Source organism: Microcebus murinus, unplaced genomic scaffold (genome assembly GCF_040939455.1).
Source record: "Microcebus murinus isolate Inina unplaced genomic scaffold, M.murinus_Inina_mat1.0 scaf026_hap2_Mmur4.0, whole genome shotgun sequence".
Lineage (NCBI taxonomy): Eukaryota > Metazoa > Chordata > Mammalia > Primates > Cheirogaleidae > Microcebus > Microcebus murinus.
In genome coordinates, this window is record NW_027438972.1 from 34,026 (window position 1) to 153,180 (window position 119,155).

The following is a 119,155-nucleotide window of genomic DNA, read 5'->3' on the forward strand; positions in this document are numbered from 1 at the left end:
GGGGTGGGGGGCGGGGAGGTGAAGGAGGCCAGGCAAGGAGAGGAAGGGGGCTTGAAGGTCTCCACCTTGGCGGGTCCAGCCGTGGAGGCGCATCTTGTGTGAGTGTGAGTGAGTGAGTGAGTGTGAGTGTGTGTGTATACAGAGACAGCCCCCAACCCCGGCCCGCCCCGCCTGTCACCCCCGTCCCTCGGAGCCCGCGGGACCCGGCCGGCGAACTCAACAGGCCCGACCCGGCGCGGGGCCTGGGGCGGGGGGAGGAGGCGGCGGGGAAGCGCAGAGAGGCTCGGCTTCTTGAGCGGGGCAGGGGCGCCCTCCGCCGTCCACGGCCACACCACCCCGAACGCGCCCGATCCCGTCTGGTCTCGGAAGCTAAGCAGGCTCGGGCCTGGTTAGAACTTGGATGGGAGACCGCCCGGGAATACCGGGTGCCGTAGGCTTCTTCTTTTTTTTTTTGCCTCTGGTTCTGTCGCGTTTCTGGGAGTGTGGGGGCGGCCCGGGGTGGGGGTGACCCCCACCCTCAGCGCCCGCCGCGGTGCCTGGCGCCCCAGCCCGCACCGTGGGGCCTCCTCTTGTCCCGAGCCGCGACACCGCCGCCACGCGGCAGCATGCGTGGCTTCTGGACAGTCAGGTCTCAGACCAAAGGTCTGCTCTGTGGGAGCCGACACGCTGGAGGAAACCTTGAGAGTCTGAGAGGGGAGGGAGTTCCAGAAGAAGGCCAGGATGTCATTTTGAGGGAGTATGTGACCAGAACTCCTCCCGTTGCTTTTGGGGTTCTATGGGCTACACGTAGGAATCTTTGGTGGTGGCACCTGATGTTGGGGGATCCGGAGTCACACCCAGACCTGCTCCACAGGCCTCCTTTTACTTTTCTCTTCGGATTCATTTTTTTTTTTTTTTTTTGAGACAGAGTCTCGGTTTGTTGCCCAGGCTAGAGTGAGTGCCGTGGCGTCAGCCTAGCTCACAGCAACTTCAAACTCCTGGGCTCCAGTGATCCTTCTGCCTCAGCCTCCCGGGTAGCTGGGACTGCAGGCATGCGCCACCATGCCCCGCTAATTTTTTATATATATATATCAGTTGGCCAATTAATTCCTTTCTATTTATAGTAGAGACGGGGTCTCGCTCTTGCTCAGGCTGGTTTTGAACTCCTGACCTTGAGCAATCCGCCCGCCTCGGCCTCCCAAGAGCTAGGATTACAGGCGTGAGCCACAGCGCCCGGCCGGATTCATTATTTTTAAAAAGTGTCTCTTATCTCTATTATTGCATTTTCTTTTCTCTCTCTTTTCAAGCAGATGATGGGAGTCCAAGTATTAAGGTGACATGTGTTGCCCGTGCCCCCCTCCCCCCCCCCGTGTTCTTATTCATTTACCTCTCATGTTGTTCCAGCATATTGTGGGGGCACCAATGTTAAGGTCGGGTGCGTTGCCCTCTCCCAGCCTCCCCCCTCGGGTCAGAGCTTCAAGTGCGCCCATCCCCCAGTCGGTGCGTACCCACCCCATTCCTAATGGATGTGTATGCCCATCCCCTCCCCCCACCCGCCCGACACCCACCCGAAGAAGGTGATTCCTCTGTGTCCACTTAGGTGTCCATCGGTTCGTACCCATTTGCTGGTGAGCGCGAGCACGTGGTGCTCGTGTGTCCATTCTTGGGATACTTGGCTTACTGGAACGGGTTCCAGCTCTGGCCAGGAGAACCACGAGAGGTGCCCCCTCACCGCTGCTCCTCATAGCCGAATAGCACTCCGTGGTGTCCACGCGCCACATTTTATTTACCCACTCGTGGGTCGATGGGCACTCGGGTGGCTTCCAGGTCTTTGCGATTGTGACTTGTGCCCTGACACGAACCCTAACCCTTACCCAGCCCGTCTCCTCCACGGCCCCTGCCTGACTGACTCCTTCCCGCCCGGCCTATCACCTGTCACCGTCCTCGGCCCCTGCCTGACGGGGCTCCTCCGTCGCCTGGGCCTTCCAAGGGCTTGGTGTGGACGCTGGTTCCAGGACGCCCTCCCAGGAACCCGGTAGCAGGGCGGCCGCAGCGTCTCGCGCAACCCAACCGTCCGCCGGCTGGCCGCCATCGCTAAGTGGCCTGCGGGGGACGTGCTCCCGCTGTGCCGTGGGGGCCCAGCCTGGTGTCTTCTCTGAGGCCCCGCGGCTGCCGCTCCCCGCAAGGGGATAGCCGCGGAGGTGGGGACCGCCTCCTCATGGGGACGTACACCCAGCTCTCCACGTCGGATTCCGGGGCTCTCTGTCCTGCCAGAAGGCCCAGCTGGCCTGCGGGTCCTTAGAGTGGCAAAAACATCCGAAAACTGAGATGGAGGGTCCGGTGGGTGTCTGCACTTTTGTGCTGGGCACCCCAGGGAGGCCCGGGCGCTGGCTGGACAATGCGGTCTGCTGGGCTGGGGGGGGTTTGGAGGAGCAACTGATGCCCTTTGCACTTTGGGTAGCAAGTGTCTGAGGTGTCTCTGGGCCCTGTGCCATGTGGGGGCGGGGGCGGGGGCGGGGTGGGAGGAGGAGGAGGAGGAGGAGGAGGAGGAGGAGGAGGAGGAGGAGGAGGTGGGAAGGGCCGGGGCCTGCAGTCGTGTTCCCCGGGGTGGCACAGCATGTGGCTTCTTCCACAGGCTGCTTGGCCTGGGCTCCCTGCACCTGGGCCTTTGGAGGACTGGCCCTGTGCTTGCCAACACTTCCTGCAGGGACCCAGAGCTGGGAGGTTGCATCTCTCAGCCCTGGGTCGGGCAGAGCCCCAGCGGGCCATGCCCACAACCTCTCTCAGCAGGGGTCCCCCAGAAGGCTCCTTTGGGACCAGGATTCTCTTGCGGGTGACTCTTTAAGGTCTGGCCCCTGGATGGAGGGGCACCAGGAGTAGAGGAGCAGGAAGGGGAAGGGGGTGGCCATGCGAGGGGACACTTTCAGGCCAAGTCCCAGCTTCAGTCTGATCCTCCTGGGAACCCCGGGGTGGACATCACACCTCCTGGTTGCCCCGCTCTGAGACAAGGAGCCGGGCTTCGCATTCCCACAGCAGCCAGTCGTGGGCTGAGGACACCTGGGGCGTTGGGAACTCCCTGGCTTCTCCTTGGTTTAACATCTGGAGCTGCTTGTGAATTGTGCCGCCACACACACCCGAGTGCAGGTGTCTTCTGCACAGACTGGGGCCTCGCTCTTCTGAATGCCGCTAGCTCGCGACCCACCCACGGGTGAACCTGGTCAGGGTACTTTCTCTCAGGGGCAGACTCTGATCCGGGCGGGCTACCGGTGTCTCTGTTTGCTCCTTTCTTTCTTCCACTTTGGGAAAGGCTTCCTTACTGGGTGTGGAAATCTCCTATGCCTTTCCTCGCCTATTCTGTCAGCTCTAAAATTCTCTTTCGGTTGCCACCCTCACAGATGGATTAGGAAACTCTTTGCGGTGCACTCATTAGTGAAATGACCTCAATGACGCTGGAATCCAATATCTAATCGCCGATTTTTAGCGAGTCCACACGCCAGGGTGGTTGGGGTCCAGTGCAGCCCCGGCCAGGCCCAGGCCCCTTGGACTGGGCCACAGGAGGACACAGAGGAGGGTCCCGGCCCCCACGGTAGGTAGAGGTGCGGGCAGTTCTCCAAGGGCTTGGGTGTTTTCCAGAGGGAGGAGATGGAGGGGACTGATTTCTTCAGCGCCCCACAAACCACGCCACCCCACCCCACCCATGGGACACATCCCGAGAGAGAGAGAGAGAGAGAGAGAGAGAGAGAGAGAGAGAGAGAGAGAGAGAGAGAGAGAGAGAGAGAGAGAGACGCCCCATACACTGGCTCCCCTCCCCCGTGCGCTGTGCCCCAGCCCTGGCCCGGGGGAATAGGCGGCCGCAGGGCCACAGGGTGGGGGGCGCAGCTGAAAGGGGTTGTGGGGGAGGGCCGCCCCTGGCTGGGGTCAAAGGGCGAGCGCCCCGCCCCTCCCGCCCGTGCGCTTGGGGTGGGGGGCGGGGAGGTGAAGGAGGCCAGGCAAGGAGAGGAAGGGGGCTTGAAGGTCTCCACCTTGGCGGGTCCAGCCGTGGAGGCGCATCTTGTGTGAGTGTGAGTGAGTGAGTGAGTGTGAGTGTGAGTGTGTGTGTATACAGAGACAGCCCCCAACCCCAGCCCGCCCCGCCTGTCACCCCCGTCCCTCGGAGCCCGCGGGACCCGGCCGGCGAACTCAACAGGCCCGACCCGGCGCGGGGCCTGGGGCGGGGGGAGGAGGCGGCGGGGAAGCGCAGAGAGGCTCGGCTTCTTGAGCGGGGCAGGGGCGCCCTCCGCCGTCCACGGCCACACCACCCCGAACGCGCCCGATCCCGTCTGGTCTCGGAAGCTAAGCAGGCTCGGGCCTGGTTAGAACTTGGATGGGAGACCGCCCGGGAATACCGGGTGCCGTAGGCTTCTTCTTTTTTTTTTTGCCTCTGGTTCTGTCGCGTTTCTGGGAGTGTGGGGGCGGCCCGGGGTGGGGGTGACCCCCACCCTCAGCGCCCGCCGCGGTGCCTGGCGCCCCAGCCCGCACCGTGGGGCCTCCTCTTGTCCCGAGCCGCGACACCGCCGCCACGCGGCAGCATGCGTGGCTTCTGGACAGTCAGGTCTCAGACCAAAGGTCTGCTCTGTGGGAGCCGACACGCTGGAGGAAACCTTGAGAGTCTGAGAGGGGAGGGAGTTCCAGAAGAAGGCCAGGATGTCATTTTGAGGGAGTATGTGACCAGAACTCCTCCCGTTGCTTTTGGGGTTCTATGGGCTACACGTAGGAATCTTTGGTGGTGGCACCTGATGTTGGGGGATCCGGAGTCACACCCAGACCTGCTCCACAGGCCTCCTTTTACTTTTCTCTTCGGATTCATTTTTTTTTTTTTTTTTTGAGACAGAGTCTCGGTTTGTTGCCCAGGCTAGAGTGAGTGCCGTGGCGTCAGCCTAGCTCACAGCAACTTCAAACTCCTGGGCTCCAGTGATCCTTCTGCCTCAGCCTCCCGGGTAGCTGGGACTGCAGGCATGCGCCACCATGCCCCGCTAATTTTTTATATATATATATCAGTTGGCCAATTAATTCCTTTCTATTTATAGTAGAGACGGGGTCTCGCTCTTGCTCAGGCTGGTTTTGAACTCCTGACCTTGAGCAATCCGCCCGCCTCGGCCTCCCAAGAGCTAGGATTACAGGCGTGAGCCACAGCGCCCGGCCGGATTCATTATTTTTAAAAAGTGTCTCTTATCTCTATTATTGCATTTTCTTTTCTCTCTCTTTTCAAGCAGATGATGGGAGTCCAAGTATTAAGGTGACATGTGTTGCCCGTGCCCCCCTCCCCCCCCCCGTGTTCTTATTCATTTACCTCTCATGTTGTTCCAGCATATTGTGGGGGCACCAATGTTAAGGTCGGGTGCGTTGCCCTCTCCCAGCCTCCCCCCTCGGGTCAGAGCTTCAAGTGCGCCCATCCCCCAGTCGGTGCGTACCCACCCCATTCCTAATGGATGTGTATGCCCATCCCCTCCCCCCACCCGCCCGACACCCACCCGAAGAAGGTGATTCCTCTGTGTCCACTTAGGTGTCCATCGGTTCGTACCCATTTGCTGGTGAGCGCGAGCACGTGGTGCTCGTGTGTCCATTCTTGGGATACTTGGCTTACTGGAACGGGTTCCAGCTCTGGCCAGGAGAACCACGAGAGGTGCCCCCTCACCGCTGCTCCTCATAGCCGAATAGCACTCCGTGGTGTCCACGCGCCACATTTTATTTACCCACTCGTGGGTCGATGGGCACTCGGGTGGCTTCCAGGTCTTTGCGATTGTGACTTGTGCCCTGACACGAACCCTAACCCTTACCCAGCCCGTCTCCTCCACGGCCCCTGCCTGACTGACTCCTTCCCGCCCGGCCTATCACCTGTCACCGTCCTCGGCCCCTGCCTGACGGGGCTCCTCCGTCGCCTGGGCCTTCCAAGGGCTTGGTGTGGACGCTGGTTCCAGGACGCCCTCCCAGGAACCCGGTAGCAGGGCGGCCGCAGCGTCTCGCGCAACCCAACCGTCCGCCGGCTGGCCGCCGTCGCTAAGTGGCCTGCGGGGGACGTGCTCCCGCTGTGCCGTGGGGGCCCAGCCTGGTGTCTTCTCTGAGGCCCCGCGGCTGCCGCTCCCCGCAAGGGGATAGCCGCGGAGGTGGGGACCGCCTCCTCATGGGGACGTACACCCAGCTCTCCACGTCGGATTCCGGGGCTCTCTGTCCTGCCAGAAGGCCCAGCTGGCCTGCGGGTCCTTAGAGTGGCAAAAACATCCGAAAACTGAGATGGAGGGTCCGGTGGGTGTCTGCACTTTTGTGCTGGGCACCCCAGGGAGGCCCGGGCGCTGGCTGGACAATGCGGTCTGCTGGGCTGGGGGGGGTTTGGAGGAGCAACTGATGCCCTTTGCACTTTGGGTAGCAAGTGTCTGAGGTGTCTCTGGGCCCTGTGCCATGTGGGGGCGGGGGCGGGGGCGGGGTGGGAGGAGGAGGAGGAGGAGGAGGAGGAGGAGGAGGAGGAGGAGGAGGAGGTGGGAAGGGCCGGGGCCTGCAGTCGTGTTCCCCGGGGTGGCACAGCATGTGGCTTCTTCCACAGGCTGCTTGGCCTGGGCTCCCTGCACCTGGGCCTTTGGAGGACTGGCCCTGTGCTTGCCAACACTTCCTGCAGGGACCCAGAGCTGGGAGGTTGCATCTCTCAGCCCTGGGTCGGGCAGAGCCCCAGCGGGCCATGCCCACAACCTCTCTCAGCAGGGGTCCCCCAGAAGGCTCCTTTGGGACCAGGATTCTCTTGCGGGTGACTCTTTAAGGTCTGGCCCCTGGATGGAGGGGCACCAGGAGTAGAGGAGCAGGAAGGGGAAGGGGGTGGCCATGCGAGGGGACACTTTCAGGCCAAGTCCCAGCTTCAGTCTGATCCTCCTGGGAACCCCGGGGTGGACATCACACCTCCTGGTTGCCCCGCTCTGAGACAAGGAGCCGGGCTTCGCATTCCCACAGCAGCCAGTCGTGGGCTGAGGACACCTGGGGCGTTGGGAACTCCCTGGCTTCTCCTTGGTTTAACATCTGGAGCTGCTTGTGAATTGTGCCGCCACACACACCCGAGTGCAGGTGTCTTCTGCACAGACTGGGGCCTCGCTCTTCTGAATGCCGCTAGCTCGCGACCCACCCACGGGTGAACCTGGTCAGGGTACTTTCTCTCAGGGGCAGACTCTGATCCGGGCGGGCTACCGGTGTCTCTGTTTGCTCCTTTCTTTCTTCCACTTTGGGAAAGGCTTCCTTACTGGGTGTGGAAATCTCCTATGCCTTTCCTCGCCTATTCTGTCAGCTCTAAAATTCTCTTTCGGTTGCCACCCTCACAGATGGATTAGGAAACTCTTTGCGGTGCACTCATTAGTGAAATGACCTCAATGACGCTGGAATCCAATATCTAATCGCCGATTTTTAGCGAGTCCACACGCCAGGGTGGTTGGGGTCCAGTGCAGCCCCGGCCAGGCCCAGGCCCCTTGGACTGGGCCACAGGAGGACACAGAGGAGGGTCCCGGCCCCCACGGTAGGTAGAGGTGCGGGCAGTTCTCCAAGGGCTTGGGTGTTTTCCAGAGGGAGGAGATGGAGGGGACTGATTTCTTCAGCGCCCCACAAACCACGCCACCCCACCCCACCCATGGGACACATCGAGAGAGAGAGAGAGAGAGAGAGAGAGAGAGAGAGAGAGAGAGACGCCCCATACACTGGCTCCCCTCCCCCGTGCGCTGTGCCCCAGCCCTGGCCCGGGGGAATAGGCGGCCGCAGGGCCACAGGGTGGGGGGCGCAGCTGAAAGGGGTTGTGGGGGAGGGCCGCCCCTGGCTGGGGTCAAAGGGCGAGCGCCCCGCCCCTCCCGCCCGTGCGCTTGGGGTGGGGGGCGGGGAGGTGAAGGAGGCCAGGCAAGGAGAGGAAGGGGGCTTGAAGGTCTCCACCTTGGCGGGTCCAGCCGTGGAGGCGCATCTTGTGTGAGTGTGAGTGAGTGAGTGAGTGTGAGTGTGAGTGTGTGTGTATACAGAGACAGCCCCCAACCCCAGCCCGCCCCGCCTGTCACCCCCGTCCCTCGGAGCCCGCGGGACCCGGCCGGCGAACTCAACAGGCCCGACCCGGCGCGGGGCCTGGGGCGGGGGGAGGAGGCGGCGGGGAAGCGCAGAGAGGCTCGGCTTCTTGAGCGGGGCAGGGGCGCCCTCCGCCGTCCACGGCCACACCACCCCGAACGCGCCCGATCCCGTCTGGTCTCGGAAGCTAAGCAGGCTCGGGCCTGGTTAGAACTTGGATGGGAGACCGCCCGGGAATACCGGGTGCCGTAGGCTTCTTCTTTTTTTTTTTGCCTCTGGTTCTGTCGCGTTTCTGGGAGTGCGGGGGCGGCCCGGGGTGGGGGGACCCCCACCCTCAGCGCCCGCCGCGGTGCCTGGCGCCCCAGCCCGCACCGTGGGGCCTCCTCTTGTCCCGAGCCGCGACACCGCCGCCACGCGGCAGCATGCGTGGCTTCTGGACAGTCAGGTCTCAGACCAAAGGTCTGCTCTGTGGGAGCCGACACGCTGGAGGAAACCTTGAGAGTCTGAGAGGGGAGGGAGTTCCAGAAGAAGGCCAGGATGTCATTTTGAGGGAGTATGTGACCAGAACTCCTCCCGTTGCTTTTGGGGTTCTATGGGCTACACGTAGGAATCTTTGGTGGTGGCACCTGATGTTGGGGGATCCGGAGTCACACCCAGACCTGCTCCACAGGCCTCCTTTTACTTTTCTCTTCGGATTCATTTTTTTTTTTTTTTTTTGAGACAGAGTCTCGGTTTGTTGCCCAGGCTAGAGTGAGTGCCGTGGCGTCAGCCTAGCTCACAGCAACTTCAAACTCCTGGGCTCCAGTGATCCTTCTGCCTCAGCCTCCCGGGTAGCTGGGACTGCAGGCATGCGCCACCATGCCCCGCTAATTTTTTATATATATATATCAGTTGGCCAATTAATTCCTTTCTATTTATAGTAGAGACGGGGTCTCGCTCTTGCTCAGGCTGGTTTTGAACTCCTGACCTTGAGCAATCCGCCCGCCTCGGCCTCCCAAGAGCTAGGATTACAGGCGTGAGCCACAGCGCCCGGCCGGATTCATTATTTTTAAAAAGTGTCTCTTATCTCTATTATTGCATTTTCTTTTCTCTCTCTTTTCAAGCAGATGATGGGAGTCCAAGTATTAAGGTGACATGTGTTGCCCGTGCCCCCCTCCCCCCCCCCCGTGTTCTTATTCATTTACCTCTCATGTTGTTCCAGCATATTGTGGGGGCACCAATGTTAAGGTCGGGTGCGTTGCCCTCTCCCAGCCTCCCCCCTCGGGTCAGAGCTTCAAGTGCGCCCATCCCCCAGTCGGTGCGTACCCACCCCATTCCTAATGGATGTGTATGCCCATCCCCTCCCCCCACCCGCCCGACACCCACCCGAAGAAGGTGATTCCTCTGTGTCCACTTAGGTGTCCATCGGTTCGTACCCATTTGCTGGTGAGCGCGAGCACGTGGTGCTCGTGTGTCCATTCTTGGGATACTTGGCTTACTGGAACGGGTTCCAGCTCTGGCCAGGAGAACCACGAGAGGTGCCCCCTCACCGCTGCTCCTCATAGCCGAATAGCACTCCGTGGTGTCCACGCGCCACATTTTATTTACCCACTCGTGGGTCGATGGGCACTCGGGTGGCTTCCAGGTCTTTGCGATTGTGACTTGTGCCCTGACACGAACCCTAACCCTTACCCAGCCCGTCTCCTCCACGGCCCCTGCCTGACTGACTCCTTCCCGCCCGGCCTATCACCTGTCACCGTCCTCTGCCCCTGCCTGACACGCTCCTCCCCGCCCGGGCCGTCACCGTCCTCGGCCCCTGCCTGACGGGGCTCCTCCGTCGCCTGGGCCTTCCAAGGGCTTGGTGTGGACGCTGGTTCCAGGACGCCCTCCCAGGAACCCGGTAGCAGGGCGGCCGCAGCGTCTCGCGCAACCCAACCGTCCGCCGGCTGGCCGCCATCGCTAAGTGGCCTGCGGGGGACGTGCTCCCGCTGTGCCGTGGGGGCCCAGCCTGGTGTCTTCTCTGAGGCCCCGCGGCTGCCGCTCCCCGCAAGGGGATAGCCGCGGAGGTGGGGACCGCCTCCTCATGGGGACGTACACCCAGCTCTCCACGTCGGATTCCGGGGCTCTCTGTCCTGCCAGAAGGCCCAGCTGGCCTGCGGGTCCTTAGAGTGGCAAAAACATCCGAAAACTGAGATGGAGGGTCCGGTGGGTGTCTGCACTTTTGTGCTGGGCACCCCAGGGAGGCCCGGGCGCTGGCTGGACAATGCGGTCTGCTGGGCTGGGGGGGGTTTGGAGGAGCAACTGATGCCCTTTGCACTTTGGGTAGCAAGTGTCTGAGGTGTCTCTGGGCCCTGTGCCATGTGGGGGCGGGGGCGGGGGCGGGGTGGGAGGAGGAGGAGGAGGAGGAGGAGGAGGAGGAGGAGGAGGAGGAGGAGGTGGGAAGGGCCGGGGCCTGCAGTCGTGTTCCCCGGGGTGGCACAGCATGTGGCTTCTTCCACAGGCTGCTTGGCCTGGGCTCCCTGCACCTGGGCCTTTGGAGGACTGGCCCTGTGCTTGCCAACACTTCCTGCAGGGACCCAGAGCTGGGAGGTTGCATCTCTCAGCCCTGGGTCGGGCAGAGCCCCAGCGGGCCATGCCCACAACCTCTCTCAGCAGGGGTCCCCCAGAAGGCTCCTTTGGGACCAGGATTCTCTTGCGGGTGACTCTTTAAGGTCTGGCCCCTGGATGGAGGGGCACCAGGAGTAGAGGAGCAGGAAGGGGAAGGGGGTGGCCATGCGAGGGGACACTTTCAGGCCAAGTCCCAGCTTCAGTCTGATCCTCCTGGGAACCCCGGGGTGGACATCACACCTCCTGGTTGCCCCGCTCTGAGACAAGGAGCCGGGCTTCGCATTCCCACAGCAGCCAGTCGTGGGCTGAGGACACCTGGGGCGTTGGGAACTCCCTGGCTTCTCCTTGGTTTAACATCTGGAGCTGCTTGTGAATTGTGCCGCCACACACACCCGAGTGCAGGTGTCTTCTGCACAGACTGGGGCCTCGCTCTTCTGAATGCCGCTAGCTCGCGACCCACCCACGGGTGAACCTGGTCAGGGTACTTTCTCTCAGGGGCAGACTCTGATCCGGGCGGGCTACCGGTGTCTCTGTTTGCTCCTTTCTTTCTTCCACTTTGGGAAAGGCTTCCTTACTGGGTGTGGAAATCTCCTATGCCTATTCTGTCAGCTCTAAAATTCTCTTTCGGTTGCCACCCTCACAGATGGATTAGGAAACTCTTTGCGGTGCACTCATTAGTGAAATGACCTCAATGACGCTGGAATCCAATATCTAATCGCCGATTTTTAGCGAGTCCACACGCCAGGGTGGTTGGGGTCCAGTGCAGCCCCGGCCAGGCCCAGGCCCCTTGGACTGGGCCACAGGAGGACACAGAGGAGGGTCCCGGCCCCCACGGTAGGTAGAGGTGCGGGCAGTTCTCCAAGGGCTTGGGTGTTTTCCAGAGGGAGGAGATGGAGGGGACTGATTTCTTCAGCGCCCCACAAACCACGCCACCCCACCCCACCCATGGGACACATCGAGAGAGAGAGAGAGAGAGAGAGAGAGAGAGAGAGAGAGAGAGAGAGAGAGAGAGAGAGAGAGAGAGACGCCCCATACACTGGCTCCCCTCCCCCGTGCGCTGTGCCCCAGCCCTGGCCCGGGGGAATAGGCGGCCGCAGGGCCACAGGGTGGGGGGCGCAGGTGAAAGGCGTTGTGGGGGAGGGCCGCCCCTGGCTGGGGTCAAAGGGCGAGCGCCCCGCCCCTCCCGCCCGTGCGCTGGGGGTGGGGGGCGGGGAGGTGAAGGAGGCCAGGCAAGGAGAGGAAGGGGGCTTGAAGGTCTCCACCTTGGCGGGTCCAGCCGTGGAGGCGCATCTTGTGTGAGTGTGAGTGAGTGAGTGAGTGTGAGTGTGTGTGTATACAGAGACAGCCCCCAACCCCGGCCCGCCCCGCCTGTCACCCCCGTCCCTCGGAGCCCGCGGGACCCGGCCGGCGAACTCAACAGGCCCGACCCGGCGCGGGGCCTGGGGCGGGGGGAGGAGGCGGCGGGGAAGCGCAGAGAGGCTCGGCTTCTTGAGCGGGGCAGGGGCGCCCTCCGCCGTCCACGGCCACACCACCCCGAACGCGCCCGATCCCGTCTGGTCTCGGAAGCTAAGCAGGCTCGGGCCTGGTTAGAACTTGGATGGGAGACCGCCCGGGAATACCGGGTGCCGTAGGCTTCTTCTTTTTTTTTTTGCCTCTGGTTCTGTCGCGTTTCTGGGAGTGTGGGGGCGGCCCGGGGTGGGGGTGACCCCCACCCTCAGCGCCCGCCGCGGTGCCTGGCGCCCCAGCCCGCACCGTGGGGCCTCCTCTTGTCCCGAGCCGCGACACCGCCGCCACGCGGCAGCATGCGTGGCTTCTGGACAGTCAGGTCTCAGACCAAAGGTCTGCTCTGTGGGAGCCGACACGCTGGAGGAAACCTTGAGAGTCTGAGAGGGGAGGGAGTTCCAGAAGAAGGCCAGGATGTCATTTTGAGGGAGTATGTGACCAGAACTCCTCCCGTTGCTTTTGGGGTTCTATGGGCTACACGTAGGAATCTTTGGTGGTGGCACCTGATGTTGGGGGATCCGGAGTCACACCCAGACCTGCTCCACAGGCCTCCTTTTACTTTTCTCTTCGGATTCATTTTTTTTTTTTTTTTTTGAGACAGAGTCTCGGTTTGTTGCCCAGGCTAGAGTGAGTGCCGTGGCGTCAGCCTAGCTCACAGCAACTTCAAACTCCTGGGCTCCAGTGATCCTTCTGCCTCAGCCTCCCGGGTAGCTGGGACTGCAGGCATGCGCCACCATGCCCCGCTAATTTTTTATATATATATATCAGTTGGCCAATTAATTCCTTTCTATTTATAGTAGAGACGGGGTCTCGCTCTTGCTCAGGCTGGTTTTGAACTCCTGACCTTGAGCAATCCGCCCGCCTCGGCCTCCCAAGAGCTAGGATTACAGGCGTGAGCCACAGCGCCCGGCCGGATTCATTATTTTTAAAAAGTGTCTCTTATCTCTATTATTGCATTTTCTTTTCTCTCTCTTTTCAAGCAGATGATGGGAGTCCAAGTATTAAGGTGACATGTGTTGCCCGTGCCCCCCTCCCCCCCCCCGTGTTCTTATTCATTTACCTCTCATGTTGTTCCAGCATATTGTGGGGGCACCAATGTTAAGGTCGGGTGCGTTGCCCTCTCCCAGCCTCCCCCCTCGGGTCAGAGCTTCAAGTGCGCCCATCCCCCAGTCGGTGCGTACCCACCCCATTCCTAATGGATGTGTATGCCCATCCCCTCCCCCCACCCGCCCGACACCCACCCGAAGAAGGTGATTCCTCTGTGTCCACTTAGGTGTCCATCGGTTCGTACCCATTTGCTGGTGAGCGCGAGCACGTGGTGCTCGTGTGTCCATTCTTGGGATACTTGGCTTACTGGAACGGGTTCCAGCTCTGGCCAGGAGAACCACGAGAGGTGCCCCCTCACCGCTGCTCCTCATAGCCGAATAGCACTCCGTGGTGTCCACGCGCCACATTTTATTTACCCACTCGTGGGTCGATGGGCACTCGGGTGGCTTCCAGGTCTTTGCGATTGTGACTTGTGCCCTGACACGAACCCTAACCCTTACCCAGCCCGTCTCCTCCACGGCCCCTGCCTGACTGACTCCTTCCCGCCCGGCCTATCACCTGTCACCGTCCTCGGCCCCTGCCTGACGGGGCTCCTCCGTCGCCTGGGCCTTCCAAGGGCTTGGTGTGGACGCTGGTTCCAGGACGCCCTCCCAGGAACCCGGTAGCAGGGCGGCCGCAGCGTCTCGCGCAACCCAACCGTCCGCCGGCTGGCCGCCATCGCTAAGTGGCCTGCGGGGGACGTGCTCCCGCTGTGCCGTGGGGGCCCAGCCTGGTGTCTTCTCTGAGGCCCCGCGGCTGCCGCTCCCCGCAAGGGGATAGCCGCGGAGGTGGGGACCGCCTCCTCATGGGGACGTACACCCAGCTCTCCACGTCGGATTCCGGGGCTCTCTGTCCTGCCAGAAGGCCCAGCTGGCCTGCGGGTCCTTAGAGTGGCAAAAACATCCGAAAACTGAGATGGAGGGTCCGGTGGGTGTCTGCACTTTTGTGCTGGGCACCCCAGGGAGGCCCGGGCGCTGGCTGGACAATGCGGTCTGCTGGGCTGGGGGGGGTTTGGAGGAGCAACTGATGCCCTTTGCACTTTGGGTAGCAAGTGTCTGAGGTGTCTCTGGGCCCTGTGCCATGTGGGGGCGGGGGCGGGGGCGGGGTGGGAGGAGGAGGAGGAGGAGGAGGAGGAGGAGGAGGAGGAGGAGGAGGAGGTGGGAAGGGCCGGGGCCTGCAGTCGTGTTCCCCGGGGTGGCACAGCATGTGGCTTCTTCCACAGGCTGCTTGGCCTGGGCTCCCTGCACCTGGGCCTTTGGAGGACTGGCCCTGTGCTTGCCAACACTTCCTGCAGGGACCCAGAGCTGGGAGGTTGCATCTCTCAGCCCTGGGTCGGGCAGAGCCCCAGCGGGCCATGCCCACAACCTCTCTCAGCAGGGGTCCCCCAGAAGGCTCCTTTGGGACCAGGATTCTCTTGCGGGTGACTCTTTAAGGTCTGGCCCCTGGATGGAGGGGCACCAGGAGTAGAGGAGCAGGAAGGGGAAGGGGGTGGCCATGCGAGGGGACACTTTCAGGCCAAGTCCCAGCTTCAGTCTGATCCTCCTGGGAACCCCGGGGTGGACATCACACCTCCTGGTTGCCCCGCTCTGAGACAAGGAGCCGGGCTTCGCATTCCCACAGCAGCCAGTCGTGGGCTGAGGACACCTGGGGCGTTGGGAACTCCCTGGCTTCTCCTTGGTTTAACATCTGGAGCTGCTTGTGAATTGTGCCGCCACACACACCCGAGTGCAGGTGTCTTCTGCACAGACTGGGGCCTCGCTCTTCTGAATGCCGCTAGCTCGCGACCCACCCACGGGTGAACCTGGTCAGGGTACTTTCTCTCAGGGGCAGACTCTGATCCGGGCGGGCTACCGGTGTCTCTGTTTGCTCCTTTCTTTCTTCCACTTTGGGAAAGGCTTCCTTACTGGGTGTGGAAATCTCCTATGCCTTTCCTCGCCTATTCTGTCAGCTCTAAAATTCTCTTTCGGTTGCCACCCTCACAGATGGATTAGGAAACTCTTTGCGGTGCACTCATTAGTGAAATGACCTCAATGACGCTGGAATCCAATATCTAATCGCCGATTTTTAGCGAGTCCACACGCCAGGGTGGTTGGGGTCCAGTGCAGCCCCGGCCAGGCCCAGGCCCCTTGGACTGGGCCACAGGAGGACACAGAGGAGGGTCCCGGCCCCCACGGTAGGTAGAGGTGCGGGCAGTTCTCCAAGGGCTTGGGTGTTTTCCAGAGGGAGGAGATGGAGGGGACTGATTTCTTCAGCGCCCCACAAACCACGCCACCCCACCCCACCCATGGGACACATCCCGAGAGAGAGAGAGAGAGAGAGAGAGAGAGAGAGAGAGAGAGAGAGAGAGAGAGAGAGAGAGAGAGAGAGAGAGACGCCCCATACACTGGCTCCCCTCCCCCGTGCGCTGTGCCCCAGCCCTGGCCCGGGGGAATAGGCGGCCGCAGGGCCACAGGGTGGGGGGCGCAGCTGAAAGGGGTTGTGGGGGAGGGCCGCCCCTGGCTGGGGTCAAAGGGCGAGCGCCCCGCCCCTCCCGCCCGTGCGCTTGGGGTGGGGGGCGGGGAGGTGAAGGAGGCCAGGCAAGGAGAGGAAGGGGGCTTGAAGGTCTCCACCTTGGCGGGTCCAGCCGTGGAGGCGCATCTTGTGTGAGTGTGAGTGAGTGAGTGAGTGTGAGTGTGAGTGTGTGTGTATACAGAGACAGCCCCCAACCCCAGCCCGCCCCGCCTGTCACCCCCGTCCCTCGGAGCCCGCGGGACCCGGCCGGCGAACTCAACAGGCCCGACCCGGCGCGGGGCCTGGGGCGGGGGGAGGAGGCGGCGGGGAAGCGCAGAGAGGCTCGGCTTCTTGAGCGGGGCAGGGGCGCCCTCCGCCGTCCACGGCCACACCACCCCGAACGCGCCCGATCCCGTCTGGTCTCGGAAGCTAAGCAGGCTCGGGCCTGGTTAGAACTTGGATGGGAGACCGCCCGGGAATACCGGGTGCCGTAGGCTTCTTCTTTTTTTTTTTGCCTCTGGTTCTGTCGCGTTTCTGGGAGTGTGGGGGCGGCCCGGGGTGGGGGTGACCCCCACCCTCAGCGCCCGCCGCGGTGCCTGGCGCCCCAGCCCGCACCGTGGGGCCTCCTCTTGTCCCGAGCCGCGACACCGCCGCCACGCGGCAGCATGCGTGGCTTCTGGACAGTCAGGTCTCAGACCAAAGGTCTGCTCTGTGGGAGCCGACACGCTGGAGGAAACCTTGAGAGTCTGAGAGGGGAGGGAGTTCCAGAAGAAGGCCAGGATGTCATTTTGAGGGAGTATGTGACCAGAACTCCTCCCGTTGCTTTTGGGGTTCTATGGGCTACACGTAGGAATCTTTGGTGGTGGCACCTGATGTTGGGGGATCCGGAGTCACACCCAGACCTGCTCCACAGGCCTCCTTTTACTTTTCTCTTCGGATTCATTTTTTTTTTTTTTTTTTGAGACAGAGTCTCGGTTTGTTGCCCAGGCTAGAGTGAGTGCCGTGGCGTCAGCCTAGCTCACAGCAACTTCAAACTCCTGGGCTCCAGTGATCCTTCTGCCTCAGCCTCCCGGGTAGCTGGGACTGCAGGCATGCGCCACCATGCCCCGCTAATTTTTTATATATATATATCAGTTGGCCAATTAATTCCTTTCTATTTATAGTAGAGACGGGGTCTCGCTCTTGCTCAGGCTGGTTTTGAACTCCTGACCTTGAGCAATCCGCCCGCCTCGGCCTCCCAAGAGCTAGGATTACAGGCGTGAGCCACAGCGCCCGGCCGGATTCATTATTTTTAAAAAGTGTCTCTTATCTCTATTATTGCATTTTCTTTTCTCTCTCTTTTCAAGCAGATGATGGGAGTCCAAGTATTAAGGTGACATGTGTTGCCCGTGCCCCCCTCCCCCCCCCCCGTGTTCTTATTCATTTACCTCTCATGTTGTTCCAGCATATTGTGGGGGCACCAATGTTAAGGTCGGGTGCGTTGCCCTCTCCCAGCCTCCCCCCTCGGGTCAGAGCTTCAAGTGCGCCCATCCCCCAGTCGGTGCGTACCCACCCCATTCCTAATGGATGTGTATGCCCATCCCCTCCCCCCACCCGCCCGACACCCACCCGAAGAAGGTGATTCCTCTGTGTCCACTTAGGTGTCCATCGGTTCGTACCCATTTGCTGGTGAGCGCGAGCACGTGGTGCTCGTGTGTCCATTCTTGGGATACTTGGCTTACTGGAACGGGTTCCAGCTCTGGCCAGGAGAACCACGAGAGGTGCCCCCTCACCGCTGCTCCTCATAGCCGAATAGCACTCCGTGGTGTCCACGCGCCACATTTTATTTACCCACTCGTGGGTCGATGGGCACTCGGGTGGCTTCCAGGTCTTTGCGATTGTGACTTGTGCCCTGACACGAACCCTAACCCTTACCCAGCCCGTCTCCTCCACGGCCCCTGCCTGACTGACTCCTTCCCGCCCGGCCTATCACCTGTCACCGTCCTCGGCCCCTGCCTGACGGGGCTCCTCCGTCGCCTGGGCCTTCCAAGGGCTTGGTGTGGACGCTGGTTCCAGGACGCCCTCCCAGGAACCCGGTAGCAGGGCGGCCGCAGCGTCTCGCGCAACCCAACCGTCCGCCGGCTGGCCGCCATCGCTAAGTGGCCTGCGGGGGACGTGCTCCCGCTGTGCCGTGGGGGCCCAGCCTGGTGTCTTCTCTGAGGCCCCGCGGCTGCCGCTCCCCGCAAGGGGATAGCCGCGGAGGTGGGGACCGCCTCCTCATGGGGACGTACACCCAGCTCTCCACGTCGGATTCCGGGGCTCTCTGTCCTGCCAGAAGGCCCAGCTGGCCTGCGGGTCCTTAGAGTGGCAAAAACATCCGAAAACTGAGATGGAGGGTCCGGTGGGTGTCTGCACTTTTGTGCTGGGCACCCCAGGGAGGCCCGGGCGCTGGCTGGACAATGCGGTCTGCTGGGCTGGGGGGGGTTTGGAGGAGCAACTGATGCCCTTTGCACTTTGGGTAGCAAGTGTCTGAGGTGTCTCTGGGCCCTGTGCCATGTGGGGGCGGGGGCGGGGGCGGGGTGGGAGGAGGAGGAGGAGGAGGAGGAGGAGGAGGAGGAGGAGGAGGAGGAGGTGGGAAGGGCCGGGGCCTGCAGTCGTGTTCCCCGGGGTGGCACAGCATGTGGCTTCTTCCACAGGCTGCTTGGCCTGGGCTCCCTGCACCTGGGCCTTTGGAGGACTGGCCCTGTGCTTGCCAACACTTCCTGCAGGGACCCAGAGCTGGGAGGTTGCATCTCTCAGCCCTGGGTCGGGCAGAGCCCCAGCGGGCCATGCCCACAACCTCTCTCAGCAGGGGTCCCCCAGAAGGCTCCTTTGGGACCAGGATTCTCTTGCGGGTGACTCTTTAAGGTCTGGCCCCTGGATGGAGGGGCACCAGGAGTAGAGGAGCAGGAAGGGGAAGGGGGTGGCCATGCGAGGGGACACTTTCAGGCCAAGTCCCAGCTTCAGTCTGATCCTCCTGGGAACCCCGGGGTGGACATCACACCTCCTGGTTGCCCCGCTCTGAGACAAGGAGCCGGGCTTCGCATTCCCACAGCAGCCAGTCGTGGGCTGAGGACACCTGGGGCGTTGGGAACTCCCTGGCTTCTCCTTGGTTTAACATCTGGAGCTGCTTGTGAATTGTGCCGCCACACACACCCGAGTGCAGGTGTCTTCTGCACAGACTGGGGCCTCGCTCTTCTGAATGCCGCTAGCTCGCGACCCACCCACGGGTGAACCTGGTCAGGGTACTTTCTCTCAGGGGCAGACTCTGATCCGGGCGGGCTACCGGTGTCTCTGTTTGCTCCTTTCTTTCTTCCACTTTGGGAAAGGCTTCCTTACTGGGTGTGGAAATCTCCTATGCCTTTCCTCGCCTATTCTGTCAGCTCTAAAATTCTCTTTCGGTTGCCACCCTCACAGATGGATTAGGAAACTCTTTGCGGTGCACTCATTAGTGAAATGACCTCAATGACGCTGGAATCCAATATCTAATCGCCGATTTTTAGCGAGTCCACACGCCAGGGTGGTTGGGGTCCAGTGCAGCCCCGGCCAGGCCCAGGCCCCTTGGACTGGGCCACAGGAGGACACAGAGGAGGGTCCCGGCCCCCACGGTAGGTAGAGGTGCGGGCAGTTCTCCAAGGGCTTGGGTGTTTTCCAGAGGGAGGAGATGGAGGGGACTGATTTCTTCAGCGCCCCACAAACCACGCCACCCCACCCCACCCATGGGACACATCGAGAGAGAGAGAGAGAGAGAGAGAGAGAGAGAGAGAGAGAGAGAGACGCCCCATACACTGGCTCCCCTCCCCCGTGCGCTGTGCCCCAGCCCTGGCCCGGGGGAATAGGCGGCCGCAGGGCCACAGGGTGGGGGGCGCAGCTGAAAGGGGTTGTGGGGGAGGGCCGCCCCTGGCTGGGGTCAAAGGGCGAGCGCCCCGCCCCTCCCGCCCGTGCGCTTGGGGTGGGGGGCGGGGAGGTGAAGGAGGCCAGGCAAGGAGAGGAAGGGGGCTTGAAGGTCTCCACCTTGGCGGGTCCAGCCGTGGAGGCGCATCTTGTGTGAGTGTGAGTGAGTGAGTGAGTGTGAGTGTGAGTGTGTGTGTATACAGAGACAGCCCCCAACCCCAGCCCGCCCCGCCTGTCACCCCCGTCCCTCGGAGCCCGCGGGACCCGGCCGGCGAACTCAACAGGCCCGACCCGGCGCGGGGCCTGGGGCGGGGGGAGGAGGCGGCGGGGAAGCGCAGAGAGGCTCGGCTTCTTGAGCGGGGCAGGGGCGCCCTCCGCCGTCCACGGCCACACCACCCCGAACGCGCCCGATCCCGTCTGGTCTCGGAAGCTAAGCAGGCTCGGGCCTGGTTAGAACTTGGATGGGAGACCGCCCGGGAATACCGGGTGCCGTAGGCTTCTTCTTTTTTTTTTTGCCTCTGGTTCTGTCGCGTTTCTGGGAGTGCGGGGGCGGCCCGGGGTGGGGGGACCCCCACCCTCAGCGCCCGCCGCGGTGCCTGGCGCCCCAGCCCGCACCGTGGGGCCTCCTCTTGTCCCGAGCCGCGACACCGCCGCCACGCGGCAGCATGCGTGGCTTCTGGACAGTCAGGTCTCAGACCAAAGGTCTGCTCTGTGGGAGCCGACACGCTGGAGGAAACCTTGAGAGTCTGAGAGGGGAGGGAGTTCCAGAAGAAGGCCAGGATGTCATTTTGAGGGAGTATGTGACCAGAACTCCTCCCGTTGCTTTTGGGGTTCTATGGGCTACACGTAGGAATCTTTGGTGGTGGCACCTGATGTTGGGGGATCCGGAGTCACACCCAGACCTGCTCCACAGGCCTCCTTTTACTTTTCTCTTCGGATTCATTTTTTTTTTTTTTTTTTGAGACAGAGTCTCGGTTTGTTGCCCAGGCTAGAGTGAGTGCCGTGGCGTCAGCCTAGCTCACAGCAACTTCAAACTCCTGGGCTCCAGTGATCCTTCTGCCTCAGCCTCCCGGGTAGCTGGGACTGCAGGCATGCGCCACCATGCCCCGCTAATTTTTTATATATATATATCAGTTGGCCAATTAATTCCTTTCTATTTATAGTAGAGACGGGGTCTCGCTCTTGCTCAGGCTGGTTTTGAACTCCTGACCTTGAGCAATCCGCCCGCCTCGGCCTCCCAAGAGCTAGGATTACAGGCGTGAGCCACAGCGCCCGGCCGGATTCATTATTTTTAAAAAGTGTCTCTTATCTCTATTATTGCATTTTCTTTTCTCTCTCTTTTCAAGCAGATGATGGGAGTCCAAGTATTAAGGTGACATGTGTTGCCCGTGCCCCCCTCCCCCCCCCCCGTGTTCTTATTCATTTACCTCTCATGTTGTTCCAGCATATTGTGGGGGCACCAATGTTAAGGTCGGGTGCGTTGCCCTCTCCCAGCCTCCCCCCTCGGGTCAGAGCTTCAAGTGCGCCCATCCCCCAGTCGGTGCGTACCCACCCCATTCCTAATGGATGTGTATGCCCATCCCCTCCCCCCACCCGCCCGACACCCACCCGAAGAAGGTGATTCCTCTGTGTCCACTTAGGTGTCCATCGGTTCGTACCCATTTGCTGGTGAGCGCGAGCACGTGGTGCTCGTGTGTCCATTCTTGGGATACTTGGCTTACTGGAACGGGTTCCAGCTCTGGCCAGGAGAACCACGAGAGGTGCCCCCTCACCGCTGCTCCTCATAGCCGAATAGCACTCCGTGGTGTCCACGCGCCACATTTTATTTACCCACTCGTGGGTCGATGGGCACTCGGGTGGCTTCCAGGTCTTTGCGATTGTGACTTGTGCCCTGACACGAACCCTAACCCTTACCCAGCCCGTCTCCTCCACGGCCCCTGCCTGACTGACTCCTTCCCGCCCGGCCTATCACCTGTCACCGTCCTCGGCCCCTGCCTGACGGGGCTCCTCCGTCGCCTGGGCCTTCCAAGGGCTTGGTGTGGACGCTGGTTCCAGGACGCCCTCCCAGGAACCCGGTAGCAGGGCGGCCGCAGCGTCTCGCGCAACCCAACCGTCCGCCGGCTGGCCGCCATCGCTAAGTGGCCTGCGGGGGACGTGCTCCCGCTGTGCCGTGGGGGCCCAGCCTGGTGTCTTCTCTGAGGCCCCGCGGCTGCCGCTCCCCGCAAGGGGATAGCCGCGGAGGTGGGGACCGCCTCCTCATGGGGACGTACACCCAGCTCTCCACGTCGGATTCCGGGGCTCTCTGTCCTGCCAGAAGGCCCAGCTGGCCTGCGGGTCCTTAGAGTGGCAAAAACATCCGAAAACTGAGATGGAGGGTCCGGTGGGTGTCTGCACTTTTGTGCTGGGCACCCCAGGGAGGCCCGGGCGCTGGCTGGACAATGCGGTCTGCTGGGCTGGGGGGGGTTTGGAGGAGCAACTGATGCCCTTTGCACTTTGGGTAGCAAGTGTCTGAGGTGTCTCTGGGCCCTGTGCCATGTGGGGGCGGGGGCGGGGGCGGGGTGGGAGGAGGAGGAGGAGGAGGAGGAGGAGGAGGAGGAGGAGGAGGAGGTGGGAAGGGCCGGGGCCTGCAGTCGTGTTCCCCGGGGTGGCACAGCATGTGGCTTCTTCCACAGGCTGCTTGGCCTGGGCTCCCTGCACCTGGGCCTTTGGAGGACTGGCCCTGTGCTTGCCAACACTTCCTGCAGGGACCCAGAGCTGGGAGGTTGCATCTCTCAGCCCTGGGTCGGGCAGAGCCCCAGCGGGCCATGCCCACAACCTCTCTCAGCAGGGGTCCCCCAGAAGGCTCCTTTGGGACCAGGATTCTCTTGCGGGTGACTCTTTAAGGTCTGGCCCCTGGATGGAGGGGCACCAGGAGTAGAGGAGCAGGAAGGGGAAGGGGGTGGCCATGCGAGGGGACACTTTCAGGCCAAGTCCCAGCTTCAGTCTGATCCTCCTGGGAACCCCGGGGTGGACATCACACCTCCTGGTTGCCCCGCTCTGAGACAAGGAGCCGGGCTTCGCATTCCCACAGCAGCCAGTCGTGGGCTGAGGACACCTGGGGCGTTGGGAACTCCCTGGCTTCTCCTTGGTTTAACATCTGGAGCTGCTTGTGAATTGTGCCGCCACACACACCCGAGTGCAGGTGTCTTCTGCACAGACTGGGGCCTCGCTCTTCTGAATGCCGCTAGCTCGCGACCCACCCACGGGTGAACCTGGTCAGGGTACTTTCTCTCAGGGGCAGACTCTGATCCGGGCGGGCTACCGGTGTCTCTGTTTGCTCCTTTCTTTCTTCCACTTTGGGAAAGGCTTCCTTACTGGGTGTGGAAATCTCCTATGCCTTTCCTCGCCTATTCTGTCAGCTCTAAAATTCTCTTTCGGTTGCCACCCTCACAGATGGATTAGGAAACTCTTTGCGGTGCACTCATTAGTGAAATGACCTCAATGACGCTGGAATCCAATATCTAATCGCCGATTTTTAGCGAGTCCACACGCCAGGGTGGTTGGGGTCCAGTGCAGCCCCGGCCAGGCCCAGGCCCCTTGGACTGGGCCACAGGAGGACACAGAGGAGGGTCCCGGCCCCCACGGTAGGTAGAGGTGCGGGCAGTTCTCCAAGGGCTTGGGTGTTTTCCAGAGGGAGGAGATGGAGGGGACTGATTTCTTCAGCGCCCCACAAACCACGCCACCCCACCCCACCCATGGGACACATCCTGAGAGAGAGAGAGAGAGAGAGAGAGAGAGAGAGAGAGAGAGAGAGAGAGAGAGAGAGAGAGAGACGCCCCATACACTGGCTCCCCTCCCCCGTGCGCTGTGCCCCAGCCCTGGCCCGGGGGAATAGGCGGCCGCAGGGCCACAGGGTGGGGGGCGCAGCTGAAAGGGGTTGTGGGGGAGGGCCGCCCCTGGCTGGGGTCAAAGGGCGAGCGCCCCGCCCCTCCCGCCCGTGCGCTTGGGGTGGGGGGCGGGGAGGTGAAGGAGGCCAGGCAAGGAGAGGAAGGGGGCTTGAAGGTCTCCACCTTGGCGGGTCCAGCCGTGGAGGCGCATCTTGTGTGAGTGTGAGTGAGTGAGTGAGTGTGAGTGTGAGTGTGTGTGTATACAGAGACAGCCCCCAACCCCAGCCCGCCCCGCCTGTCACCCCCGTCCCTCGGAGCCCGCGGGACCCGGCCGGCGAACTCAACAGGCCCGACCCGGCGCGGGGCCTGGGGCGGGGGGAGGAGGCGGCGGGGAAGCGCAGAGAGGCTCGGCTTCTTGAGCGGGGCAGGGGCGCCCTCCGCCGTCCACGGCCACACCACCCCGAACGCGCCCGATCCCGTCTGGTCTCGGAAGCTAAGCAGGCTCGGGCCTGGTTAGAACTTGGATGGGAGACCGCCCGGGAATACCGGGTGCCGTAGGCTTCTTCTTTTTTTTTTTGCCTCTGGTTCTGTCGCGTTTCTGGGAGTGTGGGGGCGGCCCGGGGTGGGGGTGACCCCCACCCTCAGCGCCCGCCGCGGTGCCTGGCGCCCCAGCCCGCACCGTGGGGCCTCCTCTTGTCCCGAGCCGCGACACCGCCGCCACGCGGCAGCATGCGTGGCTTCTGGACAGTCAGGTCTCAGACCAAAGGTCTGCTCTGTGGGAGCCGACACGCTGGAGGAAACCTTGAGAGTCTGAGAGGGGAGGGAGTTCCAGAAGAAGGCCAGGATGTCATTTTGAGGGAGTATGTGACCAGAACTCCTCCCGTTGCTTTTGGGGTTCTATGGGCTACACGTAGGAATCTTTGGTGGTGGCACCTGATGTTGGGGGATCCGGAGTCACACCCAGACCTGCTCCACAGGCCTCCTTTTACTTTTCTCTTCGGATTCATTTTTTTTTTTTTTTTTTGAGACAGAGTCTCGGTTTGTTGCCCAGGCTAGAGTGAGTGCCGTGGCGTCAGCCTAGCTCACAGCAACTTCAAACTCCTGGGCTCCAGTGATCCTTCTGCCTCAGCCTCCCGGGTAGCTGGGACTGCAGGCATGCGCCACCATGCCCCGCTAATTTTTTATATATATATATCAGTTGGCCAATTAATTCCTTTCTATTTATAGTAGAGACGGGGTCTCGCTCTTGCTCAGGCTGGTTTTGAACTCCTGACCTTGAGCAATCCGCCCGCCTCGGCCTCCCAAGAGCTAGGATTACAGGCGTGAGCCACAGCGCCCGGCCGGATTCATTATTTTTAAAAAGTGTCTCTTATCTCTATTATTGCATTTTCTTTTCTCTCTCTTTTCAAGCAGATGATGGGAGTCCAAGTATTAAGGTGACATGTGTTGCCCGTGCCCCCCTCCCCCCCCCCGTGTTCTTATTCATTTACCTCTCATGTTGTTCCAGCATATTGTGGGGGCACCAATGTTAAGGTCGGGTGCGTTGCCCTCTCCCAGCCTCCCCCCTCGGGTCAGAGCTTCAAGTGCGCCCATCCCCCAGTCGGTGCGTACCCACCCCATTCCTAATGGATGTGTATGCCCATCCCCTCCCCCCACCCGCCCGACACCCACCCGAAGAAGGTGATTCCTCTGTGTCCACTTAGGTGTCCATCGGTTCGTACCCATTTGCTGGTGAGCGCGAGCACGTGGTGCTCGTGTGTCCATTCTTGGGATACTTGGCTTACTGGAACGGGTTCCAGCTCTGGCCAGGAGAACCACGAGAGGTGCCCCCTCACCGCTGCTCCTCATAGCCGAATAGCACTCCGTGGTGTCCACGCGCCACATTTTATTTACCCACTCGTGGGTCGATGGGCACTCGGGTGGCTTCCAGGTCTTTGCGATTGTGACTTGTGCCCTGACACGAACCCTAACCCTTACCCAGCCCGTCTCCTCCACGGCCCCTGCCTGACTGACTCCTTCCCGCCCGGCCTATCACCTGTCACCGTCCTCGGCCCCTGCCTGACGGGGCTCCTCCGTCGCCTGGGCCTTCCAAGGGCTTGGTGTGGACGCTGGTTCCAGGACGCCCTCCCAGGAACCCGGTAGCAGGGCGGCCGCAGCGTCTCGCGCAACCCAACCGTCCGCCGGCTGGCCGCCATCGCTAAGTGGCCTGCGGGGGACGTGCTCCCGCTGTGCCGTGGGGGCCCAGCCTGGTGTCTTCTCTGAGGCCCCGCGGCTGCCGCTCCCCGCAAGGGGATAGCCGCGGAGGTGGGGACCGCCTCCTCATGGGGACGTACACCCAGCTCTCCACGTCGGATTCCGGGGCTCTCTGTCCTGCCAGAAGGCCCAGCTGGCCTGCGGGTCCTTAGAGTGGCAAAAACATCCGAAAACTGAGATGGAGGGTCCGGTGGGTGTCTGCACTTTTGTGCTGGGCACCCCAGGGAGGCCCGGGCGCTGGCTGGACAATGCGGTCTGCTGGGCTGGGGGGGGTTTGGAGGAGCAACTGATGCCCTTTGCACTTTGGGTAGCAAGTGTCTGAGGTGTCTCTGGGCCCTGTGCCATGTGGGGGCGGGGGCGGGGGTGGGGTGGGAGGAGGAGGAGGAGGAGGAGGAGGAGGAGGAGGAGGAGGAGGAGGAGGTGGGAAGGGCCGGGGCCTGCAGTCGTGTTCCCCGGGGTGGCACAGCATGTGGCTTCTTCCACAGGCTGCTTGGCCTGGGCTCCCTGCACCTGGGCCTTTGGAGGACTGGCCCTGTGCTTGCCAACACTTCCTGCAGGGACCCAGAGCTGGGAGGTTGCATCTCTCAGCCCTGGGTCGGGCAGAGCCCCAGCGGGCCATGCCCACAACCTCTCTCAGCAGGGGTCCCCCAGAAGGCTCCTTTGGGACCAGGATTCTCTTGCGGGTGACTCTTTAAGGTCTGGCCCCTGGATGGAGGGGCACCAGGAGTAGAGGAGCAGGAAGGGGAAGGGGGTGGCCATGCGAGGGGACACTTTCAGGCCAAGTCCCAGCTTCAGTCTGATCCTCCTGGGAACCCCGGGGTGGACATCACACCTCCTGGTTGCCCCGCTCTGAGACAAGGAGCCGGGCTTCGCATTCCCACAGCAGCCAGTCGTGGGCTGAGGACACCTGGGGCGTTGGGAACTCCCTGGCTTCTCCTTGGTTTAACATCTGGAGCTGCTTGTGAATTGTGCCGCCACACACACCCGAGTGCAGGTGTCTTCTGCACAGACTGGGGCCTCGCTCTTCTGAATGCCGCTAGCTCGCGACCCACCCACGGGTGAACCTGGTCAGGGTACTTTCTCTCAGGGGCAGACTCTGATCCGGGCGGGCTACCGGTGTCTCTGTTTGCTCCTTTCTTTCTTCCACTTTGGGAAAGGCTTCCTTACTGGGTGTGGAAATCTCCTATGCCTTTCCTCGCCTATTCTGTCAGCTCTAAAATTCTCTTTCGGTTGCCACCCTCACAGATGGATTAGGAAACTCTTTGCGGTGCACTCATTAGTGAAATGACCTCAATGACGCTGGAATCCAATATCTAATCGCCGATTTTTAGCGAGTCCACACGCCAGGGTGGTTGGGGTCCAGTGCAGCCCCGGCCAGGCCCAGGCCCCTTGGACTGGGCCACAGGAGGACACAGAGGAGGGTCCCGGCCCCCACGGTAGGTAGAGGTGCGGGCAGTTCTCCAAGGGCTTGGGTGTTTTCCAGAGGGAGGAGATGGAGGGGACTGATTTCTTCAGCGCCCCACAAACCACGCCACCCCACCCCACCCATGGGACACATCCCGAGAGAGAGAGAGAGAGAGAGAGAGAGAGAGAGAGAGAGAGAGAGAGAGAGAGACGCCCCATACACTGGCTCCCCTCCCCCGTGCGCTGTGCCCCAGCCCTGGCCCGGGGGAATAGGCGGCCGCAGGGCCACAGGGTGGGGGGCGCAGCTGAAAGGGGTTGTGGGGGAGGGCCGCCCCTGGCTGGGGTCAAAGGGCGAGCGCCCCGCCCCTCCCGCCCGTGCGCTTGGGGTGGGGGGCGGGGAGGTGAAGGAGGCCAGGCAAGGAGAGGAAGGGGGCTTGAAGGTCTCCACCTTGGCGGGTCCAGCCGTGGAGGCGCATCTTGTGTGAGTGTGAGTGAGTGAGTGAGTGTGAGTGTGAGTGTGTGTGTATACAGAGACAGCCCCCAACCCCAGCCCGCCCCGCCTGTCACCCCCGTCCCTCGGAGCCCGCGGGACCCGGCCGGCGAACTCAACAGGCCCGACCCGGCGCGGGGCCTGGGGCGGGGGGAGGAGGCGGCGGGGAAGCGCAGAGAGGCTCGGCTTCTTGAGCGGGGCAGGGGCGCCCTCCGCCGTCCACGGCCACACCACCCCGAACGCGCCCGATCCCGTCTGGTCTCGGAAGCTAAGCAGGCTCGGGCCTGGTTAGAACTTGGATGGGAGACCGCCCGGGAATACCGGGTGCCGTAGGCTTCTTCTTTTTTTTTTTGCCTCTGGTTCTGTCGCGTTTCTGGGAGTGCGGGGGCGGCCCGGGGTGGGGGGACCCCCACCCTCAGCGCCCGCCGCGGTGCCTGGCGCCCCAGCCCGCACCGTGGGGCCTCCTCTTGTCCCGAGCCGCGACACCGCCGCCACGCGGCAGCATGCGTGGCTTCTGGACAGTCAGGTCTCAGACCAAAGGTCTGCTCTGTGGGAGCCGACACGCTGGAGGAAACCTTGAGAGTCTGAGAGGGGAGGGAGTTCCAGAAGAAGGCCAGGATGTCATTTTGAGGGAGTATGTGACCAGAACTCCTCCCGTTGCTTTTGGGGTTCTATGGGCTACACGTAGGAATCTTTGGTGGTGGCACCTGATGTTGGGGGATCCGGAGTCACACCCAGACCTGCTCCACAGGCCTCCTTTTACTTTTCTCTTCGGATTCATTTTTTTTTTTTTTTTTTGAGACAGAGTCTCGGTTTGTTGCCCAGGCTAGAGTGAGTGCCGTGGCGTCAGCCTAGCTCACAGCAACTTCAAACTCCTGGGCTCCAGTGATCCTTCTGCCTCAGCCTCCCGGGTAGCTGGGACTGCAGGCATGCGCCACCATGCCCCGCTAATTTTTTATATATATATATCAGTTGGCCAATTAATTCCTTTCTATTTATAGTAGAGACGGGGTCTCGCTCTTGCTCAGGCTGGTTTTGAACTCCTGACCTTGAGCAATCCGCCCGCCTCGGCCTCCCAAGAGCTAGGATTACAGGCGTGAGCCACAGCGCCCGGCCGGATTCATTATTTTTAAAAAGTGTCTCTTATCTCTATTATTGCATTTTCTTTTCTCTCTCTTTTCAAGCAGATGATGGGAGTCCAAGTATTAAGGTGACATGTGTTGCCCGTGCCCCCCTCCCCCCCCCCCCCGTGTTCTTATTCATTTACCTCTCATGTTGTTCCAGCATATTGTGGGGGCACCAATGTTAAGGTCGGGTGCGTTGCCCTCTCCCAGCCTCCCCCCTCGGGTCAGAGCTTCAAGTGCGCCCATCCCCCAGTCGGTGCGTACCCACCCCATTCCTAATGGATGTGTATGCCCATCCCCTCCCCCCACCCGCCCGACACCCACCCGAAGAAGGTGATTCCTCTGTGTCCACTTAGGTGTCCATCGGTTCGTACCCATTTGCTGGTGAGCGCGAGCACGTGGTGCTCGTGTGTCCATTCTTGGGATACTTGGCTTACTGGAACGGGTTCCAGCTCTGGCCAGGAGAACCACGAGAGGTGCCCCCTCACCGCTGCTCCTCATAGCCGAATAGCACTCCGTGGTGTCCACGCGCCACATTTTATTTACCCACTCGTGGGTCGATGGGCACTCGGGTGGCTTCCAGGTCTTTGCGATTGTGACTTGTGCCCTGACACGAACCCTAACCCTTACCCAGCCCGTCTCCTCCACGGCCCCTGCCTGACTGACTCCTTCCCGCCCGGCCTATCACCTGTCACCGTCCTCTGCCCCTGCCTGACAGGCTCCTCCCCGCCCGGGCCGTCACCGTCCTCGGCCCCTGCCTGACGGGGCTCCTCCGTCGCCTGGGCCTTCCAAGGGCTTGGTGTGGACGCTGGTTCCAGGACGCCCTCCCAGGAACCCGGTAGCAGGGCGGCCGCAGCGTCTCGCGCAACCCAACCGTCCGCCGGCTGGCCGCCATCGCTAAGTGGCCTGCGGGGGACGTGCTCCCGCTGTGCCGTGGGGGCCCAGCCTGGTGTCTTCTCTGAGGCCCCGCGGCTGCCGCTCCCCGCAAGGGGATAGCCGCGGAGGTGGGGACCGCCTCCTCATGGGGACGTACACCCAGCTCTCCACGTCGGATTCCGGGGCTCTCTGTCCTGCCAGAAGGCCCAGCTGGCCTGCGGGTCCTTAGAGTGGCAAAAACATCCGAAAACTGAGATGGAGGGTCCGGTGGGTGTCTGCACTTTTGTGCTGGGCACCCCAGGGAGGCCCGGGCGCTGGCTGGACAATGCGGTCTGCTGGGCTGGGGGGGGTTTGGAGGAGCAACTGATGCCCTTTGCACTTTGGGTAGCAAGTGTCTGAGGTGTCTCTGGGCCCTGTGCCATGTGGGGGCGGGGGCGGGGGCGGGGTGGGAGGAGGAGGAGGAGGAGGAGGAGGAGGAGGAGGAGGAGGAGGAGGTGGGAAGGGCCGGGGCCTGCAGTCGTGTTCCCCGGGGTGGCACAGCATGTGGCTTCTTCCACAGGCTGCTTGGCCTGGGCTCCCTGCACCTGGGCCTTTGGAGGACTGGCCCTGTGCTTGCCAACACTTCCTGCAGGGACCCAGAGCTGGGAGGTTGCATCTCTCAGCCCTGGGTCGGGCAGAGCCCCAGCGGGCCATGCCCACAACCTCTCTCAGCAGGGGTCCCCCAGAAGGCTCCTTTGGGACCAGGATTCTCTTGCGGGTGACTCTTTAAGGTCTGGCCCCTGGATGGAGGGGCACCAGGAGTAGAGGAGCAGGAAGGGGAAGGGGGTGGCCATGCGAGGGGACACTTTCAGGCCAAGTCCCAGCTTCAGTCTGATCCTCCTGGGAACCCCGGGGTGGACATCACACCTCCTGGTTGCCCCGCTCTGAGACAAGGAGCCGGGCTTCGCATTCCCACAGCAGCCAGTCGTGGGCTGAGGACACCTGGGGCGTTGGGAACTCCCTGGCTTCTCCTTGGTTTAACATCTGGAGCTGCTTGTGAATTGTGCCGCCACACACACCCGAGTGCAGGTGTCTTCTGCACAGACTGGGGCCTCGCTCTTCTGAATGCCGCTAGCTCGCGACCCACCCACGGGTGAACCTGGTCAGGGTACTTTCTCTCAGGGGCAGACTCTGATCCGGGCGGGCTACCGGTGTCTCTGTTTGCTCCTTTCTTTCTTCCACTTTGGGAAAGGCTTCCTTACTGGGTGTGGAAATCTCCTATGCCTTTCCTCGCCTATTCTGTCAGCTCTAAAATTCTCTTTCGGTTGCCACCCTCACAGATGGATTAGGAAACTCTTTGCGGTGCACTCATTAGTGAAATGACCTCAATGACGCTGGAATCCAATATCTAATCGCCGATTTTTAGCGAGTCCACACGCCAGGGTGGTTGGGGTCCAGTGCAGCCCCGGCCAGGCCCAGGCCCCTTGGACTGGGCCACAGGAGGACACAGAGGAGGGTCCCGGCCCCCACGGTAGGTAGAGGTGCGGGCAGTTCTCCAAGGGCTTGGGTGTTTTCCAGAGGGAGGAGATGGAGGGGACTGATTTCTTCAGCGCCCCACAAACCACGCCACCCCACCCCACCCATGGGACACATCCCGAGAGAGAGAGAGAGAGAGAGAGAGAGCGAGAGAGAGAGAGAGAGAGAGAGAGAGAGAGAGAGAGAGAGAGAGAGAGACGCCCCATACACTGGCTCCCCTCCCCCGTGCGCTGTGCCCCAGCCCTGGCCCGGGGGAATAGGCGGCCGCAGGGCCACAGGGTGGGGGGCGCAGCTGAAAGGCGTTGTGGGGGAGGGCCGCCCCTGGCTGGGGTCAAAGGGCGAGCGCCCCGCCCCTCCCGCCCGTGCGCTTGGGGTGGGGGGCGGGGAGGTGAAGGAGGCCAGGCAAGGAGAGGAAGGGGGCTTGAAGGTCTCCACCTTGGCGGGTCCAGCCGTGGAGGCGCATCTTGTGTGAGTGTGAGTGAGTGAGTGAGTGTGAGTGTGTGTGTATACAGAGACAGCCCCCAACCCCGGCCCGCCCCGCCTGTCACCCCCGTCCCTCGGAGCCCGCGGGACCCGGCCGGCGAACTCAACAGGCCCGACCCGGCGCGGGGCCTGGGGCGGGGGGAGGAGGCGGCGGGGAAGCGCAGAGAGGCTCGGCTTCTTGAGCGGGGCAGGGGCGCCCTCCGCCGTCCACGGCCACACCACCCCGAACGCGCCCGATCCCGTCTGGTCTCGGAAGCTAAGCAGGCTCGGGCCTGGTTAGAACTTGGATGGGAGACCGCCCGGGAATACCGGGTGCCGTAGGCTTCTTCTTTTTTTTTTTGCCTCTGGTTCTGTCGCGTTTCTGGGAGTGCGGGGGCGGCCCGGGGTGGGGGTGACCCCCACCCTCAGCGCCCGCCGCGGTGCCTGGCGCCCCAGCCCGCACCGTGGGGCCTCCTCTTGTCCCGAGCCGCGACACCGCCGCCACGCGGCAGCATGCGTGGCTTCTGGACAGTCAGGTCTCAGACCAAAGGTCTGCTCTGTGGGAGCCGACACGCTGGAGGAAACCTTGAGAGTCTGAGAGGGGAGGGAGTTCCAGAAGAAGGCCAGGATGTCATTTTGAGGGAGTATGTGACCAGAACTCCTCCCGTTGCTTTTGGGGTTCTATGGGCTACACGTAGGAATCTTTGGTGGTGGCACCTGATGTTGGGGGATCCGGAGTCACACCCAGACCTGCTCCACAGGCCTCCTTTTACTTTTCTCTTCGGATTCATTTTTTTTTTTTTTTTTGAGACAGAGTCTCGGTTTGTTGCCCAGGCTAGAGTGAGTGCCGTGGCGTCAGCCTAGCTCACAGCAACTTCAAACTCCTGGGCTCCAGTGATCCTTCTGCCTCAGCCTCCCGGGTAGCTGGGACTGCAGGCATGCGCCACCATGCCCCGCTAATTTTTTATATATATATCAGTTGGCCAATTAATTCCTTTCTATTTATAGTAGAGACGGGGTCTCGCTCTTGCTCAGGCTGGTTTTGAACTCCTGACCTTGAGCAATCCGCCCGCCTCGGCCTCCCAAGAGCTAGGATTACAGGCGTGAGCCACAGCGCCCGGCCGGATTCATTATTTTTAAAAAGTGTCTCTTATCTCTATTATTGCATTTTCTTTTCTCTCTCTTTTCAAGCAGATGATGGGAGTCCAAGTATTAAGGTGACATGTGTTGCCCGTGCCCCCCTCCCCCCCCCCCCGTGTTCTTATTCATTTACCTCTCATGTTGTTCCAGCATATTGTGGGGGCACCAATGTTAAGGTCGGGTGCGTTGCCCTCTCCCAGCCTCCCCCCTCGGGTCAGAGCTTCAAGTGCGCCCATCCCCCAGTCGGTGCGTACCCACCCCATTCCTAATGGATGTGTATGCCCATCCCCTCCCCCCACCCGCCCGACACCCACCCGAAGAAGGTGATTCCTCTGTGTCCACTTAGGTGTCCATCGGTTCGTACCCATTTGCTGGTGAGCGCGAGCACGTGGTGCTCGTGTGTCCATTCTTGGGATACTTGGCTTACTGGAACGGGTTCCAGCTCTGGCCAGGAGAACCACGAGAGGTGCCCCCTCACCGCTGCTCCTCATAGCCGAATAGCACTCCGTGGTGTCCACGCGCCACATTTTATTTACCCACTCGTGGGTCGATGGGCACTCGGGTGGCTTCCAGGTCTTTGCGATTGTGACTTGTGCCCTGACACGAACCCTAACCCTTACCCAGCCCGTCTCCTCCACGGCCCCTGCCTGACTGACTCCTTCCCGCCCGGCCTATCACCTGTCACCGTCCTCTGCCCCTGCCTGACACGCTCCTCCCCGCCCGGGCCGTCACCGTCCTCGGCCCCTGCCTGACGGGGCTCCTCCGTCGCCTGGGCCTTCCAAGGGCTTGGTGTGGACGCTGGTTCCAGGACGCCCTCCCAGGAACCCGGTAGCAGGGCGGCCGCAGCGTCTCGCGCAACCCAACCGTCCGCCGGCTGGCCGCCATCGCTAAGTGGCCTGCGGGGGACGTGCTCCCGCTGTGCCGTGGGGGCCCAGCCTGGTGTCTTCTCTGAGGCCCCGCGGCTGCCGCTCCCCGCAAGGGGATAGCCGCGGAGGTGGGGACCGCCTCCTCATGGGGACGTACACCCAGCTCTCCACGTCGGATTCCGGGGCTCTCTGTCCTGCCAGAAGGCCCAGCTGGCCTGCGGGTCCTTAGAGTGGCAAAAACATCCGAAAACTGAGATGGAGGGTCCGGTGGGTGTCTGCACTTTTGTGCTGGGCACCCCAGGGAGGCCCGGGGGCTGGCTGGACAATGCGGTCTGCTGGGCTGGGGGGGGTTTGGAGGAGCAACTGATGCCCTTTGCACTTTGGGTAGCAAGTGTCTGAGGTGTCTCTGGGCCCTGTGCCATGTGGGGGCGGGGGCGGGGGCGGGGTGGGAGGAGGAGGAGGAGGAGGAGGAGGAGGAGGAGGAGGAGGAGGAGGTGGGAAGGGCCGGGGCCTGCAGTCGTGTTCCCCGGGGTGGCACAGCATGTGGCTTCTTCCACAGGCTGCTTGGCCTGGGCTCCCTGCACCTGGGCCTTTGGAGGACTGGCCCTGTGCTTGCCAACACTTCCTGCAGGGACCCAGAGCTGGGAGGTTGCATCTCTCAGCCCTGGGTCGGGCAGAGCCCCAGCGGGCCATGCCCACAACCTCTCTCAGCAGGGGTCCCCCAGAAGGCTCCTTTGGGACCAGGATTCTCTTGCGGGTGACTCTTTAAGGTCTGGCCCCTGGATGGAGGGGCACCAGGAGTAGAGGAGCAGGAAGGGGAAGGGGGTGGCCATGCGAGGGGACACTTTCAGGCCAAGTCCCAGCTTCAGTCTGATCCTCCTGGGAACCCCGGGGTGGACATCACACCTCCTGGTTGCCCCGCTCTGAGACAAGGAGCCGGGCTTCGCATTCCCACAGCAGCCAGTCGTGGGCTGAGGACACCTGGGGCGTTGGGAACTCCCTGGCTTCTCCTTGGTTTAACATCTGGAGCTGCTTGTGAATTGTGCCGCCACACACACCCGAGTGCAGGTGTCTTCTGCACAGACTGGGGCCTCGCTCTTCTGAATGCCGCTAGCTCGCGACCCACCCACGGGTGAACCTGGTCAGGGTACTTTCTCTCAGGGGCAGACTCTGATCCGGGCGGGCTACCGGTGTCTCTGTTTGCTCCTTTCTTTCTTCCACTTTGGGAAAGGCTTCCTTACTGGGTGTGGAAATCTCCTATGCCTTTCCTCGCCTATTCTGTCAGCTCTAAAATTCTCTTTCGGTTGCCACCCTCACAGATGGATTAGGAAACTCTTTGCGGTGCACTCATTAGTGAAATGACCTCAATGACGCTGGAATCCAATATCTAATCGCCGATTTTTAGCGAGTCCACACGCCAGGGTGGTTGGGGTCCAGTGCAGCCCCGGCCAGGCCCAGGCCCCTTGGACTGGGCCACAGGAGGACACAGAGGAGGGTCCCGGCCCCCACGGTAGGTAGAGGTGCGGGCAGTTCTCCAAGGGCTTGGGTGTTTTCCAGAGGGAGGAGATGGAGGGGACTGATTTCTTCAGCGCCCCACAAACCACGCCACCCCACCCCACCCATGGGACACATCGAGAGAGAGAGAGAGAGAGAGAGAGAGAGAGAGAGAGAGAGAGAGAGAGAGAGAGAGAGAGACGCCCCATACACTGGCTCCCCTCCCCCGTGCGCTGTGCCCCAGCCCTGGCCCGGGGGAATAGGCGGCCGCAGGGCCACAGGGTGGGGGGCGCAGGTGAAAGGCGTTGTGGGGGAGGGCCGCCCCTGGCTGGGGTCAAAGGGCGAGCGCCCCGCCCCTCCCGCCCGTGCGCTGGGGGTGGGGGGCGGGGAGGTGAAGGAGGCCAGGCAAGGAGAGGAAGGGGGCTTGAAGGTCTCCACCTTGGCGAGTCCAGCCGTGGAGGCGCATCTTGTGTGAGTGTGAGTGAGTGAGTGAGTGTGAGTGTGTGTGTATACAGAGACAGCCCCCAACCCCGGCCCGCCCCGCCTGTCACCCCCGTCCCTCGGAGCCCGCGGGACCCGGCCGGCGAACTCAACAGGCCCGACCCGGCGCGGGGCCTGGGGCGGGGGGAGGAGGCGGCGGGGAAGTGCAGAGAGGCTCGGCTTCTTGAGCGGGGCAGGGGCGCCCTCCGCCGTCCACGGCCACACCACCCCGAACGCGCCCGATCCCGTCTGGTCTCGGAAGCTAAGCAGGCTCGGGCCTGGTTAGAACTTGGATGGGAGACCGCCCGGGAATACCGGGTGCCGTAGGCTTCTTCTTTTTTTTTTTGCCTCTGGTTCTGTCGCGTTTCTGGGAGTGTGGGGGCGGCCCGGGGTGGGGGTGACCCCCACCCTCAGCGCCCGCCGCGGTGCCTGGCGCCCCAGCCCGCACCGTGGGGCCTCCTCTTGTCCCGAGCCGCGACACCGCCGCCACGCGGCAGCATGCGTGGCTTCTGGACAGTCAGGTCTCAGACCAAAGGTCTGCTCTGTGGGAGCCGACACGCTGGAGGAAACCTTGAGAGTCTGAGAGGGGAGGGAGTTCCAGAAGAAGGCCAGGATGTCATTTTGAGGGAGTATGTGACCAGAACTCCTCCCGTTGCTTTTGGGGTTCTATGGGCTACACGTAGGAATCTTTGGTGGTGGCACCTGATGTTGGGGGATCCGGAGTCACACCCAGACCTGCTCCACAGGCCTCCTTTTACTTTTCTCTTCGGATTCATTTTTTTTTTTTTTTTTTGAGACAGAGTCTCGGTTTGTTGCCCAGGCTAGAGTGAGTGCCGTGGCGTCAGCCTAGCTCACAGCAACTTCAAACTCCTGGGCTCCAGTGATCCTTCTGCCTCAGCCTCCCGGGTAGCTGGGACTGCAGGCATGCGCCACCATGCCCCGCTAATTTTTTATATATATATATCAGTTGGCCAATTAATTCCTTTCTATTTATAGTAGAGACGGGGTCTCGCTCTTGCTCAGGCTGGTTTTGAACTCCTGACCTTGAGCAATCCGCCCGCCTCGGCCTCCCAAGAGCTAGGATTACAGGCGTGAGCCACAGCGCCCGGCCGGATTCATTATTTTTAAAAAGTGTCTCTTATCTCTATTATTGCATTTTCTTTTCTCTCTCTTTTCAAGCAGATGATGGGAGTCCAAGTATTAAGGTGACATGTGTTGCCCGTGCCCCCCTCCCCCCCCCCGTGTTCTTATTCATTTACCTCTCATGTTGTTCCAGCATATTGTGGGGGCACCAATGTTAAGGTCGGGTGCGTTGCCCTCTCCCAGCCTCCCCCCTCGGGTCAGAGCTTCAAGTGCGCCCATCCCCCAGTCGGTGCGTACCCACCCCATTCCTAATGGATGTGTATGCCCATCCCCTCCCCCCACCCGCCCGACACCCACCCGAAGAAGGTGATTCCTCTGTGTCCACTTAGGTGTCCATCGGTTCGTACCCATTTGCTGGTGAGCGCGAGCACGTGGTGCTCGTGTGTCCATTCTTGGGATACTTGGCTTACTGGAACGGGTTCCAGCTCTGGCCAGGAGAACCACGAGAGGTGCCCCCTCACCGCTGCTCCTCATAGCCGAATAGCACTCCGTGGTGTCCACGCGCCACATTTTATTTACCCACTCGTGGGTCGATGGGCACTCGGGTGGCTTCCAGGTCTTTGCGATTGTGACTTGTGCCCTGACACGAACCCTAACCCTTACCCAGCCCGTCTCCTCCATGGCCCCTGCCTGACTGACTCCTTCCCGCCCGGCCTATCACCTGTCACCGTCCTCGGCCCCTGCCTGACGGGGCTCCTCCGTCGCCTGGGCCTTCCAAGGGCTTGGTGTGGACGCTGGTTCCAGGACGCCCTCCCAGGAACCCGGTAGCAGGGCGGCCGCAGCGTCTCGCGCAACCCAACCGTCCGCCGGCTGGCCGCCATCGCTAAGTGGCCTGCGGGGGACGTGCTCCCGCTGTGCCGTGGGGGCCCAGCCTGGTGTCTTCTCTGAGGCCCCGCGGCTGCCGCTCCCCGCAAGGGGATAGCCGCGGAGGTGGGGACCGCCTCCTCATGGGGACGTACACCCAGCTCTCCACGTCGGATTCCGGGGCTCTCTGTCCTGCCAGAAGGCCCAGCTGGCCTGCGGGTCCTTAGAGTGGCAAAAACATCCGAAAACTGAGATGGAGGGTCCGGTGGGTGTCTGCACTTTTGTGCTGGGCACCCCAGGGAGGCCCGGGGGCTGGCTGGACAATGCGGTCTGCTGGGCTGGGGGGGGTTTGGAGGAGCAACTGATGCCCTTTGCACTTTGGGTAGCAAGTGTCTGAGGTGTCTCTGGGCCCTGTGCCATGTGGGGGCGGGGGCGGGGGCGGGGTGGGAGGAGGAGGAGGAGGAGGAGGAGGAGGAGGAGGAGGAGGAGGAGGAGGTGGGAAGGGCCGGGGCCTGCAGTCGTGTTCCCCGGGGTGGCACAGCATGTGGCTTCTTCCACAGGCTGCTTGGCCTGGGCTCCCTGCACCTGGGCCTTTGGAGGACTGGCCCTGTGCTTGCCAACACTTCCTGCAGGGACCCAGAGCTGGGAGGTTGCATCTCTCAGCCCTGGGTCGGGCAGAGCCCCAGCGGGCCATGCCCACAACCTCTCTCAGCAGGGGTCCCCCAGAAGGCTCCTTTGGGACCAGGATTCTCTTGCGGGTGACTCTTTAAGGTCTGGCCCCTGGATGGAGGGGCACCAGGAGTAGAGGAGCAGGAAGGGGAAGGGGGTGGCCATGCGAGGGGACACTTTCAGGCCAAGTCCCAGCTTCAGTCTGATCCTCCTGGGAACCCCGGGGTGGACATCACACCTCCTGGTTGCCCCGCTCTGAGACAAGGAGCCGGGCTTCGCATTCCCACAGCAGCCAGTCGTGGGCTGAGGACACCTGGGGCGTTGGGAACTCCCTGGCTTCTCCTTGGTTTAACATCTGGAGCTGCTTGTGAATTGTGCCGCCACACACACCCGAGTGCAGGTGTCTTCTGCACAGACTGGGGCCTCGCTCTTCTGAATGCCGCTAGCTCGCGACCCACCCACGGGTGAACCTGGTCAGGGTACTTTCTCTCAGGGGCAGACTCTGATCCGGGCGGGCTACCGGTGTCTCTGTTTGCTCCTTTCTTTCTTCCACTTTGGGAAAGGCTTCCTTACTGGGTGTGGAAATCTCCTATGCCTTTCCTCGCCTATTCTGTCAGCTCTAAAATTCTCTTTCGGTTGCCACCCTCACAGATGGATTAGGAAACTCTTTGCGGTGCACTCATTAGTGAAATGACCTCAATGACGCTGGAATCCAATATCTAATCGCCGATTTTTAGCGAGTCCACACGCCAGGGTGGTTGGGGTCCAGTGCAGCCCCGGCCAGGCCCAGGCCCCTTGGACTGGGCCACAGGAGGACACAGAGGAGGGTCCCGGCCCCCACGGTAGGTAGAGGTGCGGGCAGTTCTCCAAGGGCTTGGGTGTTTTCCAGAGGGAGGAGATGGAGGGGACTGATTTCTTCAGCGCCCCACAAACCACGCCACCCCACCCCACCCATGGGACACATCCCGAGAGAGAGAGAGAGAGAGAGAGAGAGAGAGAGAGAGAGAGAGAGAGAGAGAGAGAGAGAGACGCCCCATACACTGGCTCCCCTCCCCCGTGCGCTGTGCCCCAGCCCTGGCCCGGGGGAATAGGCGGCCGCAGGGCCACAGGGTGGGGGGCGCAGCTGAAAGGGGTTGTGGGGGAGGGCCGCCCCTGGCTGGGGTCAAAGGGCGAGCGCCCCGCCCCTCCCGCCCGTGCGCTTGGGGTGGGGGGCGGGGAGGTGAAGGAGGCCAGGCAAGGAGAGGAAGGGGGCTTGAAGGTCTCCACCTTGGCGGGTCCAGCCGTGGAGGCGCATCTTGTGTGAGTGTGAGTGAGTGAGTGAGTGAGTGTGAGTGTGAGTGTGTGTGTATACAGAGACAGCCCCCAACCCCAGCCCGCCCCGCCTGTCACCCCCGTCCCTCGGAGCCCGCGGGACCCGGCCGGCGAACTCAACAGGCCCGACCCGGCGCGGGGCCTGGGGCGGGGGGAGGAGGCGGCGGGGAAGCGCAGAGAGGCTCGGCTTCTTGAGCGGGGCAGGGGCGCCCTCCGCCGTCCACGGCCACACCACCCCGAACGCGCCCGATCCCGTCTGGTCTCGGAAGCTAAGCAGGCTCGGGCCTGGTTAGAACTTGGATGGGAGACCGCCCGGGAATACCGGGTGCCGTAGGCTTCTTCTTTTTTTTTTTGCCTCTGGTTCTGTCGCGTTTCTGGGAGTGCGGGGGCGGCCCGGGGTGGGGGTGACCCCCACCCTCAGCGCCCGCCGCGGTGCCTGGCGCCCCAGCCCGCACCGTGGGGCCTCCTCTTGTCCCGAGCCGCGACACCGCCGCCACGCGGCAGCATGCGTGGCTTCTGGACAGTCAGGTCTCAGACCAAAGGTCTGCTCTGTGGGAGCCGACACGCTGGAGGAAACCTTGAGAGTCTGAGAGGGGAGGGAGTTCCAGAAGAAGGCCAGGATGTCATTTTGAGGGAGTATGTGACCAGAACTCCTCCCGTTGCTTTTGGGGTTCTATGGGCTACACGTAGGAATCTTTGGTGGTGGCACCTGATGTTGGGGGATCCGGAGTCACACCCAGACCTGCTCCACAGGCCTCCTTTTACTTTTCTCTTCGGATTCATTTTTTTTTTTTTTTTTTGAGACAGAGTCTCGGTTTGTTGCCCAGGCTAGAGTGAGTGCCGTGGCGTCAGCCTAGCTCACAGCAACTTCAAACTCCTGGGCTCCAGTGATCCTTCTGCCTCAGCCTCCCGGGTAGCTGGGACTGCAGGCATGCGCCACCATGCCCCGCTAATTTTTTATATATATATATCAGTTGGCCAATTAATTCCTTTCTATTTATAGTAGAGACGGGGTCTCGCTCTTGCTCAGGCTGGTTTTGAACTCCTGACCTTGAGCAATCCGCCCGCCTCGGCCTCCCAAGAGCTAGGATTACAGGCGTGAGCCACAGCGCCCGGCCGGATTCATTATTTTTAAAAAGTGTCTCTTATCTCTATTATTGCATTTTCTTTTCTCTCTCTTTTCAAGCAGATGATGGGAGTCCAAGTATTAAGGTGACATGTGTTGCCCGTGCCCCCCTCCCCCCCCCCCCGTGTTCTTATTCATTTACCTCTCATGTTGTTCCAGCATATTGTGGGGGCACCAATGTTAAGGTCGGGTGCGTTGCCCTCTCCCAGCCTCCCCCCTCGGGTCAGAGCTTCAAGTGCGCCCATCCCCCAGTCGGTGCGTACCCACCCCATTCCTAATGGATGTGTATGCCCATCCCCTCCCCCCACCCGCCCGACACCCACCCGAAGAAGGTGATTCCTCTGTGTCCACTTAGGTGTCCATCGGTTCGTACCCATTTGCTGGTGAGCGCGAGCACGTGGTGCTCGTGTGTCCATTCTTGGGATACTTGGCTTACTGGAACGGGTTCCAGCTCTGGCCAGGAGAACCACGAGAGGTGCCCCCTCACCGCTGCTCCTCATAGCCGAATAGCACTCCGTGGTGTCCACGCGCCACATTTTATTTACCCACTCGTGGGTCGATGGGCACTCGGGTGGCTTCCAGGTCTTTGCGATTGTGACTTGTGCCCTGACACGAACCCTAACCCTTACCCAGCCCGTCTCCTCCACGGCCCCTGCCTGACTGACTCCTTCCCGCCCGGCCTATCACCTGTCACCGTCCTCTGCCCCTGCCTGACACGCTCCTCCCCGCCCGGGCCGTCACCGTCCTCGGCCCCTGCCTGACGGGGCTCCTCCGTCGCCTGGGCCTTCCAAGGGCTTGGTGTGGACGCTGGTTCCAGGACGCCCTCCCAGGAACCCGGTAGCAGGGCGGCCGCAGCGTCTCGCGCAACCCAACCGTCCGCCGGCTGGCCGCCATCGCTAAGTGGCCTGCGGGGGACGTGCTCCCGCTGTGCCGTGGGGGCCCAGCCTGGTGTCTTCTCTGAGGCCCCGCGGCTGCCGCTCCCCGCAAGGGGATAGCCGCGGAGGTGGGGACCGCCTCCTCATGGGGACGTACACCCAGCTCTCCACGTCGGATTCCGGGGCTCTCTGTCCTGCCAGAAGGCCCAGCTGGCCTGCGGGTCCTTAGAGTGGCAAAAACATCCGAAAACTGAGATGGAGGGTCCGGTGGGTGTCTGCACTTTTGTGCTGGGCACCCCAGGGAGGCCCGGGGGCTGGCTGGACAATGCGGTCTGCTGGGCTGGGGGGGGTTTGGAGGAGCAACTGATGCCCTTTGCACTTTGGGTAGCAAGTGTCTGAGGTGTCTCTGGGCCCTGTGCCATGTGGGGGCGGGGGCGGGGGCGGGGTGGGAGGAGGAGGAGGAGGAGGAGGAGGAGGAGGAGGAGGAGGAGGTGGGAAGGGCGGGGGCCTGCAGTCGTGTTCCCCGGGGTGGCACAGCATGTGGCTTCTTCCACAGGCTGCTTGGCCTGGGCTCCCTGCACCTGGGCCTTTGGAGGACTGGCCCTGTGCTTGCCAACACTTCCTGCAGGGACCCAGAGCTGGGAGGTTGCATCTCTCAGCCCTGGGTCGGGCAGAGCCCCAGCGGGCCATGCCCACAACCTCTCTCAGCAGGGGTCCCCCAGAAGGCTCCTTTGGGACCAGGATTCTCTTGCGGGTGACTCTTTAAGGTCTGGCCCCTGGATGGAGGGGCACCAGGAGTAGAGGAGCAGGAAGGGGAAGGGGGTGGCCATGCGAGGGGACACTTTCAGGCCAAGTCCCAGCTTCAGTCTGATCCTCCTGGGAACCCCGGGGTGGACATCACACCTCCTGGTTGCCCCGCTCTGAGACAAGGAGCCGGGCTTCGCATTCCCACAGCAGCCAGTCGTGGGCTGAGGACACCTGGGGCGTTGGGAACTCCCTGGCTTCTCCTTGGTTTAACATCTGGAGCTGCTTGTGAATTGTGCCGCCACACACACCCGAGTGCAGGTGTCTTCTGCACAGACTGGGGCCTCGCTCTTCTGAATGCCGCTAGCTCGCGACCCACCCACGGGTGAACCTGGTCAGGGTACTTTCTCTCAGGGGCAGACTCTGATCCGGGCGGGCTACCGGTGTCTCTGTTTGCTCCTTTCTTTCTTCCACTTTGGGAAAGGCTTCCTTACTGGGTGTGGAAATCTCCTATGCCTTTCCTCGCCTATTCTGTCAGCTCTAAAATTCTCTTTCGGTTGCCACCCTCACAGATGGATTAGGAAACTCTTTGCGGTGCACTCATTAGTGAAATGACCTCAATGACGCTGGAATCCAATATCTAATCGCCGATTTTTAGCGAGTCCACACGCCAGGGTGGTTGGGGTCCAGTGCAGCCCCGGCCAGGCCCAGGCCCCTTGGACTGGGCCACAGGAGGACACAGAGGAGGGTCCCGGCCCCCACGGTAGGTAGAGGTGCGGGCAGTTCTCCAAGGGCTTGGGTGTTTTCCAGAGGGAGGAGATGGAGGGGACTGATTTCTTCAGCGCCCCACAAACCACGCCACCCCACCCCACCCATGGGACACATCGAGAGAGAGAGAGAGAGAGAGAGAGAGAGAGAGAGAGAGAGAGAGAGAGAGAGAGAGAGAGAGAGACGCCCCATACACTGGCTCCCCTCCCCCGTGCGCTGTGCCCCAGCCCTGGCCCGGGGGAATAGGCGGCCGCAGGGCCACAGGGTGGGGGGCGCAGGTGAAAGGCGTTGTGGGGGAGGGCCGCCCCTGGCTGGGCAAAGGGCGAGCGCCCCGCCCCTCCCGCCCGTGCGCTGGGGGTGGGGGGCGGGGAGGTGAAGGAGGCCAGGCAAGGAGAGGAAGGGGGCTTGAAGGTCTCCACCTTGGCGGGTCCAGCCGTGGAGGCGCATCTTGTGTGAGTGTGAGTGAGTGAGTGAGTGTGAGTGTGTGTGTATACAGAGACAGCCCCCAACCCCGGCCCGCCCCGCCTGTCACCCCCGTCCCTCGGAGCCCGCGGGACCCGGCCGGCGAACTCAACAGGCCCGACCCGGCGCGGGGCCTGGGGCGGGGGGAGGAGGCGGCGGGGAAGCGCAGAGAGGCTCGGCTTCTTGAGCGGGGCAGGGGCGCCCTCCGCCGTCCACGGCCACACCACCCCGAACGCGCCCGATCCCGTCTGGTCTCGGAAGCTAAGCAGGCTCGGGCCTGGTTAGAACTTGGATGGGAGACCGCCCGGGAATACCGGGTGCCGTAGGCTTCTTCTTTTTTTTTTTGCCTCTGGTTCTGTCGCGTTTCTGGGAGTGTGGGGGCGGCCCGGGGTGGGGGTGACCCCCACCCTCAGCGCCCGCCGCGGTGCCTGGCGCCCCAGCCCGCACCGTGGGGCCTCCTCTTGTCCCGAGCCGCGACACCGCCGCCACGCGGCAGCATGCGTGGCTTCTGGACAGTCAGGTCTCAGACCAAAGGTCTGCTCTGTGGGAGCCGACACGCTGGAGGAAACCTTGAGAGTCTGAGAGGGGAGGGAGTTCCAGAAGAAGGCCAGGATGTCATTTTGAGGGAGTATGTGACCAGAACTCCTCCCGTTGCTTTTGGGGTTCTATGGGCTACACGTAGGAATCTTTGGTGGTGGCACCTGATGTTGGGGGATCCGGAGTCACACCCAGACCTGCTCCACAGGCCTCCTTTTACTTTTCTCTTCGGATTCATTTTTTTTTTTTTTTTTTGAGACAGAGTCTCGGTTTGTTGCCCAGGCTAGAGTGAGTGCCGTGGCGTCAGCCTAGCTCACAGCAACTTCAAACTCCTGGGCTCCAGTGATCCTTCTGCCTCAGCCTCCCGGGTAGCTGGGACTGCAGGCATGCGCCACCATGCCCCGCTAATTTTTTATATATATATATCAGTTGGCCAATTAATTCCTTTCTATTTATTTATTTATTTTTTTTTTTTTTTATTTTTTTTTTTTATAATTATTTTTTTTTATTTTGGCATATTATGGGGGTACAGATTTTAAGGTTTCAATAAATGCCCATTTCCCCCCCTCCCCCCAAAAGTCTGAGTCTCCATCATGACCATCCCCCAGATGGTGCACATCTCACTCACTATGTATGTATATACCCGCCCCCCTCCCCCCTCCCACCCGCCCAATACCCTATTACTGTAGCACCTATGTGTCCACTTAGGTGCTACTCACTTAATACCAGTTTGCTGGAGAATATATCTGGTGCTTGTTTTTCCATTCTTGGGATACTTCACTTAGTAGTATGGGTTCCAGCTCTAACCAGGAAAATATAAGGTGTGCTATATCACCATTGTTTCTTAGAGCTGAATAGTACTCCATGGTGTACATATACCACATTTTATTAATCCATTCTTTGATTGATGGGCACTTGGGCTGTTTCCACAGCCTTGCAATTATGAATTGTGCTGCTATAAACATTCGAGTGCAGGTGTCTTTTTTGTAGAGTGTCACTGGATCATTTGGGTAGATGCCCAGCAATGGGATTGCTGGATCAAATGGTAGATTCACTTGTATCGCTTTAAGGTATCTCCATATTGCTTTCCACAGAGGTTGAACTAGTTTGCAGTCCCACCAGCAGTGTAGGAGTGTTCCTCTCTCTCCGCAACCACGCCAGCATTTATTGTTTGGAGATTTTTTGATAAAGGCCATTCTCACTGGGGTTAAGTGATATCTCATTGTGGTTTTGATTTGCATTTCCCTGATGATTAGAGATGTTGAGCATTTCTTCATATGTTTGTTGGCCATTCTTCTGTCTTCTTTAGAAAAATTTCTGTTCAAGTCCTTTGCCCACTTTTTAATGGGGTTATTTGATTTTTTCTTCCTAATTTTCGTGAGTTCTAAGTATATTCTAGTTATCAGTCCCTTATCGGATGCATAGGATGCAAAAATTTTCTCCCATTCTGTAGGTTGTCTGTTTACTTTCATGACTATTTCTTTGGCTGTGCAGAAGCTTTGTAGTTTGATCATGTCCCATTTATTTATTTTTGTTGCTGCTGTGATTGCCTTTGGGGACTTCTTCATAAACTCTTTGCCCAGGCCGATGTCTAGGAGAGTGTTTCCAACTTTTTCCTCTAGAGTTCTAATAGTTTCATATCTTAGGTTTAAGTCTGTTATCCAGCGTGAGTTGGTTTTTGTGAGAGGTGAAAGGTGTGGGTCCTGTTTTAGCCTTCTACAGGTGGCTATCCAGTTTTCCCAGCACCATTTATTGAAGAGGGATTCTTTTCCCCAGCGTATGTTTTTGTCTGCTTTGTCAAAGATGAGACGGCTATATGAGGATGGTTTTATATCAGGATTCTCACATCTGTTCCACTGGTCAATATTCCTGTTTTTGTGCCAATACCATATTGTTTTAATTACTACAGCTTTGTAGTATAGTTTGATATCTGGCATATTAATGCCTCCCATTTTGTTTTTGTTGCCTAGAATTGCTCTTGATATTCGGGGTCTTCTTTGGTTCCATACGAAGCGTAAAATTATTTTTTCTATATCTGTGAAGAATGCTGATGGGATTTTAATAGGTATTGCATTGAATCTGTAGATCAGTTTGGGTAGTATAGACATTTTGACGATATTGAGTCTGCCGATCCATGAGCATGGTATGGATTTCCATCTGTTTACATCCTCTGCTATTTCCTTCCTCAGTGTTTCATAGTTCTCCCTGTAGAGGTCTTTTACCTCTTTGGTTAAATATATTCCTAGGTACTTTAATTTCTTTGTTGCTATTGTGAAGGGAATTGAGTCTTTGATTTGGTTCTCAATTAGATTGTTGTTGGCGTATATGAATGCCTCTGATTTCTGTGTATTAATTTTGTATCCTGAGACTTTACTAAATTCATTGATCAGTTCCAGGAGTTTCTTGGTTGAATCCTTGGGGTTTTCTAGATACAATATCATATCATCAGCAAACAGTGAAAGTTTGATCTCTTCTGCCCCTATTTGGATACCTTTGATTCCATTTTCCTGTCTGATTGCTGTAGCCAAGACTTCCAGCACTATGTTGAATAGAAGTGGAGATAGTGGGCAGCCTTGTCTGGTTCCAGTTCTAAGTGGGAATGATTTCAGTCTTTCCCCATTCAGTATGATGTTGGCTACGGGTCTGTCATATATGGCTTGTATCATTTTTAGGTATGTCCCTTCTATGCCTATTTTCTTAAGTGTTCGTATCATGAAAGGGTGTTGAATTTTGTCAAAAGCTTTTTCTGCATCTATTGAAAGAATCATGTGGTCTTTGTTTTTGCTTCTGTTGATGTGGTGAATTGCATTTATAGATTTACGTATGTTGAACCATCCCTGCATCCCTGGGATGAAGCCCACTTGGTCGTGGTGGATTAATTTTTTGATAAGTGTCTGGATTCGGTTAGCTAAGATTTTGTTGAAAATTTTTGCATCTATATTCATTAGGGATATTGGTCTGTAGTTTTCTTTTTTTGTTGCATCTTTTCCTGGTTTTGGTATCAGAGTAATATTCGCTTCATAAAAGGTGTCGGGGAGGTTTCCGTTCTTCTCGATGTTGTGGAATAGTTTCTGCAAGATAGGTACTAGTTCTTCTTTGTAAGTATGGTAAAATTCAGGTGTGAAGCCATCTGGACCGGGACTTTTCTTTTTAGGGAGATTTTTAATTGCTGTTTCTATTTCAGCTGTTGAGATTGGTCTGTTCAGGGAATCTATTTCTTCCTGGTTGAGCCTAGGGAGGCTGTGTGTTTCTAGAAATTTGTCCATTTCCTCCACATTTTCCAGTTTGTGTGCATAAAGATTTTTGTAGTATTCATAAATTGTATCTTGTATCTCTTTGGGATCAGTTGTGATATCTCCTTTTTCATTCCTGATGGAGCTTATTAGAGATTTCTCTTTTCTGCTTTTCGTTAGCTTAGCCAATGGCGTGTCAATTTTGTTTATTTTTTCAAAGAACCAACTTTTTGTTTTATTAATCTCCTGAATAGCTTTCCTGTTTTCAATTTCGTTTAGTTCTGATTTGATCTTGTTGATTTCACTTCTTCTGCTGGGTTTGGGGTTGGTCTGTTCTTCTTTTTCCAGCTCTTTGAGTCGTTTCATTAGATTGTCTATTTGTGATCTTCTTGCCTTTTGGTTATAGGCATTTATGGAGATAAACTTTCCTCTCAGAACTGCTTTAGCTGTGTCCCAGAGGAGTTGATAACTTGTCTCTCCATTGTCGTTTTCTTCATAGAAGTTTTTTATTTCCGTCTTGATTTCTTCATTTACGAAGTAATCATTTAGTAGGAGGTTGTTTAATTTCCACGTTTTTGTGTAGAAATGTGAGTTTCTGTTAGGGTTGATTTCTAGTTTTATTCCACTGTGATCTGAGAAAGTACATGGTATGATTTCTATTTTTTTAAATTTCTTGAGATTTTCTTTGTGTCCTAGGATATGGTCAATCTTAGAGAATGTCCCGTGAGCTGATGAGAAGAACGTATATTCAGTGGATTTTGGGTAGAATGTTCTGTAGATGTCTGTCAGACCCAATTGTTCTAGAGTTTTGTTTAAGTCCATTATTTCTTTATTAATTTTCTGTTTGGAGGATCTGTCTCGTGCCGTCAGTGGGGTGTTGAAATCTCCGGCGATTATGGAGTTGCTATTAATCCATTTGCTTAGCTCCAGTAAGGTTTGCTTTATGAATCTGGGTGCACCTAAGTTGGGTGCATATATATTTAAAATTGTTATCTCCTCTTGTTGGACTGTGCCCTTCACCATTATATAATGACCCTCTTTGTCTTTTACTACTTTTGTTGGTTTAAAAACTAAATCGTCTGAAATTAGAACTGCCACACCAGCCTTCTTTTGGTTTCTATTTGCTTGGAATATTGATCTCCACCCTTTTATTTTTAGTCTATGTGCATCCTTGCAGGTTAAATGTGTTTCCTGAAGACAGCATATACTTGGCCTGTATTTTCTTATCCATTCAGCCAGCCTATGTCTCTTGAGTGGAGAGTTTAAGCCATTCACATTTATTGAGAGAACTGATAGGTAAGGTAGATTACTGATCATTCTGTTGGGTTGGATGTTGTTGCTATGGTTTCTGTCTTGAGCCATTGTAATATCTGGCCTTTAATATCTTTGGGTTTTGGTTGTTTTTATATCCGTGGATTATTATTATGATGTTCCGTGCGTAACGCTGTTTTAAGTACTTCTTGTAGGGCTGGTCTTGTCTTGGTGAATTCTCTGAGCCTTTGCTTGTCTGAGAATGTTTTTATTTCTCCTTCATATATGAAGCTTAGTTTTGCAGGGAATAATATTCTAGGCTGGGCATTGTTTTGTTTCAAAAGAGTGAGAATGGGGCCCCAGTCTCTCCTTGCTTGTAAAGTCTCATTAGAGAAGTCTGATGTTATTCGAATTGGCTTTCCCTTGTATGTCACTTGCTTCTTTTGTCTTACAGCTCTTAGAAGGGCCTCTTTAGTTGATACTTTGGTCAGTCTGATGACTGCATGACGTGACGTCTTCCTGTTTGCATTGAATCTCCCAGGGGTCCTCTGGGCTTCTTGAACTTGTATATCGAGATTTTGAGCAAGGCCTGGGAAATTTTCCTCTATTATATCTTCAAAAAGCTTGTCCAGCCCTTGAGTGTTGTCTTCCTCCCCTTCGGCTAAACCTATGACCCTCACGTTAGGTTTTTTCACATAATCCCACAGCTCTTGTAGGCTTTGGTCTTTTCTCTTGTTTCTCTGCTGTATTTCTGTGACTGATTTATTTAATTGGAAGGTGTTATCTTCAAGCTCTGAGATTCTTTCTTCTGCTTGATCTACCCTGTTCTTGAGACTTTCCACAGTATTTTGTAGTTCTCTGAGTTGATTCTTCATCTCCAGGACTTCGGTTAAAGTTTTCTTCACTGTGTCAATCTCTTTGTTGAACCTTTGTTCCATTTCTTGGAGGTTTTTTGTGTTTTCTTGGTGTTGGTTATTGAGTTGTTGTTGCAGCTGGGTGAGTGTTCTTATGATCCACTTACGAAATTCCTTTTCTGTCATATTGGTTGCCTGATTTTGGTCGGTGTCCGTTTCTAGGGGGCTGGTGCTCCTCCTTGGGGGTGTGTTTTCCGTTTGGTTCTTCATATTTCCTGAGTTCTTTCGCTGATTTCTTCCCATGTCGATCAGTTGTTGTTTCTTTCCTTAGGTTATTGTTTGGGTATTCACACACCTTGTTTAGTTTCTGAGGCGTTAGGTGGTGCCTGTGGGTGAAATTGGACCACTCCCTGTATATTGAGTCAGTGGATGCCGTGGAAAGGCTGTGCAAGATGCCGCCCCTGTCAGTAGGTGGCGTTTGCTTGGAGGAACAGGCTATGGTGTTGATTTTGAGTCCTGTTATCAGCTCTCGTTCTGGGCGGAGCTGGGTTGGGTAAGCCTGCCCTCAGGCCGTTAGCAGGGGTCAAAGTTCTGTTCTCAGCTTACAGGGAAAGCTGTCAGGGCAGGGCTGGAATGGTCCCGCTCAGCCAGAAAGTCTGGAGGTGGGGGTGGGGCTGTCTGAGACCCGCAGTCTGCAGCAGGCCTCGCTTCTTTCCACCCTCCCCAACTCTGCAGCTACTCCTGGGCCTCTGCCAGCAGGCCAGACCACAAGCCACCAGGCCTCCCCGGACTGTGGTGCCGGCGGGGAGGTTCCCTGCACAGGAACGCCACCTGGGTTGGGCGCACGGCCTCCTCCTGGGAGGAGGGTTGCCCTCTAGGACGCCGATCCGCCCCTGGAGGCACACAGCCCTCAGTAGGCTGTTCGCGTATAATCCTTCTGTGCCCGGGGCAATGCTAGCCCTCGGTGCAGGGGATTTGGTCTGCAGGTCCGACCTCTGGGTCCCAGAGTTCAAACTGTATTCCCACCAGGGAGAGGATTTCCGGTCCTAATTCACCCACAGGGAGCCCAAGCTGGGTCTATGTCTCTCAGCCTCTGAGTCGGCACCGTTTTCCTGGGAACACGGTGCCAGCAGCACCTGGGAGGGCGGGCGGGGTCCCAAACGGGAAGGTCCCGTTCCCTGGAGGTGCCTCCGGCTGGTGGCTGTATTGTCTCTCTGGGCAGCCGCGGGTAGGGTCGGCGGAGGGGAGGAGGAGGCAATATGGCGCCTGCCGCGCGGCTCGGGTCCGTGCACACGGAGGTGCCCGGAGGAAGTTGGGAACCTGGTGCCACGTCTGCTACAGGCTCACCGTTGGCAAGCGGCGGCAGTCTCTGGGCTGATGTCCGCAGGTCTCTCCACCCACTGGGGAGCCCGCCAGCAGTCCCGAATGCAGGGGAGGGGAAACAGCAATTCCACCTACCCTTGCAGCTGGTCTCCGGGCTGCTCCGGTGGTCTCAGCCTCCAGTTCTCCTCCGCAGCCTCCTCCCGTGGAGTCTCCCGGGGTCTCAGGTACCCCTCCTTCCGGCCCTTGTCCGCTGTATGCTCGTCTTCTTGCTTCTTTCCTCTAGTTTCTGCTAGAATTGGTCTTTTCTGTAGAGACCCTCTGTCTGGCGGTGTTATTCGTCCGCCATCTTGCTCCGCCCCCCCCTTTCTATTTATAGTAGAGACGGGGTCTCGCTCTTGCTCAGGCTGGTTTTGAACTCCTGACCTTGAGCAATCCGCCCGCCTCGGCCTCCCAAGAGCTAGGATTACAGGCGTGAGCCACAGCGCCCGGCCGGATTCATTATTTTTAAAAAGTGTCTCTTATCTCTATTATTGCATTTTCTTTTCTCTCTCTTTTCAAGCAGATGATGGGAGTCCAAGTATTAAGGTGACATGTGTTGCCCGTGCCCCCCTCCCCCCCCCCGTGTTCTTATTCATTTACCTCTCATGTTGTTCCAGCATATTGTGGGGGCACCAATGTTAAGGTCGGGTGCGTTGCCCTCTCCCAGCCTCCCCCCTCGGGTCAGAGCTTCAAGTGCGCCCATCCCCCAGTCGGTGCGTACCCACCCCATTCCTAATGGATGTGTATGCCCATCCCCTCCCCCCACCCGCCCGACACCCACCCGAAGAAGGTGATTCCTCTGTGTCCACTTAGGTGTCCATCGGTTCGTACCCATTTGCTGGTGAGCGCGAGCACGTGGTGCTCGTGTGTCCATTCTTGGGATACTTGGCTTACTGGAACGGGTTCCAGCTCTGGCCAGGAGAACCACGAGAGGTGCCCCCTCACCGCTGCTCCTCATAGCCGAATAGCACTCCGTGGTGTCCACGCGCCACATTTTATTTACCCACTCGTGGGTCGATGGGCACTCGGGTGGCTTCCAGGTCTTTGCGATTGTGACTTGTGCCCTGACACGAACCCTAACCCTTACCCAGCCCGTCTCCTCCACGGCCCCTGCCTGACTGACTCCTTCCCGCCCGGCCTATCACCTGTCACCGTCCTCGGCCCCTGCCTGACGGGGCTCCTCCGTCGCCTGGGCCTTCCAAGGGCTTGGTGTGGACGCTGGTTCCAGGACGCCCTCCCAGGAACCCGGTAGCAGGGCGGCCGCAGCGTCTCGCGCAACCCAACCGTCCGCCGGCTGGCCGCCATCGCTAAGTGGCCTGCGGGGGACGTGCTCCCGCTGTGCCGTGGGGGCCCAGCCTGGTGTCTTCTCTGAGGCCCCGCGGCTGCCGCTCCCCGCAAGGGGATAGCCGCGGAGGTGGGGACCGCCTCCTCATGGGGACGTACACCCAGCTCTCCACGTCGGATTCCGGGGCTCTCTGTCCTGCCAGAAGGCCCAGCTGGCCTGCGGGTCCTTAGAGTGGCAAAAACATCCGAAAACTGAGATGGAGGGTCCGGTGGGTGTCTGCACTTTTGTGCTGGGCACCCCAGGGAGGCCCGGGCGCTGGCTGGACAATGCGGTCTGCTGGGCTGGGGGGGGTTTGGAGGAGCAACTGATGCCCTTTGCACTTTGGGTAGCAAGTGTCTGAGGTGTCTCTGGGCCCTGTGCCATGTGGGGGCGGGGGCGGGGGCGGGGTGGGAGGAGGAGGAGGAGGAGGAGGAGGAGGAGGAGGAGGAGGAGGAGGAGGTGGGAAGGGCCGGGGCCTGCAGTCGTGTTCCCCGGGGTGGCACAGCATGTGGCTTCTTCCACAGGCTGCTTGGCCTGGGCTCCCTGCACCTGGGCCTTTGGAGGACTGGCCCTGTGCTTGCCAACACTTCCTGCAGGGACCCAGAGCTGGGAGGTTGCATCTCTCAGCCCTGGGTCGGGCAGAGCCCCAGCGGGCCATGCCCACAACCTCTCTCAGCAGGGGTCCCCCAGAAGGCTCCTTTGGGACCAGGATTCTCTTGCGGGTGACTCTTTAAGGTCTGGCCCCTGGATGGAGGGGCACCAGGAGTAGAGGAGCAGGAAGGGGAAGGGGGTGGCCATGCGAGGGGACACTTTCAGGCCAAGTCCCAGCTTCAGTCTGATCCTCCTGGGAACCCCGGGGTGGACATCACACCTCCTGGTTGCCCCGCTCTGAGACAAGGAGCCGGGCTTCGCATTCCCACAGCAGCCAGTCGTGGGCTGAGGACACCTGGGGCGTTGGGAACTCCCTGGCTTCTCCTTGGTTTAACATCTGGAGCTGCTTGTGAATTGTGCCGCCACACACACCCGAGTGCAGGTGTCTTCTGCACAGACTGGGGCCTCGCTCTTCTGAATGCCGCTAGCTCGCGACCCACCCACGGGTGAACCTGGTCAGGGTACTTTCTCTCAGGGGCAGACTCTGATCCGGGCGGGCTACCGGTGTCTCTGTTTGCTCCTTTCTTTCTTCCACTTTGGGAAAGGCTTCCTTACTGGGTGTGGAAATCTCCTATGCCTTTCCTCGCCTATTCTGTCAGCTCTAAAATTCTCTTTCGGTTGCCACCCTCACAGATGGATTAGGAAACTCTTTGCGGTGCACTCATTAGTGAAATGACCTCAATGACGCTGGAATCCAATATCTAATCGCCGATTTTTAGCGAGTCCACACGCCAGGGTGGTTGGGGTCCAGTGCAGCCCCGGCCAGGCCCAGGCCCCTTGGACTGGGCCACAGGAGGACACAGAGGAGGGTCCCGGCCCCCACGGTAGGTAGAGGTGCGGGCAGTTCTCCAAGGGCTTGGGTGTTTTCCAGAGGGAGGAGATGGAGGGGACTGATTTCTTCAGCGCCCCACAAACCACGCCACCCCACCCCACCCATGGGACACATCCCGAGAGAGAGAGAGAGAGAGAGAGAGAGAGAGAGAGAGAGAGAGAGAGAGAGAGAGAGAGAGAGACGCCCCATACACTGGCTCCCCTCCCCCGTGCGCTGTGCCCCAGCCCTGGCCCGGGGGAATAGGCGGCCGCAGGGCCACAGGGTGGGGGGCGCAGCTGAAAGGGGTTGTGGGGGAGGGCCGCCCCTGGCTGGGGTCAAAGGGCGAGCGCCCCGCCCCTCCCGCCCGTGCGCTGGGGGTGGGGGGCGGGGAGGTGAAGGAGGCCAGGCAAGGAGAGGAAGGGGGCTTGAAGGTCTCCACCTTGGCGGGTCCAGCCGTGGAGGCGCATCTTGTGTGAGTGTGAGTGAGTGAGTGAGTGAGTGTGAGTGTGAGTGTGTGTGTATACAGAGACAGCCCCCAACCCCAGCCCGCCCCGCCTGTCACCCCCGTCCCTCGGAGCCCGCGGGACCCGGCCGGCGAACTCAACAGGCCCGACCCGGCGCGGGGCCTGGGGCGGGGGGAGGAGGCGGCGGGGAAGCGCAGAGAGGCTCGGCTTCTTGAGCGGGGCAGGGGCGCCCTCCGCCGTCCACGGCCACACCACCCCGAACGCGCCCGATCCCGTCTGGTCTCGGAAGCTAAGCAGGCTCGGGCCTGGTTAGAACTTGGATGGGAGACCGCCCGGGAATACCGGGTGCCGTAGGCTTCTTCTTTTTTTTTTTGCCTCTGGTTCTGTCGCGTTTCTGGGAGTGCGGGGGCGGCCCGGGGTGGGGGTGACCCCCACCCTCAGCGCCCGCCGCGGTGCCTGGCGCCCCAGCCCGCACCGTGGGGCCTCCTCTTGTCCCGAGCCGCGACACCGCCGCCACGCGGCAGCATGCGTGGCTTCTGGACAGTCAGGTCTCAGACCAAAGGTCTGCTCTGTGGGAGCCGACACGCTGGAGGAAACCTTGAGAGTCTGAGAGGGGAGGGAGTTCCAGAAGAAGGCCAGGATGTCATTTTGAGGGAGTATGTGACCAGAACTCCTCCCGTTGCTTTTGGGGTTCTATGGGCTACACGTAGGAATCTTTGGTGGTGGCACCTGATGTTGGGGGATCCGGAGTCACACCCAGACCTGCTCCACAGGCCTCCTTTTACTTTTCTCTTCGGATTCATTTTTTTTTTTTTTTTTTGAGACAGAGTCTCGGTTTGTTGCCCAGGCTAGAGTGAGTGCCGTGGCGTCAGCCTAGCTCACAGCAACTTCAAACTCCTGGGCTCCAGTGATCCTTCTGCCTCAGCCTCCCGGGTAGCTGGGACTGCAGGCATGCGCCACCATGCCCCGCTAATTTTTTATATATATATATCAGTTGGCCAATTAATTCCTTTCTATTTATAGTAGAGACGGGGTCTCGCTCTTGCTCAGGCTGGTTTTGAACTCCTGACCTTGAGCAATCCGCCCGCCTCGGCCTCCCAAGAGCTAGGATTACAGGCGTGAGCCACAGCGCCCGGCCGGATTCATTATTTTTAAAAAGTGTCTCTTATCTCTATTATTGCATTTTCTTTTCTCTCTCTTTTCAAGCAGATGATGGGAGTCCAAGTATTAAGGTGACATGTGTTGCCCGTGCCCCCCTCCCCCCCCCCCCCGTGTTCTTATTCATTTACCTCTCATGTTGTTCCAGCATATTGTGGGGGCACCAATGTTAAGGTCGGGTGCGTTGCCCTCTCCCAGCCTCCCCCCTCGGGTCAGAGCTTCAAGTGCGCCCATCCCCCAGTCGGTGCGTACCCACCCCATTCCTAATGGATGTGTATGCCCATCCCCTCCCCCCACCCGCCCGACACCCACCCGAAGAAGGTGATTCCTCTGTGTCCACTTAGGTGTCCATCGGTTCGTACCCATTTGCTGGTGAGCGCGAGCACGTGGTGCTCGTGTGTCCATTCTTGGGATACTTGGCTTACTGGAACGGGTTCCAGCTCTGGCCAGGAGAACCACGAGAGGTGCCCCCTCACCGCTGCTCCTCATAGCCGAATAGCACTCCGTGGTGTCCACGCGCCACATTTTATTTACCCACTCGTGGGTCGATGGGCACTCGGGTGGCTTCCAGGTCTTTGCGATTGTGACTTGTGCCCTGACACGAACCCTAACCCTTACCCAGCCCGTCTCCTCCACGGCCCCTGCCTGACTGACTCCTTCCCGCCCGGCCTATCACCTGTCACCGTCCTCGGCCCCTGCCTGACGGGGCTCCTCCGTCGCCTGGGCCTTCCAAGGGCTTGGTGTGGACGCTGGTTCCAGGACGCCCTCCCAGGAACCCGGTAGCAGGGCGGCCGCAGCGTCTCGCGCAACCCAACCGTCCGCCGGCTGGCCGCCATCGCTAAGTGGCCTGCGGGGGACGTGCTCCCGCTGTGCCGTGGGGGCCCAGCCTGGTGTCTTCTCTGAGGCCCCGCGGCTGCCGCTCCCCGCAAGGGGATAGCCGCGGAGGTGGGGACCGCCTCCTCATGGGGACGTACACCCAGCTCTCCACGTCGGATTCCGGGGCTCTCTGTCCTGCCAGAAGGCCCAGCTGGCCTGCGGGTCCTTAGAGTGGCAAAAACATCCGAAAACTGAGATGGAGGGTCCGGTGGGTGTCTGCACTTTTGTGCTGGGCACCCCAGGGAGGCCCGGGCGCTGGCTGGACAATGCGGTCTGCTGGGCTGGGGGGGGTTTGGAGGAGCAACTGATGCCCTTTGCACTTTGGGTAGCAAGTGTCTGAGGTGTCTCTGGGCCCTGTGCCATGTGGGGGCGGGGGCGGGGGCGGGGTGGGAGGAGGAGGAGGAGGAGGAGGAGGAGGAGGAGGAGGAGGAGGTGGGAAGGGCCGGGGCCTGCAGTCGTGTTCCCCGGGGTGGCACAGCATGTGGCTTCTTCCACAGGCTGCTTGGCCTGGGCTCCCTGCACCTGGGCCTTTGGAGGACTGGCCCTGTGCTTGCCAACACTTCCTGCAGGGACCCAGAGCTGGGAGGTTGCATCTCTCAGCCCTGGGTCGGGCAGAGCCCCAGCGGGCCATGCCCACAACCTCTCTCAGCAGGGGTCCCCCAGAAGGCTCCTTTGGGACCAGGATTCTCTTGCGGGTGACTCTTTAAGGTCTGGCCCCTGGATGGAGGGGCACCAGGAGTAGAGGAGCAGGAAGGGGAAGGGGGTGGCCATGCGAGGGGACACTTTCAGGCCAAGTCCCAGCTTCAGTCTGATCCTCCTGGGAACCCCGGGGTGGACATCACACCTCCTGGTTGCCCCGCTCTGAGACAAGGAGCCGGGCTTCGCATTCCCACAGCAGCCAGTCGTGGGCTGAGGACACCTGGGGCGTTGGGAACTCCCTGGCTTCTCCTTGGTTTAACATCTGGAGCTGCTTGTGAATTGTGCCGCCACACACACCCGAGTGCAGGTGTCTTCTGCACAGACTGGGGCCTCGCTCTTCTGAATGCCGCTAGCTCGCGACCCACCCACGGGTGAACCTGGTCAGGGTACTTTCTCTCAGGGGCAGACTCTGATCCGGGCGGGCTACCGGTGTCTCTGTTTGCTCCTTTCTTTCTTCCACTTTGGGAAAGGCTTCCTTACTGGGTGTGGAAATCTCCTATGCCTTTCCTCGCCTATTCTGTCAGCTCTAAAATTCTCTTTCGGTTGCCACCCTCACAGATGGATTAGGAAACTCTTTGCGGTGCACTCATTAGTGAAATGACCTCAATGACGCTGGAATCCAATATCTAATCGCCGATTTTTAGCGAGTCCACACGCCAGGGTGGTTGGGGTCCAGTGCAGCCCCGGCCAGGCCCAGGCCCCTTGGACTGGGCCACAGGAGGACACAGAGGAGGGTCCCGGCCCCCACGGTAGGTAGAGGTGCGGGCAGTTCTCCAAGGGCTTGGGTGTTTTCCAGAGGGAGGAGATGGAGGGGACTGATTTCTTCAGCGCCCCACAAACCACGCCACCCCACCCCACCCATGGGACACATCCCGAGAGAGAGAGAGAGAGAGAGAGAGAGAGAGAGAGAGAGAGAGAGAGAGAGAGAGAGAGAGAGAGACGCCCCATACACTGGCTCCCCTCCCCCGTGCGCTGTGCCCCAGCCCTGGCCCGGGGGAATAGGCGGCCGCAGGGCCACAGGGTGGGGGGCGCAGCTGAAAGGGGTTGTGGGGGAGGGCCGCCCCTGGCTGGGGTCAAAGGGCGAGCGCCCCGCCCCTCCCGCCCGTGCGCTTGGGGTGGGGGGCGGGGAGGTGAAGGAGGCCAGGCAAGGAGAGGAAGGGGGCTTGAAGGTCTCCACCTTGGCGGGTCCAGCCGTGGAGGCGCATCTTGTGTGAGTGTGAGTGAGTGAGTGAGTGTGAGTGTGAGTGTGTGTGTATACAGAGACAGCCCCCAACCCCAGCCCGCCCCGCCTGTCACCCCCGTCCCTCGGAGCCCGCGGGACCCGGCCGGCGAACTCAACAGGCCCGACCCGGCGCGGGGCCTGGGGCGGGGGGAGGAGGCGGCGGGGAAGCGCAGAGAGGCTCGGCTTCTTGAGCGGGGCAGGGGCGCCCTCCGCCGTCCACGGCCACACCACCCCGAACGCGCCCGATCCCGTCTGGTCTCGGAAGCTAAGCAGGCTCGGGCCTGGTTAGAACTTGGATGGGAGACCGCCCGGGAATACCGGGTGCCGTAGGCTTCTTCTTTTTTTTTTTGCCTCTGGTTCTGTCGCGTTTCTGGGAGTGCGGGGGCGGCCCGGGGTGGGGGTGACCCCCACCCTCAGCGCCCGCCGCGGTGCCTGGCGCCCCAGCCCGCACCGTGGGGCCTCCTCTTGTCCCGAGCCGCGACACCGCCGCCACGCGGCAGCATGCGTGGCTTCTGGACAGTCAGGTCTCAGACCAAAGGTCTGCTCTGTGGGAGCCGACACGCTGGAGGAAACCTTGAGAGTCTGAGAGGGGAGGGAGTTCCAGAAGAAGGCCAGGATGTCATTTTGAGGGAGTATGTGACCAGAACTCCTCCCGTTGCTTTTGGGGTTCTATGGGCTACACGTAGGAATCTTTGGTGGTGGCACCTGATGTTGGGGGATCCGGAGTCACACCCAGACCTGCTCCACAGGCCTCCTTTTACTTTTCTCTTCGGATTCATTTTTTTTTTTTTTTTTTGAGACAGAGTCTCGGTTTGTTGCCCAGGCTAGAGTGAGTGCCGTGGCGTCAGCCTAGCTCACAGCAACTTCAAACTCCTGGGCTCCAGTGATCCTTCTGCCTCAGCCTCCCGGGTAGCTGGGACTGCAGGCATGCGCCACCATGCCCCGCTAATTTTTTATATATATATATCAGTTGGCCAATTAATTCCTTTCTATTTATAGTAGAGACGGGGTCTCGCTCTTGCTCAGGCTGGTTTTGAACTCCTGACCTTGAGCAATCCGCCCGCCTCGGCCTCCCAAGAGCTAGGATTACAGGCGTGAGCCACAGCGCCCGGCCGGATTCATTATTTTTAAAAAGTGTCTCTTATCTCTATTATTGCATTTTCTTTTCTCTCTCTTTTCAAGCAGATGATGGGAGTCCAAGTATTAAGGTGACATGTGTTGCCCGTGCCCCCCTCCCCCCCCCCCGTGTTCTTATTCATTTACCTCTCATGTTGTTCCAGCATATTGTGGGGGCACCAATGTTAAGGTCGGGTGCGTTGCCCTCTCCCAGCCTCCCCCCTCGGGTCAGAGCTTCAAGTGCGCCCATCCCCCAGTCGGTGCGTACCCACCCCATTCCTAATGGATGTGTATGCCCATCCCCTCCCCCCACCCGCCCGACACCCACCCGAAGAAGGTGATTCCTCTGTGTCCACTTAGGTGTCCATCGGTTCGTACCCATTTGCTGGTGAGCGCGAGCACGTGGTGCTCGTGTGTCCATTCTTGGGATACTTGGCTTACTGGAACGGGTTCCAGCTCTGGCCAGGAGAACCACGAGAGGTGCCCCCTCACCGCTGCTCCTCATAGCCGAATAGCACTCCGTGGTGTCCACGCGCCACATTTTATTTACCCACTCGTGGGTCGATGGGCACTCGGGTGGCTTCCAGGTCTTTGCGATTGTGACTTGTGCCCTGACACGAACCCTAACCCTTACCCAGCCCGTCTCCTCCACGGCCCCTGCCTGACTGACTCCTTCCCGCCCGGCCTATCACCTGTCACCGTCCTCTGCCCCTGCCTGACACGCTCCTCCCCGCCCGGGCCGTCACCGTCCTCGGCCCCTGCCTGACGGGGCTCCTCCGTCGCCTGGGCCTTCCAAGGGCTTGGTGTGGACGCTGGTTCCAGGACGCCCTCCCAGGAACCCGGTAGCAGGGCGGCCGCAGCGTCTCGCGCAACCCAACCGTCCGCCGGCTGGCCGCCATCGCTAAGTGGCCTGCGGGGGACGTGCTCCCGCTGTGCCGTGGGGGCCCAGCCTGGTGTCTTCTCTGAGGCCCCGCGGCTGCCGCTCCCCGCAAGGGGATAGCCGCGGAGGTGGGGACCGCCTCCTCATGGGGACGTACACCCAGCTCTCCACGTCGGATTCCGGGGCTCTCTGTCCTGCCAGAAGGCCCAGCTGGCCTGCGGGTCCTTAGAGTGGCAAAAACATCCGAAAACTGAGATGGAGGGTCCGGTGGGTGTCTGCACTTTTGTGCTGGGCACCCCAGGGAGGCCCGGGCGCTGGCTGGACAATGCGGTCTGCTGGGCTGGGGGGGGTTTGGAGGAGCAACTGATGCCCTTTGCACTTTGGGTAGCAAGTGTCTGAGGTGTCTCTGGGCCCTGTGCCATGTGGGGGCGGGGGCGGGGGCGGGGTGGGAGGAGGAGGAGGAGGAGGAGGAGGAGGAGGAGGAGGAGGAGGAGGTGGGAAGGGCCGGGGCCTGCAGTCGTGTTCCCCGGGGTGGCACAGCATGTGGCTTCTTCCACAGGCTGCTTGGCCTGGGCTCCCTGCACCTGGGCCTTTGGAGGACTGGCCCTGTGCTTGCCAACACTTCCTGCAGGGACCCAGAGCTGGGAGGTTGCATCTCTCAGCCCTGGGTCGGGCAGAGCCCCAGCGGGCCATGCCCACAACCTCTCTCAGCAGGGGTCCCCCAGAAGGCTCCTTTGGGACCAGGATTCTCTTGCGGGTGACTCTTTAAGGTCTGGCCCCTGGATGGAGGGGCACCAGGAGTAGAGGAGCAGGAAGGGGAAGGGGGTGGCCATGCGAGGGGACACTTTCAGGCCAAGTCCCAGCTTCAGTCTGATCCTCCTGGGAACCCCGGGGTGGACATCACACCTCCTGGTTGCCCCGCTCTGAGACAAGGAGCCGGGCTTCGCATTCCCACAGCAGCCAGTCGTGGGCTGAGGACACCTGGGGCGTTGGGAACTCCCTGGCTTCTCCTTGGTTTAACATCTGGAGCTGCTTGTGAATTGTGCCGCCACACACACCCGAGTGCAGGTGTCTTCTGCACAGACTGGGGCCTCGCTCTTCTGAATGCCGCTAGCTCGCGACCCACCCACGGGTGAACCTGGTCAGGGTACTTTCTCTCAGGGGCAGACTCTGATCCGGGCGGGCTACCGGTGTCTCTGTTTGCTCCTTTCTTTCTTCCACTTTGGGAAAGGCTTCCTTACTGGGTGTGGAAATCTCCTATGCCTTTCCTCGCCTATTCTGTCAGCTCTAAAATTCTCTTTCGGTTGCCACCCTCACAGATGGATTAGGAAACTCTTTGCGGTGCACTCATTAGTGAAATGACCTCAATGACGCTGGAATCCAATATCTAATCGCCGATTTTTAGCGAGTCCACACGCCAGGGTGGTTGGGGTCCAGTGCAGCCCCGGCCAGGCCCAGGCCCCTTGGACTGGGCCACAGGAGGACACAGAGGAGGGTCCCGGCCCCCACGGTAGGTAGAGGTGCGGGCAGTTCTCCAAGGGCTTGGGTGTTTTCCAGAGGGAGGAGATGGAGGGGACTGATTTCTTCAGCGCCCCACAAACCACGCCACCCCACCCCACCCATGGGACACATCCCGAGAGAGAGAGAGAGAGAGAGAGAGAGAGAGAGAGAGAGAGAGAGAGAGAGAGAGAGAGAGAGAGAGAGAGAGACGCCCCATACACTGGCTCCCCTCCCCCGTGCGCTGTGCCCCAGCCCTGGCCCGGGGGAATAGGCGGCCGCAGGGCCACAGGGTGGGGGGCGCAGCTGAAAGGGGTTGTGGGGGAGGGCCGCCCCTGGCTGGGGTCAAAGGGCGAGCGCCCCGCCCCTCCCGCCCGTGCGCTTGGGGTGGGGGGCGGGGAGGTGAAGGAGGCCAGGCAAGGAGAGGAAGGGGGCTTGAAGGTCTCCACCTTGGCGGGTCCAGCCGTGGAGGCGCATCTTGTGTGAGTGTGAGTGAGTGAGTGAGTGTGAGTGTGAGTGTGTGTGTATACAGAGACAGCCCCCAACCCCAGCCCGCCCCGCCTGTCACCCCCGTCCCTCGGAGCCCGCGGGACCCGGCCGGCGAACTCAACAGGCCCGACCCGGCGCGGGGCCTGGGGCGGGGGGAGGAGGCGGCGGGGAAGCGCAGAGAGGCTCGGCTTCTTGAGCGGGGCAGGGGCGCCCTCCGCCGTCCACGGCCACACCACCCCGAACGCGCCCGATCCCGTCTGGTCTCGGAAGCTAAGCAGGCTCGGGCCTGGTTAGAACTTGGATGGGAGACCGCCCGGGAATACCGGGTGCCGTAGGCTTCTTCTTTTTTTTTTTGCCTCTGGTTCTGTCGCGTTTCTGGGAGTGCGGGGGCGGCCCGGGGTGGGGGTGACCCCCACCCTCAGCGCCCGCCGCGGTGCCTGGCGCCCCAGCCCGCACCGTGGGGCCTCCTCTTGTCCCGAGCCGCGACACCGCCGCCACGCGGCAGCATGCGTGGCTTCTGGACAGTCAGGTCTCAGACCAAAGGTCTGCTCTGTGGGAGCCGACACGCTGGAGGAAACCTTGAGAGTCTGAGAGGGGAGGGAGTTCCAGAAGAAGGCCAGGATGTCATTTTGAGGGAGTATGTGACCAGAACTCCTCCCGTTGCTTTTGGGGTTCTATGGGCTACACGTAGGAATCTTTGGTGGTGGCACCTGATGTTGGGGGATCCGGAGTCACACCCAGACCTGCTCCACAGGCCTCCTTTTACTTTTCTCTTCGGATTCATTTTTTTTTTTTTTTTTTGAGACAGAGTCTCGGTTTGTTGCCCAGGCTAGAGTGAGTGCCGTGGCGTCAGCCTAGCTCACAGCAACTTCAAACTCCTGGGCTCCAGTGATCCTTCTGCCTCAGCCTCCCGGGTAGCTGGGACTGCAGGCATGCGCCACCATGCCCCGCTAATTTTTTATATATATATATCAGTTGGCCAATTAATTCCTTTCTATTTATAGTAGAGACGGGGTCTCGCTCTTGCTCAGGCTGGTTTTGAACTCCTGACCTTGAGCAATCCGCCCGCCTCGGCCTCCCAAGAGCTAGGATTACAGGCGTGAGCCACAGCGCCCGGCCGGATTCATTATTTTTAAAAAGTGTCTCTTATCTCTATTATTGCATTTTCTTTTCTCTCTCTTTTCAAGCAGATGATGGGAGTCCAAGTATTAAGGTGACATGTGTTGCCCGTGCCCCCCTCCCCCCCCCCCCGTGTTCTTATTCATTTACCTCTCATGTTGTTCCAGCATATTGTGGGGGCACCAATGTTAAGGTCGGGTGCGTTGCCCTCTCCCAGCCTCCCCCCTCGGGTCAGAGCTTCAAGTGCGCCCATCCCCCAGTCGGTGCGTACCCACCCCATTCCTAATGGATGTGTATGCCCATCCCCTCCCCCCACCCGCCCGACACCCACCCGAAGAAGGTGATTCCTCTGTGTCCACTTAGGTGTCCATCGGTTCGTACCCATTTGCTGGTGAGCGCGAGCACGTGGTGCTCGTGTGTCCATTCTTGGGATACTTGGCTTACTGGAACGGGTTCCAGCTCTGGCCAGGAGAACCACGAGAGGTGCCCCCTCACCGCTGCTCCTCATAGCCGAATAGCACTCCGTGGTGTCCACGCGCCACATTTTATTTACCCACTCGTGGGTCGATGGGCACTCGGGTGGCTTCCAGGTCTTTGCGATTGTGACTTGTGCCCTGACACGAACCCTAACCCTTACCCAGCCCGTCTCCTCCACGGCCCCTGCCTGACTGACTCCTTCCCGCCCGGCCTATCACCTGTCACCGTCCTCTGCCCCTGCCTGACACGCTCCTCCCCGCCCGGGCCGTCACCGTCCTCGGCCCCTGCCTGACGGGGCTCCTCCGTCGCCTGGGCCTTCCAAGGGCTTGGTGTGGACGCTGGTTCCAGGACGCCCTCCCAGGAACCCGGTAGCAGGGCGGCCGCAGCGTCTCGCGCAACCCAACCGTCCGCCGGCTGGCCGCCATCGCTAAGTGGCCTGCGGGGGACGTGCTCCCGCTGTGCCGTGGGGGCCCAGCCTGGTGTCTTCTCTGAGGCCCCGCGGCTGCCGCTCCCCGCAAGGGGATAGCCGCGGAGGTGGGGACCGCCTCCTCATGGGGACGTACACCCAGCTCTCCACGTCGGATTCCGGGGCTCTCTGTCCTGCCAGAAGGCCCAGCTGGCCTGCGGGTCCTTAGAGTGGCAAAAACATCCGAAAACTGAGATGGAGGGTCCGGTGGGTGTCTGCACTTTTGTGCTGGGCACCCCAGGGAGGCCCGGGCGCTGGCTGGACAATGCGGTCTGCTGGGCTGGGGGGGGTTTGGAGGAGCAACTGATGCCCTTTGCACTTTGGGTAGCAAGTGTCTGAGGTGTCTCTGGGCCCTGTGCCATGTGGGGGCGGGGGCGGGGGCGGGGTGGGAGGAGTAGGAGGAGGAGGAGGAGGAGGAGGAGGAGGAGGAGGAGGTGGGAAGGGCCGGGGCCTGCAGTCGTGTTCCCCGGGGTGGCACAGCATGTGGCTTCTTCCACAGGCTGCTTGGCCTGGGCTCCCTGCACCTGGGCCTTTGGAGGACTGGCCCTGTGCTTGCCAACACTTCCTGCAGGGACCCAGAGCTGGGAGGTTGCATCTCTCAGCCCTGGGTCGGGCAGAGCCCCAGCGGGCCATGCCCACAACCTCTCTCAGCAGGGGTCCCCCAGAAGGCTCCTTTGGGACCAGGATTCTCTTGCGGGTGACTCTTTAAGGTCTGGCCCCTGGATGGAGGGGCACCAGGAGTAGAGGAGCAGGAAGGGGAAGGGGGTGGCCATGCGAGGGGACACTTTCAGGCCAAGTCCCAGCTTCAGTCTGATCCTCCTGGGAACCCCGGGGTGGACATCACACCTCCTGGTTGCCCCGCTCTGAGACAAGGAGCCGGGCTTCGCATTCCCACAGCAGCCAGTCGTGGGCTGAGGACACCTGGGGCGTTGGGAACTCCCTGGCTTCTCCTTGGTTTAACATCTGGAGCTGCTTGTGAATTGTGCCGCCACACACACCCGAGTGCAGGTGTCTTCTGCACAGACTGGGGCCTCGCTCTTCTGAATGCCGCTAGCTCGCGACCCACCCACGGGTGAACCTGGTCAGGGTACTTTCTCTCAGGGGCAGACTCTGATCCGGGCGGGCTACCGGTGTCTCTGTTTGCTCCTTTCTTTCTTCCACTTTGGGAAAGGCTTCCTTACTGGGTGTGGAAATCTCCTATGCCTTTCCTCGCCTATTCTGTCAGCTCTAAAATTCTCTTTCGGTTGCCACCCTCACAGATGGATTAGGAAACTCTTTGCGGTGCACTCATTAGTGAAATGACCTCAATGACGCTGGAATCCAATATCTAATCGCCGATTTTTAGCGAGTCCACACGCCAGGGTGGTTGGGGTCCAGTGCAGCCCCGGCCAGGCCCAGGCCCCTTGGACTGGGCCACAGGAGGACACAGAGGAGGGTCCCGGCCCCCACGGTAGGTAGAGGTGCGGGCAGTTCTCCAAGGGCTTGGGTGTTTTCCAGAGGGAGGAGATGGAGGGGACTGATTTCTTCAGCGCCCCACAAACCACGCCACCCCACCCCACCCATGGGACACATCCCGAGAGAGAGAGAGAGAGAGAGAGAGAGAGAGAGAGAGAGAGAGAGAGAGAGAGAGAGAGAGAGAGACGCCCCATACACTGGCTCCCCTCCCCCGTGCGCTGTGCCCCAGCCCTGGCCCGGGGGAATAGGCGGCCGCAGGGCCACAGGGTGGGGGGCGCAGCTGAAAGGGGTTGTGGGGGAGGGCCGCCCCTGGCTGGGGTCAAAGGGCGAGCGCCCCGCCCCTCCCGCCCGTGCGCTTGGGGTGGGGGGCGGGGAGGTGAAGGAGGCCAGGCAAGGAGAGGAAGGGGGCTTGAAGGTCTCCACCTTGGCGGGTCCAGCCGTGGAGGCGCATCTTGTGTGAGTGTGAGTGAGTGAGTGAGTGTGAGTGTGAGTGTGTGTGTATACAGAGACAGCCCCCAACCCCAGCCCGCCCCGCCTGTCACCCCCGTCCCTCGGAGCCCGCGGGACCCGGCCGGCGAACTCAACAGGCCCGACCCGGCGCGGGGCCTGGGGCGGGGGGAGGAGGCGGCGGGGAAGCGCAGAGAGGCTCGGCTTCTTGAGCGGGGCAGGGGCGCCCTCCGCCGTCCACGGCCACACCACCCCGAACGCGCCCGATCCCGTCTGGTCTCGGAAGCTAAGCAGGCTCGGGCCTGGTTAGAACTTGGATGGGAGACCGCCCGGGAATACCGGGTGCCGTAGGCTTCTTCTTTTTTTTTTTGCCTCTGGTTCTGTCGCGTTTCTGGGAGTGCGGGGGCGGCCCGGGGTGGGGGTGACCCCCACCCTCAGCGCCCGCCGCGGTGCCTGGCGCCCCAGCCCGCACCGTGGGGCCTCCTCTTGTCCCGAGCCGCGACACCGCCGCCACGCGGCAGCATGCGTGGCTTCTGGACAGTCAGGTCTCAGACCAAAGGTCTGCTCTGTGGGAGCCGACACGCTGGAGGAAACCTTGAGAGTCTGAGAGGGGAGGGAGTTCCAGAAGAAGGCCAGGATGTCATTTTGAGGGAGTATGTGACCAGAACTCCTCCCGTTGCTTTTGGGGTTCTATGGGCTACACGTAGGAATCTTTGGTGGTGGCACCTGATGTTGGGGGATCCGGAGTCACACCCAGACCTGCTCCACAGGCCTCCTTTTACTTTTCTCTTCGGATTCATTTTTTTTTTTTTTTTTTGAGACAGAGTCTCGGTTTGTTGCCCAGGCTAGAGTGAGTGCCGTGGCGTCAGCCTAGCTCACAGCAACTTCAAACTCCTGGGCTCCAGTGATCCTTCTGCCTCAGCCTCCCGGGTAGCTGGGACTGCAGGCATGCGCCACCATGCCCCGCTAATTTTTTATATATATATATCAGTTGGCCAATTAATTCCTTTCTATTTATAGTAGAGACGGGGTCTCGCTCTTGCTCAGGCTGGTTTTGAACTCCTGACCTTGAGCAATCCGCCCGCCTCGGCCTCCCAAGAGCTAGGATTACAGGCGTGAGCCACAGCGCCCGGCCGGATTCATTATTTTTAAAAAGTGTCTCTTATCTCTATTATTGCATTTTCTTTTCTCTCTCTTTTCAAGCAGATGATGGGAGTCCAAGTATTAAGGTGACATGTGTTGCCCGTGCCCCCCTCCCCCCCCCGTGTTCTTATTCATTTACCTCTCATGTTGTTCCAGCATATTGTGGGGGCACCAATGTTAAGGTCGGGTGCGTTGCCCTCTCCCAGCCTCCCCCCTCGGGTCAGAGCTTCAAGTGCGCCCATCCCCCAGTCGGTGCGTACCCACCCCATTCCTAATGGATGTGTATGCCCATCCCCTCCCCCCACCCGCCCGACACCCACCCGAAGAAGGTGATTCCTCTGTGTCCACTTAGGTGTCCATCGGTTCGTACCCATTTGCTGGTGAGCGCGAGCACGTGGTGCTCGTGTGTCCATTCTTGGGATACTTGGCTTACTGGAACGGGTTCCAGCTCTGGCCAGGAGAACCACGAGAGGTGCCCCCTCACCGCTGCTCCTCATAGCCGAATAGCACTCCGTGGTGTCCACGCGCCACATTTTATTTACCCACTCGTGGGTCGATGGGCACTCGGGTGGCTTCCAGGTCTTTGCGATTGTGACTTGTGCCCTGACACGAACCCTAACCCTTACCCAGCCCGTCTCCTCCACGGCCCCTGCCTGACTGACTCCTTCCCGCCCGGCCTATCACCTGTCACCGTCCTCTGCCCCTGCCTGACACGCTCCTCCCCGCCCGGGCCGTCACCGTCCTCGGCCCCTGCCTGACGGGGCTCCTCCGTCGCCTGGGCCTTCCAAGGGCTTGGTGTGGACGCTGGTTCCAGGACGCCCTCCCAGGAACCCGGTAGCAGGGCGGCCGCAGCGTCTCGCGCAACCCAACCGTCCGCCGGCTGGCCGCCATCGCTAAGTGGCCTGCGGGGGACGTGCTCCCGCTGTGCCGTGGGGGCCCAGCCTGGTGTCTTCTCTGAGGCCCCGCGGCTGCCGCTCCCCGCAAGGGGATAGCCGCGGAGGTGGGGACCGCCTCCTCATGGGGACGTACACCCAGCTCTCCACGTCGGATTCCGGGGCTCTCTGTCCTGCCAGAAGGCCCAGCTGGCCTGCGGGTCCTTAGAGTGGCAAAAACATCCGAAAACTGAGATGGAGGGTCCGGTGGGTGTCTGCACTTTTGTGCTGGGCACCCCAGGGAGGCCCGGGGGCTGGCTGGACAATGCGGTCTGCTGGGCTGGGGGGGGTTTGGAGGAGCAACTGATGCCCTTTGCACTTTGGGTAGCAAGTGTCTGAGGTGTCTCTGGGCCCTGTGCCATGTGGGGGCGGGGGCGGGGGCGGGGTGGGAGGAGGAGGAGGAGGAGGAGGAGGAGGAGGAGGAGGAGGAGGAGGAGGTGGGAAGGGCCGGGGCCTGCAGTCGTGTTCCCCGGGGTGGCACAGCATGTGGCTTCTTCCACAGGCTGCTTGGCCTGGGCTCCCTGCACCTGGGCCTTTGGAGGACTGGCCCTGTGCTTGCCAACACTTCCTGCAGGGACCCAGAGCTGGGAGGTTGCATCTCTCAGCCCTGGGTCGGGCAGAGCCCCAGCGGGCCATGCCCACAACCTCTCTCAGCAGGGGTCCCCCAGAAGGCTCCTTTGGGACCAGGATTCTCTTGCGGGTGACTCTTTAAGGTCTGGCCCCTGGATGGAGGGGCACCAGGAGTAGAGGAGCAGGAAGGGGAAGGGGGTGGCCATGCGAGGGGACACTTTCAGGCCAAGTCCCAGCTTCAGTCTGATCCTCCTGGGAACCCCGGGGTGGACATCACACCTCCTGGTTGCCCCGCTCTGAGACAAGGAGCCGGGCTTCGCATTCCCACAGCAGCCAGTCGTGGGCTGAGGACACCTGGGGCGTTGGGAACTCCCTGGCTTCTCCTTGGTTTAACATCTGGAGCTGCTTGTGAATTGTGCCGCCACACACACCCGAGTGCAGGTGTCTTCTGCACAGACTGGGGCCTCGCTCTTCTGAATGCCGCTAGCTCGCGACCCACCCACGGGTGAACCTGGTCAGGGTACTTTCTCTCAGGGGCAGACTCTGATCCGGGCGGGCTACCGGTGTCTCTGTTTGCTCCTTTCTTTCTTCCACTTTGGGAAAGGCTTCCTTACTGGGTGTGGAAATCTCCTATGCCTTTCCTCGCCTATTCTGTCAGCTCTAAAATTCTCTTTCGGTTGCCACCCTCACAGATGGATTAGGAAACTCTTTGCGGTGCACTCATTAGTGAAATGACCTCAATGACGCTGGAATCCAATATCTAATCGCCGATTTTTAGCGAGTCCACACGCCAGGGTGGTTGGGGTCCAGTGCAGCCCCGGCCAGGCCCAGGCCCCTTGGACTGGGCCACAGGAGGACACAGAGGAGGGTCCCGGCCCCCACGGTAGGTAGAGGTGCGGGCAGTTCTCCAAGGGCTTGGGTGTTTTCCAGAGGGAGGAGATGGAGGGGACTGATTTCTTCAGCGCCCCACAAACCACGCCACCCCACCCCACCCATGGGACACATCCCGAGAGAGAGAGAGAGAGAGAGAGAGAGAGAGAGAGAGAGAGAGAGAGAGAGAGAGAGAGAGAGAGACGCCCCATACACTGGCTCCCCTCCCCCGTGCGCTGTGCCCCAGCCCTGGCCCGGGGGAATAGGCGGCCGCAGGGCCACAGGGTGGGGGGCGCAGCTGAAAGGGGTTGTGGGGGAGGGCCGCCCCTGGCTGGGGTCAAAGGGCGAGCGCCCCGCCCCTCCCGCCCGTGCGCTGGGGGTGGGGGGCGGGGAGGTGAAGGAGGCCAGGCAAGGAGAGGAAGGGGGCTTGAAGGTCTCCACCTTGGCGGGTCCAGCCGTGGAGGCGCATCTTGTGTGAGTGTGAGTGAGTGAGTGAGTGAGTGTGAGTGTGTGTGTATACAGAGACAGCCCCCAACCCCGGCCCGCCCCGCCTGTCACCCCCGTCCCTCGGAGCCCGCGGGACCCGGCCGGCGAACTCAACAGGCCCGACCCGGCGCGGGGCCTGGGGCGGGGGGAGGAGGCGGCGGGGAAGCGCAGAGAGGCTCGGCTTCTTGAGCGGGGCAGGGGCGCCCTCCGCCGTCCACGGCCACACCACCCCGAACGCGCCCGATCCCGTCTGGTCTCGGAAGCTAAGCAGGCTCGGGCCTGGTTAGAACTTGGATGGGAGACCGCCCGGGAATACCGGGTGCCGTAGGCTTCTTCTTTTTTTTTTTTGCCTCTGGTTCTGTCGCGTTTCTGGGAGTGCGGGGGCGGCCCGGGGTGGGGGTGACCCCCACCCTCAGCGCCCGCCGCGGTGCCTGGCGCCCCAGCCCGCACCGTGGGGCCTCCTCTTGTCCCGAGCCGCGACACCGCCGCCACGCGGCAGCATGCGTGGCTTCTGGACAGTCAGGTCTCAGACCAAAGGTCTGCTCTGTGGGAGCCGACACGCTGGAGGAAACCTTGAGAGTCTGAGAGGGGAGGGAGTTCCAGAAGAAGGCCAGGATGTCATTTTGAGGGAGTATGTGACCAGAACTCCTCCCGTTGCTTTTGGGGTTCTATGGGCTACACGTAGGAATCTTTGGTGGTGGCACCTGATGTTGGGGGATCCGGAGTCACACCCAGACCTGCTCCACAGGCCTCCTTTTACTTTTCTCTTCGGATTCATTTTTTTTTTTTTTTTTTGAGACAGAGTCTCGGTTTGTTGCCCAGGCTAGAGTGAGTGCCGTGGCGTCAGCCTAGCTCACAGCAACTTCAAACTCCTGGGCTCCAGTGATCCTTCTGCCTCAGCCTCCCGGGTAGCTGGGACTGCAGGCATGCGCCACCATGCCCCGCTAATTTTTTATATATATATCAGTTGGCCAATTAATTTCTTACTATTTATAGTAGAGACGGGGTCTCGCTCTTGCTCAGGCTGGTTTTGAACTCCTGACCTTGAGCAATCCGCCCGCCTCGGCCTCCCAAGAGCTAGGATTACAGGCGTGAGCCACAGCGCCCGGCCGGATTCATTATTTTTAAAAAGTGTCTCTTATCTCTATTATTGCATTTTCTTTTCTCTCTCTTTTCAAGCAGATGATGGGAGTCCAAGTATTAAGGTGACATGTGTTGCCCGTGCCCCCCTCCCCCCCCCGTGTTCTTATTCATTTACCTCTCATGTTGTTCCAGCATATTGTGGGGGCACCAATGTTAAGGTCGGGTGCGTTGCCCTCTCCCAGCCTCCCCCCTCGGGTCAGAGCTTCAAGTGCGCCCATCCCCCAGTCGGTGCGTACCCACCCCATTCCTAATGGATGTGTATGCCCATCCCCTCCCCCCACCCGCCCGACACCCACCCGAAGAAGGTGATTCCTCTGTGTCCACTTAGGTGTCCATCGGTTCGTACCCATTTGCTGGTGAGCGCGAGCACGTGGTGCTCGTGTGTCCATTCTTGGGATACTTGGCTTACTGGAACGGGTTCCAGCTCTGGCCAGGAGAACCACGAGAGGTGCCCCCTCACCGCTGCTCCTCATAGCCGAATAGCACTCCGTGGTGTCCACGCGCCACATTTTATTTACCCACTCGTGGGTCGATGGGCACTCGGGTGGCTTCCAGGTCTTTGCGATTGTGACTTGTGCCCTGACACGAACCCTAACCCTTACCCAGCCCGTCTCCTCCACGGCCCCTGCCTGACTGACTCCTTCCCGCCCGGCCTATCACCTGTCACCGTCCTCTGCCCCTGCCTGACACGCTCCTCCCCGCCCGGGCCGTCACCGTCCTCGGCCCCTGCCTGACGGGGCTCCTCCGTCGCCTGGGCCTTCCAAGGGCTTGGTGTGGACGCTGGTTCCAGGACGCCCTCCCAGGAACCCGGTAGCAGGGCGGCCGCAGCGTCTCGCGCAACCCAACCGTCCGCCGGCTGGCCGCCATCGCTAAGTGGCCTGCGGGGGACGTGCTCCCGCTGTGCCGTGGGGGCCCAGCCTGGTGTCTTCTCTGAGGCCCCGCGGCTGCCGCTCCCCGCAAGGGGATAGCCGCGGAGGTGGGGACCGCCTCCTCATGGGGACGTACACCCAGCTCTCCACGTCGGATTCCGGGGCTCTCTGTCCTGCCAGAAGGCCCAGCTGGCCTGCGGGTCCTTAGAGTGGCAAAAACATCCGAAAACTGAGATGGAGGGTCCGGTGGGTGTCTGCACTTTTGTGCTGGGCACCCCAGGGAGGCCCGGGGGCTGGCTGGACAATGCGGTCTGCTGGGCTGGGGGGGGTTTGGAGGAGCAACTGATGCCCTTTGCACTTTGGGTAGCAAGTGTCTGAGGTGTCTCTGGGCCCTGTGCCATGTGGGGGCGGGGGCGGGGGCGGGGTGGGAGGAGGAGGAGGAGGAGGAGGAGGAGGAGGAGGAGGAGGAGGAGGTGGGAAGGGCCGGGGCCTGCAGTCGTGTTCCCCGGGGTGGCACAGCATGTGGCTTCTTCCACAGGCTGCTTGGCCTGGGCTCCCTGCACCTGGGCCTTTGGAGGACTGGCCCTGTGCTTGCCAACACTTCCTGCAGGGACCCAGAGCTGGGAGGTTGCATCTCTCAGCCCTGGGTCGGGCAGAGCCCCAGCGGGCCATGCCCACAACCTCTCTCAGCAGGGGTCCCCCAGAAGGCTCCTTTGGGACCAGGATTCTCTTGCGGGTGACTCTTTAAGGTCTGGCCCCTGGATGGAGGGGCACCAGGAGTAGAGGAGCAGGAAGGGGAAGGGGGTGGCCATGCGAGGGGACACTTTCAGGCCAAGTCCCAGCTTCAGTCTGATCCTCCTGGGAACCCCGGGGTGGACATCACACCTCCTGGTTGCCCCGCTCTGAGACAAGGAGCCGGGCTTCGCATTCCCACAGCAGCCAGTCGTGGGCTGAGGACACCTGGGGCGTTGGGAACTCCCTGGCTTCTCCTTGGTTTAACATCTGGAGCTGCTTGTGAATTGTGCCGCCACACACACCCGAGTGCAGGTGTCTTCTGCACAGACTGGGGCCTCGCTCTTCTGAATGCCGCTAGCTCGCGACCCACCCACGGGTGAACCTGGTCAGGGTACTTTCTCTCAGGGGCAGACTCTGATCCGGGCGGGCTACCGGTGTCTCTGTTTGCTCCTTTCTTTCTTCCACTTTGGGAAAGGCTTCCTTACTGGGTGTGGAAATCTCCTATGCCTTTCCTCGCCTATTCTGTCAGCTCTAAAATTCTCTTTCGGTTGCCACCCTCACAGATGGATTAGGAAACTCTTTGCGGTGCACTCATTAGTGAAATGACCTCAATGACGCTGGAATCCAATATCTAATCGCCGATTTTTAGCGAGTCCACACGCCAGGGTGGTTGGGGTCCAGTGCAGCCCCGGCCAGGCCCAGGCCCCTTGGACTGGGCCACAGGAGGACACAGAGGAGGGTCCCGGCCCCCACGGTAGGTAGAGGTGCGGGCAGTTCTCCAAGGGCTTGGGTGTTTTCCAGAGGGAGGAGATGGAGGGGACTGATTTCTTCAGCGCCCCACAAACCACGCCACCCCACCCCACCCATGGGACACATCCCGAGAGAGAGAGAGAGAGAGAGAGAGAGAGAGAGAGAGAGAGAGAGAGAGAGAGAGAGAGACGCCCCATACACTGGCTCCCCTCCCCCGTGCGCTGTGCCCCAGCCCTGGCCCGGGGGAATAGGCGGCCGCAGGGCCACAGGGTGGGGGGCGCAGCTGAAAGGGGTTGTGGGGGAGGGCCGCCCCTGGCTGGGGTCAAAGGGCGAGCGCCCCGCCCCTCCCGCCCGTGCGCTGGGGGTGGGGGGCGGGGAGGTGAAGGAGGCCAGGCAAGGAGAGGAAGGGGGCTTGAAGGTCTCCACCTTGGCGGGTCCAGCCGTGGAGGCGCATCTTGTGTGAGTGTGAGTGAGTGAGTGAGTTAGTGTGAGTGTGTGTGTATACAGAGACAGCCCCCAACCCCGGCCCGCCCCGCCTGTCACCCCCGTCCCTCGGAGCCCGCGGGACCCGGCCGGCGAACTCAACAGGCCCGACCCGGCGCGGGGCCTGGGGCGGGGGGAGGAGGCGGCGGGGAAGCGCAGAGAGGCTCGGCTTCTTGAGCGGGGCAGGGGCGCCCTCCGCCGTCCACGGCCACACCACCCCGAACGCGCCCGATCCCGTCTGGTCTCGGAAGCTAAGCAGGCTCGGGCCTGGTTAGAACTTGGATGGGAGACCGCCCGGGAATACCGGGTGCCGTAGGCTTCTTCTTTTTTTTTTTTGCCTCTGGTTCTGTCGCGTTTCTGGGAAGTGCGGGGGCGGCCCGGGGTGGGGGTGACCCCCACCCTCAGCGCCCGCCGCGGTGCCTGGCGCCCCAGCCCGCACCGTGGGGCCTCCTCTTGTCCCGAGCCGCGACACCGCCGCCACGCGGCAGCATGCGTGGCTTCTGGACAGTCAGGTCTCAGACCAAAGGTCTGCTCTGTGGGAGCCGACACGCTGGAGGAAACCTTGAGAGTCTGAGAGGGGAGGGAGTTCCAGAAGAAGGCCAGGATGTCATTTTGAGGGAGTATGTGACCAGAACTCCTCCCGTTGCTTTTGGGGTTCTATGGGCTACACGTAGGAATCTTTGGTGGTGGCACCTGATGTTGGGGGATCCGGAGTCACACCCAGACCTGCTCCACAGGCCTCCTTTTACTTTTCTCTTCGGATTCATTTTTTTTTTTTTTTTTTGAGACAGAGTCTCGGTTTGTTGCCCAGGCTAGAGTGAGTGCCGTGGCGTCAGCCTAGCTCACAGCAACTTCAAACTCCTGGGCTCCAGTGATCCTTCTGCCTCAGCCTCCCGGGTAGCTGGGACTGCAGGCATGCGCCACCATGCCCCGCTAATTTTTTATATATATATCAGTTGGCCAATTAATTTCTTACTATTTATAGTAGAGACGGGGTCTCGCTCTTGCTCAGGCTGGTTTTGAACTCCTGACCTTGAGCAATCCGCCCGCCTCGGCCTCCCAAGAGCTAGGATTACAGGCGTGAGCCACAGCGCCCGGCCGGATTCATTATTTTTAAAAAGTGTCTCTTATCTCTATTATTGCATTTTCTTTTCTCTCTCTTTTCAAGCAGATGATGGGAGTCCAAGTATTAAGGTGACATGTGTTGCCCGTGCCCCCCTCCCCCCCCCGTGTTCTTATTCATTTACCTCTCATGTTGTTCCAGCATATTGTGGGGGCACCAATGTTAAGGTCGGGTGCGTTGCCCTCTCCCAGCCTCCCCCCTCGGGTCAGAGCTTCAAGTGCGCCCATCCCCCAGTCGGTGCGTACCCACCCCATTCCTAATGGATGTGTATGCCCATCCCCTCCCCCCACCCGCCCGACACCCACCCGAAGAAGGTGATTCCTCTGTGTCCACTTAGGTGTCCATCGGTTCGTACCCATTTGCTGGTGAGCGCGAGCACGTGGTGCTCGTGTGTCCATTCTTGGGATACTTGGCTTACTGGAACGGGTTCCAGCTCTGGCCAGGAGAACCACGAGAGGTGCCCCCTCACCGCTGCTCCTCATAGCCGAATAGCACTCCGTGGTGTCCACGCGCCACATTTTATTTACCCACTCGTGGGTCGATGGGCACTCGGGTGGCTTCCAGGTCTTTGCGATTGTGACTTGTGCCCTGACACGAACCCTAACCCTTACCCAGCCCGTCTCCTCCACGGCCCCTGCCTGACTGACTCCTTCCCGCCCGGCCTATCACCTGTCACCGTCCTCTGCCCCTGCCTGACACGCTCCTCCCCGCCCGGGCCGTCACCGTCCTCGGCCCCTGCCTGACGGGGCTCCTCCGTCGCCTGGGCCTTCCAAGGGCTTGGTGTGGACGCTGGTTCCAGGACGCCCTCCCAGGAACCCGGTAGCAGGGCGGCCGCAGCGTCTCGCGCAACCCAACCGTCCGCCGGCTGGCCGCCATCGCTAAGTGGCCTGCGGGGGACGTGCTCCCGCTGTGCCGTGGGGGCCCAGCCTGGTGTCTTCTCTGAGGCCCCGCGGCTGCCGCTCCCCGCAAGGGGATAGCCGCGGAGGTGGGGACCGCCTCCTCATGGGGACGTACACCCAGCTCTCCACGTCGGATTCCGGGGCTCTCTGTCCTGCCAGAAGGCCCAGCTGGCCTGCGGGTCCTTAGAGTGGCAAAAACATCCGAAAACTGAGATGGAGGGTCCGGTGGGTGTCTGCACTTTTGTGCTGGGCACCCCAGGGAGGCCCGGGGGCTGGCTGGACAATGCGGTCTGCTGGGCTGGGGGGGGTTTGGAGGAGCAACTGATGCCCTTTGCACTTTGGGTAGCAAGTGTCTGAGGTGTCTCTGGGCCCTGTGCCATGTGGGGGCGGGGGCGGGGGCGGGGTGGGAGGAGGAGGAGGAGGAGGAGGAGGAGGAGGAGGAGGAGGAGGAGGAGGTGGGAAGGGCCGGGGCCTGCAGTCGTGTTCCCCGGGGTGGCACAGCATGTGGCTTCTTCCACAGGCTGCTTGGCCTGGGCTCCCTGCACCTGGGCCTTTGGAGGACTGGCCCTGTGCTTGCCAACACTTCCTGCAGGGACCCAGAGCTGGGAGGTTGCATCTCTCAGCCCTGGGTCGGGCAGAGCCCCAGCGGGCCATGCCCACAACCTCTCTCAGCAGGGGTCCCCCAGAAGGCTCCTTTGGGACCAGGATTCTCTTGCGGGTGACTCTTTAAGGTCTGGCCCCTGGATGGAGGGGCACCAGGAGTAGAGGAGCAGGAAGGGGAAGGGGGTGGCCATGCGAGGGGACACTTTCAGGCCAAGTCCCAGCTTCAGTCTGATCCTCCTGGGAACCCCGGGGTGGACATCACACCTCCTGGTTGCCCCGCTCTGAGACAAGGAGCCGGGCTTCGCATTCCCACAGCAGCCAGTCGTGGGCTGAGGACACCTGGGGCGTTGGGAACTCCCTGGCTTCTCCTTGGTTTAACATCTGGAGCTGCTTGTGAATTGTGCCGCCACACACACCCGAGTGCAGGTGTCTTCTGCACAGACTGGGGCCTCGCTCTTCTGAATGCCGCTAGCTCGCGACCCACCCACGGGTGAACCTGGTCAGGGTACTTTCTCTCAGGGGCAGACTCTGATCCGGGCGGGCTACCGGTGTCTCTGTTTGCTCCTTTCTTTCTTCCACTTTGGGAAAGGCTTCCTTACTGGGTGTGGAAATCTCCTATGCCTTTCCTCGCCTATTCTGTCAGCTCTAAAATTCTCTTTCGGTTGCCACCCTCACAGATGGATTAGGAAACTCTTTGCGGTGCACTCATTAGTGAAATGACCTCAATGACGCTGGAATCCAATATCTAATCGCCGATTTTTAGCGAGTCCACACGCCAGGGTGGTTGGGGTCCAGTGCAGCCCCGGCCAGGCCCAGGCCCCTTGGACTGGGCCACAGGAGGACACAGAGGAGGGTCCCGGCCCCCACGGTAGGTAGAGGTGCGGGCAGTTCTCCAAGGGCTTGGGTGTTTTCCAGAGGGAGGAGATGGAGGGGACTGATTTCTTCAGCGCCCCACAAACCACGCCACCCCACCCCACCCATGGGACACATCGAGAGAGAGAGAGAGAGAGAGAGAGAGAGAGAGAGAGAGAGAGAGAGAGAGAGAGAGAGAGAGAGAGAGACGCCCCATACACTGGCTCCCCTCCCCCGTGCGCTGTGCCCCAGCCCTGGCCCGGGGGAATAGGCGGCCGCAGGGCCACAGGGTGGGGGGCGCAGGTGAAAGGCGTTGTGGGGGAGGGCCGCCCCTGGCTGGGGTCAAAGGGCGAGCGCCCCGCCCCTCCCGCCCGTGCGCTGGGGGTGGGGGGCGGGGAGGTGAAGGAGGCCAGGCAAGGAGAGGAAGGGGGCTTGAAGGTCTCCACCTTGGCGGGTCCAGCCGTGGAGGCGCATCTTGTGTGAGTGTGAGTGAGTGAGTGAGTGTGAGTGTGTGTGTATACAGAGACAGCCCCCAACCCCGGCCCGCCCCGCCTGTCACCCCCGTCCCTCGGAGCCCGCGGGACCCGGCCGGCGAACTCAACAGGCCCGACCCGGCGCGGGGCCTGGGGCGGGGGGAGGAGGCGGCGGGGAAGCGCAGAGAGGCTCGGCTTCTTGAGCGGGGCAGGGGCGCCCTCCGCCGTCCACGGCCACACCACCCCGAACGCGCCCGATCCCGTCTGGTCTCGGAAGCTAAGCAGGCTCGGGCCTGGTTAGAACTTGGATGGGAGACCGCCCGGGAATACCGGGTGCCGTAGGCTTCTTCTTTTTTTTTTTGCCTCTGGTTCTGTCGCGTTTCTGGGAGTGTGGGGGCGGCCCGGGGTGGGGGTGACCCCCACCCTCAGCGCCCGCCGCGGTGCCTGGCGCCCCAGCCCGCACCGTGGGGCCTCCTCTTGTCCCGAGCCGCGACACCGCCGCCACGCGGCAGCATGCGTGGCTTCTGGACAGTCAGGTCTCAGACCAAAGGTCTGCTCTGTGGGAGCCGACACGCTGGAGGAAACCTTGAGAGTCTGAGAGGGGAGGGAGTTCCAGAAGAAGGCCAGGATGTCATTTTGAGGGAGTATGTGACCAGAACTCCTCCCGTTGCTTTTGGGGTTCTATGGGCTACACGTAGGAATCTTTGGTGGTGGCACCTGATGTTGGGGGATCCGGAGTCACACCCAGACCTGCTCCACAGGCCTCCTTTTACTTTTCTCTTCGGATTCATTTTTTTTTTTTTTTTTTGAGACAGAGTCTCGGTTTGTTGCCCAGGCTAGAGTGAGTGCCGTGGCGTCAGCCTAGCTCACAGCAACTTCAAACTCCTGGGCTCCAGTGATCCTTCTGCCTCAGCCTCCCGGGTAGCTGGGACTGCAGGCATGCGCCACCATGCCCCGCTAATTTTTTATATATATATATCAGTTGGCCAATTAATTCCTTTCTATTTATAGTAGAGACGGGGTCTCGCTCTTGCTCAGGCTGGTTTTGAACTCCTGACCTTGAGCAATCCGCCCGCCTCGGCCTCCCAAGAGCTAGGATTACAGGCGTGAGCCACAGCGCCCGGCCGGATTCATTATTTTTAAAAAGTGTCTCTTATCTCTATTATTGCATTTTCTTTTCTCTCTCTTTTCAAGCAGATGATGGGAGTCCAAGTATTAAGGTGACATGTGTTGCCCGTGCCCCCCTCCCCCCCCCCGTGTTCTTATTCATTTACCTCTCATGTTGTTCCAGCATATTGTGGGGGCACCAATGTTAAGGTCGGGTGCGTTGCCCTCTCCCAGCCTCCCCCCTCGGGTCAGAGCTTCAAGTGCGCCCATCCCCCAGTCGGTGCGTACCCACCCCATTCCTAATGGATGTGTATGCCCATCCCCTCCCCCCACCCGCCCGACACCCACCCGAAGAAGGTGATTCCTCTGTGTCCACTTAGGTGTCCATCGGTTCGTACCCATTTGCTGGTGAGCGCGAGCACGTGGTGCTCGTGTGTCCATTCTTGGGATACTTGGCTTACTGGAACGGGTTCCAGCTCTGGCCAGGAGAACCACGAGAGGTGCCCCCTCACCGCTGCTCCTCATAGCCGAATAGCACTCCGTGGTGTCCACGCGCCACATTTTATTTACCCACTCGTGGGTCGATGGGCACTCGGGTGGCTTCCAGGTCTTTGCGATTGTGACTTGTGCCCTGACACGAACCCTAACCCTTACCCAGCCCGTCTCCTCCACGGCCCCTGCCTGACTGACTCCTTCCCGCCCGGCCTATCACCTGTCACCGTCCTCGGCCCCTGCCTGACGGGGCTCCTCCGTCGCCTGGGCCTTCCAAGGGCTTGGTGTGGACGCTGGTTCCAGGACGCCCTCCCAGGAACCCGGTAGCAGGGCGGCCGCAGCGTCTCGCGCAACCCAACCGTCCGCCGGCTGGCCGCCATCGCTAAGTGGCCTGCGGGGGACGTGCTCCCGCTGTGCCGTGGGGGCCCAGCCTGGTGTCTTCTCTGAGGCCCCGCGGCTGCCGCTCCCCGCAAGGGGATAGCCGCGGAGGTGGGGACCGCCTCCTCATGGGGACGTACACCCAGCTCTCCACGTCGGATTCCGGGGCTCTCTGTCCTGCCAGAAGGCCCAGCTGGCCTGCGGGTCCTTAGAGTGGCAAAAACATCCGAAAACTGAGATGGAGGGTCCGGTGGGTGTCTGCACTTTTGTGCTGGGCACCCCAGGGAGGCCCGGGCGCTGGCTGGACAATGCGGTCTGCTGGGCTGGGGGGGGTTTGGAGGAGCAACTGATGCCTTTGGGTAGCAAGTGTCTGAGGTGTCTCTGGGCCCTGTGCCATGTGGGGGCGGGGGCGGGGGCGGGGTGGGAGGAGGAGGAGGAGGAGGAGGAGGAGGAGGAGGAGGAGGAGGAGGTGGGAAGGGCCGGGGCCTGCAGTCGTGTTCCCCGGGGTGGCACAGCATGTGGCTTCTTCCACAGGCTGCTTGGCCTGGGCTCCCTGCACCTGGGCCTTTGGAGGACTGGCCCTGTGCTTGCCAACACTTCCTGCAGGGACCCAGAGCTGGGAGGTTGCATCTCTCAGCCCTGGGTCGGGCAGAGCCCCAGCGGGCCATGCCCACAACCTCTCTCAGCAGGGGTCCCCCAGAAGGCTCCTTTGGGACCAGGATTCTCTTGCGGGTGACTCTTTAAGGTCTGGCCCCTGGATGGAGGGGCACCAGGAGTAGAGGAGCAGGAAGGGGAAGGGGGTGGCCATGCGAGGGGACACTTTCAGGCCAAGTCCCAGCTTCAGTCTGATCCTCCTGGGAACCCCGGGGTGGACATCACACCTCCTGGTTGCCCCGCTCTGAGACAAGGAGCCGGGCTTCGCATTCCCACAGCAGCCAGTCGTGGGCTGAGGACACCTGGGGCGTTGGGAACTCCCTGGCTTCTCCTTGGTTTAACATCTGGAGCTGCTTGTGAATTGTGCCGCCACACACACCCGAGTGCAGGTGTCTTCTGCACAGACTGGGGCCTCGCTCTTCTGAATGCCGCTAGCTCGCGACCCACCCACGGGTGAACCTGGTCAGGGTACTTTCTCTCAGGGGCAGACTCTGATCCGGGCGGGCTACCGGTGTCTCTGTTTGCTCCTTTCTTTCTTCCACTTTGGGAAAGGCTTCCTTACTGGGTGTGGAAATCTCCTATGCCTTTCCTCGCCTATTCTGTCAGCTCTAAAATTCTCTTTCGGTTGCCACCCTCACAGATGGATTAGGAAACTCTTTGCGGTGCACTCATTAGTGAAATGACCTCAATGACGCTGGAATCCAATATCTAATCGCCGATTTTTAGCGAGTCCACACGCCAGGGTGGTTGGGGTCCAGTGCAGCCCCGGCCAGGCCCAGGCCCCTTGGACTGGGCCACAGGAGGACACAGAGGAGGGTCCCGGCCCCCACGGTAGGTAGAGGTGCGGGCAGTTCTCCAAGGGCTTGGGTGTTTTCCAGAGGGAGGAGATGGAGGGGACTGATTTCTTCAGCGCCCCACAAACCACGCCACCCCACCCCACCCATGGGACACATCCCGAGAGAGAGAGAGAGAGAGAGAGAGAGAGAGAGAGAGAGAGAGAGAGAGAGAGAGAGAGAGAGAGAGAGAGAGAGAGACGCCCCATACACTGGCTCCCCTCCCCCGTGCGCTGTGCCCCAGCCCTGGCCCGGGGGAATAGGCGGCCGCAGGGCCACAGGGTGGGGGGCGCAGCTGAAAGGGGTTGTGGGGGAGGGCCGCCCCTGGCTGGGGTCAAAGGGCGAGCGCCCCGCCCCTCCCGCCCGTGCGCTTGGGGTGGGGGGCGGGGAGGTGAAGGAGGCCAGGCAAGGAGAGGAAGGGGGCTTGAAGGTCTCCACCTTGGCGGGTCCAGCCGTGGAGGCGCATCTTGTGTGAGTGTGAGTGAGTGAGTGAGTGTGAGTGTGAGTGTGTGTGTATACAGAGACAGCCCCCAACCCCAGCCCGCCCCGCCTGTCACCCCCGTCCCTCGGAGCCCGCGGGACCCGGCCGGCGAACTCAACAGGCCCGACCCGGCGCGGGGCCTGGGGCGGGGGGAGGAGGCGGCGGGGAAGCGCAGAGAGGCTCGGCTTCTTGAGCGGGGCAGGGGCGCCCTCCGCCGTCCACGGCCACACCACCCCGAACGCGCCCGATCCCGTCTGGTCTCGGAAGCTAAGCAGGCTCGGGCCTGGTTAGAACTTGGATGGGAGACCGCCCGGGAATACCGGGTGCCGTAGGCTTCTTCTTTTTTTTTTTGCCTCTGGTTCTGTCGCGTTTCTGGGAGTGCGGGGGCGGCCCGGGGTGGGGGGACCCCCACCCTCAGCGCCCGCCGCGGTGCCTGGCGCCCCAGCCCGCACCGTGGGGCCTCCTCTTGTCCCGAGCCGCGACACCGCCGCCACGCGGCAGCATGCGTGGCTTCTGGACAGTCAGGTCTCAGACCAAAGGTCTGCTCTGTGGGAGCCGACACGCTGGAGGAAACCTTGAGAGTCTGAGAGGGGAGGGAGTTCCAGAAGAAGGCCAGGATGTCATTTTGAGGGAGTATGTGACCAGAACTCCTCCCGTTGCTTTTGGGGTTCTATGGGCTACACGTAGGAATCTTTGGTGGTGGCACCTGATGTTGGGGGATCCGGAGTCACACCCAGACCTGCTCCACAGGCCTCCTTTTACTTTTCTCTTCGGATTCATTTTTTTTTTTTTTTTTTGAGACAGAGTCTCGGTTTGTTGCCTAGGCTAGAGTGAGTGCCGTGGCGTCAGCCTAGCTCACAGCAACTTCAAACTCCTGGGCTCCAGTGATCCTTCTGCCTCAGCCTCCCGGGTAGCTGGGACTGCAGGCATGCGCCACCATGCCCCGCTAATTTTTTATATATATATATCAGTTGGCCAATTAATTCCTTTCTATTTATAGTAGAGACGGGGTCTCGCTCTTGCTCAGGCTGGTTTTGAACTCCTGACCTTGAGCAATCCGCCCGCCTCGGCCTCCCAAGAGCTAGGATTACAGGCGTGAGCCACAGCGCCCGGCCGGATTCATTATTTTTAAAAAGTGTCTCTTATCTCTATTATTGCATTTTCTTTTCTCTCTCTTTTCAAGCAGATGATGGGAGTCCAAGTATTAAGGTGACATGTGTTGCCCGTGCCCCCCTCCCCCCCCCCCCGTGTTCTTATTCATTTACCTCTCATGTTGTTCCAGCATATTGTGGGGGCACCAATGTTAAGGTCGGGTGCGTTGCCCTCTCCCAGCCTCCCCCCTCGGGTCAGAGCTTCAAGTGCGCCCATCCCCCAGTCGGTGCGTACCCACCCCATTCCTAATGGATGTGTATGCCCATCCCCTCCCCCCACCCGCCCGACACCCACCCGAAGAAGGTGATTCCTCTGTGTCCACTTAGGTGTCCATCGGTTCGTACCCATTTGCTGGTGAGCGCGAGCACGTGGTGCTCGTGTGTCCATTCTTGGGATACTTGGCTTACTGGAACGGGTTCCAGCTCTGGCCAGGAGAACCACGAGAGGTGCCCCCTCACCGCTGCTCCTCATAGCCGAATAGCACTCCGTGGTGTCCACGCGCCACATTTTATTTACCCACTCGTGGGTCGATGGGCACTCGGGTGGCTTCCAGGTCTTTGCGATTGTGACTTGTGCCCTGACACGAACCCTAACCCTTACCCAGCCCGTCTCCTCCACGGCCCCTGCCTGACTGACTCCTTCCCGCCCGGCCTATCACCTGTCACCGTCCTCTGCCCCTGCCTGACACGCTCCTCCCCGCCCGGGCCGTCACCGTCCTCGGCCCCTGCCTGACGGGGCTCCTCCGTCGCCTGGGCCTTCCAAGGGCTTGGTGTGGACGCTGGTTCCAGGACGCCCTCCCAGGAACCCGGTAGCAGGGCGGCCGCAGCGTCTCGCGCAACCCAACCGTCCGCCGGCTGGCCGCCATCGCTAAGTGGCCTGCGGGGGACGTGCTCCCGCTGTGCCGTGGGGGCCCAGCCTGGTGTCTTCTCTGAGGCCCCGCGGCTGCCGCTCCCCGCAAGGGGATAGCCGCGGAGGTGGGGACCGCCTCCTCATGGGGACGTACACCCAGCTCTCCACGTCGGATTCCGGGGCTCTCTGTCCTGCCAGAAGGCCCAGCTGGCCTGCGGGTCCTTAGAGTGGCAAAAACATCCGAAAACTGAGATGGAGGGTCCGGTGGGTGTCTGCACTTTTGTGCTGGGCACCCCAGGGAGGCCCGGGCGCTGGCTGGACAATGCGGTCTGCTGGGCTGGGGGGGGTTTGGAGGAGCAACTGATGCCCTTTGCACTTTGGGTAGCAAGTGTCTGAGGTGTCTCTGGGCCCTGTGCCATGTGGGGGCGGGGGCGGGGGCGGGGTGGGAGGAGGAGGAGGAGGAGGAGGAGGAGGAGGAGGAGGAGGAGGAGGAGGTGGGAAGGGCCGGGGCCTGCAGTCGTGTTCCCCGGGGTGGCACAGCATGTGGCTTCTTCCACAGGCTGCTTGGCCTGGGCTCCCTGCACCTGGGCCTTTGGAGGACTGGCCCTGTGCTTGCCAACACTTCCTGCAGGGACCCAGAGCTGGGAGGTTGCATCTCTCAGCCCTGGGTCGGGCAGAGCCCCAGCGGGCCATGCCCACAACCTCTCTCAGCAGGGGTCCCCCAGAAGGCTCCTTTGGGACCAGGATTCTCTTGCGGGTGACTCTTTAAGGTCTGGCCCCTGGATGGAGGGGCACCAGGAGTAGAGGAGCAGGAAGGGGAAGGGGGTGGCCATGCGAGGGGACACTTTCAGGCCAAGTCCCAGCTTCAGTCTGATCCTCCTGGGAACCCCGGGGTGGACATCACACCTCCTGGTTGCCCCGCTCTGAGACAAGGAGCCGGGCTTCGCATTCCCACAGCAGCCAGTCGTGGGCTGAGGACACCTGGGGCGTTGGGAACTCCCTGGCTTCTCCTTGGTTTAACATCTGGAGCTGCTTGTGAATTGTGCCGCCACACACACCCGAGTGCAGGTGTCTTCTGCACAGACTGGGGCCTCGCTCTTCTGAATGCCGCTAGCTCGCGACCCACCCACGGGTGAACCTGGTCAGGGTACTTTCTCTCAGGGGCAGACTCTGATCCGGGCGGGCTACCGGTGTCTCTGTTTGCTCCTTTCTTTCTTCCACTTTGGGAAAGGCTTCCTTACTGGGTGTGGAAATCTCCTGCCTTTCCTCGCCTATTCTGTCAGCTCTAAAATTCTCTTTCGGTTGCCACCCTCACAGATGGATTAGGAAACTCTTTGCGGTGCACTCATTAGTGAAATGACCTCAATGACGCTGGAATCCAATATCTAATCGCCGATTTTTAGCGAGTCCACACGCCAGGGTGGTTGGGGTCCAGTGCAGCCCCGGCCAGGCCCAGGCCCCTTGGACTGGGCCACAGGAGGACACAGAGGAGGGTCCCGGCCCCCACGGTAGGTAGAGGTGCGGGCAGTTCTCCAAGGGCTTGGGTGTTTTCCAGAGGGAGGAGATGGAGGGGACTGATTTCTTCAGCGCCCCACAAACCACGCCACCCCACCCCACCCATGGGACACATCCCGAGAGAGAGAGAGAGAGAGAGAGAGAGAGAGAGAGAGAGAGAGAGAGAGAGAGAGAGAGAGAGAGAGACGCCCCATACACTGGCTCCCCTCCCCCGTGCGCTGTGCCCCAGCCCTGGCCCGGGGGAATAGGCGGCCGCAGGGCCACAGGGTGGGGGGCGCAGCTGAAAGGGGTTGTGGGGGAGGGCCGCCCCTGGCTGGGGTCAAAGGGCGAGCGCCCCGCCCCTCCCGCCCGTGCGCTGGGGGTGGGGGGCGGGGAGGTGAAGGAGGCCAGGCAAGGAGAGGAAGGGGGCTTGAAGGTCTCCACCTTGGCGGGTCCAGCCGTGGAGGCGCATCTTGTGTGAGTGTGAGTGAGTGAGTGAGTGAGTGTGAGTGTGAGTGTGTGTGTATACAGAGACAGCCCCCAACCCCAGCCCGCCCCGCCTGTCACCCCCGTCCCTCGGAGCCCGCGGGACCCGGCCGGCGAACTCAACAGGCCCGACCCGGCGCGGGGCCTGGGGCGGGGGGAGGAGGCGGCGGGGAAGCGCAGAGAGGCTCGGCTTCTTGAGCGGGGCAGGGGCGCCCTCCGCCGTCCACGGCCACACCACCCCGAACGCGCCCGATCCCGTCTGGTCTCGGAAGCTAAGCAGGCTCGGGCCTGGTTAGAACTTGGATGGGAGACCGCCCGGGAATACCGGGTGCCGTAGGCTTCTTCTTTTTTTTTTTGCCTCTGGTTCTGTCGCGTTTCTGGGAGTGTGGGGGCGGCCCGGGGTGGGGGTGACCCCCACCCTCAGCGCCCGCCGCGGTGCCTGGCGCCCCAGCCCGCACCGTGGGGCCTCCTCTTGTCCCGAGCCGCGACACCGCCGCCACGCGGCAGCATGCGTGGCTTCTGGACAGTCAGGTCTCAGACCAAAGGTCTGCTCTGTGGGAGCCGACACGCTGGAGGAAACCTTGAGAGTCTGAGAGGGGAGGGAGTTCCAGAAGAAGGCCAGGATGTCATTTTGAGGGAGTATGTGACCAGAACTCCTCCCGTTGCTTTTGGGGTTCTATGGGCTACACGTAGGAATCTTTGGTGGTGGCACCTGATGTTGGGGGATCCGGAGTCACACCCAGACCTGCTCCACAGGCCTCCTTTTACTTTTCTCTTCGGATTCATTTTTTTTTTTTTTTTTTGAGACAGAGTCTCGGTTTGTTGCCCAGGCTAGAGTGAGTGCCGTGGCGTCAGCCTAGCTCACAGCAACTTCAAACTCCTGGGCTCCAGTGATCCTTCTGCCTCAGCCTCCCGGGTAGCTGGGACTGCAGGCATGCGCCACCATGCCCCGCTAATTTTTTATATATATATATCAGTTGGCCAATTAATTCCTTTCTATTTATAGTAGAGACGGGGTCTCGCTCTTGCTCAGGCTGGTTTTGAACTCCTGACCTTGAGCAATCCGCCCGCCTCGGCCTCCCAAGAGCTAGGATTACAGGCGTGAGCCACAGCGCCCGGCCGGATTCATTATTTTTAAAAAGTGTCTCTTATCTCTATTATTGCATTTTCTTTTCTCTCTCTTTTCAAGCAGATGATGGGAGTCCAAGTATTAAGGTGACATGTGTTGCCCGTGCCCCCCTCCCCCCCCCCGTGTTCTTATTCATTTACCTCTCATGTTGTTCCAGCATATTGTGGGGGCACCAATGTTAAGGTCGGGTGCGTTGCCCTCTCCCAGCCTCCCCCCTCGGGTCAGAGCTTCAAGTGCGCCCATCCCCCAGTCGGTGCGTACCCACCCCATTCCTAATGGATGTGTATGCCCATCCCCTCCCCCCACCCGCCCGACACCCACCCGAAGAAGGTGATTCCTCTGTGTCCACTTAGGTGTCCATCGGTTCGTACCCATTTGCTGGTGAGCGCGAGCACGTGGTGCTCGTGTGTCCATTCTTGGGATACTTGGCTTACTGGAACGGGTTCCAGCTCTGGCCAGGAGAACCACGAGAGGTGCCCCCTCACCGCTGCTCCTCATAGCCGAATAGCACTCCGTGGTGTCCACGCGCCACATTTTATTTACCCACTCGTGGGTCGATGGGCACTCGGGTGGCTTCCAGGTCTTTGCGATTGTGACTTGTGCCCTGACACGAACCCTAACCCTTACCCAGCCCGTCTCCTCCATGGCCCCTGCCTGACTGACTCCTTCCCGCCCGGCCTATCACCTGTCACCGTCCTCTGCCCCTGCCTGACACGCTCCTCCCCGCCCGGGCCGTCACCGTCCTCGGCCCCTGCCTGACGGGGCTCCTCCGTCGCCTGGGCCTTCCAAGGGCTTGGTGTGGACGCTGGTTCCAGGACGCCCTCCCAGGAACCCGGTAGCAGGGCGGCCGCAGCGTCTCGCGCAACCCAACCGTCCGCCGGCTGGCCGCCATCGCTAAGTGGCCTGCGGGGGACGTGCTCCCGCTGTGCCGTGGGGGCCCAGCCTGGTGTCTTCTCTGAGGCCCCGCGGCTGCCGCTCCCCGCAAGGGGATAGCCGCGGAGGTGGGGACCGCCTCCTCATGGGGACGTACACCCAGCTCTCCACGTCGGATTCCGGGGCTCTCTGTCCTGCCAGAAGGCCCAGCTGGCCTGCGGGTCCTTAGAGTGGCAAAAACATCCGAAAACTGAGATGGAGGGTCCGGTGGGTGTCTGCACTTTTGTGCTGGGCACCCCAGGGAGGCCCGGGCGCTGGCTGGACAATGCGGTCTGCTGGGCTGGGGGGGGTTTGGAGGAGCAACTGATGCCCTTTGCACTTTGGGTAGCAAGTGTCTGAGGTGTCTCTGGGCCCTGTGCCATGTGGGGGCGGGGGCGGGGGCGGGGTGGGAGGAGGAGGAGGAGGAGGAGGAGGAGGAGGAGGAGGAGGAGGAGGAGGTGGGAAGGGCCGGGGCCTGCAGTCGTGTTCCCCGGGGTGGCACAGCATGTGGCTTCTTCCACAGGCTGCTTGGCCTGGGCTCCCTGCACCTGGGCCTTTGGAGGACTGGCCCTGTGCTTGCCAACACTTCCTGCAGGGACCCAGAGCTGGGAGGTTGCATCTCTCAGCCCTGGGTCGGGCAGAGCCCCAGCGGGCCATGCCCACAACCTCTCTCAGCAGGGGTCCCCCAGAAGGCTCCTTTGGGACCAGGATTCTCTTGCGGGTGACTCTTTAAGGTCTGGCCCCTGGATGGAGGGGCACCAGGAGTAGAGGAGCAGGAAGGGGAAGGGGGTGGCCATGCGAGGGGACACTTTCAGGCCAAGTCCCAGCTTCAGTCTGATCCTCCTGGGAACCCCGGGGTGGACATCACACCTCCTGGTTGCCCCGCTCTGAGACAAGGAGCCGGGCTTCGCATTCCCACAGCAGCCAGTCGTGGGCTGAGGACACCTGGGGCGTTGGGAACTCCCTGGCTTCTCCTTGGTTTAACATCTGGAGCTGCTTGTGAATTGTGCCGCCACACACACCCGAGTGCAGGTGTCTTCTGCACAGACTGGGGCCTCGCTCTTCTGAATGCCGCTAGCTCGCGACCCACCCACGGGTGAACCTGGTCAGGGTACTTTCTCTCAGGGGCAGACTCTGATCCGGGCGGGCTACCGGTGTCTCTGTTTGCTCCTTTCTTTCTTCCACTTTGGGAAAGGCTTCCTTACTGGGTGTGGAAATCTCCTATGCCTTTCCTCGCCTATTCTGTCAGCTCTAAAATTCTCTTTCGGTTGCCACCCTCACAGATGGATTAGGAAACTCTTTGCGGTGCACTCATTAGTGAAATGACCTCAATGACGCTGGAATCCAATATCTAATCGCCGATTTTTAGCGAGTCCACACGCCAGGGTGGTTGGGGTCGGTCCAGTGCAGCCCCGGCCAGGCCCAGGCCCCTTGGACTGGGCCACAGGAGGACACAGAGGAGGGTCCCGGCCCCCACGGTAGGTAGAGGTGCGGGCAGTTCTCCAAGGGCTTGGGTGTTTTCCAGAGGGAGGAGATGGAGGGGACTGATTTCTTCAGCGCCCCACAAACCACGCCACCCCACCCCACCCATGGGACACATCCCGAGAGAGAGAGAGAGAGAGAGAGAGAGAGAGAGAGAGAGAGAGAGAGAGAGAGAGAGAGAGAGAGACGCCCCATACACTGGCTCCCCTCCCCCGTGCGCTGTGCCCCAGCCCTGGCCCGGGGGAATAGGCGGCCGCAGGGCCACAGGGTGGGGGGCGCAGCTGAAAGGGGTTGTGGGGGAGGGCCGCCCCTGGCTGGGGTCAAAGGGCGAGCGCCCCGCCCCTCCCGCCCGTGCGCTGGGGGTGGGGGGCGGGGAGGTGAAGGAGGCCAGGCAAGGAGAGGAAGGGGGCTTGAAGGTCTCCACCTTGGCGGGTCCAGCCGTGGAGGCGCATCTTGTGTGAGTGTGAGTGAGTGAGTGAGTGAGTGTGAGTGTGTGTGTATACAGAGACAGCCCCCAACCCCGGCCCGCCCCGCCTGTCACCCCCGTCCCTCGGAGCCCGCGGGACCCGGCCGGCGAACTCAACAGGCCCGACCCGGCGCGGGGCCTGGGGCGGGGGGAGGAGGCGGCGGGGAAGCGCAGAGAGGCTCGGCTTCTTGAGCGGGGCAGGGGCGCCCTCCGCCGTCCACGGCCACACCACCCCGAACGCGCCCGATCCCGTCTGGTCTCGGAAGCTAAGCAGGCTCGGGCCTGGTTAGAACTTGGATGGGAGACCGCCCGGGAATACCGGGTGCCGTAGGCTTCTTCTTTTTTTTTTTTGCCTCTGGTTCTGTCGCGTTTCTGGGAGTGCGGGGGCGGCCCGGGGTGGGGGTGACCCCCACCCTCAGCGCCCGCCGCGGTGCCTGGCGCCCCAGCCCGCACCGTGGGGCCTCCTCTTGTCCCGAGCCGCGACACCGCCGCCACGCGGCAGCATGCGTGGCTTCTGGACAGTCAGGTCTCAGACCAAAGGTCTGCTCTGTGGGAGCCGACACGCTGGAGGAAACCTTGAGAGTCTGAGAGGGGAGGGAGTTCCAGAAGAAGGCCAGGATGTCATTTTGAGGGAGTATGTGACCAGAACTCCTCCCGTTGCTTTTGGGGTTCTATGGGCTACACGTAGGAATCTTTGGTGGTGGCACCTGATGTTGGGGGATCCGGAGTCACACCCAGACCTGCTCCACAGGCCTCCTTTTACTTTTCTCTTCGGATTCATTTTTTTTTTTTTTTTTTGAGACAGAGTCTCGGTTTGTTGCCCAGGCTAGAGTGAGTGCCGTGGCGTCAGCCTAGCTCACAGCAACTTCAAACTCCTGGGCTCCAGTGATCCTTCTGCCTCAGCCTCCCGGGTAGCTGGGACTGCAGGCATGCGCCACCATGCCCCGCTAATTTTTTATATATATATCAGTTGGCCAATTAATTTCTTACTATTTATAGTAGAGACGGGGTCTCGCTCTTGCTCAGGCTGGTTTTGAACTCCTGACCTTGAGCAATCCGCCCGCCTCGGCCTCCCAAGAGCTAGGATTACAGGCGTGAGCCACAGCGCCCGGCCGGATTCATTATTTTTAAAAAGTGTCTCTTATCTCTATTATTGCATTTTCTTTTCTCTCTCTTTTCAAGCAGATGATGGGAGTCCAAGTATTAAGGTGACATGTGTTGCCCGTGCCCCCCTCCCCCCCCCGTGTTCTTATTCATTTACCTCTCATGTTGTTCCAGCATATTGTGGGGGCACCAATGTTAAGGTCGGGTGCGTTGCCCTCTCCCAGCCTCCCCCCTCGGGTCAGAGCTTCAAGTGCGCCCATCCCCCAGTCGGTGCGTACCCACCCCATTCCTAATGGATGTGTATGCCCATCCCCTCCCCCCACCCGCCCGACACCCACCCGAAGAAGGTGATTCCTCTGTGTCCACTTAGGTGTCCATCGGTTCGTACCCATTTGCTGGTGAGCGCGAGCACGTGGTGCTCGTGTGTCCATTCTTGGGATACTTGGCTTACTGGAACGGGTTCCAGCTCTGGCCAGGAGAACCACGAGAGGTGCCCCCTCACCGCTGCTCCTCATAGCCGAATAGCACTCCGTGGTGTCCACGCGCCACATTTTATTTACCCACTCGTGGGTCGATGGGCACTCGGGTGGCTTCCAGGTCTTTGCGATTGTGACTTGTGCCCTGACACGAACCCTAACCCTTACCCAGCCCGTCTCCTCCACGGCCCCTGCCTGACTGACTCCTTCCCGCCCGGCCTATCACCTGTCACCGTCCTCTGCCCCTGCCTGACACGCTCCTCCCCGCCCGGGCCGTCACCGTCCTCGGCCCCTGCCTGACGGGGCTCCTCCGTCGCCTGGGCCTTCCAAGGGCTTGGTGTGGACGCTGGTTCCAGGACGCCCTCCCAGGAACCCGGTAGCAGGGCGGCCGCAGCGTCTCGCGCAACCCAACCGTCCGCCGGCTGGCCGCCATCGCTAAGTGGCCTGCGGGGGACGTGCTCCCGCTGTGCCGTGGGGGCCCAGCCTGGTGTCTTCTCTGAGGCCCCGCGGCTGCCGCTCCCCGCAAGGGGATAGCCGCGGAGGTGGGGACCGCCTCCTCATGGGGACGTACACCCAGCTCTCCACGTCGGATTCCGGGGCTCTCTGTCCTGCCAGAAGGCCCAGCTGGCCTGCGGGTCCTTAGAGTGGCAAAAACATCCGAAAACTGAGATGGAGGGTCCGGTGGGTGTCTGCACTTTTGTGCTGGGCACCCCAGGGAGGCCCGGGGGCTGGCTGGACAATGCGGTCTGCTGGGCTGGGGGGGGTTTGGAGGAGCAACTGATGCCCTTTGCACTTTGGGTAGCAAGTGTCTGAGGTGTCTCTGGGCCCTGTGCCATGTGGGGGCGGGGGCGGGGGCGGGGTGGGAGGAGGAGGAGGAGGAGGAGGAGGAGGAGGAGGAGGAGGAGGAGGAGGTGGGAAGGGCCGGGGCCTGCAGTCGTGTTCCCCGGGGTGGCACAGCATGTGGCTTCTTCCACAGGCTGCTTGGCCTGGGCTCCCTGCACCTGGGCCTTTGGAGGACTGGCCCTGTGCTTGCCAACACTTCCTGCAGGGACCCAGAGCTGGGAGGTTGCATCTCTCAGCCCTGGGTCGGGCAGAGCCCCAGCGGGCCATGCCCACAACCTCTCTCAGCAGGGGTCCCCCAGAAGGCTCCTTTGGGACCAGGATTCTCTTGCGGGTGACTCTTTAAGGTCTGGCCCCTGGATGGAGGGGCACCAGGAGTAGAGGAGCAGGAAGGGGAAGGGGGTGGCCATGCGAGGGGACACTTTCAGGCCAAGTCCCAGCTTCAGTCTGATCCTCCTGGGAACCCCGGGGTGGACATCACACCTCCTGGTTGCCCCGCTCTGAGACAAGGAGCCGGGCTTCGCATTCCCACAGCAGCCAGTCGTGGGCTGAGGACACCTGGGGCGTTGGGAACTCCCTGGCTTCTCCTTGGTTTAACATCTGGAGCTGCTTGTGAATTGTGCCGCCACACACACCCGAGTGCAGGTGTCTTCTGCACAGACTGGGGCCTCGCTCTTCTGAATGCCGCTAGCTCGCGACCCACCCACGGGTGAACCTGGTCAGGGTACTTTCTCTCAGGGGCAGACTCTGATCCGGGCGGGCTACCGGTGTCTCTGTTTGCTCCTTTCTTTCTTCCACTTTGGGAAAGGCTTCCTTACTGGGTGTGGAAATCTCCTATGCCTTTCCTCGCCTATTCTGTCAGCTCTAAAATTCTCTTTCGGTTGCCACCCTCACAGATGGATTAGGAAACTCTTTGCGGTGCACTCATTAGTGAAATGACCTCAATGACGCTGGAATCCAATATCTAATCGCCGATTTTTAGCGAGTCCACACGCCAGGGTGGTTGGGGTCCAGTGCAGCCCCGGCCAGGCCCAGGCCCCTTGGACTGGGCCACAGGAGGACACAGAGGAGGGTCCCGGCCCCCACGGTAGGTAGAGGTGCGGGCAGTTCTCCAAGGGCTTGGGTGTTTTCCAGAGGGAGGAGATGGAGGGGACTGATTTCTTCAGCGCCCCACAAACCACGCCACCCCACCCCACCCATGGGACACATCCGAGAGAGAGAGAGAGAGAGAGAGAGAGAGAGAGAGAGAGAGAGAGAGAGAGAGAGAGAGAGAGAGAGAGAGACGCCCCATACACTGGCTCCCCTCCCCCGTGCGCTGTGCCCCAGCCCTGGCCCGGGGGAATAGGCGGCCGCAGGGCCACAGGGTGGGGGGCGCAGGTGAAAGGCGTTGTGGGGGAGGGCCGCCCCTGGCTGGGGTCAAAGGGCGAGCGCCCCGCCCCTCCCGCCCGTGCGCTGGGGGTGGGGGGCGGGGAGGTGAAGGAGGCCAGGCAAGGAGAGGAAGGGGGCTTGAAGGTCTCCACCTTGGCGGGTCCAGCCGTGGAGGCGCATCTTGTGTGAGTGTGAGTGAGTGAGTGAGTGTGAGTGTGTGTGTATACAGAGACAGCCCCCAACCCCGGCCCGCCCCGCCTGTCACCCCCGTCCCTCGGAGCCCGCGGGACCCGGCCGGCGAACTCAACAGGCCCGACCCGGCGCGGGGCCTGGGGCGGGGGGAGGAGGCGGCGGGGAAGCGCAGAGAGGCTCGGCTTCTTGAGCGGGGCAGGGGCGCCCTCCGCCGTCCACGGCCACACCACCCCGAACGCGCCCGATCCCGTCTGGTCTCGGAAGCTAAGCAGGCTCGGGCCTGGTTAGAACTTGGATGGGAGACCGCCCGGGAATACCGGGTGCCGTAGGCTTCTTCTTTTTTTTTTTGCCTCTGGTTCTGTCGCGTTTCTGGGAGTGTGGGGGCGGCCCGGGGTGGGGGTGACCCCCACCCTCAGCGCCCGCCGCGGTGCCTGGCGCCCCAGCCCGCACCGTGGGGCCTCCTCTTGTCCCGAGCCGCGACACCGCCGCCACGCGGCAGCATGCGTGGCTTCTGGACAGTCAGGTCTCAGACCAAAGGTCTGCTCTGTGGGAGCCGACACGCTGGAGGAAACCTTGAGAGTCTGAGAGGGGAGGGAGTTCCAGAAGAAGGCCAGGATGTCATTTTGAGGGAGTATGTGACCAGAACTCCTCCCGTTGCTTTTGGGGTTCTATGGGCTACACGTAGGAATCTTTGGTGGTGGCACCTGATGTTGGGGGATCCGGAGTCACACCCAGACCTGCTCCACAGGCCTCCTTTTACTTTTCTCTTCGGATTCATTTTTTTTTTTTTTTTTTGAGACAGAGTCTCGGTTTGTTGCCCAGGCTAGAGTGAGTGCCGTGGCGTCAGCCTAGCTCACAGCAACTTCAAACTCCTGGGCTCCAGTGATCCTTCTGCCTCAGCCTCCCGGGTAGCTGGGACTGCAGGCATGCGCCACCATGCCCCGCTAATTTTTTATATATATATATCAGTTGGCCAATTAATTCCTTTCTATTTATAGTAGAGACGGGGTCTCGCTCTTGCTCAGGCTGGTTTTGAACTCCTGACCTTGAGCAATCCGCCCGCCTCGGCCTCCCAAGAGCTAGGATTACAGGCGTGAGCCACAGCGCCCGGCCGGATTCATTATTTTTAAAAAGTGTCTCTTATCTCTATTATTGCATTTTCTTTTCTCTCTCTTTTCAAGCAGATGATGGGAGTCCAAGTATTAAGGTGACATGTGTTGCCCGTGCCCCCCTCCCCCCCCCCGTGTTCTTATTCATTTACCTCTCATGTTGTTCCAGCATATTGTGGGGGCACCAATGTTAAGGTCGGGTGCGTTGCCCTCTCCCAGCCTCCCCCCTCGGGTCAGAGCTTCAAGTGCGCCCATCCCCCAGTCGGTGCGTACCCACCCCATTCCTAATGGATGTGTATGCCCATCCCCTCCCCCCACCCGCCCGACACCCACCCGAAGAAGGTGATTCCTCTGTGTCCACTTAGGTGTCCATCGGTTCGTACCCATTTGCTGGTGAGCGCGAGCACGTGGTGCTCGTGTGTCCATTCTTGGGATACTTGGCTTACTGGAACGGGTTCCAGCTCTGGCCAGGAGAACCACGAGAGGTGCCCCCTCACCGCTGCTCCTCATAGCCGAATAGCACTCCGTGGTGTCCACGCGCCACATTTTATTTACCCACTCGTGGGTCGATGGGCACTCGGGTGGCTTCCAGGTCTTTGCGATTGTGACTTGTGCCCTGACACGAACCCTAACCCTTACCCAGCCCGTCTCCTCCACGGCCCCTGCCTGACTGACTCCTTCCCGCCCGGCCTATCACCTGTCACCGTCCTCGGCCCCTGCCTGACGGGGCTCCTCCGTCGCCTGGGCCTTCCAAGGGCTTGGTGTGGACGCTGGTTCCAGGACGCCCTCCCAGGAACCCGGTAGCAGGGCGGCCGCAGCGTCTCGCGCAACCCAACCGTCCGCCGGCTGGCCGCCATCGCTAAGTGGCCTGCGGGGGACGTGCTCCCGCTGTGCCGTGGGGGCCCAGCCTGGTGTCTTCTCTGAGGCCCCGCGGCTGCCGCTCCCCGCAAGGGGATAGCCGCGGAGGTGGGGACCGCCTCCTCATGGGGACGTACACCCAGCTCTCCACGTCGGATTCCGGGGCTCTCTGTCCTGCCAGAAGGCCCAGCTGGCCTGCGGGTCCTTAGAGTGGCAAAAACATCCGAAAACTGAGATGGAGGGTCCGGTGGGTGTCTGCACTTTTGTGCTGGGCACCCCAGGGAGGCCCGGGCGCTGGCTGGACAATGCGGTCTGCTGGGCTGGGGGGGGTTTGGAGGAGCAACTGATGCCCTTTGCACTTTGGGTAGCAAGTGTCTGAGGTGTCTCTGGGCCCTGTGCCATGTGGGGGCGGGGGCGGGGGCGGGGTGGGAGGAGGAGGAGGAGGAGGAGGAGGAGGAGGAGGAGGAGGAGGAGGTGGGAAGGGCCGGGGCCTGCAGTCGTGTTCCCCGGGGTGGCACAGCATGTGGCTTCTTCCACAGGCTGCTTGGCCTGGGCTCCCTGCACCTGGGCCTTTGGAGGACTGGCCCTGTGCTTGCCAACACTTCCTGCAGGGACCCAGAGCTGGGAGGTTGCATCTCTCAGCCCTGGGTCGGGCAGAGCCCCAGCGGGCCATGCCCACAACCTCTCTCAGCAGGGGTCCCCCAGAAGGCTCCTTTGGGACCAGGATTCTCTTGCGGGTGACTCTTTAAGGTCTGGCCCCTGGATGGAGGGGCACCAGGAGTAGAGGAGCAGGAAGGGGAAGGGGGTGGCCATGCGAGGGGACACTTTCAGGCCAAGTCCCAGCTTCAGTCTGATCCTCCTGGGAACCCCGGGGTGGACATCACACCTCCTGGTTGCCCCGCTCTGAGACAAGGAGCCGGGCTTCGCATTCCCACAGCAGCCAGTCGTGGGCTGAGGACACCTGGGGCGTTGGGAACTCCCTGGCTTCTCCTTGGTTTAACATCTGGAGCTGCTTGTGAATTGTGCCGCCACACACACCCGAGTGCAGGTGTCTTCTGCACAGACTGGGGCCTCGCTCTTCTGAATGCCGCTAGCTCGCGACCCACCCACGGGTGAACCTGGTCAGGGTACTTTCTCTCAGGGGCAGACTCTGATCCGGGCGGGCTACCGGTGTCTCTGTTTGCTCCTTTCTTTCTTCCACTTTGGGAAAGGCTTCCTTACTGGGTGTGGAAATCTCCTATGCCTTTCCTCGCCTATTCTGTCAGCTCTAAAATTCTCTTTCGGTTGCCACCCTCACAGATGGATTAGGAAACTCTTTGCGGTGCACTCATTAGTGAAATGACCTCAATGACGCTGGAATCCAATATCTAATCGCCGATTTTTAGCGAGTCCACACGCCAGGGTGGTTGGGGTCCAGTGCAGCCCCGGCCAGGCCCAGGCCCCTTGGACTGGGCCACAGGAGGACACAGAGGAGGGTCCCGGCCCCCACGGTAGGTAGAGGTGCGGGCAGTTCTCCAAGGGCTTGGGTGTTTTCCAGAGGGAGGAGATGGAGGGGACTGATTTCTTCAGCGCCCCACAAACCACGCCACCCCACCCCACCCATGGGACACATCCCGAGAGAGAGAGAGAGAGAGAGAGAGAGAGAGAGAGAGAGAGAGAGAGAGAGAGAGAGAGAGAGAGAGAGACGCCCCATACACTGGCTCCCCTCCCCCGTGCGCTGTGCCCCAGCCCTGGCCCGGGGGAATAGGCGGCCGCAGGGCCACAGGGTGGGGGGCGCAGCTGAAAGGGGTTGTGGGGGAGGGCCGCCCCTGGCTGGGGTCAAAGGGCGAGCGCCCCGCCCCTCCCGCCCGTGCGCTTGGGGTGGGGGGCGGGGAGGTGAAGGAGGCCAGGCAAGGAGAGGAAGGGGGCTTGAAGGTCTCCACCTTGGCGGGTCCAGCCGTGGAGGCGCATCTTGTGTGAGTGTGAGTGAGTGAGTGAGTGTGAGTGTGAGTGTGTGTGTATACAGAGACAGCCCCCAACCCCAGCCCGCCCCGCCTGTCACCCCCGTCCCTCGGAGCCCGCGGGACCCGGCCGGCGAACTCAACAGGCCCGACCCGGCGCGGGGCCTGGGGCGGGGGGAGGAGGCGGCGGGGAAGCGCAGAGAGGCTCGGCTTCTTGAGCGGGGCAGGGGCGCCCTCCGCCGTCCACGGCCACACCACCCCGAACGCGCCCGATCCCGTCTGGTCTCGGAAGCTAAGCAGGCTCGGGCCTGGTTAGAACTTGGATGGGAGACCGCCCGGGAATACCGGGTGCCGTAGGCTTCTTCTTTTTTTTTTTGCCTCTGGTTCTGTCGCGTTTCTGGGAGTGCGGGGGCGGCCCGGGGTGGGGGGACCCCCACCCTCAGCGCCCGCCGCGGTGCCTGGCGCCCCAGCCCGCACCGTGGGGCCTCCTCTTGTCCCGAGCCGCGACACCGCCGCCACGCGGCAGCATGCGTGGCTTCTGGACAGTCAGGTCTCAGACCAAAGGTCTGCTCTGTGGGAGCCGACACGCTGGAGGAAACCTTGAGAGTCTGAGAGGGGAGGGAGTTCCAGAAGAAGGCCAGGATGTCATTTTGAGGGAGTATGTGACCAGAACTCCTCCCGTTGCTTTTGGGGTTCTATGGGCTACACGTAGGAATCTTTGGTGGTGGCACCTGATGTTGGGGGATCCGGAGTCACACCCAGACCTGCTCCACAGGCCTCCTTTTACTTTTCTCTTCGGATTCATTTTTTTTTTTTTTTTTTGAGACAGAGTCTCGGTTTGTTGCCTAGGCTAGAGTGAGTGCCGTGGCGTCAGCCTAGCTCACAGCAACTTCAAACTCCTGGGCTCCAGTGATCCTTCTGCCTCAGCCTCCCGGGTAGCTGGGACTGCAGGCATGCGCCACCATGCCCCGCTAATTTTTTATATATATATATCAGTTGGCCAATTAATTCCTTTCTATTTATAGTAGAGACGGGGTCTCGCTCTTGCTCAGGCTGGTTTTGAACTCCTGACCTTGAGCAATCCGCCCGCCTCGGCCTCCCAAGAGCTAGGATTACAGGCGTGAGCCACAGCGCCCGGCCGGATTCATTATTTTTAAAAAGTGTCTCTTATCTCTATTATTGCATTTTCTTTTCTCTCTCTTTTCAAGCAGATGATGGGAGTCCAAGTATTAAGGTGACATGTGTTGCCCGTGCCCCCCTCCCCCCCCCCCCCGTGTTCTTATTCATTTACCTCTCATGTTGTTCCAGCATATTGTGGGGGCACCAATGTTAAGGTCGGGTGCGTTGCCCTCTCCCAGCCTCCCCCCTCGGGTCAGAGCTTCAAGTGCGCCCATCCCCCAGTCGGTGCGTACCCACCCCATTCCTAATGGATGTGTATGCCCATCCCCTCCCCCCACCCGCCCGACACCCACCCGAAGAAGGTGATTCCTCTGTGTCCACTTAGGTGTCCATCGGTTCGTACCCATTTGCTGGTGAGCGCGAGCACGTGGTGCTCGTGTGTCCATTCTTGGGATACTTGGCTTACTGGAACGGGTTCCAGCTCTGGCCAGGAGAACCACGAGAGGTGCCCCCTCACCGCTGCTCCTCATAGCCGAATAGCACTCCGTGGTGTCCACGCGCCACATTTTATTTACCCACTCGTGGGTCGATGGGCACTCGGGTGGCTTCCAGGTCTTTGCGATTGTGACTTGTGCCCTGACACGAACCCTAACCCTTACCCAGCCCGTCTCCTCCACGGCCCCTGCCTGACTGACTCCTTCCCGCCCGGCCTATCACCTGTCACCGTCCTCTGCCCCTGCCTGACACGCTCCTCCCCGCCCGGGCCGTCACCGTCCTCGGCCCCTGCCTGACGGGGCTCCTCCGTCGCCTGGGCCTTCCAAGGGCTTGGTGTGGACGCTGGTTCCAGGACGCCCTCCCAGGAACCCGGTAGCAGGGCGGCCGCAGCGTCTCGCGCAACCCAACCGTCCGCCGGCTGGCCGCCATCGCTAAGTGGCCTGCGGGGGACGTGCTCCCGCTGTGCCGTGGGGGCCCAGCCTGGTGTCTTCTCTGAGGCCCCGCGGCTGCCGCTCCCCGCAAGGGGATAGCCGCGGAGGTGGGGACCGCCTCCTCATGGGGACGTACACCCAGCTCTCCACGTCGGATTCCGGGGCTCTCTGTCCTGCCAGAAGGCCCAGCTGGCCTGCGGGTCCTTAGAGTGGCAAAAACATCCGAAAACTGAGATGGAGGGTCCGGTGGGTGTCTGCACTTTTGTGCTGGGCACCCCAGGGAGGCCCGGGCGCTGGCTGGACAATGCGGTCTGCTGGGCTGGGGGGGGTTTGGAGGAGCAACTGATGCCCTTTGCACTTTGGGTAGCAAGTGTCTGAGGTGTCTCTGGGCCCTGTGCCATGTGGGGGCGGGGGCGGGGGCGGGGTGGGAGGAGGAGGAGGAGGAGGAGGAGGAGGAGGAGGAGGAGGAGGAGGAGGTGGGAAGGGCCGGGGCCTGCAGTCGTGTTCCCCGGGGTGGCACAGCATGTGGCTTCTTCCACAGGCTGCTTGGCCTGGGCTCCCTGCACCTGGGCCTTTGGAGGACTGGCCCTGTGCTTGCCAACACTTCCTGCAGGGACCCAGAGCTGGGAGGTTGCATCTCTCAGCCCTGGGTCGGGCAGAGCCCCAGCGGGCCATGCCCACAACCTCTCTCAGCAGGGGTCCCCCAGAAGGCTCCTTTGGGACCAGGATTCTCTTGCGGGTGACTCTTTAAGGTCTGGCCCCTGGATGGAGGGGCACCAGGAGTAGAGGAGCAGGAAGGGGAAGGGGGTGGCCATGCGAGGGGACACTTTCAGGCCAAGTCCCAGCTTCAGTCTGATCCTCCTGGGAACCCCGGGGTGGACATCACACCTCCTGGTTGCCCCGCTCTGAGACAAGGAGCCGGGCTTCGCATTCCCACAGCAGCCAGTCGTGGGCTGAGGACACCTGGGGCGTTGGGAACTCCCTGGCTTCTCCTTGGTTTAACATCTGGAGCTGCTTGTGAATTGTGCCGCCACACACACCCGAGTGCAGGTGTCTTCTGCACAGACTGGGGCCTCGCTCTTCTGAATGCCGCTAGCTCGCGACCCACCCACGGGTGAACCTGGTCAGGGTACTTTCTCTCAGGGGCAGACTCTGATCCGGGCGGGCTACCGGTGTCTCTGTTTGCTCCTTTCTTTCTTCCACTTTGGGAAAGGCTTCCTTACTGGGTGTGGAAATCTCCTATGCCTTTCCTCGCCTATTCTGTCAGCTCTAAAATTCTCTTTCGGTTGCCACCCTCACAGATGGATTAGGAAACTCTTTGCGGTGCACTCATTAGTGAAATGACCTCAATGACGCTGGAATCCAATATCTAATCGCCGATTTTTAGCGAGTCCACACGCCAGGGTGGTTGGGGTCCAGTGCAGCCCCGGCCAGGCCCAGGCCCCTTGGACTGGGCCACAGGAGGACACAGAGGAGGGTCCCGGCCCCCACGGTAGGTAGAGGTGCGGGCAGTTCTCCAAGGGCTTGGGTGTTTTCCAGAGGGAGGAGATGGAGGGGACTGATTTCTTCAGCGCCCCACAAACCACGCCACCCCACCCCACCCATGGGACACATCCCGAGAGAGAGAGAGAGAGAGAGAGAGAGAGAGAGAGAGAGAGAGAGAGAGAGAGAGAGAGAGAGACGCCCCATACACTGGCTCCCCTCCCCCGTGCGCTGTGCCCCAGCCCTGGCCCGGGGGAATAGGCGGCCGCAGGGCCACAGGGTGGGGGGCGCAGCTGAAAGGGGTTGTGGGGGAGGGCCGCCCCTGGCTGGGGTCAAAGGGCGAGCGCCCCGCCCCTCCCGCCCGTGCGCTGGGGGTGGGGGGCGGGGAGGTGAAGGAGGCCAGGCAAGGAGAGGAAGGGGGCTTGAAGGTCTCCACCTTGGCGGGTCCAGCCGTGGAGGCGCATCTTGTGTGAGTGTGAGTGAGTGAGTGAGTGAGTGTGAGTGTGAGTGTGTGTGTATACAGAGACAGCCCCCAACCCCAGCCCGCCCCGCCTGTCACCCCCGTCCCTCGGAGCCCGCGGGACCCGGCCGGCGAACTCAACAGGCCCGACCCGGCGCGGGGCCTGGGGCGGGGGGAGGAGGCGGCGGGGAAGCGCAGAGAGGCTCGGCTTCTTGAGCGGGGCAGGGGCGCCCTCCGCCGTCCACGGCCACACCACCCCGAACGCGCCCGATCCCGTCTGGTCTCGGAAGCTAAGCAGGCTCGGGCCTGGTTAGAACTTGGATGGGAGACCGCCCGGGAATACCGGGTGCCGTAGGCTTCTTCTTTTTTTTTTTGCCTCTGGTTCTGTCGCGTTTCTGGGAGTGTGGGGGCGGCCCGGGGTGGGGGTGACCCCCACCCTCAGCGCCCGCCGCGGTGCCTGGCGCCCCAGCCCGCACCGTGGGGCCTCCTCTTGTCCCGAGCCGCGACACCGCCGCCACGCGGCAGCATGCGTGGCTTCTGGACAGTCAGGTCTCAGACCAAAGGTCTGCTCTGTGGGAGCCGACACGCTGGAGGAAACCTTGAGAGTCTGAGAGGGGAGGGAGTTCCAGAAGAAGGCCAGGATGTCATTTTGAGGGAGTATGTGACCAGAACTCCTCCCGTTGCTTTTGGGGTTCTATGGGCTACACGTAGGAATCTTTGGTGGTGGCACCTGATGTTGGGGGATCCGGAGTCACACCCAGACCTGCTCCACAGGCCTCCTTTTACTTTTCTCTTCGGATTCATTTTTTTTTTTTTTTTTTGAGACAGAGTCTCGGTTTGTTGCCCAGGCTAGAGTGAGTGCCGTGGCGTCAGCCTAGCTCACAGCAACTTCAAACTCCTGGGCTCCAGTGATCCTTCTGCCTCAGCCTCCCGGGTAGCTGGGACTGCAGGCATGCGCCACCATGCCCCGCTAATTTTTTATATATATATATCAGTTGGCCAATTAATTCCTTTCTATTTATAGTAGAGACGGGGTCTCGCTCTTGCTCAGGCTGGTTTTGAACTCCTGACCTTGAGCAATCCGCCCGCCTCGGCCTCCCAAGAGCTAGGATTACAGGCGTGAGCCACAGCGCCCGGCCGGATTCATTATTTTTAAAAAGTGTCTCTTATCTCTATTATTGCATTTTCTTTTCTCTCTCTTTTCAAGCAGATGATGGGAGTCCAAGTATTAAGGTGACATGTGTTGCCCGTGCCCCCCTCCCCCCCCCCGTGTTCTTATTCATTTACCTCTCATGTTGTTCCAGCATATTGTGGGGGCACCAATGTTAAGGTCGGGTGCGTTGCCCTCTCCCAGCCTCCCCCCTCGGGTCAGAGCTTCAAGTGCGCCCATCCCCCAGTCGGTGCGTACCCACCCCATTCCTAATGGATGTGTATGCCCATCCCCTCCCCCCACCCGCCCGACACCCACCCGAAGAAGGTGATTCCTCTGTGTCCACTTAGGTGTCCATCGGTTCGTACCCATTTGCTGGTGAGCGCGAGCACGTGGTGCTCGTGTGTCCATTCTTGGGATACTTGGCTTACTGGAACGGGTTCCAGCTCTGGCCAGGAGAACCACGAGAGGTGCCCCCTCACCGCTGCTCCTCATAGCCGAATAGCACTCCGTGGTGTCCACGCGCCACATTTTATTTACCCACTCGTGGGTCGATGGGCACTCGGGTGGCTTCCAGGTCTTTGCGATTGTGACTTGTGCCCTGACACGAACCCTAACCCTTACCCAGCCCGTCTCCTCCATGGCCCCTGCCTGACTGACTCCTTCCCGCCCGGCCTATCACCTGTCACCGTCCTCTGCCCCTGCCTGACACGCTCCTCCCCGCCCGGGCCGTCACCGTCCTCGGCCCCTGCCTGACGGGGCTCCTCCGTCGCCTGGGCCTTCCAAGGGCTTGGTGTGGACGCTGGTTCCAGGACGCCCTCCCAGGAACCCGGTAGCAGGGCGGCCGCAGCGTCTCGCGCAACCCAACCGTCCGCCGGCTGGCCGCCATCGCTAAGTGGCCTGCGGGGGACGTGCTCCCGCTGTGCCGTGGGGGCCCAGCCTGGTGTCTTCTCTGAGGCCCCGCGGCTGCCGCTCCCCGCAAGGGGATAGCCGCGGAGGTGGGGACCGCCTCCTCATGGGGACGTACACCCAGCTCTCCACGTCGGATTCCGGGGCTCTCTGTCCTGCCAGAAGGCCCAGCTGGCCTGCGGGTCCTTAGAGTGGCAAAAACATCCGAAAACTGAGATGGAGGGTCCGGTGGGTGTCTGCACTTTTGTGCTGGGCACCCCAGGGAGGCCCGGGCGCTGGCTGGACAATGCGGTCTGCTGGGCTGGGGGGGGTTTGGAGGAGCAACTGATGCCCTTTGCACTTTGGGTAGCAAGTGTCTGAGGTGTCTCTGGGCCCTGTGCCATGTGGGGGCGGGGGCGGGGGCGGGGTGGGAGGAGGAGGAGGAGGAGGAGGAGGAGGAGGAGGAGGAGGAGGAGGAGGTGGGAAGGGCCGGGGCCTGCAGTCGTGTTCCCCGGGGTGGCACAGCATGTGGCTTCTTCCACAGGCTGCTTGGCCTGGGCTCCCTGCACCTGGGCCTTTGGAGGACTGGCCCTGTGCTTGCCAACACTTCCTGCAGGGACCCAGAGCTGGGAGGTTGCATCTCTCAGCCCTGGGTCGGGCAGAGCCCCAGCGGGCCATGCCCACAACCTCTCTCAGCAGGGGTCCCCCAGAAGGCTCCTTTGGGACCAGGATTCTCTTGCGGGTGACTCTTTAAGGTCTGGCCCCTGGATGGAGGGGCACCAGGAGTAGAGGAGCAGGAAGGGGAAGGGGGTGGCCATGCGAGGGGACACTTTCAGGCCAAGTCCCAGCTTCAGTCTGATCCTCCTGGGAACCCCGGGGTGGACATCACACCTCCTGGTTGCCCCGCTCTGAGACAAGGAGCCGGGCTTCGCATTCCCACAGCAGCCAGTCGTGGGCTGAGGACACCTGGGGCGTTGGGAACTCCCTGGCTTCTCCTTGGTTTAACATCTGGAGCTGCTTGTGAATTGTGCCGCCACACACACCCGAGTGCAGGTGTCTTCTGCACAGACTGGGGCCTCGCTCTTCTGAATGCCGCTAGCTCGCGACCCACCCACGGGTGAACCTGGTCAGGGTACTTTCTCTCAGGGGCAGACTCTGATCCGGGCGGGCTACCGGTGTCTCTGTTTGCTCCTTTCTTTCTTCCACTTTGGGAAAGGCTTCCTTACTGGGTGTGGAAATCTCCTATGCCTTTCCTCGCCTATTCTGTCAGCTCTAAAATTCTCTTTCGGTTGCCACCCTCACAGATGGATTAGGAAACTCTTTGCGGTGCACTCATTAGTGAAATGACCTCAATGACGCTGGAATCCAATATCTAATCGCCGATTTTTAGCGAGTCCACACGCCAGGGTGGTTGGGGTCCAGTGCAGCCCCGGCCAGGCCCAGGCCCCTTGGACTGGGCCACAGGAGGACACAGAGGAGGGTCCCGGCCCCCACGGTAGGTAGAGGTGCGGGCAGTTCTCCAAGGGCTTGGGTGTTTTCCAGAGGGAGGAGATGGAGGGGACTGATTTCTTCAGCGCCCCACAAACCACGCCACCCCACCCCACCCATGGGACACATCCCGAGAGAGAGAGAGAGAGAGAGAGAGAGAGAGAGAGAGAGAGAGAGAGAGAGAGAGAGAGAGAGACGCCCCATACACTGGCTCCCCTCCCCCGTGCGCTGTGCCCCAGCCCTGGCCCGGGGGAATAGGCGGCCGCAGGGCCACAGGGTGGGGGGCGCAGCTGAAAGGGGTTGTGGGGGAGGGCCGCCCCTGGCTGGGGTCAAAGGGCGAGCGCCCCGCCCCTCCCGCCCGTGCGCTGGGGGTGGGGGGCGGGGAGGTGAAGGAGGCCAGGCAAGGAGAGGAAGGGGGCTTGAAGGTCTCCACCTTGGCGGGTCCAGCCGTGGAGGCGCATCTTGTGTGAGTGTGAGTGAGTGAGTGAGTGTGAGTGTGTGTGTATACAGAGACAGCCCCCAACCCCGGCCCGCCCCGCCTGTCACCCCCGTCCCTCGGAGCCCGCGGGACCCGGCCGGCGAACTCAACAGGCCCGACCCGGCGCGGGGCCTGGGGCGGGGGGAGGAGGCGGCGGGGAAGCGCAGAGAGGCTCGGCTTCTTGAGCGGGGCAGGGGCGCCCTCCGCCGTCCACGGCCACACCACCCCGAACGCGCCCGATCCCGTCTGGTCTCGGAAGCTAAGCAGGCTCGGGCCTGGTTAGAACTTGGATGGGAGACCGCCCGGGAATACCGGGTGCCGTAGGCTTCTTCTTTTTTTTTTTGCCTCTGGTTCTGTCGCGTTTCTGGGAGTGTGGGGGCGGCCCGGGGTGGGGGTGACCCCCACCCTCAGCGCCCGCCGCGGTGCCTGGCGCCCCAGCCCGCACCGTGGGGCCTCCTCTTGTCCCGAGCCGCGACACCGCCGCCACGCGGCAGCATGCGTGGCTTCTGGACAGTCAGGTCTCAGACCAAAGGTCTGCTCTGTGGGAGCCGACACGCTGGAGGAAACCTTGAGAGTCTGAGAGGGGAGGGAGTTCCAGAAGAAGGCCAGGATGTCATTTTGAGGGAGTATGTGACCAGAACTCCTCCCGTTGCTTTTGGGGTTCTATGGGCTACACGTAGGAATCTTTGGTGGTGGCACCTGATGTTGGGGGATCCGGAGTCACACCCAGACCTGCTCCACAGGCCTCCTTTTACTTTTCTCTTCGGATTCATTTTTTTTTTTTTTTTTTTGAGACAGAGTCTCGGTTTGTTGCCCAGGCTAGAGTGAGTGCCGTGGCGTCAGCCTAGCTCACAGCAACTTCAAACTCCTGGGCTCCAGTGATCCTTCTGCCTCAGCCTCCCGGGTAGCTGGGACTGCAGGCATGCGCCACCATGCCCCGCTAATTTTTTATATATATATCAGTTGGCCAATTAATTTCTTACTATTTATAGTAGAGACGGGGTCTCGCTCTTGCTCAGGCTGGTTTTGAACTCCTGACCTTGAGCAATCCGCCCGCCTCGGCCTCCCAAGAGCTAGGATTACAGGCGTGAGCCACAGCGCCCGGCCGGATTCATTATTTTTAAAAAGTGTCTCTTATCTCTATTATTGCATTTTCTTTTCTCTCTCTTTTCAAGCAGATGATGGGAGTCCAAGTATTAAGGTGACATGTGTTGCCCGTGCCCCCCTCCCCCCCCCGTGTTCTTATTCATTTACCTCTCATGTTGTTCCAGCATATTGTGGGGGCACCAATGTTAAGGTCGGGTGCGTTGCCCTCTCCCAGCCTCCCCCCTCGGGTCAGAGCTTCAAGTGCGCCCATCCCCCAGTCGGTGCGTACCCACCCCATTCCTAATGGATGTGTATGCCCATCCCCTCCCCCCACCCGCCCGACACCCACCCGAAGAAGGTGATTCCTCTGTGTCCACTTAGGTGTCCATCGGTTCGTACCCATTTGCTGGTGAGCGCGAGCACGTGGTGCTCGTGTGTCCATTCTTGGGATACTTGGCTTACTGGAACGGGTTCCAGCTCTGGCCAGGAGAACCACGAGAGGTGCCCCCTCACCGCTGCTCCTCATAGCCGAATAGCACTCCGTGGTGTCCACGCGCCACATTTTATTTACCCACTCGTGGGTCGATGGGCACTCGGGTGGCTTCCAGGTCTTTGCGATTGTGACTTGTGCCCTGACACGAACCCTAACCCTTACCCAGCCCGTCTCCTCCACGGCCCCTGCCTGACTGACTCCTTCCCGCCCGGCCTATCACCTGTCACCGTCCTCTGCCCCTGCCTGACACGCTCCTCCCCGCCCGGGCCGTCACCGTCCTCGGCCCCTGCCTGACGGGGCTCCTCCGTCGCCTGGGCCTTCCAAGGGCTTGGTGTGGACGCTGGTTCCAGGACGCCCTCCCAGGAACCCGGTAGCAGGGCGGCCGCAGCGTCTCGCGCAACCCAACCGTCCGCCGGCTGGCCGCCATCGCTAAGTGGCCTGCGGGGGACGTGCTCCCGCTGTGCCGTGGGGGCCCAGCCTGGTGTCTTCTCTGAGGCCCCGCGGCTGCCGCTCCCCGCAAGGGGATAGCCGCGGAGGTGGGGACCGCCTCCTCATGGGGACGTACACCCAGCTCTCCACGTCGGATTCCGGGGCTCTCTGTCCTGCCAGAAGGCCCAGCTGGCCTGCGGGTCCTTAGAGTGGCAAAAACATCCGAAAACTGAGATGGAGGGTCCGGTGGGTGTCTGCACTTTTGTGCTGGGCACCCCAGGGAGGCCCGGGGGCTGGCTGGACAATGCGGTCTGCTGGGCTGGGGGGGGTTTGGAGGAGCAACTGATGCCCTTTGCACTTTGGGTAGCAAGTGTCTGAGGTGTCTCTGGGCCCTGTGCCATGTGGGGGCGGGGGCGGGGGCGGGGTGGGAGGAGGAGGAGGAGGAGGAGGAGGAGGAGGAGGAGGAGGAGGAGGTGGGAAGGGCCGGGGCCTGCAGTCGTGTTCCCCGGGGTGGCACAGCATGTGGCTTCTTCCACAGGCTGCTTGGCCTGGGCTCCCTGCACCTGGGCCTTTGGAGGACTGGCCCTGTGCTTGCCAACACTTCCTGCAGGGACCCAGAGCTGGGAGGTTGCATCTCTCAGCCCTGGGTCGGGCAGAGCCCCAGCGGGCCATGCCCACAACCTCTCTCAGCAGGGGTCCCCCAGAAGGCTCCTTTGGGACCAGGATTCTCTTGCGGGTGACTCTTTAAGGTCTGGCCCCTGGATGGAGGGGCACCAGGAGTAGAGGAGCAGGAAGGGGAAGGGGGTGGCCATGCGAGGGGACACTTTCAGGCCAAGTCCCAGCTTCAGTCTGATCCTCCTGGGAACCCCGGGGTGGACATCACACCTCCTGGTTGCCCCGCTCTGAGACAAGGAGCCGGGCTTCGCATTCCCACAGCAGCCAGTCGTGGGCTGAGGACACCTGGGGCGTTGGGAACTCCCTGGCTTCTCCTTGGTTTAACATCTGGAGCTGCTTGTGAATTGTGCCGCCACACACACCCGAGTGCAGGTGTCTTCTGCACAGACTGGGGCCTCGCTCTTCTGAATGCCGCTAGCTCGCGACCCACCCACGGGTGAACCTGGTCAGGGTACTTTCTCTCAGGGGCAGACTCTGATCCGGGCGGGCTACCGGTGTCTCTGTTTGCTCCTTTCTTTCTTCCACTTTGGGAAAGGCTTCCTTACTGGGTGTGGAAATCTCCTATGCCTTTCCTCGCCTATTCTGTCAGCTCTAAAATTCTCTTTCGGTTGCCACCCTCACAGATGGATTAGGAAACTCTTTGCGGTGCACTCATTAGTGAAATGACCTCAATGACGCTGGAATCCAATATCTAATCGCCGATTTTTAGCGAGTCCACACGCCAGGGTGGTTGGGGTCCAGTGCAGCCCCGGCCAGGCCCAGGCCCCTTGGACTGGGCCACAGGAGGACACAGAGGAGGGTCCCGGCCCCCACGGTAGGTAGAGGTGCGGGCAGTTCTCCAAGGGCTTGGGTGTTTTCCAGAGGGAGGAGATGGAGGGGACTGATTTCTTCAGCGCCCCACAAACCACGCCACCCCACCCCACCCATGGGACACATCCCAAGAGAGAGAGAGAGAGAGAGAGAGAGAGAGAGAGAGAGAGAGAGAGAGAGAGAGAGAGACGCCCCATACACTGGCTCCCCTCCCCCGTGCGCTGTGCCCCAGCCCTGGCCCGGGGGAATAGGCGGCCGCAGGGCCACAGGGTGGGGGGCGCAGCTGAAAGGGGTTGTGGGGGAGGGCCGCCCCTGGCTGGGGTCAAAGGGCGAGCGCCCCGCCCCTCCCGCCCGTGCGCTGGGGGTGGGGGGCGGGGAGGTGAAGGAGGCCAGGCAAGGAGAGGAAGGGGGCTTGAAGGTCTCCACCTTGGCGGGTCCAGCCGTGGAGGCGCATCTTGTGTGAGTGTGAGTGAGTGAGTGAGTGAGTGTGAGTGTGAGTGTGTGTGTATACAGAGACAGCCCCCAACCCCAGCCCGCCCCGCCTGTCACCCCCGTCCCTCGGAGCCCGCGGGACCCGGCCGGCGAACTCAACAGGCCCGACCCGGCGCGGGGCCTGGGGCGGGGGGAGGAGGCGGCGGGGAAGCGCAGAGAGGCTCGGCTTCTTGAGCGGGGCAGGGGCGCCCTCCGCCGTCCACGGCCACACCACCCCGAACGCGCCCGATCCCGTCTGGTCTCGGAAGCTAAGCAGGCTCGGGCCTGGTTAGAACTTGGATGGGAGACCGCCCGGGAATACCGGGTGCCGTAGGCTTCTTCTTTTTTTTTTTGCCTCTGGTTCTGTCGCGTTTCTGGGAGTGCGGGGGCGGCCCGGGGTGGGGGTGACCCCCACCCTCAGCGCCCGCCGCGGTGCCTGGCGCCCCAGCCCGCACCGTGGGGCCTCCTCTTGTCCCGAGCCGCGACACCGCCGCCACGCGGCAGCATGCGTGGCTTCTGGACAGTCAGGTCTCAGACCAAAGGTCTGCTCTGTGGGAGCCGACACGCTGGAGGAAACCTTGAGAGTCTGAGAGGGGAGGGAGGTCCAGAAGAAGGCCAGGATGTCATTTTGAGGGAGTATGTGACCAGAACTCCTCCCGTTGCTTTTGGGGTTCTATGGGCTACACGTAGGAATCTTTGGTGGTGGCACCTGATGTTGGGGGATCCGGAGTCACACCCAGACCTGCTCCACAGGCCTCCTTTTACTTTTCTCTTCGGATTCATTTTTTTTTTTTTTTTTTGAGACAGAGTCTCGGTTTGTTGCCCAGGCTAGAGTGAGTGCCGTGGCGTCAGCCTAGCTCACAGCAACTTCAAACTCCTGGGCTCCAGTGATCCTTCTGCCTCAGCCTCCCGGGTAGCTGGGACTGCAGGCATGCGCCACCATGCCCCGCTAATTTTTTATATATATATATCAGTTGGCCAATTAATTCCTTTCTATTTATAGTAGAGACGGGGTCTCGCTCTTGCTCAGGCTGGTTTTGAACTCCTGACCTTGAGCAATCCGCCCGCCTCGGCCTCCCAAGAGCTAGGATTACAGGCGTGAGCCACAGCGCCCGGCCGGATTCATTATTTTTAAAAAGTGTCTCTTATCTCTATTATTGCATTTTCTTTTCTCTCTCTTTTCAAGCAGATGATGGGAGTCCAAGTATTAAGGTGACATGTGTTGCCCGTGCCCCCCTCCCCCCCCCCCGTGTTCTTATTCATTTACCTCTCATGTTGTTCCAGCATATTGTGGGGGCACCAATGTTAAGGTCGGGTGCGTTGCCCTCTCCCAGCCTCCCCCCTCGGGTCAGAGCTTCAAGTGCGCCCATCCCCCAGTCGGTGCGTACCCACCCCATTCCTAATGGATGTGTATGCCCATCCCCTCCCCCCACCCGCCCGACACCCACCCGAAGAAGGTGATTCCTCTGTGTCCACTTAGGTGTCCATCGGTTCGTACCCATTTGCTGGTGAGCGCGAGCACGTGGTGCCCGTGTGTCCATTCTTGGGATACTTGGCTTACTGGAACGGGTTCCAGCTCTGGCCAGGAGAACCACGAGAGGTGCCCCCTCACCGCTGCTCCTCATAGCCGAATAGCACTCCGTGGTGTCCACGCGCCACATTTTATTTACCCACTCGTGGGTCGATGGGCACTCGGGTGGCTTCCAGGTCTTTGCGATTGTGACTTGTGCCCTGACACGAACCCTAACCCTTACCCAGCCCGTCTCCTCCACGGCCCCTGCCTGACTGACTCCTTCCCGCCCGGCCTATCACCTGTCACCGTCCTCTGCCCCTGCCTGACACGCTCCTCCCCGCCCGGGCCGTCACCGTCCTCGGCCCCTGCCTGACGGGGCTCCTCCGTCGCCTGGGCCTTCCAAGGGCTTGGTGTGGACGCTGGTTCCAGGACGCCCTCCCAGGAACCCGGTAGCAGGGCGGCCGCAGCGTCTCGCGCAACCCAACCGTCCGCCGGCTGGCCGCCATCGCTAAGTGGCCTGCGGGGGACGTGCTCCCGCTGTGCCGTGGGGGCCCAGCCTGGTGTCTTCTCTGAGGCCCCGCGGCTGCCGCTCCCCGCAAGGGGATAGCCGCGGAGGTGGGGACCGCCTCCTCATGGGGACGTACACCCAGCTCTCCACGTCGGATTCCGGGGCTCTCTGTCCTGCCAGAAGGCCCAGCTGGCCTGCGGGTCCTTAGAGTGGCAAAAACATCCGAAAACTGAGATGGAGGGTCCGGTGGGTGTCTGCACTTTTGTGCTGGGCACCCCAGGGAGGCCCGGGGGCTGGCTGGACAATGCGGTCTGCTGGGCTGGGGGGGGTTTGGAGGAGCAACTGATGCCCTTTGCACTTTGGGTAGCAAGTGTCTGAGGTGTCTCTGGGCCCTGTGCCATGTGGGGGCGGGGGCGGGGGCGGGGTGGGAGGAGGAGGAGGAGGAGGAGGAGGAGGAGGAGGAGGAGGAGGTGGGAAGGGCCGGGGCCTGCAGTCGTGTTCCCCGGGGTGGCACAGCATGTGGCTTCTTCCACAGGCTGCTTGGCCTGGGCTCCCTGCACCTGGGCCTTTGGAGGACTGGCCCTGTGCTTGCCAACACTTCCTGCAGGGACCCAGAGCTGGGAGGTTGCATCTCTCAGCCCTGGGTCGGGCAGAGCCCCAGCGGGCCATGCCCACAACCTCTCTCAGCAGGGGTCCCCCAGAAGGCTCCTTTGGGACCAGGATTCTCTTGCGGGTGACTCTTTAAGGTCTGGCCCCTGGATGGAGGGGCACCAGGAGTAGAGGAGCAGGAAGGGGAAGGGGGTGGCCATGCGAGGGGACACTTTCAGGCCAAGTCCCAGCTTCAGTCTGATCCTCCTGGGAACCCCGGGGTGGACATCACACCTCCTGGTTGCCCCGCTCTGAGACAAGGAGCCGGGCTTCGCATTCCCACAGCAGCCAGTCGTGGGCTGAGGACACCTGGGGCGTTGGGAACTCCCTGGCTTCTCCTTGGTTTAACATCTGGAGCTGCTTGTGAATTGTGCCGCCACACACACCCGAGTGCAGGTGTCTTCTGCACAGACTGGGGCCTCGCTCTTCTGAATGCCGCTAGCTCGCGACCCACCCACGGGTGAACCTGGTCAGGGTACTTTCTCTCAGGGGCAGACTCTGATCCGGGCGGGCTACCGGTGTCTCTGTTTGCTCCTTTCTTTCTTCCACTTTGGGAAAGGCTTCCTTACTGGGTGTGGAAATCTCCTATGCCTTTCCTCGCCTATTCTGTCAGCTCTAAAATTCTCTTTCGGTTGCCACCCTCACAGATGGATTAGGAAACTCTTTGCGGTGCACTCATTAGTGAAATGACCTCAATGACGCTGGAATCCAATATCTAATCGCCGATTTTTAGCGAGTCCACACGCCAGGGTGGTTGGGGTCCAGTGCAGCCCCGGCCAGGCCCAGGCCCCTTGGACTGGGCCACAGGAGGACACAGAGGAGGGTCCCGGCCCCCACGGTAGGTAGAGGTGCGGGCAGTTCTCCAAGGGCTTGGGTGTTTTCCAGAGGGAGGAGATGGAGGGGACTGATTTCTTCAGCGCCCCACAAACCACGCCACCCCACCCCACCCATGGGACACATCGAGAGAGAGAGAGAGAGAGAGAGAGAGAGAGAGAGAGAGAGAGAGAGACGCCCCATACACTGGCTCCCCTCCCCCGTGCGCTGTGCCCCAGCCCTGGCCCGGGGGAATAGGCGGCCGCAGGGCCACAGGGTGGGGGGCGCAGGTGAAAGGCGTTGTGGGGGAGGGCCGCCCCTGGCTGGGGTCAAAGGGCGAGCGCCCCGCCCCTCCCGCCCGTGCGCTGGGGGTGGGGGGCGGGGAGGTGAAGGAGGCCAGGCAAGGAGAGGAAGGGGGCTTGAAGGTCTCCACCTTGGCGGGTCCAGCCGTGGAGGCGCATCTTGTGTGAGTGTGAGTGAGTGAGTGAGTGTGAGTGTGTGTGTATACAGAGACAGCCCCCAACCCCGGCCCGCCCCGCCTGTCACCCCCGTCCCTCGGAGCCCGCGGGACCCGGCCGGCGAACTCAACAGGCCCGACCCGGCGCGGGGCCTGGGGCGGGGGGAGGAGGCGGCGGGGAAGCGCAGAGAGGCTCGGCTTCTTGAGCGGGGCAGGGGCGCCCTCCGCCGTCCACGGCCACACCACCCCGAACGCGCCCGATCCCGTCTGGTCTCGGAAGCTAAGCAGGCTCGGGCCTGGTTAGAACTTGGATGGGAGACCGCCCGGGAATACCGGGTGCCGTAGGCTTCTTCTTTTTTTTTTTGCCTCTGGTTCTGTCGCGTTTCTGGGAGTGCGGGGGCGGCCCGGGGTGGGGGTGACCCCCACCCTCAGCGCCCGCCGCGGTGCCTGGCGCCCCAGCCCGCACCGTGGGGCCTCCTCTTGTCCCGAGCCGCGACACCGCCGCCACGCGGCAGCATGCGTGGCTTCTGGACAGTCAGGTCTCAGACCAAAGGTCTGCTCTGTGGGAGCCGACACGCTGGAGGAAACCTTGAGAGTCTGAGAGGGGAGGGAGTTCCAGAAGAAGGCCAGGATGTCATTTTGAGGGAGTATGTGACCAGAACTCCTCCCGTTGCTTTTGGGGTTCTATGGGCTACACGTAGGAATCTTTGGTGGTGGCACCTGATGTTGGGGGATCCGGAGTCACACCCAGACCTGCTCCACAGGCCTCCTTTTACTTTTCTCTTCGGATTCATTTTTTTTTTTTTTTTTTGAGACAGAGTCTCGGTTTGTTGCCCAGGCTAGAGTGAGTGCCGTGGCGTCAGCCTAGCTCACAGCAACTTCAAACTCCTGGGCTCCAGTGATCCTTCTGCCTCAGCCTCCCGGGTAGCTGGGACTGCAGGCATGCGCCACCATGCCCCGCTAATTTTTTATATATATATATCAGTTGGCCAATTAATTCCTTTCTATTTATTTATTTTTTTTTTTTTTTTTTATTTTTTTTTTTTATAATTATTTTTTTTTATTTTGGCATATTATGGGGGTACAGATTTTAAGGTTTCAATAAATGCCCATTTCCCCCCCTCCCCCCAAAAGTCTGAGTCTCCATCATGACCATCCCCCAGATGGTGCACATCTCACTCACTATGTATGTATATACCCGCCCCCCTCCCCCCTCCCACCCGCCCAATACCCTATTACTGTAGCACCTATGTGTCCACTTAGGTGCTACTCACTTAATACCAGTTTGCTGGAGAATATATCTGGTGCTTGTTTTTCCATTCTTGGGATACTTCACTTAGTAGTATGGGTTCCAGCTCTAACCAGGAAAATATAAGGTGTGCTATATCACCATTGTTTCTTAGAGCTGAATAGTACTCCATGGTGTACATATACCACATTTTATTAATCCATTCTTTGATTGATGGGCACTTGGGCTGTTTCCACAGCCTTGCAATTATGAATTGTGCTGCTATAAACATTCGAGTGCAGGTGTCTTTTTTGTAGAGTGTCACTGGATCATTTGGGTAGATGCCCAGCAATGGGATTGCTGGATCAAATGGTAGATTCACTTGTATCGCTTTAAGGTATCTCCATATTGCTTTCCACAGAGGTTGAACTAGTTTGCAGTCCCACCAGCAGTGTAGGAGTGTTCCTCTCTCTCCGCAACCACGCCAGCATTTATTGTTTGGAGATTTTTTGATAAAGGCCATTCTCACTGGGGTTAAGTGATATCTCATTGTGGTTTTGATTTGCATTTCCCTGATGATTAGAGATGTTGAGCATTTCTTCATATGTTTGTTGGCCATTCTTCTGTCTTCTTTAGAAAAATTTCTGTTCAAGTCCTTTGCCCACTTTTTAATGGGGTTATTTGATTTTTTCTTCCTAATTTTCGTGAGTTCTAAGTATATTCTAGTTATCAGTCCCTTATCGGATGCATAGGATGCAAAAATTTTCTCCCATTCTGTAGGTTGTCTGTTTACTTTCATGACTATTTCTTTGGCTGTGCAGAAGCTTTGTAGTTTGATCATGTCCCATTTATTTATTTTTGTTGCTGCTGTGATTGCCTTTGGGGACTTCTTCATAAACTCTTTGCCCAGGCCGATGTCTAGGAGAGTGTTTCCAACTTTTTCCTCTAGAGTTCTAATAGTTTCATATCTTAGGTTTAAGTCTGTTATCCAGCGTGAGTTGGTTTTTGTGAGAGGTGAAAGGTGTGGGTCCTGTTTTAGCCTTCTACAGGTGGCTATCCAGTTTTCCCAGCACCATTTATTGAAGAGGGATTCTTTTCCCCAGCGTATGTTTTTGTCTGCTTTGTCAAAGATGAGACGGCTATATGAGGATGGTTTTATATCAGGATTCTCACATCTGTTCCACTGGTCAATATTCCTGTTTTTGTGCCAATACCATATTGTTTTAATTACTACAGCTTTGTAGTATAGTTTGATATCTGGCATATTAATGCCTCCCATTTTGTTTTTGTTGCCTAGAATTGCTCTTGATATTCGGGGTCTTCTTTGGTTCCATACGAAGCGTAAAATTATTTTTTCTATATCTGTGAAGAATGCTGATGGGATTTTAATAGGTATTGCATTGAATCTGTAGATCAGTTTGGGTAGTATAGACATTTTGACGATATTGAGTCTGCCGATCCATGAGCATGGTATGGATTTCCATCTGTTTACATCCTCTGCTATTTCCTTCCTCAGTGTTTCATAGTTCTCCCTGTAGAGGTCTTTTACCTCTTTGGTTAAATATATTCCTAGGTACTTTAATTTCTTTGTTGCTATTGTGAAGGGAATTGAGTCTTTGATTTGGTTCTCAATTAGATTGTTGTTGGCGTATATGAATGCCTCTGATTTCTGTGTATTAATTTTGTATCCTGAGACTTTACTAAATTCATTGATCAGTTCCAGGAGTTTCTTGGTTGAATCCTTGGGGTTTTCTAGATACAATATCATATCATCAGCAAACAGTGAAAGTTTGATCTCTTCTGCCCCTATTTGGATACCTTTGATTCCATTTTCCTGTCTGATTGCTGTAGCCAAGACTTCCAGCACTATGTTGAATAGAAGTGGAGATAGTGGGCAGCCTTGTCTGGTTCCAGTTCTAAGTGGGAATGATTTCAGTCTTTCCCCATTCAGTATGATGTTGGCTACGGGTCTGTCATATATGGCTTGTATCATTTTTAGGTATGTCCCTTCTATGCCTATTTTCTTAAGTGTTCGTATCATGAAAGGGTGTTGAATTTTGTCAAAAGCTTTTTCTGCATCTATTGAAAGAATCATGTGGTCTTTGTTTTTGCTTCTGTTGATGTGGTGAATTGCATTTATAGATTTACGTATGTTGAACCATCCCTGCATCCCTGGGATGAAGCCCACTTGGTCGTGGTGGATTAATTTTTTGATAAGTGTCTGGATTCGGTTAGCTAAGATTTTGTTGAAAATTTTTGCATCTATATTCATTAGGGATATTGGTCTGTAGTTTTCTTTTTTTGTTGCATCTTTTCCTGGTTTTGGTATCAGAGTAATATTCGCTTCATAAAAGGTGTCGGGGAGGTTTCCGTTCTTCTCGATGTTGTGGAATAGTTTCTGCAAGATAGGTACTAGTTCTTCTTTGTAAGTATGGTAAAATTCAGGTGTGAAGCCATCTGGACCGGGACTTTTCTTTTTAGGGAGATTTTTAATTGCTGTTTCTATTTCAGCTGTTGAGATTGGTCTGTTCAGGGAATCTATTTCTTCCTGGTTGAGCCTAGGGAGGCTGTGTGTTTCTAGAAATTTGTCCATTTCCTCCACATTTTCCAGTTTGTGTGCATAAAGATTTTTGTAGTATTCATAAATTGTATCTTGTATCTCTTTGGGATCAGTTGTGATATCTCCTTTTTCATTCCTGATGGAGCTTATTAGAGATTTCTCTTTTCTGCTTTTCGTTAGCTTAGCCAATGGCGTGTCAATTTTGTTTATTTTTTCAAAGAACCAACTTTTTGTTTTATTAATCTCCTGAATAGCTTTCCTGTTTTCAATTTCGTTTAGTTCTGATTTGATCTTGTTGATTTCACTTCTTCTGCTGGGTTTGGGGTTGGTCTGTTCTTCTTTTTCCAGCTCTTTGAGTCGTTTCATTAGATTGTCTATTTGTGATCTTCTTGCCTTTTGGTTATAGGCATTTATGGAGATAAACTTTCCTCTCAGAACTGCTTTAGCTGTGTCCCAGAGGAGTTGATAACTTGTCTCTCCATTGTCGTTTTCTTCATAGAAGTTTTTTATTTCCGTCTTGATTTCTTCATTTACGAAGTAATCATTTAGTAGGAGGTTGTTTAATTTCCACGTTTTTGTGTAGAAATGTGAGTTTCTGTTAGGGTTGATTTCTAGTTTTATTCCACTGTGATCTGAGAAAGTACATGGTATGATTTCTATTTTTTTAAATTTCTTGAGATTTTCTTTGTGTCCTAGGATATGGTCAATCTTAGAGAATGTCCCGTGAGCTGATGAGAAGAACGTATATTCAGTGGATTTTGGGTAGAATGTTCTGTAGATGTCTGTCAGACCCAATTGTTCTAGAGTTTTGTTTAAGTCCATTATTTCTTTATTAATTTTCTGTTTGGAGGATCTGTCTCGTGCCGTCAGTGGGGTGTTGAAATCTCCGGCGATTATGGAGTTGCTATTAATCCATTTGCTTAGCTCCAGTAAGGTTTGCTTTATGAATCTGGGTGCACCTAAGTTGGGTGCATATATATTTAAAATTGTTATCTCCTCTTGTTGGACTGTGCCCTTCACCATTATATAATGACCCTCTTTGTCTTTTACTACTTTTGTTGGTTTAAAAACTAAATCGTCTGAAATTAGAACTGCCACACCAGCCTTCTTTTGGTTTCTATTTGCTTGGAATATTGATCTCCACCCTTTTATTTTTAGTCTATGTGCATCCTTGCAGGTTAAATGTGTTTCCTGAAGACAGCATATACTTGGCCTGTATTTTCTTATCCATTCAGCCAGCCTATGTCTCTTGAGTGGAGAGTTTAAGCCATTCACATTTATTGAGAGAACTGATAGGTAAGGTAGATTACTGATCATTCTGTTGGGTTGGATGTTGTTGCTATGGTTTCTGTCTTGAGCCATTGTAATATCTGGCCTTTAATATCTTTGGGTTTTGGTTGTTTTTATATCCGTGGATTATTATTATGATGTTCCGTGCGTAACGCTGTTTTAAGTACTTCTTGTAGGGCTGGTCTTGTCTTGGTGAATTCTCTGAGCCTTTGCTTGTCTGAGAATGTTTTTATTTCTCCTTCATATATGAAGCTTAGTTTTGCAGGGAATAATATTCTAGGCTGGGCATTGTTTTGTTTCAAAAGAGTGAGAATGGGGCCCCAGTCTCTCCTTGCTTGTAAAGTCTCATTAGAGAAGTCTGATGTTATTCGAATTGGCTTTCCCTTGTATGTCACTTGCTTCTTTTGTCTTACAGCTCTTAGAAGGGCCTCTTTAGTTGATACTTTGGTCAGTCTGATGACTGCATGACGTGACGTCTTCCTGTTTGCATTGAATCTCCCAGGGGTCCTCTGGGCTTCTTGAACTTGTATATCGAGATTTTGAGCAAGGCCTGGGAAATTTTCCTCTATTATATCTTCA

General features: G+C 60.1%; 28 pseudogenes; all 28 read left to right on the plus strand.

The window, feature by feature from the left end:
* The first annotated feature begins 318 nt into the window (after positions 1-318).
* Positions 319-437, plus strand: LOC142868152 (uncharacterized; annotated as a pseudogene).
* Positions 438-4,260: 3,823 nt separating this feature from the next.
* Positions 4,261-4,379, plus strand: LOC142868153 (uncharacterized; annotated as a pseudogene).
* A 3,791-nt stretch (positions 4,380-8,170) lies between these two features.
* On the plus strand, positions 8,171-8,289 carry LOC142868154 (uncharacterized; annotated as a pseudogene).
* Positions 8,290-12,135: 3,846 nt separating this feature from the next.
* On the plus strand, positions 12,136-12,254 carry LOC142868155 (uncharacterized; annotated as a pseudogene).
* A 3,823-nt stretch (positions 12,255-16,077) lies between these two features.
* On the plus strand, positions 16,078-16,196 carry LOC142868156 (uncharacterized; annotated as a pseudogene).
* A 3,794-nt stretch (positions 16,197-19,990) lies between these two features.
* On the plus strand, positions 19,991-20,109 carry LOC142868157 (uncharacterized; annotated as a pseudogene).
* Positions 20,110-23,919: 3,810 nt separating this feature from the next.
* LOC142868159 (uncharacterized) lies at positions 23,920-24,038 on the plus strand (annotated as a pseudogene).
* A 3,803-nt stretch (positions 24,039-27,841) lies between these two features.
* On the plus strand, positions 27,842-27,960 carry LOC142868160 (uncharacterized; annotated as a pseudogene).
* Positions 27,961-31,827: 3,867 nt separating this feature from the next.
* LOC142868161 (uncharacterized) lies at positions 31,828-31,946 on the plus strand (annotated as a pseudogene).
* Positions 31,947-35,792: 3,846 nt separating this feature from the next.
* Positions 35,793-35,911, plus strand: LOC142868162 (uncharacterized; annotated as a pseudogene).
* Positions 35,912-39,726: 3,815 nt separating this feature from the next.
* LOC142868163 (uncharacterized) lies at positions 39,727-39,845 on the plus strand (annotated as a pseudogene).
* A 3,848-nt stretch (positions 39,846-43,693) lies between these two features.
* On the plus strand, positions 43,694-43,812 carry LOC142868083 (uncharacterized; annotated as a pseudogene).
* Positions 43,813-54,208: 10,396 nt separating this feature from the next.
* On the plus strand, positions 54,209-54,327 carry LOC142868084 (uncharacterized; annotated as a pseudogene).
* Positions 54,328-58,139: 3,812 nt separating this feature from the next.
* On the plus strand, positions 58,140-58,258 carry LOC142868085 (uncharacterized; annotated as a pseudogene).
* A 3,868-nt stretch (positions 58,259-62,126) lies between these two features.
* Positions 62,127-62,245, plus strand: LOC142868086 (uncharacterized; annotated as a pseudogene).
* A 3,861-nt stretch (positions 62,246-66,106) lies between these two features.
* On the plus strand, positions 66,107-66,225 carry LOC142868087 (uncharacterized; annotated as a pseudogene).
* A 3,859-nt stretch (positions 66,226-70,084) lies between these two features.
* LOC142868089 (uncharacterized) lies at positions 70,085-70,203 on the plus strand (annotated as a pseudogene).
* A 3,849-nt stretch (positions 70,204-74,052) lies between these two features.
* On the plus strand, positions 74,053-74,171 carry LOC142868090 (uncharacterized; annotated as a pseudogene).
* Positions 74,172-78,028: 3,857 nt separating this feature from the next.
* On the plus strand, positions 78,029-78,147 carry LOC142868091 (uncharacterized; annotated as a pseudogene).
* Positions 78,148-81,963: 3,816 nt separating this feature from the next.
* Positions 81,964-82,082, plus strand: LOC142868092 (uncharacterized; annotated as a pseudogene).
* A 3,867-nt stretch (positions 82,083-85,949) lies between these two features.
* Positions 85,950-86,068, plus strand: LOC142868093 (uncharacterized; annotated as a pseudogene).
* Positions 86,069-89,932: 3,864 nt separating this feature from the next.
* LOC142868094 (uncharacterized) lies at positions 89,933-90,051 on the plus strand (annotated as a pseudogene).
* Positions 90,052-93,910: 3,859 nt separating this feature from the next.
* LOC142868095 (uncharacterized) lies at positions 93,911-94,029 on the plus strand (annotated as a pseudogene).
* Positions 94,030-97,845: 3,816 nt separating this feature from the next.
* LOC142868096 (uncharacterized) lies at positions 97,846-97,964 on the plus strand (annotated as a pseudogene).
* Positions 97,965-101,830: 3,866 nt separating this feature from the next.
* LOC142868097 (uncharacterized) lies at positions 101,831-101,949 on the plus strand (annotated as a pseudogene).
* Positions 101,950-105,803: 3,854 nt separating this feature from the next.
* On the plus strand, positions 105,804-105,922 carry LOC142868098 (uncharacterized; annotated as a pseudogene).
* Positions 105,923-109,777: 3,855 nt separating this feature from the next.
* On the plus strand, positions 109,778-109,896 carry LOC142868100 (uncharacterized; annotated as a pseudogene).
* A 3,831-nt stretch (positions 109,897-113,727) lies between these two features.
* LOC142868101 (uncharacterized) lies at positions 113,728-113,846 on the plus strand (annotated as a pseudogene).
* Positions 113,847-119,155: the final 5,309 nt, after the last annotated feature.